The 137,687-nt window shown below is 41.4% G+C and overlaps 1 protein-coding gene, 1 long non-coding RNA gene and 1 pseudogene across 3 annotated transcripts; 1 reads left to right on the forward strand and 2 right to left on the reverse strand.

Moving 5' to 3' along the window:
* Positions 1-21,427: 21,427 nt before the first annotated feature.
* On the reverse strand, positions 21,428-93,921 carry LOC308638964 (uncharacterized protein; the record flags this gene model as incomplete). The annotated part of the gene is made up of 7 exons (XM_081276892.1): positions 21,428-21,483; positions 25,848-26,755; positions 27,322-27,382; positions 27,563-27,689; positions 90,604-90,703; positions 93,670-93,794; positions 93,865-93,921. 7 exons carry the CDS (start codon positions 93,919-93,921, stop codon positions 21,428-21,430), a joined length of 1,434 nt encoding a protein of 477 aa, XP_081133018.1.
* On the reverse strand, positions 61,870-63,292 carry LOC308639833. The gene is made up of 3 exons (XR_014020123.1): positions 62,852-63,292; positions 62,392-62,465; positions 61,870-62,032 (listed from the first exon to the last, which is right to left on the reverse strand). It is a non-coding gene; the product is annotated as an uncharacterized lncRNA (long non-coding RNA).
* A 13,406-nt stretch (positions 93,922-107,327) lies between the features above and the next one.
* On the forward strand, positions 107,328-108,476 carry LOC308639627 (ubiquitin-conjugating enzyme E2 N-like; annotated as a pseudogene). Its single transcript has one exon. The product of its transcript is annotated as a ubiquitin-conjugating enzyme E2 N-like (transcript).
* Positions 108,477-137,687: the final 29,211 nt, after the last annotated feature.

A 137,687-nucleotide genomic window follows, 5' to 3' on the forward strand; every position in this document is an offset into this window, starting at 1 on the left:
AGACCCAGAGATGTGTCAAACAGCCCTGAGGGATGACCAGCTTTCCCATGGTCAGGACACCACAGAGGGCTTCAGGTTGAGGTGGGGCTGTCCTCTGGCAGCAAGGGCAGCTCAACAGCCAAGACACAAGGGTTTCCCTGGAGGGGGATTCGGAGTGGGGGAAGAGGACTGAGACTCTGCTGCCCACCCCAGTGCCAGCCCATCCATACTAGATGCCTGGCCAGAAAAGCACCCAGATGAATTCTCGCAGCCCCCTTTTTCTGGTTTTAAAGTGAAAATTAAAGATATTGGGTGTGAGAGTTCTGCCTTGTTCTGGGGAAAGCTCAGGCTACACGTGGGTCCCAGGAGTCATACAGCTGGACAGGGTTCCTGGCTCCATCCCTGCTCCCTGTGATGGGTGTGTCTCTCCAGAGGCCTGGTTTCCTTCTGGTGAAGGGGGTCAGAGGAGGAGGTGGCCACATACGTGTTGACATGCTGCTCTGGCTGAGGACACCAAAACTATGCTCTGCCCAGGGTTGTCTCCTACCTTGGCCTTCATCAGAGAGGCCTGGATGGCTTCAGTCTCAGGCCTCCTGGTTTCCCAAGTTAAATGATTTGTGGCCTCTTCCCCTTGCATGCTGGTGATGCTTGGGGCCTTCTTCCACATGACAGGGACACGTGGTCACTGTTGAATGATGACAGCTGGAGCACAATGAGTCACAGGGGTGAGGAGACTGGCCTATGGTTCTGAGGATGGCCCTGTGAACACCCAGCCTCCCTCGCAGACTCCTGGCCTGCAGGTCAAAGTCCTGTCAGTGGAAGAAGCTCCTCACACAAGGTCAGGTGCACCCTCTTCCTCAGCAGCAGGTGAAGCTGGGGCTTAAGGAGCTCCAATGAGTCCTTCCAGCTCTGATGAGATGGGAAAACTGGGATCCTCTTCTTGGGATCCCAAAAATGTTTTGAAAAGAGCACATGTCCCCATCCCTCATCCCTCACAGCCCTTTCCCAGATCCTCTCATTCTCATGAGCCAGGGAAACATTTAATTTTCATAACTAGTTGATGCTGTAGTTGGACATGATACTAAAATGTGTCTCTACAGTTTGGAGTTGTTCTGTAACCTCACTTGCAGTGGAAGCATAAATGAGAGTCAGACTCCATCCTTCCTCCTGCATTAAGAAATCCTGTAGGAGGAGTGGGAGGTGTGTGGGAAGGGCACCCCCTGCCTGGCTCCTGCCATGTTAAAACAAGGTATATGTAAACTAAAAATTCCTATAAAACCTGATGTGCTTCTCAGAATATTTAACTTTAATTTAATATTTTCTAATTCATTAAATATGGAAAAAATCATAGTTATATCTGGGCATCCGGCAATGTTTAAACACAGTCACTGATAATGACAGAGAAAAAATGAAATGCCAACTACAGAAACACAGATATTCTCTATTTCAACTTTTGCCTTGGGTAGATTACTGCTAATTTGATGACCGGGTCCCATCTGTAAGTATCCATACCCTATACCAAATATAATGAAAATAACTAATACCATCTAATCAACAACTAGTATATATTTTGGCCTCCTATTTGGCTAACATTTCCTGTTTTCTCTATTTCAATAGCATTCTAATGCAAATTGTCCTTATCACTAACAGGACCAAATACATTTTCAGACTATTCATCAGCTTTTTACAAATGACCTGAGCAGAGACTCACAGCTTCACGTTTTTGCGGGAGCACATCCTAAATTGCTGACTTCCACCTCCAAGTGTCCATGACACACTCCTTAAAGATAAGAAAGTCTGACACCTTTTAGGCTGCCCTGGACCATGTGGCAATGTGTTCTTCACTTATCAGTTTCACTTGAGCTCCCCAATGACATCATCTATAAATCAGAGACCTCCATATGGAATTCCTCCACCAAAACGCTGTGAAAACACAGGCACTTTTAGCACCATCAGAGACTCCTACACAACAGAAGCTTCCACAAACTCTCTATGATAAGCACATTATGGCCACTTGGGATGACTACCAATTACTGAGGGTTCCCAGAGCAGGAAGCTGCCCCTCATGGACCTTGCTACATTATTATTTTTTAAAACCATACACTTGGTCTTTATTAAATTGGCTAAATTTACAGAGTTCCTGAATTGGTAAACCATGCCTGAGAATTCAAAGAAGAAAAGAGTATAATGGACAAGCCCATCCACCTATCATACAGTGTATTAAATCTTGGTTCCTAATGTATTTTTCTTGGGGGTACTAGGAATTGTAGTCAGGGTTACTCAACCAATGAGGCACCTCCCAGCATTCTTTTTTATTTATTAATTGAGTTAGTTTTTTAGAGACAGGGTCTCACTGAGTTCTTCCCTCCTTGTCTTCCAGGGAGACCAGCTTACAAATCACAACCCTTGGGCTAAGGTTGTGGCTCAGTGGTTCAGCATGTGCCTAGCATGTGTGAGGCACTGGGTTTGATTCTCAGCACCATAAATAAATAAATAAACAAATAAATAAATAAATACCCACCAATAACTAAAAAGTACTTTTTTTAAAGAAATCACAATGCTACTGCCTCAGAATCTTGCTCAACTGGGATTTCAGGTGTATGCCACAGCACCTGGGGATTTACAAGAATTTTGAGGATTTCACAGTCTTTCATAAAATTTTAACAAGAGTGGAATTTAAGACTGCTGTAAATCTTTAAAATTTCTAGTACACTGTACCATTAAATAAACGTCTCAATATTCATCTCAGTTTGTTCCACATAAGCAACACACTACAAAAGTTTGTGAGAAAATGCATACATGAAGAAAAAATATGTGATTCAAGGTCTAAGAGGTTACTTGTTATCGAGTTTGGCCCCCAAATCATGTCTTCAATATGACAAAGAATATTTAAATTCTCACTTAATCATTGTACATTCTCCCTACTTGCTCAGCTACACACCCAAACCCATCAGAAGGTGGCCATCCACCTGCCAGCTCACATGCCAACACTATTGCCCAGAAGAGGTAGGCAGATCCTGTCAGGAGATTCTGTAGCCCTCCTAGGAGTCTGATTCCTGCACTGATGTACTCATCAAGACTGAACTCCTACAAAGAATACCCACACCCCAGGACAGTTGCATACACTCCAGTTCTTCACACTGTCCAGGAGCAAGCTTTTGGCAAATGGATTTATTAGAAAGAAGTCCAGAGTGTGTCAAGGGCTCACACACCACTATACAATATTTCTAGTGAATCAAAGATGTAAAACTAGGAAATTGCCACACTGTCTCATTAGGTAGAAAGAAAGTTTTCAGTAATCCCGGGGAGCATTCAAAACTATCTTTTAAAGATGAAGAGCTACTGGATGGCTTAGGCTGTATTTATTAAAAACAGAAGTGCCACAGCACGCTCTTTTGGCCTTTCTTTCCAAATGAACACTGAGACACAGCAAAAGTCTGGAACAGAGACAGCAGTGACAACCATCCCATCTTTGGCATGTTGGCTACCTTAATATTTGGACACAAGAATGTAAGGAACTCTGATCAATGATTGCACAAGATCCATGACACCTGAATAGGTTTTGGGTGAGCTTTTCCTCAGGATGCTTTGATCCCTTAGAATGGGTCATTGAATCCTTTAGCCTGAGCAGAATCAGCCCTCTCCACTTCATGTACTGCACAACATCACCTGATTGGAGGCTTTAGCTTCATTAGTGATTAGGGCACATGAGGCTAGACACCCAAGGAATGTTCCAGGAGCAGATTTGTTAGCTGGAGGGTTCCGAGGTATATCACGTAAAATTTTTTGGTTTACTGCTTGGAATTTCATTGATCTTTTTTTACACCCACTGGGACAGGGATACAGGTTTATATTTTCTGTGTGTGTATATGTAAGGATTTTTTTTAGTTCACAGAAAGTCCTTTGTGTACCAATTATAAGATTAGTAAGAGGTCTTCCAAGTTTTACCACTGAGATCTTTGCAAAATCCTTTCCTGACATTCTGTTGAAAGAAAATTATGGTGAAGGTCTCTCGAGAAGCTTATTTAAGATTCTTTGGGCTGGGGATGTGGCTCAAGCGGTAGCGCGCTCGCCTGGAATGCGTGCGGCCCGGGTTCGATCCTCAGCACCACATACAAACGAAGATGTTGTTTCCGCAAAAAACTAAAAAAATAAAAAAAATAAATAAGTGTTAAAATTTCTCTTTCTCTTTCTCTCTCCTCTTTAAAAAAAAAAGATTCTTTGGTGGAGAAGGTAGTGTCACTATATTAGGACATCAGACTGGGACACTATTCACCAAGCCTTTGGTCATGTAGTGTGTATTAAGAAGGTTTTCTTAACCTTAAACCTTAAACCATTACACAATTTTCCCAGGGCTACTGAGGAACTCTAACACGGAGAGAAATCAAGCCTGGGTTTTCTAGAATGTTCCACCTAAGTATTATTCATGGAGATAAAAGCTAAGCTGGATGTAGTTTTTTAGAAAATTCACTGGTATAAAAGACCTTTAAGAAGGAAGAGACCAGCTGCAAATATGGAGGAGACACCTGCAGAGCTGGATCTGCTGTTGTGGTCATCAGTGGGGTCAACACACACAGCACCAGCAAACTCATCACCTGAGCTACGGGAGTGCTCGGTGCTAGAATGCCTGCCTAGCATGCACAAGGCAGGATTGGGTGCCCAGACCTGGGAAAAGAAAAGAGAAAGCAACTCAAGTATAGGGCAAAATGTATTTTGAGAAAGTGCGTCTCCAACCAATATACCCAAATGACATTGTTTTATAATGCTCTTTAATGTGCCTACATACAACACAACACATGAGACTTAGAACAAGCACAAGTCACAGGAGTGGTGGTCCCAGAGTCATCAACAGCTCAATAAGCAATCAAGGAAAAGGAAGAGGCCAGCTGCAGGGTATACAGACACATCCATATGGTCCCAGCTCCCAACCTCACCCCATCTCAAAAAGTAACAATTAAAAGGACTGTGGAGAAACTCAGTGGTGGAGCACTCCTGGGTGAAATGTGAACAAAGAAAGGGAGGAAAGAAGTTCAGAAGAGACATTTCACCAATCTACCAAAGGCTGGAGTGGAGAGGCCTAAACTAACATACAGAATATGTAATAAAACATGAGACACAAAAGACTTAAAATACAGGAAAATGGAATCTAACAATAAGAGAGATTTAACCCAGAAAAACATGTTGCTTTCAAATCTTCATGCTGATGCAATGTTCCTCTCCACCCAGGGTGCCTTTTTGTCACCTCTGAATAGACAAAAAAAAAAAAAAAAAGAAAAAGAAAGAAACGAAATGAGGGCAAACACCGTTTTCACACACCTGCAGTGGTTTTCTCAAAAGAAATAAATAAAATGAAATAAAATAAAAATTTCCTCAAGTATGAACAAGTTCAAATGCATCTGAAACAAGCAAAGGTCTGACCACAATTCTATATACAGGGCTTTTCTCCAGTGTGATTTCTTAAATGCTGTTCAAAGGGACCTGGAAAGTTGAAAGTCTTACTAAAATTTTGAAAGAGAGAAAAAGAATATTTCCAGATGTGAATTCTTTATGTCTTTGAAGAAAACTCTGAAAGCTGAATACTGCCCCACATGGCTTGTCCTCAGCATTTTCTACAGTATGTGTCCTTTCATACAACTGAACAAAACTAGAACAGCTGAACCCTTTATATTTCTTACTTGCATAGGATTTATACTGTTTATTCCCAGTCCTTAGAAAAATACTGAGAAAAACTAGAAGATTTCCCACTTTTCTCACACTCACAGGGCTTCTCTCCATGAGTGTTTTCATATATGGGAAGGAAAACAGGACTGGGATGGGAAGTTAACATGATGTAGCAAATCCCCCACATTCAGTTGGTTTGTTTTTCAATGTGAGTGAAATGGCTTTGAAGGCAACAGGGAAAATGGAATGATTTGTGACATATTTCACGTTTAAAGAATTATTCAATCAGATGTGGTGGTGTATGCCTTTAATCCCTGAGACTTGAGAGGCTGATTCTGAAGGATCAATGTTGGAGGCTAGCCTCAGCACCTTAGGAAGACCTAAGAAATGCAGCAAGTCCCTGTCTCAAAATAAAAAGTAAGAAGGAACTGGAATGAAGCTCAGTGGTAGTGCATCACCAGACTAAATCCCCAGTCAGTCTCTCTCTCTCTCTCTCTCTCTCTCTTTTTCTCTTTCTCTCTCTCTCTCTCTCTCTCTCTCTCACACACACACACACACACACACACACACACACACACACACACATGTTTTAAGCAGTATGATGCCTTTCTTGTCTTTGAGGATGACCTGAAATGTTGACATACCATATTTCAAATGCAAAGGAATTTTCTCCAGTAAACTTCCTACATGTATATGAGTGAAACAGTAATAACAGAGAAGTTTAACCAATTGTTTTCATGCATACGATTTCTCTGCAGTATGTGTTCTCTCACGTGTGTGAAGCAGACAGGATGTGGCAAAGGCTTTTCCACATTGTTGACATTCATAGGGCTTTTCTTTGGTATGTATTCTTCCATGTTTGTGAAGCTGAGGGGATGTAGCAAAGCCTTTCCACACTGCTTACATTCATAGGGCTTCTCTCCAGTATGTGTTCTTCCATGAATATGAAGGTAACTGGAACTAGCAAAGGCTTAGCCACACTGTTTACATGCATAGGGCTTCTCTCCAGTATGAGTTCGTTCATGTGAGTGAAGGTGAGAGGACTGAGTGAAGGCTTTTCCACACTGTTTACATTCATTCATTCTTCCATGCATCCTTCCATGAATCTGAAGGTAACGATATGTAGAAAAGGCTTTGCCACACTGCTTACATTCATATGGCTTCTCTCCAGTATGAGTTCGTTCATGTATCTGAAGGAAGGAGGCAGTAGTGAAGGCTTTTCCACATTGTTGACATTCATAGGGCTTTTCTCTGGTATGTATTCTTCCATGTGTATGAAGCCGATGGGATGTAGCAAAGGTGTTGCCACACTGCTTACATTCATAGGGCTTCTCCCCAGTATGCATTTTCTGATGTATTCTAAGTAAACTCGGAGAAGCAAAGTCTTTCCCACATACCTTACATTTGAAAGGTGCATTCCCCATGTGTGTGATCCTATGCCTTTGAAGACTTGTGTGTGAAATAAAGGTATGACCACCTTGTTTACATTCATAAGGTTTCTCAGCAGAATGAGTTCTTTTTTGTCTTCTAAATAAAGAGGAGAAATGAAAGGCTTTCCCACATACCTCACATTAAAACGGTTTACCTCCACTCTGTGTTCTTGTGTATCTTTGAACACCTGGGAGGGAAGAAGAGGCTTCACCACATTGTTGACATTCATCTGGTTGCCACCCAGTATGAGTTTCTTCATGTCTTTGAATGTCACTGGAACTGATGACTTTCCCACATACTGTACTTTCATAAGGTCCATCTCCAGTTTCTAATAATATTTTTGTGTGAAAACTTTTGGGAGAAACTAGAGATTTCCTATATTGTTTAAATTCACTTGGGCTGGGGATGTGGCTCAAGCAGTAGCACGCTCGCCTGGCATGCGTGCGGCCCGGGTTCGATTCTCAGCACCACATACAAAGATGTTGTGTCCACCAAAATCTAAAGAATAAATACTAAAAAATTCTCTCTCTGTCTCCCTCTCTCTCTCTCTCTCACTCTCTCTTTAAAAAAATAAAAATAAAAAAATAAATTCACATGTGTTTTCTTCACATTCCTTATGCTTGTAGTATTTGTGTCCACAGCCAGATGTGATCTGCCTGAAGGAATGAAGGACATATGAAGTCTTTTCACACATAATGAAGTCACATGGATTTACTCTATTAAAGTTTTTCTTTGTTCGACTAGGAACTGAAACGATTTGAAGGTTTCCCCATATTATTCTGTGCCTTTGAAGTTTACAATATGATTTCTTTGAAGAAGTGACCAGCACATAATCAATGCCTGATTCATTCACAATGTTCTATTTATTTATAGGTCTTTACATTACTACCAACATCAGGTAAAGGCTAGGTTTTCTGACTTGTTCAAGTTGCCTAAAAATAAAGAGATTGAAAGGAAACAATCCTTTGCAACACAGCTTCTCTGTGGCTATTATCCAAATAGTGATATTCACATATGCAATTTCATTGTACTTTTTGCCTGTCAAATACTTTGAGAAGACTGAATATCTGCTATAGCTCAGTATATATTTTTGGTAAAAAATATTATAAGAATAAATATTTTTCATATTATGCATACTTCTTTGGTTGGTTTGCTTCAAAAATTATATGACAGTTCTCAGATTCCCTCACGAATTCCTCTTGTGAGTACAGTTACCTTACATTGCTCCCAGAGTTCTCAATATGGTCTTCAGTGATCTTGTCTTCCCACTTGTTTCCTAAAATGAGAGAATAGAACAATCTTTATGAGTATCTAGGAGCCATAAATGCTTTGCCAAATCCTAGGTGCATTTATACTGCAATAATTCACCAACTGATTCCCTTTCACCTTCTACATAAATGACCAAAATAAACATGAGTTCTCTATTTGATTAATTTTAAAAACATCAATATTACCTATAGAAGCCAGGTTTCTGAGAACCTCCAGCATCACATCTCTGTAAAGGTTCTTTTGGGAAGAATCCAGAAAAGCCCACTCCTCCTGGGTGAAGTTCACAGCCACATCCTCCAAGGCCACTGAGATCTAAAATATCCCACAAACGTATAGTGGAGGCCAGGAGAGATTGACAGCATGAGAAATCTATACTCAACATGCATGATGTTCACATGATTCCTTGGCCTCTTGATGAATTCCACGATTTGGTCCATCAAATTTTTACTGCACTCAATTTCTTACACCCACTCCAACACTAGAAATTGGCTCCTCAGAAGGCAAACATCAGTGATTTATAGTCTTTCTTTGGTGAGTTCACAGGAAGTAAGACAGGCTCCCAGATCACTAACAGATTTAAAAGTGTCATCGTCAACAGTACATTGGGACTTCAAGAGTATCATAAATGTGCCTGACACAAATTAGACAACTTGCAGAAACTGGACCATTTCTTTGAGAGAGACAATCTCCTACAACTTACACACTAGGGGAATACACAAAACAATGAGCCCATGGCTGCTAAAAAAAAAAAAAACAGACTCAATAACTAATTACTACCCAAAAAGGCAAGGCAAGGCTCTGACATCTCAAAAAGGCTTCCATGAGACACTTAAGAACTGCCACCAATTTTCTAATTTTTTTTTCCAGAACATAGAAGCTGAGTGAACACCTCCTAATTCTTTCTGAGGCATACGTTACCATATTATCCAATTTAAGTAGATAAAGAAAAGTATTAAATGAAAAAGAAAACTAAGAATGATGCTCATAATTATAAATGCAAAATTTAATCATAAATGCAAAAAACTGTACAATCCAGCCATCACACTCCAAATGTCTATGCAAATGATGTGAAAATTATGGGCACAGGAACACTCACTGCAGTGACTACAGCAGCCATATCCAGAACTGCCCAAAGCTAGATGCAAGGAAGATGCACCTTACAATAATGAATGGACAAGCTGCAGTTTAACCACATCAAAGAACATCACCCAGAAACTGACCTCTGCAGCCTGGAAAGGTACAGCACCCTTACAGGCAGACTGGTAAGTGAGAGAAGCCAGTTTCAAATGGCAAAGTGCAGTAAGATTCCAAGTCAAGAACATTCTGGAAAAGACAACATTATAGATGCACTAGAGAACTGATGGGTGCCAGGGACTTAGGGAACAGAGAGGGAGGAAGGAATGAGGAGGAGTGATGAACAGGTGGAAACCAGGATTCCCAGAGCAGTGAAACTCTTCTGTATGACATTATCTTGTAAACTACGTGACACACACTCACATCACACAGAGGAGGAACCGTAAGGTAAAGGATGAACTTTGGCTTATCATAACATGTTGCTTCATCCATTCCCTTATCAAATGTTCAACACTGGTTTAGGAACTAACAAACACCCTACACCAATGCAATATGTTGAAAACAGTGGAGAGTACCAGCTGGAGAGAAGGGGTATTTTTTTTTATTGTTGGTCATTCAAAACATTACATAGTTCTTAATATATCATATTTCACAGTTTGATTCAAGTGGGTTTTGAACTCCCATTTTTACCCCATATACAGATAGCTGTATCACATCAGTTACATTTCCATTGATTTACATATTGCCATTCTAGTGTCTGATGTATTCTGCTGTCTATCCTGTTCTCTACTATCCCCTTCCCCTCCCCTCCCCTCCCCTCCCCTTTTCTCTCTCTACCCCCTCTACTGTAAATCATTTGAGAAGGGGTATTTGATACTATGAGTAATGGCACATTTCATTGTCACCTTGATTGGATTAAAAAATACTGATGGTTAATGAACTTCTGGGTGTGTCCATGAGGATGTGTCTACAAATGATTGGCATGTGGAACAGTTAACCAAACTAAACTGGAGAACCTCTTTAAGGTCGCAGCACCATCTAATAGGATGGTGTCTTGGGTGGAACAAAAGTTGGAAGAGGAAGAAAGCAGCAGCAGAGCAAGCTCCTTTCTTCTCAATGGGTTCTTGATGGCTGCTGCAATGGCCTAAGGATATCAGACTCTGCCTTCTTCACTCTCCCAAAGTGGACTCTGCCAGTGATTCTCCAGGGAGTTTCCAGAACCTTTGGTCTGGACTAGGGCAGCACCATTGATCCCTCTTGTTCTGAAGCTTCAGCCTCTTGGCCTCTGCAGCTACTACTTCTCAAGCTCTCCAGCTGCAGATGGTCACTGTGGACATCCAGCTTCAGGTCAAGTAGGCCAATCTAATGAATCCCCTTTGATAATCATGCTTCCTCTTGATGCTGTTCCTCTAGAGAACACTAATAAACTATGTAAGCCTAAAATTGCTCATAAAAACAAAGTTTATCTAATAAAGAAGTAAATAAACTACCAAGCCATGAAGTTTTACAAATATATACATAAGAAACAATATTATATGCTAAATACCTTTTTCATAATAATGCAAAAATAAAGCAAAGAGGAAGACTCATAGTTACAAATTTAAAAAAGTATGAACAAATGCAGAGAAACTGATTTTGAATACTATTTTCATCTGGAAAGAGATTGGATGATAAGTCTTCAAAACTCATTCCAACTGCTGATGTAGAGGTGTGCACCTGTAATTTCAGCCACTAGGGAGGTCAAGGCAGGAAATGACAAAAGTTTGAGGCCAGTCTCAGCAACTTAGCAAGACACTCAGAAATTTAGTGAGACTGGTTTTCATCAAAAATATAAAGGGTGTCAGGGACTGTAACTAAGTGGCAAAGCACTTGCTAACATGTGTGAGGCACTGGGTATGATCCTCAGCACCACAGAAAAATAAATAAAATAAAGGTATTCTGTCCATCTACAACTATACAAAGTATAAATTAAAACAAAAAGAAAGAAAGAAAAATAAAAAAATAAGAAGAAGGGCTGAGGATGTGCTCAGTGGTCAAGTGCCTGTAGGTTTATTCCCCAGTAAAACTCCTACCCACCTCCAGAATGCTGCTAACAAATTGAAATTCATTTCTGGAGGAGAACTAAGCATAAGCAAGTCCATGGCATGAATCCCCAGCACTCAATAAGTAAGCAAATAAATAAACAACAGGCTACAATACTAATTCTCTTGGGCTGGAGAGTAGCTCGGTAGTAGAAAACTTGCCAAGCTTGTATGTGGCCCTCCCTCGGATCAATCTCCAGCAGGCCACACACACACACACACACAAAAAAAAAAAAAAAAAAAAAAAAAAAAAAAAAAAAAAAAACAAACAAAAACTAAAATACATGTAATGATTATAATACAAAAGGTACACAATTAGAGGCATAAAATACAACAAAATCAATGGAAAGACAACACACTTTCTCACAAAGAAGATTGAATATTCCCATGATCTACAATCTCTTAAAAAATACAAAGCATTTCAGTAAATTCTGTGAAATTTAGGGCATGATTTCCTGTATTTTGGAGGTAAACATAAGAAAAACTACATCTAAAAATAAAAATAGTTCTGTCTTAGCACCACGTACAAACAAAGATGTTGTGCCCACTGAAAACTGAAAAATAAATATTAAAACTCACTCTCTCTCTCTCTCTCTCTCTCTCTCTCTCTCTCTCTCTCTCTAAAAAAAAAATAGGAGGGTTGGGATTCTGGCTCAGCAGTAGAGTACTTATCTAGCACATGAGGGGCCCTAGGTTTGATCCTCAGCACCACATAAAAATAAATAAATAGGTATTTTGTCCAACTACAACAATAACAAAAAATACTTTTCAAAAAATGGGAAACAGTAGACTGTATCTAAGACCAGCCAAAATGTTGTACAGGACAGAGAGAGTAGAGAGAGCATTTATGTTGCTCCCAAATTTCATAAGGTAAAAGGCCAGCTCCCAAAGAGGTGGCCCTAGGAGGAGGCACTTAGGAGGGAACAGGAATCAGGTGACATAGTGGGAGTGCTCTTGAGGGGATCAGCACCCTTATTTAGACAGTTGTATCGCTCCTTTCCAGAAAACAAGTGTCATTTACTATTTCACTGATATTCAGTGATTAAATGATCATAATTTTGTATTTCAGGTATTGCCAAAATTGTCCTTAAAATTTACAATGAAGACAGGTGTGATGGTGCACAGCTATAACCCCAGCAGTTCAGGAATCTGAGAACCTAGGTGATGTAGCAAGACTCTGTACCAAAACAAAGAATCTAAAAGGGGCTGGTGGATAATCAAATGTGAGTCACAGATATCCATGACTCACCTACCATGATATGTCATAATTATTCTGATTTAAAATTTTGGAAAAAGAGAGGAAAAGAGATAATGAATGACACATAAATCGGATGTGTTTTCTTGTGTGTTAAAAAAGCCAACACAGCATTTGCTTTTTACCCATGTTCCAGTCTGCTAACATTCTAACACCTATCTTTAATGTTATATTAATAAAACAGAGTCTGCACCTCACATGGAAGTAGCCTTAACCATCATGAATTTGTTTCAATAATGGGAGGGACTTTTTTCTTATGTAAAAATGCATCAAATTGAGATCAATGGTCCACTTTCATTTTTATCCATTGAAGCAGCTGAAAGCACCTTTCCAGAAGCCCATGTCACAGGGTTTTCACTTGCTTTGCTTTTCTCAAATTCCCTCCAAATCATGCAGTCTCCATCCCAGCAGCACTTACAATATCAAGAAATATGCTCTCCAAGAAAAAGAAATCTTTCTTTCCCAAGTCCCTTTTCTCATTTGGTCAACTCACTTTTGGTTGAATGAAATTTGTGTTTACCTCAGACTACAAATAAAAACAAATTACAAATCACAGCCAGTCACAGATGACACAAACACAGTTCTCCCTGGGGGCATGTTCCAGGGAGCAGAATACATCCAGGGAGCCCTGGAGTCTTCCCGAGGGTGGGCCCAGGACAGGTCACTGAAGGTCATTGACCTGTCCTTAAATCATACTATCACAGCAGATCAGAACCCAGGTTCTCTGCTAGAGGCCCTCTGTTCTCCCTGCAGGGTACCCAGGGTAGGGGCAGAGTGTACCAGGGTTCCACAGGACAGGAGGAGATACCCACCCTGCGGCACACACCAGGTTGACCCTGGGGCCCAGTGTACCAAGACTCCACAGCAGGGGGAGTTGCCAAACCTGCGGTGTACACCATGGTGCCCCTGTGCAGAGGGGTCTGATGGGAGCCCATGAGGCTGAGAGGGAGTATGTTCCCTGGTGGCCACCAAGGCCATCAGGAAAGAGGAACATGAGTGTGGAGAACTGAGGGGACTCTGAGCTCAGGCAGTGCAGGGAACAAGGCGACAGTGAAGAGCAGATCCAGGAACAACTGGGGGGTTCCTGCTCAGGAAGTTCATCAGACCCAGCAGTAAATGGGCATCCATGCAAGTGCCTCCTGCTCCACAGTCATTAATAGACCCCAGGACCAGTGGTGTCCAGGCCTCCTGGGTAGAATGACCCCAGCAGAGCACAGCAAGAACTCCCAGAAGTTTATAGCAACAAGTAGGACCCCCTGCAGTACAGAGCAAGCACTGGCAAGCAGGACTCCTGGAGATTTATTGTCTGTAAGGTCAAGAGGTGTATTGCCTTCATGAAGGGTGACCACCTCCCGGGTGCTGCACCCACTGGATTTTGTCTGGGTCATAACTGCTGGGAAAGGAAGCTCTAAAGTGTCTAGGAACCTTGAAACCAGAGATGCTGAATCCCAATCAGAGACCCTGCTGTTATTGTTAAAAGAAAAATTCCTGGGTACCATGTGAAATCTTTTGCCAGTGGAGGCTCTATTAGTGATGTGGGGCAGAGGAGGCTGGACACCTGAGGAAGATTCAGGGAGCTGATTTATTAGCGGCAGGGTTCAGAGGGGTATCACCTAAAATTTTCTGGACCTTGATGTTGGAATTTCATTATCTTTACACCCAGTGTGAGGGGGTGGAGGTTTATTTTATTTTATTTTTGTAGTAGTCTACATAATTTTTTTTTGGTTGTTCAAAGAAAGTGAATTTTTAATCACTTTTGAGATTATTCAGAGATCTTCCAAGCTTTACCAAAACAGAAGTAACATCATCACATCTTCATTCTAACATATTTTGATATCTTTGCAAAACATATCCTGATATTTGTTTTAAAGAAAATTATGGTGAGGGTCTCTGGAGAAGCTTATTTAAGATTCTTAGGTGCAGAAGGGGGCACCAATACATTAGGACATCTGACTGGGTCCCTCATTTCCTAGTTTTGATCACAGGCTGTGTATGAAGAAGAGCATCACACGATGTACCCAGGGCTACAGAGGTACCATGAACACAGAAACAAAACCAGCCTGGGTTTTCTGGCATATTCCACCTAAGTATTAGTCATGGGGTGAAAAGCTAAGGTGGATGTCAGTGGTTAAAATTCCCTGCTATTAAAGTTGTTTAAGAAAGGGACCAGGTGAAAATATGGGGGAAAACCTGCAGAGCTGCATCTACCAAAGTGGTCCTCAGTGGGGTCCACACACACAGCAGCAGCAAACTCACCACCTGAACTAGGGGAGTGCTCAGTGCTAGGGCACCTGTCTAGCAGGCACAAGGCAAGATTGGGTCCCTGGCACCAGGGAAAGAGAAGAAATAGAAACCCACTCAATTAAGTACAGGGCAAAGTATATTTTGAGAAGATGCCTCTCCAAACAATACATACAAATTACAACTTTTATAATGCCCTTAAATATGCCTACATACAACACAACACATGAGACTCTGAAAGCTAGAAGATCCTGGAATAACATTTTTCAAACACTGAAAGAAAATGGGCTCCAACCAAGAATCGTGTATCCGGCGAAATTAAGCTTCAGGATGGAAGATGAAATTAAAACCTTTCATGATAAACAAAAGTTAAAAGAATTTGCAGCTAGAAAACCATCTCTTCAAAAAATCCTTGGCAAAACATTACAGGAAGAGGAAACTGAAAATAACATTGATAACCATCAGTGGGAGGTAGGACAGTAAAGGGGGGAAAGTAATCAAAGAGGAAAACTATCAGGTTTAGTATCATAAATAAACAAATATGACTGGAGGAACAAACCAAATCTCAATAATAACCCTAAATGTTAATGGCTTAAACTCACCAATTAAGAGACACAGGCTAGTCGAATGGATCGCAAAACAAGATCCAACAATATGTTGCCTACAGGAGACGCATTTGATAGGAAAAGATATACATAGACTGAAGGTGAAAGGCTGGGAAAAATCATTCCACTCATATGGACTGCGGAAACAAGCAGGAGTGTCCATACTCATATCAAACAAAATAGATTTCAAGCCAAAGTTAATCAAAAAGGATAAAGAGGGACACTGCATACTGCTCAAGGGAACCATACACCAACAAGACATAACAATCATAAATATATATGCCCCAAACAACGGTGCAGCTACGTTCATCAAGCAAACTCTTCTCAAGTACAAGAGTCTAATAGACCACCATACAATAATCATGGGAGACTTCAACACACCTCTCTCACCACTGGACAGATCTTCCAAACAAAAGTTAAACAAGGAAACTATAGAACTCAACAACACAATTAACAACCTAGACTTAATTGACATATATAGAATATACCACCCAACATCAAGTAGTTACACTTTTTTCTCAGCAGCACATGGATCCTTCACAAAAATAGATCATATATTATGTCACAGGGCAACTCTTAGACAATATAAAGGAGTAGAAATAATACCATGCATCTTATCTGATCATAATGGAATGAAACTGAAAATCAACGATAAAAGAAGGAAGGAAAAATCATGCATCACTTGAAGAATGAACAATAGGTTACTGAATGATCAATGGGTTATAGAAGACATTAAGGAGGAAATTAAAAACTTCTTAGAGTTAAATGAAACCACAGACACAACATATAGGAATATATGGGACACATTGAAAGCAGTTTTAAGAGGAAAATTCATTGCTTGGAGCGCATTCCTTAAAAAAAAAAAGAAAAAACCAACAAATAAACGATCTCATATATCATCTCAAAATCCTAGAAAAAGAAGAGCAAAACAACAGCAAAAGAAGTAGAAGGCAAGAAATAATTAAAATCAGAGCTGAAATTAATGAAATCGAAACAAAAGAAACAATTGAAAAAATTGACAAAACCAAAAGCTGGTTCTTTGAAAAAATAAATAAAATCGACAGACCCTCAGCCATGCTAACGAAGAGAAGAAGAGAGAGAACCCAAATTACTAGCATACGGGATGAAAAAGGCAATATCACAACAGACACTTCAGAAATATAGAAGATAATCAGAAAATATTTTGAATCCTTATACTCCAATAAAATAGAAGATAGTGAAGGTATCGATAAATTTCTTAAGTCATATGATCTGCCCAGATTGAGTCAGGAAGATATAGACAGCCTAAACAGACCAATAACAATAGAGGAAATAGAAGAAACCATCAAAAGACTACCAACTAAGAAAAGCCCAGGACCGGACGGGTATACAGCAGAGTTTTACAAAACCTTTAAAGAGGAACTAACACCAATACTTTTCAAGCTATTTCAGGAAATAGAAAAAGAGGGAGAACTTCCAAAGACATTCTACGAGGCCAACATCACCCTGATACCTAAACCAGACAGAGACACTTCAAAGAAAGAAAACTACAGACCAATATCTCTAATGAACCTAGATGCAAAAATCCTCAATAAAATTCTGGCGAATCGGATTCAAAATCGCATCAAAAAAATTATACACCATGATCAAGTAGGATTCATCCCTGGGATGCAAGGCTGGTTCAATATACAGAAATCAATAAATGTTATACACCACATCAATAGACTTAAAAATAAAAACCATATGATCATCTCGATAGATGCAGAAAAAGCATTCGACAAAGTACAGCATCCCTTTATGTTCAAAACTCTAGAAAAATTAGGGATAACAGGATCATACCTCAACATTGTTAAAGCAATCTATGATAAGCCACAGGCCAGCATCATTCTGAATGGAGAAAAATTGAAGGCATTCCCTCTAAGCTCTGGTACAAGACAGGGATGCCCTCTCTCACCACTTCTGTTCAACATAGTTCTCGAAACACTGGCCAGAGCAATTAGACAGACGAAAGAAATTAAAGGCATAAAAATAGGAAAAGAAGAACTTAAATTATCACTATTTGCAGACGATATGATTCTATACCTAACAGACCCAAAAGGGTCTACAAAGAAACTATTAGAGTTAATAAATGAATTCAGCAAAGTGGCAGGATATAAAATCAACACGCATAAATCAAATGCATTCCTGTATATCAGCGACAAATCCTCTGAAACGGAAATGAGGACAACTACTCCATTCACAATATCCCCCCAAAAAATAAAATACCTGGGAATCAACCTAACAAAAGAGGTGAAAGACCTATACAATGAAAACTACAGAACCGTAAAAAGAGACATAGAAGAAGACCTCAGAAGATGGAAAAATATACCCTGTTCATGGATAGGCAGAACTAACATCATCAAAATGGCGATATTACCAAAAGTTCTCTATAAGTTCAATGCTATTCCAATCAGAATCCCAACAGCATTTCTTGTAGAAATAGATAAAACAATCAGGAAATTCATATGGAATAATAAAAGACCCAGAATAGCAAAAACAATGCTAAGCAGGAAGTGTGAATCAGGTGGTATAGCGATACCAGACTTCAAACTATACTACAAAGCAATAGTCACAAAAACAGCATGGTACTGGTACCAAAACAGGCGAGTGGACCAATGGTACAGAATAGAAGACACAGTAACCAATCCACAAAACTACAACTATCTTATATTTGATAAAGGGGCTAAAAGCATGCAATGGAGGAAGGATAGCATCTTCAACAAATGGTGCTGGGAAAACTGGAAATCCATTTGCATCAAAATGAAACTGAATCCCTTTCTCTCGCCATGCACAAAAGTTAACTCAAAATGGATGAAGGAGCTCGATATTAAATCAGAGACACGGCGTCTGATAGAAGAGAAAGTCGGCTATGATCTACATACTGTGGGGTCAGGCTCCAAATTCCTCAGTAGGACACCCATAGCACAAGAGTTAACAACCAGAATCAACAAATGGGACTTACTCAAACTAAAAAGTTTTCTCTCAACAAAAGAAACAATAAGAGAGATAAACAGGGAGCCTACATCCTGGGAAAAAATCTTTACCCCACACACTTCAGATAGAGCCCTAATATCCAGAGTATACAAAGAACTCAAAAAATTAGATAATAAGATAACAAATAACCCAATCAACAAATGGGCCAAGGATCTGAACAGACACTTCTCAGAGGAGGACGTACAATCAATCAACAAGTACATGAAAAAATGCTCAACATCGCTAGCAGTCAGAGAAATGCAAATCAAAACCACCCTAAGATACCATCTCACTCCAGTAAGATTGGCAGCCATTAAGAAGTCCAACAACAACAAGTGCTGGCGAGGATGCGGGGAAATGGGTACACTTGTTCATTGTTGGTGGGACTGCAAAATGGTGCAGCCAATTTGGAAAGCAGTGTGGAGATTTCTTGGAAAGCTGGGAATGGAACCACCATTTGACCCAGCTATTCCCCTTCTCGGTCTATTCCCTAAAGACCTAACAAGAGCATGCTACAGGGACACTGCTACATTGATGTTCATAGCAGCACAATTCACGATAGCAAGATTGTGGAACCAACCTAGAAGCCCTTCAATAGATGAATGGATTAAAAAAATGTGGCATTTATACACAATGGAGTATTACTCTGCATTAAGAAATGACAAAATCATAGAATTTGGAGGGAAATGGATGGCATTAGAGCAGATTATGCTAAGTGAAGCTAGCCAATCCTTAAAAAACAAATGCCAAATGTCTTCTTTGATATAAGGGGAGTAACCAAGGACAGGGTAGAGACGATGAGCTTGAGAAGAAGATTAACATTAAACAGGGATGATAGGCGGGAGGGAAAGGGAGAGTTAAGGGAAATTGCATGGAATTGGAAGGTGAGCCTCAGGGCTATACACAATTACATATAAGAGGAAAGGAGGAGTAGGATAAAAATTATATAAGTGGAAGAAACGATTTATAGTAGAGGGGGTGGAAAGAGAGAAGGGGAGGGGAGGGGAGGGAAGTGGAGGGGAGGGGGGATAGTGGAGAATGGAATAGACAGCAGAATACATCAGTCACTAGAAAGGCAATTTATAAATAAATGGAAATGTAACTGATGTGACACAGCAATCTGTATACGGGGTAAAAATGGGAGCTCATAACCCACTTGAATCAATCTGTGAAATATGGTATATTAAGAACTATGTAATGTTTTGAACAACCAACAATAAAATAATATTAAAAAAAGGGCACATCTCTATGGTCCCAGCTGGTAGGAGGCTGAGGCAGGGTGACCACAAATTTGAGGCCAGCGTCACCCCATCTCAAAAAATAACAATAAAAGGGCTAGGAGGAAGCTCAGTGGTGGAGCACTCCTGGGTGAAATCTGAAGGAAACAAGGGAGGAAAGGAGGAAATAAGAGACATTTAGCCAATCTGTACAGAATGCTGGAGTGCACAGGCCTCAACTCACATACACAATGTGTAACCAAACTTTAAAAACACACAAAATAACTTGAGAATTCATGAAGTAATAATTTTTGAGAAAAAGTAGTGGGCTGTAATGTTGTAAGAAAAGTCAAAGAAATCAATAGTTGTATGACACAGTGAGGATGAAAGAACTGCACTAGGGAGGGTATGTAGAGAAAAGGGTGACTTGATCCTGTACATGCGTGTGCACGTGGGTGTGAGTGTGCATGTGTGGATGGCACAACTCACCTCTCCCAGGTGATTGCTTTTGTAGTTTAACTTGGTGCTCTAGAGAACACTCACATGAGCACCAGGCCACATTCCATACTCTCTGAGACTCTGAGAAGTTGATTAGCTGGTGTCTGGTGCACAGAGGGAAAAATAAAATTGTTTGTTAAAAAAAAAAATTCTGTAATACTCTTAGTGATTACTTGCATTTCATTTTATCATAAGATCTTAACAGAAATGAATAGTTTGATTCCTTAAATACTAAAGCAGTTCTCCCACCCTGTTTTCAACAGAAATTACCTAAAATAACCTTTTTTCAAGTGGACTTCAGTTTACTCCAATTGGAAATATAAAAATTTGGAGTATAAGGTGTGAATTAATGTTCTTGTGATGCTTAGAATCATTCTAGAATATTAGAGCTTGAAGGGCATTCGTATACATAAACACATTAAAAAGTAATTCTTGCGTCTGAATCAATTAGGACTTGGAAACTCTCAGAAAGAAGGCACATATTGATTTACATCAAAGTTTCAAGAAACATCCAGGAGCCAGGCATGATAGCACATCTGTAATCCCAGTGGCTATAGAATAAGAATCACTAGTTCAAACCCAGCCTCACCAACATACTGAGGCCCTTGGGAAGAATTTAAAAAGCACTTCAATAAAAACTTAATAAATAAAAAGGGGTAGGAATGGGATCAGGGCTTGGCCACTTTAGATATGATGATGGTGGTGGTGGTGGTGGTGATGATGATGATGATAATTACAATAGTAATGTTTATTTTCTCTTCTATGATCCCGGTAATTATATTTAAAGCCTCTCACAATTTTTATTTTGTCACAACATATATAAAAGTCATAAGTGGGCAAGATGAGAGAAAATGGACTCAAGGGAAGAAGAGAGATGAAAACTCTAAAAAAGAATTAAAATGCTGCAAATACAGGTTAATACATTTTAACTACAAATCTTTTGTACTATTGTATAGCATACTTCTACGTACAAAATCATACTACACACTAGATTTTGCACACACATACAAAGTAAATATAAGATTATGTTATCCTATCGGATAGTTGACTGCAAATGCAAAAAATACAGACAGAAAAATTAAATCTAAAAAGAAGAGATATTTAACTGGGAGAAACATGTTGCCTTCACATCTTCATGTTGACACAATTCCTACATCCAACCCAGGGTGCATTCTCATTACCTGTGAATAGAAAGAAATGAAGGCACAGACCCTTTTTACACGCCTACAATGGTTTCCTCAAAAAAAGAGGATTCTTGCTGAAGGGGTTGCATGACGGTAATTCCACTGGAAAAGCAGGCTGAGGCAGGGGATCACAAGTTCAAAGTCAACCTCAGCAACATAGTGAGGACCTAAGCAATTCAGTGAGACCATGTCTAAATATTTGAAAAAAAAATTAAAAAGAAGTAGGATATGCCTCAGTGGTTAAGTGTCTCTGGGTTAAATCCCTGGTACAAAAAAAAAAAAGTAAAAGAAATTAAAATAAAAAATTCTCAAGTCTATATAAGTCTAGATGGATTTGAAACAACTGAAGGTCTCACCACATTTTTATATACAAGGCTTTTCTCCAGAGTGAGTTCTTCCATGATGTTCAAAAAGAATATGGAAAAGTGAAAGTGTCACCACATTGTTTAAAGAACAGAAGGGTTTTCCCTCATGTGAATCCCTTTATGTCTTTGAAGGAAACCATGAAAGCTGCATACTGCCCCACATGGCTTTTCCACAGGATTTTCTACAGTATGAGTCCTTTCATACAACTGAACAAAATGGAAACACTTGAACACTTACTTGGATATGATTTATTCATTTTGGCATGAATCTTTCCAGAAGAGTCTTCCCAGACCTTATAAAAAACTGGGAAAATTAGAAGACTTCCCACATTAATCACATTCTCAGGGCTTCTCTCTGTGAGTATTTTCGTATAAAAGAAGGAAAGCGGGACTAGGATGGGAAGCTGACAGAATGTACCCAATCTTCCCCATGCTGAGGGTTGTTTTCCAGTGTGAGTGAAATGACTTTGAAGGCAACAAGGAAAATGGAATGATTTTCCGAATTTTTCACATTTAAAGCATTATTCAGTTAGACCTAGTAGTGTTTGCCTTTAATCCCAGAGACTCAGGGTCTGAGGCAGAAGGGTCACAATTGTGACGCCAAACTCAGCACCTAAGCAAGGCCCTAACGACCTCTGCAAGTCCCTGTCTCAAAACCAAAGGGAAAAAGGTTGTGGCTCTGCTGGGGTCCTGAAGGATGAGTGGTGTTCACAAAAAGATGAGACAGGAGTCATTCCGTTGGAGCAATCTCCAGAGAGAGAGCTAATGCAGCTTTCTCTGGGTGATCTTTTATTGCAATTTTTCTCATCACTGTAGATTCAGATACGCCATTGATTATACAATTTAATTTTCATTTTCCAGGATATGACCTTTAATTATTTAATTATTAAAAGTACAGAATCATTAATAAAATGCATCACTAATTTACATTTTTCAGATTTTCCCAAAATTTACTATTTTCTTATTAACTAATGCCAAACTACGTAACCAGACTCTAAGTCTCCTAACCTGTCATTAACCTTAAAATTTAAAGTACACCTTTACTTTATTTCTAATCTAAAATTCCCATCTAAAAACGCCCCCTTAAATCTTACACTTAAAATATCCTAAAGTTTATAAATCATTCTTAAAACATATCAGAAACCCATACAACTAAAAACTTAAGAATTTCTAAACCCCAAAATGTAAATAGGATAATATTTCTAACATTGTTGTAAAAATAAATCTTATAAAGCTACTTTAATTAATTCCTAAATGTATTCTCATAAAACTGGTTGAGCTGCTTTCTCAAAGAGTATCTTTGTTTCTCAGTCAAGGTGCACTAGTTCTCATATCTTTATAATTTTTCTCAATAGAAAATAAGTTGTAAACATCAGTCCACTTTCCACCAATATTAACTATATTCATCATAAAATCCTATGTAAAGTAAAAAAGGGTTTATAAAAAGAGAAGATTATATCTTTAAATGTTTTAACTTTCCTAAGTGTATAATATAACTTTCCTCAATCAAAAATGAGACTACACATGGTGGGCTTTGTAAAATAAGCATAATGATTAGGTTTTCTAAGAGGCTGGAAATATGAGCTTGGGTTCTAGTTGATATAATTGATGTGGTGCCTGAAATTCTTGTGACCTTTCAGAGGATGTTTGTTGTCCATTACCACATTTGTCCTCAGTGTACTCAGATAGAAGAACAGCCTTCAATGCATGAACTACCTGTTATGTTCTAGGCATCTGATATTTAATTTGTTTGGCATTTAACACACTCATGCCTCCTGTCAGAAACATAAGCATGAAAATGAAAAGTCCCAATTATATAAAAAAAGGGTCTCATGGTTTCGGATTCCCACCAACCAGCACGGCTTTACCAGCATTAATTGTCTCTATGACCCTGTCAAGACAGTGAGTGGGAAATCGCCTTCACCATGGCTCAGTAATAAATGACCACCAGACTAAATCCCCAGTACTATCTATAGATAGATTCAAACATGTGAGCACTTTCTTCTCTTTGAATTGGACAAGAAATATTGATTTACCATATTTCATATTCAAAGAATTTTTCTTTTTTTCTAAGAATTTTTCTACAGAAAACTTATTACATGTTAATGAGAGAAAGCTTATTAACAGAAGACTTTGCCAATTGTTTTCATGACTATGATTTCTCTCCACTATGGGTTGCTTCATGTAAGTGAAGCTGAGCAGATGTAACAAATGCTTTTCCACATTTTTTACAACCATAGAGCTTCTCTCCGATATGTGTTCTTCCATGTCTTTGAAGGTCACTGGAACTAGCAAAGGCTTTGCCACACTGCTTACATTCATAGGGTTTCTCTCCAGTATGTGTTCTTCCATGTCTGCGAAGGTGACTGGATGTAGCAAATGCTTTGCCACACTGCTTACATGCATAATGCTTTTCTCCAGTATGAATTTTTTTATGTAAATGAAGGCTAGAGGAACGAGCAAAGGCTTTGCCACACTGCTTACATGCATAAGGTTTCTCTGAAATATGAATTGCTTTATGTGAGTGAAGGCCAGAGAAATGAGTGAAGGCTTTTCCACACTGCTTACACTCATAGGGCTTCTCTCCACTATGCGTTCTTCCATGAATATGAAGGAAACGGGATCTAGCAAAGGCTTTCCCACACTGCTTACATTCATAGGGCTTTTCTCCAGTATGAGTTTTTTCATGTGAGTGAAGCTCACTGGATCTATCAAAGGCTTTGCCACACTGCTTACATTCATAGGGCTTCTCCCCAGTATGTGTTCTTTCATGTCTGCGAAGGTTACTGGACCTAGCAAACGCTTTGCCACACTGCTTACATGCATAATGCTTCTCTGAAGTATGAATTGTTTTATGTGAGTGAAGGCCAGAGAAACGAGTGAAGGCTTTTCCACACTGCTTACATTCAAAGGGCTTCTCTCCAGTATGTGTTCTTCCATGAATCTGAAGGGAAGTGGATGTAGCAAAGGCTTTGCCACACTGCATACATTCATAGGGCTTCTCTCCAGTATGAGATTTTTCATGTATGCGAAGGTAACTGGAACTAGCAAAGAAATTGCCACACTGCTTACATTCATAGGGCTTCTCTCCAGTATGAGATTTTTCATGTATGCGAAGGTAACTGGAACTAGCAAAGAAATTGCCACACTGCTTACATTCATAGGGCTTCTCTCCAGTATGAGATTTTTCATGTATGCGAAGGTAACTGGAACTAGCAAAGAAATTGCCACACTGCTTACATTCATAGGGCTTCTCTCCAGTATGCGTTCTTCCATGAATCTGAAGGGAACTGGAACTAGCAAAGGCTTTCCCACACTGCTTACATTCATAGGGCTTCTCCCCAGTATGTGTTCTTTCATGTCTGCGAAGGTTACTGGACCTAGCAAACGCTTTGCCACACTGCTTACATGCATAATGCTTCTCTGAAGTATGAATTGTTTTATGTGAGTGAAGGCCAGAGAAACAAGTGAAGGCTTTTCCACACTGCTTACATTCAATGGGCTTCTCTCCAGTATGTGTTCTTCCATGAATCTGAAGGGAAGTGGATGTAGCAAAGGCTTTGCCACACTGCATACATTCATAGGGCTTCTCTCCAGTATGAGATTTTTCATGTATGCGAAGGTAACTGGAACTAGCAAAGAAATTGCCACACTGCTTACATTCATAGGGCTTCTCTCCAGTATGCCTTCTTCCATGAATCTGAAGGGAAGTGGATCTATTAAAGGCTTTGCCACACTGCTTACATTCATAGGGCTTCTCCCCAGTATGTGTTCTTCCATGAATCTGAAGGGAAGTGGATCTAGAAAAGGCTTTGCCACACTGCTCACATTCATAGGGCTTCTCTCCAGTATGCGTTCTTCCATGAATCTGAAGGTGACTGGATCTAGCAAAGGCTTTCCCACACTGCTTACATTCATAGGGCTTCTCTCCAGTATGCCTTCTTCCATGAATCTGAAGGGAAGTGGATGTAGCAAAGGCTTTGCCACACTGCATACATTCATAGGGCTTCTCTCCAGTATGAGATTTTTCATGTATGCGAAGGTAACTGGAACTAGCAAAGAAATTGCCACACTGCTTACATTCATAGGGCTTCTCTCCAGTATGTGTTCTTCCATGAATCTGAAGGGAAGTGGATGTAGCAAAGGCTTTGCCACACTGCATACATTCATAGGGCTTCTCTCCAGTATGAGATTTTTCATGTATGCGAAGGTAACTGGAACTAGCAAAGAAATTGCCACACTGCTTACATTCATAGGGCTTCTCTCCAGTATGCCTTCTTCCATGAATCTGAAGGTGACTGGATCTAGCAAAGGCTTTCCCACACTGCTTACATTCATAGGGCTTCTCTCCAGTATGTATTCTCTGATGGATTCTAAGTAAACTGGGATAAGCAAAGTCTTTCCCACATACCTTACATTTGAAAGGAGCATTCCCCGTGTGTGTGATCCTGTGCCTTTGAGGACTTGTTTGTGAAATAAAGGTTTGACCACCTTGTTTACATTGATAGACTTTCTCACCAGAATGAATTCTTTCATGTCTTCTAAATAAAGAGGAGAAATGAAAGGCTTTCCCACACACCTCACATTGAAAAGGTTTACCTCCACTTTGTGTTCTCATGTGTCTTTGAACATCTGTGGGAGAAGATGAGGCTTCACCACATTGTTGATCTTCATAGGGTTGCCACCCAGTATGAGTATCTTCATGCCTTTGAATGTCACTGGAACAACTGGCGACTTTCCCACATACTGTACTTTCATAGAGTCCATCTCCAGTTTGTATTAACATTTGTGTGTGAACACTTTTGAGAGAATCCAGGGATTGCCTGTGCTGTTTAAATTCACATGTCTTCTCTTCACATTCCTCGTGCTTGTAGCATTTGTGTCCAGTGTGAGATGTGATCTGCCTGTGAAGGAATGAAGGGCATATGAAGTCTTTGGCACACATATAACAACCACATGAATTTACTCTATTAAAATTTTTCTTTGTCCAGTTAAGAACTGGAATTTCATTGAAACTTTTCCCACACTATCTTCTTGGCCGTTGAAGTTTACCACATGTCTTCTATGAAGAATGACCAGCACATTGTCAATGCTTGATTCATTCATGATTTTATACTTATTTATATGTTCTAGGCTTACATTACTACCAACATCAGGTAAAGGCTAGGTTTTCTGATGTGTTCAAATTGCCTGAAAATCAAGTGATTGAAAGGAAAAAATCCTTTGCAATGCAACCGCTCTATGGTGATTATTCAAATAGTGCTATTCACATGAAATTTCATATACTTTTGGCATGTCATGTACTTGGAAAAGACTGAATATCTTTTACAGTTAAGTATATATTTCTGGTAAAAAAATTTATAAGAATAAATATATTTCAAATTGTGCATACTTCTTGAGTTGGTCTGTTTTAAAAAATTATGTGACATTCTCAGATTCTCTCAAGAACTTCTCTTGTGGGTACAATTACCTTAGAATGATCTCAGAATTTTTGATCTCATCTTCAATGTTTTTTTCATTCAATTTGTTTTCTAAAATGAGAAACCAGAACAATCTTTATGAAGTTTTAGGAGACAGAAATGCTTTGCCAAATTGTAGGTGTCTTTTATGCTGCAATAATTCAACAATGTATTCCCTTTTCATGTTCTATATAAATGACCAAAATAAACATGAGTTCTCTATTTGATTAATTAAAAAAACATCATTATTACCTATAGAAGCCAGGTTTCTGAGGACTTCCAGCATCACATCTCTGTAAAGGTTCTTCTGGGAAGGATCCAGCAATGCCCACTCCTCCTGGGTGAAGTTCACAGCCACATCCTCAAAGGTCACTGAGATCTAAAATATCCCACAAATGTATAGTGGAGGCCAGGAGAGATTGAGAGCAGAAGAAATATGTACTCAACATACTTGATGTCCAGAGGACTCTATGAATTTCTGGTTTGGAAATTCCATGATTTGGTCCATCAAATCCTTCCTGCACTCAATTCCTCACACACATTTTAACACTAGAATTGGACCACTCAGAAGGAAAGCAACTAAGTGTTTACTTCATTCCCTTGGTGAGCTGACAGGAAGTAAGACAGAATCCTGGGTCACTTTGTTGGTTACACCTCTATTACATGTCCTAACAGCCTTCTCTGCAGTGGAAACCTAATATTAGCATCCCCAATAGTACTTACCCTTAGGAAAGAAAGCTGAGTATGAAATTGTTGCAATCATAGAACTCAGCAATTTAGAGAGATTCTGAAAACCACAGTGGGTCACTGTGCCTACACAGTTAATATAGACAACACGGCATTCACTGATCTCTTGATTCTTTCTGAAAGCCTATTGGTCCTTCTTTAAGGAAATGCCTAGAACAGTCCCCACCCATGACTTCTGAGCATGGATCACAAAGAAGATTCCCCTACAGACAGCATACAGACAAATTGACACTCGAGTTGCCACAATTTGTGAACTGGAGATTGCATTCATCTTGTGGGATTACACAAAGAGAACAATTATATATTTGCAGGTGCATTTCTCCATAACAAAATTAATAAAATAGAAAACACGCACAATGATTAATAAACACAAACATTTGATGAGTTCTCAAGGTTACTGTCAAAGCAGAATGAGGTAAGGGGAAAGATGGAACATGTTTTAGATAGAACTCAATGACCCAAAGATGTCACCTTGTCCAAACAACAACATTGCAAAGTTTTATAAGTCTCAAAACATTTTTCTTAATGAACAGCAGACACGAATATCTAAATCTCATAGCAACAGTGAATGTGCAAGGATTGTCAATAACCTACTGAAAAGCAATCACTTCACTACCATAAGGTCATGTTCCACATAGCCATGTTCCACTCAAGGACACTTTGGTCAAGAGTGGGCCACATGTGCACTGGTGTCTGTTGTGAAAGAATTTCCTCCTGCCTGTAATGATGGTGGTTCAAACAAACCTAAGGAAGAAGCATTTCCAGGGTGTGGTAAAGAAGCAGTGTTGCAACCCAGAATCCTCACCTATCTAACACAGTTTGGGTGTGAAACACGCCACTCCATGTACAATCATAACACTACTATGATGTCTGCTCCATGATGGAACAGCCAAAAAATCACCTACCAGAAAGTGCCCCTGCCACTGACATACAACCATTCTCAAGGAGTTAAAACATGTGACATCCTAAGCAGCACAGTATCAGCAGAGGTGAGCAAGAGACCATGAGGAAGGCTTCAGTGGGCTGGCCTTCACAGCATGGAAAGATGAGTGAGAGCAGGTGTCTTGGATACAGATCACAATGATAGTCCAGGCAAACTGGAATCTGGGCAGCCAAAGGCACTATCTCCTCAATTCCATAGTCAAAAATCCATTTATTACACATTCAAATGTGAAACACTAAAACACTTTTAATGAGCTTACAAGAAATTTTATTTTGGGGCTGGGGATATGGCTCAAGCGGTAGCACGCTCGCCTGGCATGCGTGCGGCCCGGGATCGATCCTCAGCACCACATACAAACAAAGATGTTGTGTCCGCCAAAAACTAAAAAATAAAAATATATTTTTTAAAAAAAGAAATTTTATTTTATTTATTTATTTGTGGTGAGAAACATTTAGAAAAAAAAAAAAGCAGGGATTCAACATAGGGCACTTAATGACTGAGCCACATCCCCAGCACATATGCCATTTTGACACAGTACTCAAAAACTTCCTCAGGGCCTTGTGAGAGGCTGAGGGTAACATTTAGATTTATAATTCTTCTGCCTCATCCTCCAAGGCTGCTAGGAATACAATCATGCACCATTGCACCTGTGGAAATGTAGTTTTGTAGAAGAACATGTTATACAATCCCCTAATGAATGGAAGAAAGAAAAAAATTCAACACTCAGAGCAAAATGACACAACAGGGAGCCTGGAATCATCTCAGTACAGCCATGAAATATAACAGAAGTGGAAACCAAGCCAAACCATCAGAACAACAATGTCATCATGCCCCAAAGCCCTGAAAGTTTCCCAACAGCTCCGTGAAGCAGTCATATGGAAGAGTGCAGTGCAGCAACCATGGTTTGACCTTCATGATCCCTTCATCCTGACCCTCTATGACTCCAGACTACACACAGCACATCTTCTTCGATTTTGGGCAATTCATACTAAAGTCACCATGGAAATATATATTTTTTAAATATTTTGTTTTTTAATTGTAATTGAACTCAATGCCTTTATTTATTCATTTATTTTTTAAAATGTGGAACTGAGGATTGAATGCATGGCCTCACATGTACTAGGTGAGTGTTCTACCACTGAGCCACAACCCCAGCTCAACCATGGAAATATATTAACGTCTAAAACCAACTCTCACTCTTCTACATCAGAAGTAATCACTATAAAAAATAGGCAGAAATTCCTCAAAAGGATTTAATTAAACAAACAGCATGCATCTACAGAGAAAGCAAACTATTGTCTACCCACTCAACCATCACCTAAAATTTCACCAAGAAAGCTTCAGAGAGTTTCTTTTAAAAATCAGGTTTTAAAAACACCCAGGTCTAGGAAGCTGAGGCAGGAGGTTCTCAAGTTCAATGCCAGCCTTAGCATCTTAGTTAGGCCCTAAGCAGGTTGGTAAATCCTGAATGAAAGTTAACAAAAATAAAAGTTAAGGGGGAAGGTGCTGGGGATTTTGTTCAGTGGTTAAGCCCCCCAGGATTTACTCCACAGTATGCTCCCCCAAATAAAAACACGATATACTGATGAAAGAAGGAAGTTCACACAGACAAGGAGGAAACATTAAAAAGAGGACCATGATCCACATGCTCAGCACTGGATGCTCTCCAGGTGGGAATCTGCAGAGCAAAGACATAGCAGAGTTTTAAATAGCACCACTGTGTGTTAAAGCACAGGCCCCAGCACAACTACTCACAAAAACCAGACAAGTGAGGTTTTGCTGTTTCTTCTGTTATTCTCTAGTTTCTGGTGTACGGAAAAATGAGGCCAAGGGACACTAAGATCTGGCATCAACACTTTATTAGTGGCACTACAGACCAGAAAAATAATTCCCAAAGTGTGAGCCCAGAGAACATCAGAGCTTTTACTTTTATACATAAACAAGCTTTGAGGACATCAAGAAAGAAAATTGGGGCAATATATTGGAGAGTGAATTTTTTATTTCTTATATGGGAACAAGCTTGCCAATGGCCTAAAGACTCATACACATTTGGGACTTTTACTATGCTCAACCTGAAGAGGGATTGTTCTTTCTCTGCTACTTTGTTGGCTGCATCTGCTACTGCATTATATGTACCTGCAGCTGTGGCCAGCCCTCATGGTGAAATGTCAGAGACCACAGCTGGTGGGTGTCAGTCTGCAAAACCACAGCCTGTCAGCTCTGAAACGGCTACAGTTTTCACTTTGTTGGATGATCTAGCATTCAGGGAAATTTTTTAAAGGAGCTGAATACAAAATAATTTGCTAAACATAGCTCAGACACCTAGTCTCTAGGCAAAGGCATGAAGCCTTCAACAAACAGAAACCACAGAATAGAAAAAAAGGAAGAAATACACTTTCTTTTTTTATTTTTTAGTTGTTGATGGAACCTTTTTCAGTTGTATGTGTGTTGAGAATCAAACCCAGTGCCTCATGCAGGCTAGGCAAGCACTCTACCACTGAGCCACAACCCCAGCCCCAAGAAACATATTTCATTCACTTAAAAAAATATACAAAGAATACTGAGGGGGGCTGGGGATGTGGCTCAAGCGGTAGCGCGCTTGCCTGGTATGCGTGCGGCCCGAGTTCGATCCTTAGCACCACATACACAGATGTTGTGTCCGCCCAAAACTAAAAAAAAAAATAAATAAATATTAAAAAAAACATAGAAAAAAAAAGAATACTGAGGAACAGCAAAACATAACTCATGAATGGAAAATAACAGACGTGAGATTGACCATGCCTGAGTAAGACAAGACTCCAGAATCCCTGGGATAAATTATTTTTCTATTCATTTATTCATTTATTCGTTTATATTTTGTACCAACGATTGAACCAAAGGGTGCATAAAAAATAAGCCACATTCACTGCCCTATTTTATTTTTAATTATTTCTATTTTAGAGAGAATTTCTCTAAGTCATTCAGAGCCTAACTTGATGAACCTTCCTTTGAAGTTGTGATCCTCCTGCCTATGAGTCCTGAACTGCTAAGATTAAAAGGATGGGGGGGGGCTGGGGATGTGGCTCAAGCGGTAGCGCGCTCGCCTGGCATGCGTGCGGCCCGGGTTCGATCCTCAACACCACATACAAACAAAGATGTTGTGTCCGCCGGAAAAATAAAAAATAAATATTAAAATTTCTCTCTTTCTCTCTCCTCTATCTCTCTCTCTCTCTTAAAAAAAAAAAAAAAAAAAAAAAAAAAAAAAGGATGTGGGGGCCCTAAGCCAAATTTTCAAGTAACTGTCTTGAATTGTTAGTAGGCATGCGCCTGAAAAAAAGTCAAAATACATCAGTCAGAGACATACAAAAGTCCCCAGGACAAGGAAGAAGAAACTGCTACATTGGGAGACCTCACCACAACACTGCTGGGTCTGTGATCATGTAGCAGAGCAACAGACCAGAGGGCTTCCCTGGCCATTAGACAAAGTGAAACACACAGCCTTCTCAGGATCACAGTACCACCACCCAGAACAGGCCACATTCTGAGCCATAAGCCTCACCTCAAGAAGTATGCAATGCCAGTGAAATCCCAAGTAGGCTCAAAGAACATGGGAGTTAAAGCAGAAATCAGATCAGAAGCAGCTGGAAAACCTCTAAGCAATGGGAGATGCAACACAGGGCTCTAAACAAACACAGGAGGAAGAGGTGACTTAAGGGAAAATGTGACCACGTTGAGAAAAATGATATATAAAAGTCCAACATGAAAAAACAGCACAGATGGTGCATTGGGGGTCTCTACAGCATCCAAAGCACATTCCAGAAAAGAAGAGATAAAAGCAATCATTGACCCTTGTACTTAAGGAAAGGAGAGGAAAAAGAGCAAGGTAAGTATAAATTAACCACAGGCAAGTAAGAGAAGGTGTTGGTGAAACCACAATCAAGAAATCAGCAGGGGCTGTTGCTGGGGCTAAGCTGTAGGTCTCTCTCCTTGCATGTGAGAGGTAGTGGGTTTCATTCTCAGCACCACATATAAATAAAGATCTACAAACAATTTTGAAAAATTAAGAAAGAACAATTATTAAAAAAAGAAATCAGCAGTCAGCAAAACCAAGTTCTGCAGGAACATCACCATCTCTGACAAGCTAATATGTGGCTAAAGAAACAGAGGACAGGAGTGAGGTTATGGCTCAGTGTAGAGAGCTTGCCTAGCGCCAGTGAGACACTGGGTTGAATCCATACCAGCACATCAAAGTAAATAAATAGAAGAAACGTATGAGAAATACAATAACTTTAAACAAATAAGAAACCCAAAGACACAGACACTACCCATTAGAGTTAAAATACCCACCATTACCATCCACGGGCTCTTCAACAATATCATAAACATGCACTTGACACAAATCTGATAACTTAGAGGAAGTGGCCCAATAATTTCAGAGAGACCATCTCCTACAACATACACAGGACAAATACACAAAACACATGAGCCTGTGCCTACTGAAGAAACTGACTCAATAACTAATTACCATCAAAAAAGTGAAATGTAGGACTTTTAGACATCCTACAGGCTGGCACCAGACACTCCAGAACTGCCACCAATTTTCTACATTTCTTTTGAGAATGCAGAAGCAGAGAAAACACCTTCTAATTCCTTTGGAGGCATATGTTACATTATTATCAAAATTAACTTGATAAAATGAGGCAGCTATGAATTACTCTCATGATCATAAATGCAAAATACCTCCACAAACATTACTTAACTGAATCTAGAAATTAATAAAAAGAATTGCATACCAAGTACAAGATGTTGAAAACACTGGAGACTATAAGCTAGAGAAGAGGTGTATGATACTATGGGTGATGATTCACTTGAATGTTCACTTTGATGGAATTAAGAGACACTAATGATTAATAGACTTCTGGGTACATCCATGAGGTTGTGTCTAGGAGTGATTGGCATGTGGGATAGCAAATAAGAAAACCTTCCTAAGTGTAGGTAATGTCATCCAAATAGGATGGTGGCTTGCATGGAATAAAAGTTGCAAGAACATGGTAGCAGCTGCAGATGCAAGCTGGATTCTACACAGATGGGTTTTCCACTGCTGCTGTGATTGCCTGAGGATATCAACTTTGCCTTCTTCACTCTTCCAAAGCTGATTCTGCCAGTGATTCTCCAGGGAGTTTCCAGAAGCATTAGATCTCAGACTAGGGTAGCACCATTGATCCCTCTTGTTCAGAGGCTTCAGCATCTTGGGCAGCACAGCTACTACTTCTCCAGCTCCCCAGCCAGCAGACTGCCACAGAGGACTCTCCAGCTTCTAGTCACCTATGACAATCTAACAAATCCCCTATTTGTATTCATTCTTCTTGTTTATTGTGTTCCAATGGAGAACCCTAACTACTGTACTATATAAGACTACAATTGCTCTGAAAAATAAATTCAATAAAAAATGAATCAACTACCACAACATGGAAGATTCACAAATATATATATATAGAAGAAACAATATTATATACTGAATACCTTTTTCATAATAATGCAAGAGTAAAGGAAAGAGTAAGAGTTATATATGCAAATTTCAAAACTATAAAGAAAAGCAAGGAAACTGATTTTCAATACTGTTTCCATTTTGAGAGAAATGGGTGACTTATCTTTAAAAGTCATTATAACTCCTGGTTTGGTGGAGTTCACTTACAATTTTTGCAACTAGAAAAGTCAGGGCAGGAAGATGACAAGACTGAAGCCAGCCTCAGCAATGGAGCAAAACAATCACAAACATAGTCAGACTTGGTCTTAATAAAAAATTACAATCAGGGGCTGGGGATGTGGCTCAAGCGGTAGCGCATTTGCCTGGCATTTGTGCGGCCCAGGTTCGATCCTCAGCACCACATACAAACAAAGATGTTGTTGTGTCTGCCAAAAACTAAAAAATAAATATTAACAATTCACTCTCTCTCACCTCTCTTTTTAAAAAAAAAATACAATCAGGAAAAGAGGCTCTCCCTGAGTGACAGAGCACATTCCGAGCGTGTTTGAGGCACTTGGTTTGAAACTTAGATTTACCAAAAAAAAAAAAAAAAAATTAACACAATTAAAGTATTTTGACCATCTCCAACTATAAATTAATTTAAAATAAATTAAAAAAATAAAAGTAAGAAATGCTGGAGATGTGCTCAGTGGTCAAGTGCCTCTGGGTTTAATCCCTAGGGAAACACACACCCACCATCAAAAAATGCTTTCAGCAATTTGAAAGTATTTTTTGAATGACAACAAGCAGGAGCAAGTTCCTGGCTTAAATCCCACCACTTAATACATAAGTAAATAAATCAATAATTGTCCACTTTCTTGGGCTGGGATATAGCTCAACAGTAGAGCATTTCCCAAGCATGCATGAGGCCCTGGGTTCAATCTGAACCAGGGCACAAACACACACACACACACACACACACACACACACACACACACACACACAAATATAACTGTACTAAACTTCATCTCATGAATGATGAAAAATGATTATAACAGGAAAGGTACAAAATGAGAGGCATAAAATACAATGAAATTAATAGAAAGATGATATAATTTCTTACCAAGGAGATTAAGGAGACTGAACTTCTCCATGATCTACACTCTCTGAAAACCCCTGAGCATTTTAGAAAATTCTGTGAAATCCAGGGCCAGGTGTGCTGTGCTTCTTGGTGAACTTAAAACCCTACTTCTAATAATGGAAATGAGACCATATTTAAGATCAGTCAAAATCTTGTAGTGATCATAGTGAGTGTAGACAGAGAGAATTCATGTAACTCCCAAATTTCATAAGCTAACAGTCCAATTCCCAAAGGGGTGGCCCAAGGATAAGACACATTTTTTTTTTCTTTTTGATACCTTGGATTGAACCCAGAGGCAGTTGACCACTGAACCACATCCCCAGTATTTGAAGTCTCACCAAGTTGCAAAGGGTCTCGCTAAGTTGTTAAAGCTGTCCTCAAACTATAAATCCTCTTGCCTCAGCCTCTGGATAAGCAAGGAGTACATCTGTGCACCAGTGCACCTTGCCATAAATTAGGATGTAAATGTAAGTAGAATGGAAATGTAAGTAGGCTTTCTTTTCCACTTCTTTTTTCCCTCTTTTATCATTTTCATCATATTTGGTTCTGAATAAATAAACTTGGGCCTCAGATAAGTGAGCAGATCATTTCACAGTGATAACCACAGATGGCTGGTGCTGAGGGAGCAAACATATCAGGCTCAAGAGGCAGGGAAGGTCCCCTGCCAGCTGGGACATCCTCACACCTGGGCATGCTCACTGAAATACTCCATGATCACTCTCCCATGAGACCTAGACCATGACTCCAGGCTATGAGGCTTTTCAGATTTTCACAGCTCTGCACTGGGGTGGCTGGTCCTTATGCGCTGGGAGTGTTTTTGCTCCTCCACACTGTGAGAGAATGCAAGGGTCAGGAATCACTGGTTATATGGCCTCTCACCACCAGCATCCACAGGCTGATTGTCCACCTGTCTCCAAGGAATGGGAACAGGGCTTGGGGAAAACAAGATCCCAAGAAGTTAGCGGTCTAGATGAGGCTTGTTCCGGGACATTCCTTAGACCCAAGACCTCAGCTGAGCCCCCAAGAGGCTGTACCTCACAACTTAGGCTGCCCTCTAAGAGGAGCTGACCCAGGGCATAAAATTCCTTGAACCATGCAGGGCACAGGACAGCTGTGGGCACATGGTGGCAACCCAGGAAAGGATAGTGGCTGAGAACATAGGACTCTCTGAGGTATCAAAAGAAAACCAGCCTGAGAAATCTGATGTGCTGTCTATACCCAAGAAAGATAAAGAGAGAAGCAGAGGATTTTCCCAGGTGTGAACTGAAGTTCTTTATGAACTTGCTCTATATCAATGAACCTTCAGACCACGTGACTTTGGGAAACTACACCACCATGAGGATAGTAAAACGGGGTCCTGGATGGATGGCAAAAATTCTCATCTGATGTCTTAAGCCCTTTATTTTTTTTAATATTTATTTATTCTTTTAGTTTTCAGCGAACACAACATCTTTGTTTGTATGTGGTGCTGAGGATCGAACCCGGGCCGCACGCATGCCAGGCGAGCGCGCTACCGCTTGAGCCACATCCCAAGCCCTCTAAAGCCCTTTAATAGCCAATTACCTTAATTTCTATATTAGTCCCAAATTCTCAAAACAAATGCAACCTTACCTGACATATCACCACCATCTTCCAAAGCTAACAATGTATTTAACAGACTACAGAAGAGACTCCCCAGCCCCCGTTTTTTTTTCTGTAGCCACTCATCTGATGATCCTACCAATGCAATTGGTTAATGTATTCATACCTAACTTTCTTTCACAAATGACCTTGTCAGCCAAGCACAGTGGGGCACAACTGTAACCCCAGCAGCTTGACTAGGTCAGGAGAACAGCTAAATTCAAAGCCAGCCTCAGCAACTTAGTGAGGCCCTAAGAAACTTAGTGACATCATGTCTGAAAATAAAATATAAAAGAGCTGCAGATCTGGCTCGGTGCTTAAGTACCCCTGGGGTCAATCCCTGGTATTTAAAAAAAATGTAATCTCTTCCTGGTTAAAACACATACATCATTCAGGATAAGTTGAATCCATATTCCTGAATATGGTCATTAGTATTTGGGTCAAAATAAACTATTTTCCTCAGGTATGGTGGCCAGTGCCTTTAATTCCATCACCTAGAGAAGCTGAGGCAGGAGGATCACAAGTTCCAGGCGAGGCTGGACAACATAGCCAGATCCACTTTGAAAACAAAATATAAAAGGGCTGGAGATGAAGGGCCTGAGAATAAATCAGACATTTTATCCTATTTGCATATGTGACTACATGACCAGTGTGAATGGACACTAGGTACAACCAGAAAAAGGAGAAGTTACACTCGATTTACGTATAATGTGTCAAAATGCATTTTACTGTCATGTATAAGTAATGGAAACAAAGTAAAATAAATAACTTCTTCCAAAAACAAACACACAAACAAACAACAAACAAAAAAGGGCTGTAAATGTAAACCAAGATTCAATATCCCTAGTACCAATAACCCACTGCCTTATTTCATTTAAAGTAGCTATTTTATGGGAACACAGCATGTGTCAAGTGACTATTCTTTTCCCTCAAGTATGATATTCAGAAACAGAAAACAAAAGTGTTATTCTTGCCAGGGACAGTGGCCCAGGCCTGTAATTCCAGGGACTCAGGAGATTGAGGCAAGAGGATCACAAGTTGGAGGGCTGGGCTGGGGATGTGGCTCAAGTGGTAGTGCACTCTCCTGGCATGCATGCGGCCTGGGTTGGATCCTCAGCACCACATACAAATAAAGATGTGTCTCCCCAAAACTAAAAAAAATAAATAAATATTAAAATTTCTTTCTCTCTCAAAAAAAAAAAAAAAGAAGAAGAAGAAGAAGAAGTAGTTGTAGGCCAGTGTCCCAAGCAACTGAGATACAATCTCATTTTTTTTTAACTGGGGGGGGGTATGCCTGAGGATTTCACTGATAAAGCTTCTCTAGTTCTGAACTGCAATACAAAAACAAAATTTGTTTGAAATATATCAGTAGAGAAAAAGTGAAAATTAATAGACTGTGTCCATTTGAAACACAGGAGGAAGACCAGATATTCATGACGGGAAGTGGAAAAGATGGGGCATTTTAGAACACAGGAGGCAGCTGCAATTTGAAAGACCTACAGCAGCTTTCAGAGGAACTAAACGGGGGAAGGAAAGTGGATTTGCGATCCTGCTTCCTACACATTTGGAAGAGTGGGGGCGGGCCACCAGCAGCAGGGAGGGGAGGGGAAGCTGGGGACAGGAGCCGCCCATTCAACAATGGAAGCCAAGGGACAGGGCCCAGGGCCACCTGCCAGCGGGAACTGGGCCTCATGCTCCGCAGCTGACCTCAGGGACTGGATACCCAGCCCAATCCTAGGGGCCAGAGAGCAGAAGCGCAGGGCCATGCGCCATGGAGGACTAGACTGCACCCTCTGCACCAACCTCGCACACCCAACATCCAGCTCACCCCGCGGGACCAGTGGACAGAGGCTTAGGGTCAGCCGCCAGCGAGGTGGCTTCAAGATTCTACCATCCAGCCCAACCCCCAGGAGCAGGGGACAGAGACCCAGGGCAACCTCCAGAGGTGACTCCGCCAGGCTCTGCAGCTCACCCCTTTGCGGGGCCCCAAGGCAGGTGCTGACCATGTCCCTTCAGTCCTCCTCACATACTCACCATTTTTTCTTTCTAGAGGACCCGGTGTTCTCTTGAGGACCTCAAGGCACCAGAGATAGAGGGAAGCACAGGCTGCTCAGAATCACCGAGGCCTTTTGGCAGAGCACATGGGGCCCGGAAAGGGAGGAGCAAAGTTGGTCCAGAAGAAAAGCCGCGAGATTTCCAAAGCCCGCCCTTTCTTCTCTGCTCCGGATCTGATTGGACAGTTCCAACCCAGCAACCCTAATGGGGCGCCTCCAATCAGGCCTCTGCATTGTGACTGACAGCTAAGGTTATCCAATCACTAACCAAAACTGGCTAGAGTGGCAGATCCTTGGCCCCAGCCCTTTTCAGGTGGAGCTTCTTTCCTGGGCTGGGAACTAATCCAGGTGGGAAGCCTTTGCTTGAACTTGGTACAAAGGGTAACATCTGGGATTGAGCTCTGGCTGAGGGAGAGTGCTTTCAGGCACGGGTGATGCCCTGGGTTTTAACCTCACCACAGAAGCAAACTACAATTAAAAAAAAAATACAAAAATTAGTTCCTTAAGGAGTCTAAGGCAGGAGGAGCCCAAGGTCAGGTGAAAATCAACAAAAGTTAATGCTGGTTACCATGAGGAGTCCTTGCTTTCCCAAATCCTGCAGTATAACACCACAGAAGCAGATGGAGAGTGGAAACTGGAAGGTTTAATAAGAGAAAGCACAAAAGACTCCCCCCACCCCAGGAAGAAGGGGACCCAAAAGGCAGAATCCCTGGAAGGGGGAGGGCTTCTCCCTCTTAAACCTAAGGTCTTCTTTTGTCCTCCAACATTCCTGTCCTTTGTTTCCCTTTATTGTGCACATGGTAGGGGATATGGGTGGCAAGGACAAAGGGTGGGAGACTGGTGGGGCAGGGAGCAGAAACCTGGGCAGGAACAGCCTAGGGTGGTTTGATGGGCATCTCCCTGTTTTACTGGGAGCTACTTCATTAACCCTTATTTAGGACCTGCCCAAGGCCATGACAACATGAACACTTCACTTCTCAGGTGTTTTTTTGGTTTCCCAGGATCAGATCAGATTGCATTTTTTTATTGGACCTGATATTAGACCCCACTTACCTAGCTACACACACTACAATATTTCAATCTGGCTTCACAAACAAGGAGAGCCTACCTTAAAATAAATTAAAAGGGTTGATGATCTAGCTCAGAGGTCGGGCCCCACAGGCAGTATTCAACAGAACCTCAAAGAAAAAGATACCTATATACATATATAGTATCAGCTGGTGTGACCTCAGGCAACTTAGCAAGAGATAGTCTCAAAATTTTTGAAACAATATTTAAAAATATCATATGTATCATACATATTTGATATGTGAAAATAAATACAGTTTGACAATTATTTTAATAATTCTCATCACCTCCAGACTACTTATCTTTTGAGGAATTAGATAGAGCTAAGAAAGGAAGCAATTGGTGTTGGTGATTTGGCTCAGTGTTCTCTCCCCAGCAGGATGGAGGGGAAGGAGGTGTGGGAGGCAATTCCCTAAGGCAGCAATGCGGGGTTGAAATAAAAGGAGCACCTTGTGCTTAATGTCCATGTTCTACATTCCACTATTAGGGAGTTGTTGGAAGCCATCGGACTCTGGTGACCCCACACAACAGGTCATCTCTTTACCCCAAATCCAAACACAAAAGGTCATGATGACAAGCAGGAAAGGAACTTTGATCAGTGAAGCTACACCAGGAAGACCAGGGCACCATGTCCTCCGCCCTCTCTTCAGGGCTGTCTAGGACTCTCAGGTTTTATAGAAAGGGCAATCAGTCATAGGCATGTGTGTAGAGGCCACACTGTATGTAGGTTTGGTGTCATTTGTGGCTTCAGACATCTGTGGGTCTCATAAAATATCTGTGAGCTTATGGTCACGTGCCCCCTTGACACACTTCACCCCATTGCACAGGCTGACCTGAATTGATCTCAGGAAGGGTCCCCTCCCTTGTGTTCTTTCCTTATCAGTGGTTCAGAGGCACCAACATTTTCGAGAAAAGCCACAAGCCACCTGCTCCTGCCTGGTAAGCACCATATCCCTAGCTGCTGACCCAGGGCTCTCAGCTTCCTGGGTTTCAACTGATAGTTAAACCAGGAAGAAACAATAACCCTGCTCAGCTCGGCCCATAAAGCCTGCGTATGAAACCCCACTTGGGGCACATATGGCCTGTGGTGTTGATACCGCTGGTTACTGGGGAGTTCTGCCCCCTCACGTGTTGAAGTTTGAACATTAGAGAAGCGAGCCCAGGCAAGCACGCAAAGCAGGGTTCATTTTTTATGAGGTAACATAGGCTTCTCCCCAGGAGGGAGAGGGGGCCATAGCTGGTATCCTGGTATTCCCAGAAGCAAGGTGTTCAGCCTTTCTATGAGTCCTAGCCTTCCTGTGTTTTCCATGCCTTTCCCCTTATCTTTCTCCTTCCTGCCTTGGTGACTACCCCCAGGAATGCTTGGTGAGATGGCACAAAGGTGACAAACAGGGGGGCTGAAGGGGGAAGGGCAGGATGCAGCAGCTAAGGACACATTAACACCCTAAAAGCTGCCCTTAGGGAGGGGCAATCCTGGGACAGGCTACCTTAGTAACAGGAAGAAGCAAGGGCAGGTCCTTGATGAGGGTAGAGCAAGGGCTCTGAAGGAATTCACATTTCTATCCCTCAGGGGACAGTCTCCAACTTGCCAGACTCTCTCAACATTGGCCTCCTAGATCAGACCTGACTCCATTTACCTGTCTGTACTGACTGCCTGTCTATTTCTGGCTTCAGTATCTGCCCCTTCCCAGAAAGTGAATACAACTTTATTTTTACTCTTAGCTTGAATTGGTGAAGTCTTTCACATCTTGTGCACTGGCCCAAATTCAGTCTACCTACCAACATTCCCAATGACCATGGGGAGGGGGCATTATATATAAACAGTCACGTTTCCTCAAGTGTGGAATAGTGGCCACATACCTGTCTAGGGCTGAGAACTCAACTCTAAGTTCTCCTCCTCCCATGCTGGGCATTGAATCCATGGCAGGGGTACAGAATCCCTGAGCTCCATCCCCAGCCCTTTTCCTATGTGGTACAAAGAAGTGGGTGGGAGCATAAATATAGTGGGTTTGAGAACATAACTCTGAAACCCTGCCTAATTCCTTCTTAAGATTGGGATCCATTGCATCCAAAACTCATGAAAACTAATTTTTGTTTTCGTATAAATTACTGCAATCTTTAAACTTGCTTGGAATGCCTGCCCATGCCTTGAACTCACCCATACTTGCCCCCCCCTGACCAGATAACAACCTCTCTGAAACTTCAGTGGTACCTCATACATTCTGATTTTGGGATCTGAATTTATTCCCTACCTTGAAATGTTAAGCCATGTAGTTCATTAACCTACTACCTGCCTTTGTATGATGCTTGTCCAAATCCTGGTATCTGTAAGTTCTCAAGACACCCCTCTTTGTAAACTTTTGTGCTATAAAAATGTGTTCCATGGGCTGGGGATGTGGCTCCAGCGGTAGTGCGCTCGCCTGGCATGCGTGTGGCCCAGATTCGATCCTCAGCACCAGATACCAAGAAAGATGTTGTGTCCACCGAGAACTAAAAAATAAGTATTAAAAAATTCAAAAAAAAATGTGTTCCAATGGCTGGGGATGTGGCTCATGCAGTACCTCGCTCACCTGGCGTGCCTGAGGCATGGGTACGATGCTCAGCACCACATACAAAAAAAAATGTTGTGTCTGCCCAAAATGAAAAATAAATATTAAAAAATTCTCTCTGTCTCTCTCACTCTCTCCCCCTCTCTCTAAAAAAAGAGTTGTTGTTTGATTTAAAACAAATGTGTTCTGAGAGTGCTGGAGTATCTTTAGCCTGGGGTTTGAGGACAAACAGACATGGCCAGCTCCTGGGTACATAAATAAAATTTTGATTTAGTTTGATTCAAAATTGGAGTCTGTGTTTGTTTCCTTGTGTTGTGGTTTAACAGCCAGGTCTCTAACAAGGCCATCTTTGGTTTTGGCCAAGGGAGCATATTTTTTACACATGATGACACATCTTTAAGCCAATACATTAAAAAACTGAAAAAAATCATTGAATAAATTATTTCTTAGAAAACAACAATAACAACGACAAAACTTGAGCAGTATCCTGGGATAGTGGTACAAACCATACCATGAGGGTCAAAAATTCTAGCCCAACCTCTGAAATGTAGCCTCACTCTCTCTCAAAATACAACTTAAAAGGGGCAGGGCATGTAGCTCAGTGTTACAGCAACCCTGGGCTTAATGGCCAGTTTAAGAACAACAACGTCCTGAAGAGGAATAGAGGGGAAAAAGACATAAGAAAATAGAAGAGTGTAAAAGGGCACACATCAATCGAACTACATCAACAGTGACATTATATGGCAATTGACTGAACAATCCTTTCCTAAGGTAGAGATCAGCAGACAGAATGAAAACAAGGTCCAATTCTCTGCTATGTGCAGGGGTCACTGCTGGGATACAAATGGATGAAGAGTTTGAAAATAAGAGTATGTGAGTCTACACCATGAAAGCAGACACCATGAGTCAGCTCTCCTGTAGTACCTTTCCAAAATCAGGCAAAATGTTTCAAAGCCACAATTAATTGAGACAGAACAGCTGTGAGACATTGACACATGATGTTAAGGTGTTTCTGAATGCTCCATCCTCTTTCCCAATGCCAATCCAATAAGGACACAGCTGTGAGATTACAGGAAAAAAATGGTTTGCTAGGAAAGGAGCAGCACAGTGACTACTGTCCAGAGACCAGGATTCTGCCAATCAGAAGAAAGAGTTGGCTTTTTTTGGGGAGGGAGATGGGGGTGTTCACAGAAAGTACTTTGTGTAACAATTGTAAGATTAGTCAGAGGTCTTCCAATCTTTACCACAAAAGCAGAAGTCTATATTATAACGCACATTGAGATCTTTGCAAAATCTGCTCCTGCCATTTTGTTGAAAGAAAATTATGGTGAAGGTCTCTCGAGAAGCTAATTTAAGATTCTTTTGTGGAGAAAGGAGTGCCACTATATTAGCACATCAGACTGGGACACTCCTTATCAAGCCTTTCATCATGTAGAGGGCATTAAGTAGGTTTTCTTAACCTTAAACCTAAAACCATCACACAATATTCCCAGGGCTACAGAGCTACTCTAAACACAGAGAGAAATCAAGCCTGAGTTTTCTAGAATATTCCACCTAAGTATTATTCATGGGGAGAAAAGCTAAGTTGGATGTAGTTTTTTTAAAAAAATTCACTGGTATAAAAGACCTTTAAGAAGCAAGAGACCATCTGCCATTGTGGAGGAAACACCTGCAGAGCTGCATCTCCTGATGTGGTCATCAGTGGGGTCCACACACACAGCACCAGCAAACTCATCGCCTGAGCTATGGGAGTGCTCAGTGCAAGAATGCCTGCATAGCATGCACAAGGCAGGATTGGGTCCCCTGAATTGGGGAAAGAAAAGAGAAAGCAACTCAAGCATAGGGCAAAACATATTTTGAGAAAGTGCCTCTCCAAATAATATACACAAATGACATTATGTTATAATGCTCTTTAATGTGCCTACATACAGCACAATACATGAGACTTAGAATAAGCACAAGTGACAAGAGTGGGGTCTCACAGTCATCTACAGCTCAATAAGCAATCAAGGAAAAGAAAGAGCCCAGCTTCAGGTTACACAGACACATCCCTATGGTCCCAGCTGCCAGCCCCACTCCATCTCAAAAAACAACAATTAAAAGGACTGTGGAGAAACTCAGTGGTGGAGCACTCCTGGGTGAAATGTGAACAAAGACAGAGAAAACAGAAGTTCAGAAGAGACATTTCACCAATCTGTACCAAAGGCTGGAGTGGAGAGGCCGAAACTAACATACAGAATATGTAATGAAACATTAGACACAAAAGATTTAAAACACAGGAAAATGGAATCTAAAAATAAGAGAGATATAACCGAGAAGAATAAAATGTTGTTTTAAAATCTTCATGCTGATGCAATGCTCCTCTCCAACCCAGGGTGCATTTTTGTTACCTCTGAATAGATAAAAAAAAGAAATGAAGGCACAAACCTTTTCACACACCTACAGTTTTTTTCTCAAAATGAATACATAAAATGAAATAAAATAAAAATATCCTCAAGTCTGAACAAGTTCAAATGGATCTGAAACAAGGAAAGGTCTCACCACATTTCTACATACAGGGCTTTTCTCCAGTGTGGTTTCTTAAATGCTGTTCTAAGGGACCTGGAAAGTTGAAAGTCTTACTACAATTTTGAAAGACAGAAAAAGGATCTTCCCAGATGTGAATTCTTTGTCTTTGAAGAAAACTCTGAAAGCTGAATACTGCCCCACATGGCTTATCCTCAGCATCTTCTACAGTATGAGTCCTTTCATACAACGGAACAAAACTAGAACAGGTCAACAACTTATATTTCTTTTTTGCATAGGATTTATTCTTTTTATTCCAAAAGAATCTTCTGAGGCCTTAGTAAAAGACTGAGAAAACTAGATTTCCCACATTTCTCACACTCACAGGGCTTCTCTCTGTGTTTTCATATATGAGAAGAAAAAGAGGCTAGATGAGAAGCTGACCGGATGTAGCTTTTCTCTGGTGTATTCTAGTATGTATTCCAGGGCTTTTCTCTGGTATGTATTCTTCCATGTTTATGAAGCTGATGGGATGGAGCAAAGGTGTTGCCACACTGCTTACATTCAGAGGGTTTGTTTTTCAATGTGAATGAAATGGCTTTGAAGGCAACAGGGAAAATGGAATGATTTGTGATAATTTTATACATTTAAAGAGTTACTCAGTTGGAAGTGGTGGTGTATGCCTTTAATTCCTGAGACTTGAGAGGCTGATTCTGAAGGATCAATGTTGGAGGCTAGCCTCAGCACCCTAGGAAGACCCTAAGAAATGCAGCAAGTCCCTATCTCAAAATAAAAAGTAACTGGAATGTAGCTAAGTGGTAGAGCACAACCAGACTAAATCCCCAGTGTCTGTCTCCCTCTCTCTCTCTCTCTCTCTCTCTCTCTCTCTCTCTCTCTCACACACACACACACACACACACATTTTCAGCAGTGTGAGTCCTTCCTTGTCTTTGAGGATGACATGAAATATTGATTTACCAGGTTTTACATTCAAAGGATTTTTCTCCAGTAACTTCCTACATGTATATGAGTGAAACAGTAATAACAGAAAAGTTTACCAATTGTTTTCATGCATACGATTTCTGTGCAGTATCTGTTCTTTCACGTGTGTGAAGCAGACAGGATGTGGCAAAAGCTTTTCCACATTGTTGTTATTCATAGCGCTTTTCTCTGGTATGTATTCTTTCATGTCTGTGAAGCGTAGGGAATGTAGCAAAGGCTTTGCCACACTGCTTACATTCATAGGGCTTCTCTCCAGTGTGCATTCTTCCATGAATCTGAAGAGAACTGGATGTAGAAAAGGCTTTGCCACACTGCTAACATGCATAGGGCTTCTGTCCAGTATGAGTTTTTTCATGTGTGTGAAGGTGACTGGATGAAGCAAAGGCTTTACCACACAGCTTACATGCATAGGGCTTCTCTCCAGTGTGCATTCTTCCATGAATCTGAAAGTAGCTGGACGTAGCAAAGGCTTTGCCACACTGCTTACATGCATAGGGCTTCGCTCCAGTATGAGTTTTTTCATGTGAGTGAAGGTTAGAGGACTGAGTGAAGGCTTTCCCACACTGCTTACATTCATAGGGCTTCTCTCCAGTATGAGTTCGTTCATGTATCTGAAGCCAAGAGGGAGTAGTGAAGACTTTTCCACATTGCTGGCATTCAGAGCATTTCTCTCTAGTATGTGTTCTTCCATGAATATGAAGGTTACTAGATGTAGAAAAGGCTTTTCCACACTGCTCACATTTATAGGGCTTCTCCCCAGTATGAGTTTTTTCATGTGACTGGAGGTAACTGAATGTAGCAAAGGCTTTGCCACACTGCTTACATGCATAGGGCTTCTCTCCAGTGTGCATTGTTCCATGAATCTGAAGGTAACTGGACGTAGAAAAGGATTTGCCACACTGCTTACATTCATAGGGCTTCTCTCCAGTGTGCATTCTTCCATGAATCTGAAGGTAACTGGATGTAGAAAAGGATTTGCCACACTGCTTACATTCATAGGGCTTCTCTCCAGTGTGCATTCTTCCATGAATCCGAAGGTAACTGGATGTGGCAAAGGCTTTGCCACACTGCTTACATTCATAGGGCTTCTCTCCAGTGTGCATTCTTCCATGAATCTGAAGGTAACTGGATGTAGAAAAGGATTTGCCACACTGCTTACATTCATGGGGCTTCTCTCCAGTGTGGATTCTTCCATGAATCTTAAGGTAACTGGATCTAGAAAAGGCTTTGCCACACTGCTTACAATCATAAGGCTTCTGTCCAGTATGAGTTTTTTCATGTGTGTGAAGGTGACTGGATCTAGCAAAGGCTTTGCCACACTGCTTACATGCATAGGGCTTCTCTCCAGTGTGCATTCTTCCATGAATTTGAAGGTAGCTGGATGTAGCAAAGGCTTTGCCACACTGCTTACATGCATAGGGCTTCGCTCCAGTATGAGTTTTTTCATGTGAGTGAAGGTTAGAGGACTGAGTGAAGGCTTTCCCACACTGCTTACATTCATAGGGCTTCTCTCCAGTATGAGTTTGTTCATGTTTCTGAAGGCAGGAGGCATTAGTAAAGGCTTTTCCACACTGTTGACATTCATAGGGCTTTTCTCTGGTATGTATTCTTAAATGTCTGTGAAGCTGAGGGGATGTAGCAAAGGCTTTGCCACACTGCTTACATTCATAGGGCTTCTCTCCAGTATGCATTCTCTGATGTATTCTAAGTAAACTGGGAAAAGCAAAGTCTTTCCCACATACCTTACATTTGAAACCTTCATTCCCCATGTGTGTGATCCTGTGCCTTTGAAGACTTGTGTATGAAATACAGGTCTGACCACCTCGTTTACATTCATACACTTTCTCTCCAGCATGAGTTCTTTCATGTCTTCTTAATACAGAGGAGAAACAAAAGGCTTTTCCACATACCTCACATTGAAAACGTTTACGTTCACTGTGTGTTCTCATGTGTCTTGGAACACCCGTGGGAGAAGACGAGGCTTCACCACATTGCTGATATTCATAGGGTTGCCACCCAGTATGAGTATCTTTATGCCTTTGAATGTCACTGGAATGATGGGTGACTTCCCCACGTACTGTACATTTAAAAGGTCCATCTCCAGTTTGTATTAACATTTGTGTGTGAACATTTTTGGGAGAAACCAGAGATTTCTTATATTGTTTAAATTCACATGGCTTCTCTTCACATTCCTCATGGTTGTAGTATTTGTGTCCAGAGTATGATGTGATCTGCCTATGAAGGAATGAAGGTCATATGAAGTCTTTTGCACACATAATCAAGTGACATGTATTTACTCTATTAAAATTTCTCTTTGTTCAATTAAGAATTGGAATCGATTTGAAGGTTTTCCCACACTATTTTGTGCCTTTGAGTTTACCATATGACTTCTTTAAAGAAGAAGTGACCAGCACATAATCAATGCTTGATTCATTCACAATTTTCTATTTATTGATAGACCTTTACATTACTACCAACATTAGGTAAAGGCTAGGTTTTCTGACTTGTTCAACTTGCCTAAAAATAAGGAGATTTAAAGCAAACAATCCTTTTCAACATAGCTTTTCTATGGCTATTATCCAAATAGTAATATCCACATATGCAATTTCATATACTTTTTGCATGTCAAATACTTTGAAAAGACAGAATATCTGTGACAGGTAAGTATATATTTCTGGTAAAAAGCATTATAAGAATAAATACTTCTCAAATTATGCATACTTCTTTCATTGGTTTCCTTTAAATATTACATGACTGTTCTCAGACCCCCTCATGGACTCCTCTTGTGAGGACAGCTACCTTACATTGCTCCCAGAGTTTTCAATATGAACTTCAGTGGTCTTGTCTTGCCAATTGTTTCCTAAAATGAGAGAACAGAACAATCTTTATGAATAATCAGGAGCTAACAATGCTTTGCCAAATGATACATGTTATTTATGCTGCAATAATTCACCAACTGATTCCCTTTTCACCTTCTACATAAATGACCAAAATAAACATGAGTTCTCTATTTGATTAACTTTAAAAACATCATTATTACCTATAGAAGACAGGTTTCTGAGGACTTCCAGCATCACATCTCTGTAAAGGTTCTTCTGAGAAGGATCCAGCAAAGCCCACTCCTCCTGGGTGAAGTTCACAGCCACATCCTCCAAGGTCACTGAGACCTAAAATATCCCACCAAATGTATAGTGGAGGCCAGGAGAGATTGACAGCATGAGAAATCTACACTCAACATGCATGGTGTTCACATGATTCCAGGAGGAACCCTAAGGTAAATGATGAACTTTGGCTTATCATAACATGTTGCTTCATCCATTCTCTTGGTCAAATGTTCAACACTGGTTTAGTAACTAACAAACACCCTACACCAATGCAATATTTTGAAACCAGTGGAGACTATCGGCTGGAGAGAAGGCGTATTCCATACTATGAGTAATGACACATTTAATTGTCACCCTGATTGGATTAAAAGATACTGATGATTAATGAGATTCTGTGTGTGTCCATTCTGCAGTGGCCTGAGGGTATCAGACACTCACTTGTTCACTCTCCCAAAGTGGACTCTGCCAGTGATTCTCCAGGGAGTTTCCAGAACCTTTGGTCTGGACTAGGGCAGCACCATTGATCCCTCTTGTTCTGAGGCTTCAGCCTCTTGGACTCTGCAGCAACTACTCTGAAAATTTCCCAGCTGCAGATGGCCACTGTGGACATCCAGCTTTGGGTCAAGTAGGCCAATCTAATAAGTCCCCTTTTATAATCAAACTTCCTCTTGATGCTGTTCCTCTAGAGAACACTGACTAATAAACTATGTAAGCCAAAAATTCCTATGAAAAACAAAGTCTAACTAATAAAGAAGTAAATAAACTACCAAGCCATGAAGTTTTACAAATATATACATAAGAAATAATAGTAATTGCTAAATACCATTTTTATAATAATGCAAGAATAAAGCAAAGAGTCATATGTACAAATTTCAAAACTATGGACAAAAGCAAAGAAACTGATTTTCAATACTATTTCCATCTGGAAATAAATTGGATGATAAGTCTTCAAAAGTCATTCCAGGGGCTGGGGTTGTGGCTCAGTGGTAGAGCACTTGACTCGCACGTGCAAGACCCTGGGTTCAATCCTCAGCACCACATAAAAATGAAGAACTAAGGGCTGGGGATGTGGCTCAAGCGGTAGCGCGCTCGCCTGGCATGGGTGCGGCCCGGGTTTGATCCTCAGCACCACATATCAACAAAGATGTTGTGTCCGCCAAAAACCAAAAAATAAACAAATAAATAAATATTTTTTAAAAAATGAATAAGTAAAATAAAGGTATTGTGTCCAACTACAAATAAAAAATAAGTTAAAAAAAATGTCATTCCAACTGCTGGTGTGGTAGTGTGCACCTGTAATTTCAGCCACTAGGGAGGTCAAGGCAGAGAAATGGCAAGTTGGAGGCCAGTCTCAGCAACTTAGCAAGATACTCAGAAATTTAATGAGACTTGTCTTCATCAAAAATTAAAAGGGAGTCTGGGATTGTAGCTGAGTGGCAGAGCACTTGCTACCATGTTTGAGGTACTGGATATGTTCCTCAGCACCACAGAAAAACTAAACAAACAAAATGAATGTATTTTGTTTGTCTACAACTATATAAAATATAAAAAAAATAAAAGAAAAAGAAATAATAAATACATAAAAATGGGCTGAGAATGTGCTCAGTGGTCAAGTGCCTGTAGGTTTATTCCCCACTAAAACACCAGAACTCTGCTCACAAATTGAAATTCATTTCTGGAGGAGAACTAAGCATGAACAAGTCCATGGCATCAACCCCAGCACTCAATAAGTAAGCAAATAAATAAACAACAGTGTACAATACTAATTCTCTTGGACTGGAGAGTAGCTCTGTAGTAGAAAACTTCCCAAGCATGTATGTGGCCCTCAGATCAATCTCCAGCAGTCCACACACACACACACACAAACACAGAAAAAAAACACCTAAAATACACATAATAAGAGGTAAAAATGACTATAATACAAAAGGTACACAATTAGAGGCATAAATTACAACAAAATCAATGGAAAGACAACAAACATTCTGACAAAGGAGATTGCATGTTTCCATAATCTACACTCTCTAAAAACACACTGAGCATTTCAGTAAATTCTGTAAAATTTAGGGCATGGTTTACTGTATTTGGGGAGTAAATATAAGAAAAACTACATCTAGAAATGGAAATAGGAGGGTTGGGATTCTGGCTCAGCAGTAGAGTGCTTACCTAGCACATGAAAGGCCCTAGGTTTGATATTCAGCACCATATAAAAACAAATAAATAGGTATTGTGTCCAACTATAGCAACAACAAAATATACTTTTCAAAAAATTGAAAATAGTAGACTGTGTCTAAGACCAGCCAAAATGTTGTACAGGACAGAGAGAGTAGAGAGAGCATTCATGTTGCTCCCAAATTTCATAAGCTAAAAGGCCTGCTCCCAAAGAGGTGGCCCTAGGAGGAGGCACTTAGGAGGGAACAGGAATCAGGTGACATAGTGGGAGTGCTCTTAAAGGGATCAGCACCCTTATTTAGACAGTTGTATCACTCCTTTCCAGAAAACAAGTGTCATTTACTATTTCACTGATATTCAGTGATTAAATGATCATAATTTTGTATTTCAGGTATTGCCAAAATTGTCCTTAAAATTTACAATGAAGATGGGTGTGATGGTGCACACCTGTAACCCAGCGGTTCAGGAGTCTGAGGCCCTTGGCTATGTAGCAAGACTCTCAAAACAAAGAATCTAAAAGGGGCTGGTGTTTAAGCACCTCTGGGCTCCATTCCTGATACCAAAAAACCACACAGTTGACATGAACCTGTCAAGTCCAGACAACAAGGGTGAAAAACTGGCATCCTTTGTCAAATTCATCACCTTGTGAAGGAAAGATACTAGTTTTTATGAAATCGCATTCATAAATTTATCCACCACTATTTTTCAGCAATAATGCAAGACAATGTTTCTCTGAATCTTATGTGGCATTTTGGAATCTAGGGTTGGATTTCAATTTGAAAGACAAGATTGAATCTTACAAACTTTCTATGCACACTCAGGAATAGCAAAAGATAAATTAGGTAACTAGGAGTTTTCTTTTTTTTTTTTTTTTCTTTTTGTGATTTGGTTCCCTGAGATTAAACCCAGAGATATATTTTACTACTAAGCCACATCCCCAGTCATTTTTATATTTTATTTTGAAATGCAGTCTCACCAGGTTGCATAAAGCCCAGCTAAGTTGCTAAGGCTGTCCTCAAATTTGCAACACTCCTGTCTCAGCCCCCGGAGCAGGAAGGATCACAGGTGTGCCCCACTGTACCTGGCTGTATGTTGTGGATTTTAACAATGGAAATATAACTAGACTTTAAAATCCACTTCTTTCTTGCCTCCTTAATAATAGTCCATCCCATTTGGCTCTGAATAAATAAACCTGGCCCTCAGATAAGTGAGCACATAATTTCAAAGTGATACACAGAAAGCTTTGGTGCTGAGGGAGGACACATGTGTCAGGCTCAAGGGGCAGGGAAGGTCCCTGACAACTGGGACATGCCCCCTCCTGGTCTTGCTCCCTGAAAGCCTCTAGGATCACCCTCCCAGAGACCTGGACCATGACTCCAGTCTATGAGGCTTTTCAGTTTTGCACAGCTCTGCACTGGGGTGGGTGGTCCTTATGCTCTGGGAGAGGCTTTGCTCTTTTACACTGTGAGAGACTGAAAGGGCAGGAGTCACTGCTGACCTGGCCCCTCAGCACCAGCATCCACAGGCTGACTGTCCAACTTTCTCCAAGGAATGGGAACAGGGCTTGGGGAAAACAAGGCCCCAAGTAGTTAGTTGTCTAGATGAAGCTTGTTTCAGGAGATTCCTTAGCCCCAAGACCTCAGCTGATCCCCCAGAAGGCTTTACCTCACAACTTTGGCTGTCCTCTAGGAGGAGCTGACTTGGGCTGGGGATGTGGCTCAAGTGGTAGCATGCTTGCCTGGAATGCATGCAGCCCGGGTTCGAGCCTCAGCACCATATACAAACAAAGATGTTGTGTCTGATGAAAGCTAAAAAATAAATATTAAAAAATTCTCTCTCTCTTAAAAAAAAAAAAAAGAGGAGCTGACCTAGGGCCTAAAATTATTTGTACCATGCAGGGCACAGGACAGCTGTGGGCACACGGTGGCAGCCCCAAGAAAGGATAGTGACTGGGAACATAGGACTCGCTGACGTGCCCAAAAAAACCTTGCTGAGAAAATCAGATTTGGTGTCTAAACTTAAGAAAGATAAAAAAGAACCCAGAATTTTTGCAGGAGTTAATTGAAGTTCTCTATGAACTTGCTCTATATCAAAGAACCTTCAAACCACCTGACTTTGGGGAACTAGACCACCATGAGGTATAAGACAGGGTTCTGTATGGTTGGCAACAATTATCTTGGGCTCTCTAAGGGTCTTTCAAACTCAATTACCTTAATTTCTGTATTAGTCCAAAATTCTCCAAACAAATGAACTTCTCAGAATATATTACCAACCTTACCCAACATATAACCACCATCTTCCAAAGCTAACACTGTAATAACGGACCTACAAAAGAAATTTCCCCTTTTTTACTGTAGCCACCCATCTGATGATCCTACCAATGCACTTGATTAATGTATTCATGCATAACTATCTTTTAAAAATGTTCTTGTCAGCCATGCACAGTGGGGCACAACTGTCATCCCAGCAGCTTGAGAGACTGGGTTAGGAGGACAGCTAAATTCAAACCCAGCCTCAGCAACTTAGTGAAGCCCTAAGGAATGCAGTGAGATCATGTCTCAAAATAAAACATAAAATGGGTTGTGGATCTGGCTCAATGATTAAGTACTTCTACGTTCAATCCCTGTTATTAAAAAATGTACTTTCTTCCAGAATGGGACACATACATCATTCAGGATAAGTTGAATCCACGTTCCTGAGGATGGTCATTAATATTTGGGTCAAAATAAACTATTTTCCTCAGGTATGGTGCCAGCGTCTTTAATTCCAACAGCTTGAGAAGCTGTGGCAGGAGGATCAGAAGTTCCAGGCGAGCCTAGACAACAAAGCCAGATCCTGTCTGAAAATAAAATTTGAAAGGGCTGGAGATGAAGGACAAGAGAATAAATCAGACATTATTATCCTATTTGACCACATGACCCATGTGAATAGACATTAGGGACAACCAGAAAAAGGGAAAGTTACACTCTATTTATGTATGATGTGTCAAAATGCATTTTGCTCTCATGTAGAAGTAATAAAAGGCAAGTAAAAGAAATAACTCCTGCCAAAAACAAACAAACAAAAAAGGGCTGAGGATGTAGCTTAGGATTCAATATCCCTAGTACCAATAATCCACTGCATTATTTCACTTAGAGCAGCTATCTTACCAGAACACAAGATGTGCCAAGTGACTATTCTTTCCCCTTAAGTATGATATTCAGAAACAGAAAAAAAAGTGTTATGCTTGCCAGAGATTGGGGCACATGCCTGTAATCCTAGAGACTCAGGAGGCTGAGGCAGGGTGATCATAAGTTGGAGGACAGTGTCCAAAACAGGTGGTATACATCTCTTGTTTTAAAAAAAAGGGGGTTGGAGGGGTTTCCTGAGGATTTTACTGATAAAGCTTCTCTAGTTTTGATCCCCAATATAAAAAGAAAATATTCCTTGCAATACTTCACTAGAGGAAAAGTGAAATTTAATAGACTGTGTTCATTTAAAACACAGGAAGAAGAACAGACATTTGAGAGAGATGGGGTGGAGAGGAAGATGGCATTTTAGAACGCAGCAGGCAACTGCAAATGAAGGACCTACAGCAGCCTTCAGAGACTCTGAACAGGGAAAAGGAAAGTGGTTTGGGATCCTGCTTCCCACACGTTTGGAAGAGTGGGGGCGGGCCACCAGCGGGGAGGGGAGGGGAAGCCAGGGACCTGAGCAGCCCATTCAACAATGGAAGTTACAGGACACAGCCCAGGGCCACCTGCCAGCGAGAATTGGGCCTCATGCTCTGAGCTGACCTCAGGAACCAGGCCACCCCTCAGGCCCAGGGAGCAGAAGCCCAGGGCCAAACACCATGAGGACTAGGGTGCACTCTCTGAACCAACTCCCAGCTCACCCCGCGGAAGGAGTGGACAGGCTTAGCGTCAGCCGCCAGGAGGTGACTTCAAGGTTCTACAATCCAGCGCAACCCCCAGGACCAGGGGACAGAGACCCAGGGCAACCTCCAGAGGCGACTCCTCCATGCTCTGCAGCTCACCCGTCTGCGGGGTCCCAAGGCAGGTGAAACTTCAGTCCTGGTCACAAACTCACCATTTTTGTCTTCCTTGGGGACTTGGTGTTCTCGAGGAACCTCCAGGAACCAGAGATCTGGGGACACAGGCGAATCAGAATAACCTAAGCCTTCTCAGTAGAGCACGTGGGGCCCGGAAGGGAAGGAGCGGAATTGGTGAGAAAGAAAAAGCCCGCCAGATTGCAAAAGCCCGCCCTTCTGCTCTGTTCAGAAATCGGATTGGACAGTTCCACCCCAGAAACCCTAATGGGCCGCCTCCAGGAACTCCTGTGCCTTATGACAGACAGCTAATGGTATCCAATCACTTCCTAAAATTCACTAGAGTGACAGATATTTGGTCCCAGCCCTTTTAAGGTGGAGTGTCTTTGCTGGGCTGGAAAAAAATCCCAGTTAGAAGCCTTTGCTTGGAACTTGGTAAGGATGGGATTGCGCTATGGCTCTGGGAGACTGCTTTCCCAGGACGCGTGATGCCCTGGGTGTGAACTCCACCACAGAAACAAAGAGCAATTAAAAAAAAGTTACTTAAGGAGGTTGAGGCAGGAGGAGCCCAAGGTTCAGGTCAGGATCTACAGTGTTACCCGTGTTTACTGTGACGGGTCCTCGCTTCCGCAAATGCTGAAGTCTAACACAGAGAAGCACGTGGAGAGTGCAAAATGGAAGGCTTAATTAAGGGAGAGCAGAAAAGATTCACCCCCACGCCCCAGGAAGAACGGGACTGGAAAGGAGAAATCCCTGGAAAAGCGAGGTCTTCTCCATTTTATAACTAAGGTCGTCTTTTGTCCTCCCACATTCCTGTCCTTTATTTCTCTTTATTGTGCATGTGATGGGGGCTGCAGGTGGAAGAACAAAGGGTGGGAAACTGGTGGACTGATGGGGCAGGGAGCAGAAAACAGGGCAGGAACAGCCTAGGTGGTTTGAATAGCATCTCCCTGTTTTACTGTGAGCTACTTCATTAACCCTTATTTAGGACCTGCCCAGGGTCATGGGACATTAATATTTCAATTTCTCGGGTGTTTTTCTGGTTTTCCCAGGCTCACATTATACTCCATTTTCTTTTTGGATCCCGTTACACCCCATTAACCTGGCTACATAAACTCTCCTCTTTATATTTGGCTTCACAAACAGGAAAATCCTATCTGAAAATAAAATAAAAGGGTTGGAATTCTAGCTCAGAGGTCGAGCCCCACAGGGAATATACCACAGAACCTCAAAGAAAAAGATACCTATATACATATATAGTATCACCTGGTGCGACCTCAGACAACTTAGCAAGACAGTCACAAAATTTTTGAAACAATATTTAAAGATGTCACATATATCACACATGTGTGATATTTAAAAATAAAACAAGTTTGACAATTATTTCAGTAATCCTCATCACCTTCTGCCCCCTGATCTTTTGAGGAGATAGCCTGAGCTAAGAAAGAAAGCAATTGGTGTTTGTGATTTGGCTCAATGTTCTCTCCCCAGTAGAACACGGGGAAATGGGGAAGCGGAGACAATCCTCTAAGGCAGCAATGTGCACTGGAAATAAAATGGCTGCTTTGTACTTAATGTCCATGTTCTACATTCCACTATCAGGGGAGTTCTAGCAAGTGACCTGACTCTGGAAATCCCACACATCAGGTCATCTGTTTACCCCAAAACCAAACAGAAAAGGTTATGATTAAAAGAAGGAAAGGAACTTTGATCAGTGAAGCTACACCAGGAAGACCAGGGAAGCATGTCCTTAGCCCTCTCTTCAGGGCTGTCTAGGACTCTCAGGTTTTATAGAAAGGGTAATCAGTCATAGGCATGTGTGTAGAGGGCCAACTGTATGTACGTTTGTTGTCATCTGTGACTTTAGGCATCTGTGGGTCTCATAAAATGTCTGTGACCTCATGGTCACGTGCCCCCGTGACACACTTCACCCCATTGCATGTTATGCTCAAATTCAGGACCCCCAAAAGACCACAAGAGGCCAAGATCCCTGTAAGCAACAAAGAGGTATTTATTGCAGGGTAGCTCAGTACTCCTTGTGCACTCAGCAGCTGGTGAATTTGAGAGGACCAGAACCCAGGTTTTGCAGCACTTTTATACACTCTTTGGGGAAGGCAGGGACTTCACATGCATCATAGCATCTTTTAGCAAATCATCACACACCACGGGAAAATTATAAAACAACTCTAAAACATGATTCGTGCATTCACTGGTGGGAACAATTGGGTAGGGGTGATTGGCTAGTACAAGAGGGGGACTCCTTTGAACTGATTGGTTTAAGCCAAGAAGGGTGTTTCTGCTGAACTCTGGGGTTTCCCAAAAGGTTATCAACCTCCATAAACTACTGGGAGGGTCATCTGGCATCCCAGGTACTTTCCCTGTCTCATGCTGATAGGTGGCTGCTAGGAGGTTGCTATGGGTAGCCACCTAGCCTGACTAACTCAGGGACACCTAGCAAAGTAGATCTCTCCTGTTATTTATAGAAAACAACTCAATAGGCTGGGTAAGTGCCTAGGAGTGCTCTGTAGGTATTTCTAAGGACAAGGGTCACACCCCCTTCCTTGGACAGACTTTGATCTGAGGTAGAGGCTGGTTTTTCATACACAGGCTGACCTGAATTGATCTCAGGAAGGGTCGCCTCCCTTGTGTTCTTTCCTTATCAGTGGTTCAGAGGCACCAACATTTTCAAGAAAAGCCACAAGCCACCTGCTCCTGCCTGGTAAGCACCATATCCCTAGCTGCTGACCCAGGGCTCTCAGCTTCCTGGGTTTCAACTGATAGTTAAACCAGAAAGAAACAATAACCCTGCTCAGCCCGGCCCATAAAGCCTGCGTATGAAACCCCACTTGGGGCACATGTGGCCTGTGGTGTTGATACCGCTGGTTACTGGGGAGGAGTTCTGACCCCTCACATGTTGAAGTTTGAACATTAGAGAAGCGAGCCCAGGCAAGCACACAAAGCAGGGTTTATTTTTAAAGGAATAACATAGACTTTTCCCCAGGAGGGAGGGGGGCATAGCTGGTATCCTGGAATCACCAGAAGCAAGGTGTTCAGCCTTTTTATGAGTCCTAGGCTTCCTTTGTTCTCCATTCCTTTCCCCCTTATCTTTCTCCTTCCTCCTTTGGTGACTAGGCCCAGGAATGCTTAGTGAGATTGCACAAAGGTTGACAAACAGGGGGGGGGGCTGAAGGGAGAAGGGCAGGATGTAGCAGCCAAGGACACATTAACAACCTAATAGCTCTCTATAAGGAGGGGCAATTCCTGGGACAGGCGACCTTAGCAACAGGAAGGAGCAAGGGCAGGTCCTTGATGAGGGTAGAGCAAGGGCTCTGAAGGAATTCACATTTCTATCCCTCAGGGGACAGTGTGCAACTTGCCAGACTCACTCAACATTGGCCTCCTTGATCAGACCTGACTCCATTTACCTGTCTGTACTGACTGCCTGTCTATTTCTGGCTTCAGTATCTGCCCCTTCCCAGAAAGTAAATACAACATTATTTTTACTCTTAACTTCGACTTGGTGAAGTCTTTCACGTCCTGCACACTGGCCCAAAGTCATTCTACCTAGGAATATCACCCATGGACAATGGCAAGGGCAGAGAGAGAATAACAAATACACAGTCACATTTTCACAAATGTGGAATAGTGGCCATATACCCTTGGAAGGCTGAGGATTCAACCCCAGGTGCTTTTTTCCCCCCTCATGATAGGCCCAACCTGATCTTTTATTAAAATTGGGAGCCATCTCACCACAAAGTCACGAAAAAGCTAATTTCTGCTTTACTATAAATTACTGCAAATTCTGAACCTGCTTGGAATGCCTGCCCGTGCCTTCAACTCACCCCTGCCTGGCTCTCTGACCAGATAGCAGCCCTCTCTGAAACTTTAGTGACACCTCATAAACCTTGGCCTTCCCTGGCCAGACAACGACCCTCTGTGAGGCTCTAATGGTCCTCATAAATTCTGATGTTGGGGCCAGCAAAAAATGTAAACCATTACTGTGATGCTTGTCAGAGTTCTGTTATCTGTAACCCCCCTTTTGTGTAACTTTCTGGGCTATAAAGTTGGGCTGTAGGAAGGTGGGGTTGCTGTCTTGTTCCCGCCATTTTGGGAGGGGGAGGCAGCCTGGCCAGTCGAAATAATCAGCTTGCTTTAATTTGATTTTATTTGGAGTCAGTGGTCTTTTCTTGTGTCCTGGTCTAACACTCAGTGTTGGGCATTGAATCCATGGCAGGAGCATAGTAACCCTGAGGAACACTCCCAGCCCCCTTTTATTGTGGTACAAAGAAGGTGGGTGGGAGCATAAATGTAATGAATTTGAGAATGAAACTCTGATGACCCCAGCCTAATTCCATTTTAAAATTAGGAGCCATCTCATCATCAACTCAGGAAAAGTTAATTTCTGTTTTACTATAAATTATTGCAACTTCTAAACTTGTTTGGAATCCCTGCCCAGGGCTTCTACTCACCTATGCCTGGCTTTCCTTAACCAGATAACTATCCTCTCTAGAACCTTTGTGGTTCTTCATAAAGCCTGCCTCCCACTGACCAAATACCAACCCTCTGTAGAACCTCAGTGCCACCTCATAAATTCTGAGGTTGGGATCTGAATTTATTCCCTACCTTGAAATGTTAAGCCATGATGATTATTAAGTTAGTATCTGTCTTTGTATTAGGCTTGTCCAATCCTGTGATCTGTAAGTTCTCAAGACATCCCATTTTACATTTGTGCTATAAAATTGTGTTCCTAGAGAGCTGGGGTATCTTTAGCCCGGGGTTGGGGAGAGACAGACATGGCCAGCTCCTGGGAACATAAATATAAGTTTGCTTTAATTTCACACACAATTGGAGTCTGTGGTCTTTTCCTTGTGTTGTGGTTTTGCAGTGCCAGGTCTCTAACAAGGCCATCTTTGGGTTTGACCAAGGGAGCATATTTCTCACACTTAATGACATATCTCTAGGCCAATACATTAAAAAACTGAAAAAAAAATTATTGAATACATTCTTTCTTAGAAAACAGAAACAACAACAAAACTAGAAGAGCATCTTGGAATGGTGGTGCACACCATGCCAGGAGGGTCAAAAATCCTAGGCCAGCCTCTGAAACATAGCCACACCTCTCAAAAAAAACCCCTCTCACCCCAACTTAAAAGGGGCAGGGCATGTAGCTCACCGTTACAGCACCACTGGGCTCAATGGCCACGTTAAAAAAATAACACCCTGAAGAGGAACACAGGGGAAAAATGACATAAGAAAAGAGAAGAGTGTAAAAGGGCAGACATCAATCAAACTACATCAACAGTGACATTATATGGCAATTGAGTGAACAATCCTATCCTAAGGTAGAGATCAGCAGACAGAATGAAAACAAGCTCCAATTCTGTGCTATGTGCAGGGGTCACTGCTGGGATACAAATGGATAAAGAGTTTGAAAATAAGAGGATGTGAGTCCTACACCATGGAACAGACACCATGAGTGAGCTCTCCTGTACTACCTCCCCAACATCAGGCAAAATGTTTCAAAACTAAAATTTATTGGGAGATAACAGTCATGAGACATGGACACATGAGGTTAAGGTGTTCCTGAATGCTCCATCCTCTTTCCCAATGCCAATCCAATAATGAGGACACAGCTGTGAGTTTACAGGGAAAAAAAAACTTGTTTGCTAGCAAAGGAGCAGCACATGACTAATGTCCCAGAGGCTGGGATTCTGCCAATCAGAAGAAACAGTTGGCCTTTCTTATTGGGGAGATGGGGGTGCCAGGGATTGAACTCAGGTGCACTCAGTCAGTGAGCCACATCCTCAGCCTCATTTTGTATTTTATTTAGAGCCAGGGTCTCTCTGAGTTTCTTAGCATCTCGACTTTGCTGGGGCTGGCTGTACACTCTTGATCCTCCTGCCTCAGCCTCCCTAGAGGCTGGGATTGAGGCATCACCACCACACCTGGCACAAAGCACAATATTTCATTAATGAGATGGAAAGTCGTTAGAGTGATGTCAATCAGAGTTTAGAATTTGGTTATTCTGGGTTTGTTTGGGTTTGCTGTTGCAGAAACCAAAAACACAGTTCAGGAGACACAAAAGCCTGTAGAGTCCACATAATGCTAGGTGATCCAACCTTGTGGCCTCCCTGGGATATAAAGGCAACCTGTCAGCTTTTTTCACATTCTTACCAATATGAACCATTCCAGGGTCAGCTGAAAATGCAAGCTGACTTTGGCACCTGAAAGAGGACCTCATGTCTAACAGAAGAGTCATGTGCCACGAGGACAATGAGAGGGGAAACAATGACAGAATGACAGACATGCCATTTTCCTCCCATGTGAAGGCTGAGTTCTGGATGCTGCTCCTGGCAAGAGGAGGGACACACACAGGTCTTGAACTGGGGATCAGGTCCCAGGCCACGTGGGTTGCAGATGTGATCTGGGGTTCTGCACAGACCTCTAAAAGACCCATTTCCGGGACAGTGAAAATCCCAGGCTTGCGTAAGTCCCTCATCCCCATGTTTCATCAGCCCTTGGGACCCAGAACAAGAAATATGGTGAGAAATGAACCCAACTCTGCCCCCGTTTTCAGTTCTGGCTACTTGGGTGCATGGAGCCTTGAGCTCTGGGCATTTCAAAGAATCGAGTAGGAACATGAGACCCAGAGATGTGTCAAACAGCCCTGAGGGATGACCAGCTTTCCCATGGTCAGGACAGCCACAAAGGACATGGGGTTGAGGTGGGGCTGTCCTCTGGCAGCAAGGGCAGCTCAACAGCCAAGACACAAGGGTTTCCCTGGAGGGGGATTTGGAGTGGGGGGAGAGGACTGATTCTGCTGCCCACCCCAGTGCCAGCCCATCCATACTAGATGCCTGGCCAGAAAAACACCCGATGAATCTGCTCAGCCCCCTTTTTCTTGTTTTAAAGGGAAAATTAAAGATACTGGGTGTGGGAGTTCTGCCTTGTTCTGGGGAAAGCTCAGGCTACACGTGGGTCCCAGGAGTCATACAGCTGGACAGGGTTCCTGGCTCCATCCCTGCTCCCTGTGATGGGTGTGTCTCTCCAGAGGCCTGGTTTCCTTCTGGTGAAGGGGGTCAGAGGAGGAGGTGGCCACACATGTGTTGACATGCTGCTCTGGCTGAGGACACCAAATCTATGCTCTGCCCAGGGTTGTCTCCTACCTTGGCCTTCGTCAGAGAGGCCTGGATGGCTTCAGTCTCAGGCCTCCTGGTTTCCAAGTTAAATGATTTGTGGCCTCTTCCCCTTGCATGTTGGTGATGCTTGGGACCTTCTTCCACATGACAGGGACACGTGGTCACTGTTGAATGATGACAGCTGGAGCACAATGAGGTGTGAGGGTGAGGAGACTGGCCCATGGTTCTGAGGATGGCCCTGTGAACACCCAGCCTCCCTTGCAGTCTCCTGGCCTGCAGGTCAAAGCCCTGTCAGTGGAAGAAGCTCCTCACACAAGGTCAGATGCACCCTCTTCCTCAGCAGCAGGTGAAGCTGGGGCCTAAGGAGCTCCAATGAGTCCCTCCAGGTCTGATGAGATGGGAACCTGGCAGCCTCTTCCTGGGATCTCAAAAATGTTTTGAAAAGAGCACATGTCCCCATCCCTCATCCCTGACAGCCCTTTCCCAGATCCTCTCATTCTCATGAGCCAGGGAAACCTTTAATTTTCATAACTAGTTGATGCTGTAATTAAACATGATAAAAAGTGTGTCTCCACAGCTTTGGCGTTGTTATGTAACCTCACTTTAATCCTTTACCTGAGAAGAAACAGCCCTCTCCACAGCATGTACTGCAGAATGTCACCTCATGGGAGACTACAGCTGCATCAATGATGTAGGGCACATGAAGCCAGACACCCAAGGATATTCCAGGATTAGATTTATTAGCTGCAGGGTTCTGAGGTGTATCACCTAAAATTTTTTGGTTCACTGCCTGTAATTTCATTGATCTTCATTTACACCCAATGGGACAGGGATAGAGGTTTATATTTTCTGTGTGTGTATACATGAAGAATTTTTTTTTTTTAGTTCACAGAAAGTGCTTTGTGTACCAATTGTAAGATTAGTCAGAGGTCTTACAAGCTTTACCACAAAAGCAGAAGTCTGTGTTATAACCCACATTGAGATCTTTACAAAATCTTTTCCTGACATTCTGTTGAATGAAAATTATGCTGAAGGTCTCTGGAGTACCTAATTTAAGATTCTTTGGTGGAGAAAGGAGTGCCACTATATTAGCACATCAGACTGGGACACTCCTTACCAAGTCTTTGGACATGTAGAGTGCATTAAGTAGGTTTTCTTAACCTTAAACCATCACACAATTTCCCCAGGGCTACTGAGCTACTCTAAACACAGAGAGAAATCAAGCCTGAGTTTCCTAGAATATTCCACCTAAATAGTATTCATGGGGAGAAAAACTAAGTTGGATGTAGTTTTTCTTTTTTTTTTTGAGAGAGAGAGTGAGAGAGAGAGAGGGACAGAGAGAGAGAGAATTTTAATTTTTATTTATTTTTTCTTAGTTCTTGGTGGACACAACATCTTTGTTGGTATGTGGTGCTGAGGATCGAACCCGGGCCGCAGGCACGCCAGGCGAGCACGCTACCGCTTGAGCCACATCCCCAGACCCTGGATGTAGTTTTTCTAAAAAAAAATTCACTGGTATAAAAGGCCTTTAAGAAGGAAGAGACAAGCTGCAATTGTGGAGGAAACACCTGCAGAGGGCTAGGGATGTGGCTCAAGAGGTAGCGCACCAGCCTGGCATGCGTGCGACCCGGGTTCAATCCTCAGCACCACATACAAACAAAGATGTTGTGTTTACTGAAAACTAAAAAACAAATATTAAAAAATTCTCTCTATTCTCTCTCTCTCTCTCTTAAAATGAAAAGAATTTCTCTCTCACTTAAAAAAAAAAGAAAAGAAACAGATGCAGAGCTGCATCTGCTGATGTGGTCATCAGTGGAGTCCACACACAGCACCAGCAAACTCATTACCTGAGCTACGGGAATGTTCGGTGCAAGAATGCCTGCCTAGAATGCACAAGGCAGGATTGGGTCCCCAGAACTGGGGAAGAAAAGAGAAAGCAACTCAAGCATAGGGCAAAACATATTTTGAGAAAGTGTCTCTCAAATAATATACACAAATGACATTATGTTCTAATGCTCTTTAATGTGCCTACATACAGCAGAATACATGAGACTTAGAACAAGCACAAGTGGCAAGAGTGGGGTCCCAGTGTCATCAAGAGATTAATAAGCAATCAAGGACAAGAAAGAGGCCAGGTGCAGAATACACAGACACATCCCTAAGGTAGCAGCGGCCAGAATCACCCCATCTCAAAAAATGACTATTAAAAAGATTGTGGAGAAACTCAGTGGTGGAGCACTCCTGGGTGAAATGTGACAAAGAAAGAAAGGAAAGAAATTCAGAAGAGACATTTCACCAATCTTTACCAAAGGCTGGAGTGGAGAGGCCTAATCTAACATACAGAATATGTAATGAAACATTAGACACAAAAGACTTAAAATACAGGAAAATGGAATCGAAAAATAAGAGAGATTTAACCGAGAAGAAAAATATTTTGTTTTAAAACCTTCATGCTGATGCAATGCTCCCCTCCAACCCAGGGTGCATTTTTGTTACTTCTGAATAGATAAAAAAAGAAATGAAGGCACAAACCTTTTCACACACCTACAGTTTTTTTCTCAAAATAAATAAATAAAATGAAATAAAATAAAAATATCCTCAATTCTGAGCAAGTTCAAATGGATCTGAAACAAGAAAAGGTCTCACCACATTTCTACATACAGGGCTTTTCTCCAGTGTGGTTTCTTAAATGCTGTTCAAAGGGACCTGGAAAGTTGAAAGTCTTACTACAATTTTGAAAGACAGAAAAAGGATCTTCCCAGATGTGAATTCTTTATGTCTTTGAAGAAAACTCTGAAAGCTGAATACTGCCCCACATGGCTTACCCTCAGCATTTTCTACAGTATGAGTCCTTTCATACAACGGAACAAAACTAGAACAGCTCAACAACTTATATTTCTTTTTTTCATAGGATTTACTCTTTTTATTCCAAAAGAATCTTCTGAGTCCTCAGTAAAAGACTGAGAAAACTAGATTTCCCACATTTCTCACACTCACAGGGCTTCTTCCTGTGTTTTCATATATGAGAAGAAAAACAGGGCTGGAGGGGAAGCTGACAGGATGTAGCTTTTCTCTGGTGTATTCTGGTATGTATTCTCGTATGTATTCCAGGGCTTTTCTCTGGTATGTATTCTTCCATGTTTATGAAGCTGATGGGATGTAGCAAAGGTGTTGCCACACTGCTTACATTCAGAGGGTTTGTTTTCCAATGTGAATGAAATGGCTTTGAAGGCAATAGGGAAAAATGGAATGATTTGTGATAATTTTATACATTTAAAGAGTTACTCAGTTGGAAGTGGTGGTGTATGCCTTTATTTCCTGAGTCTTGAGAGGCTGATTCTGAAGGAACAATGTTGGAGGCTAGCCTCAGCAACTTAGGAAGACCCTAAGAAATGCAGCAAGTCCCTGTTTCAAAATAAAAAGTAACTGGAATGCAGCTAAGTGGTAGAGAACAACCAGACTAAATCCCCAGTGTCTGTCTCTCTCTCTCTCTCTCTCTCTCTCTCTCTCTCTCTCTCTCTCTCTCTCTCTCACACACACACACACACACACACACACACACACACACACACACACATTTTCAGCAGTGTGAGTCCTTCCTTGTCTTTGAGGATGACATGAAATATTGATTTACCAGGTTTTACATTCAAAGGATTTTTCTCCAGTAACTTCCTACATGTATATGAGTGAAACAGTAATAACAGAAAAGTTTACCAATTGTTTTCATACATACTATTTCTCTGCAGTATCTGTTCTTTCACGTGTGTGAAGCAGACAGGATGTGGCAAAAGCTTTTCCACATTGTTGTTATTCATAGCGATTTTCTATGGTATGTGTTCTTCCATGTCTGTGAAGGTTACCGGATGTAGCAAAGGCTTTGCCACACTGCTTACAATCATAGGGCTTCTCTCCAGTATGAGTTTTTTCATGTGAGTGAAGGTTAGAGGACTGAGTGAAGGCTTTGCCACACTGCTTACATTCATAGGGCTTCTCTCCAGTATGAGTTCGTTCATGTATCTTAAGGCAGGAGGCATTAGTAAAGGGTTTTCCACACTGTTGACATTCATAGGGCTTTTTTCTGGTATGTGTTCTTCCATGTATATGAAGCTGATGAGATGTAGCAAAGGCTTTGCCACACTGCTTACATTCATAGGGCTTCTCTCCAGTATGCATTCTCTGATGTATTCTAAGTAAACTGGGATAAGCAAAGTCTTTCCCACATACCTTACATTTGAAACCTTCATTCCCCATGTATGCGTTCCTGTGCCTCTGAAGACTTGTGTATGAAATACAGGTCTGACCACCTCGTTTACGTTCATACACTTTCTCTCCAGCATGAGTGTTTTCATGTCTTCTTAATACAGAGGAGAAACAAAAGGCTTTCCCACATACCTCACATTGAAAACGTTTATGTTCACTGTGTGTTCTCATGTATCTTGGAACACCCGTGGGAGAAGACGAGGCTTCACCACATTGCTGATATTCATAGGGTTGCCACCCAGTATGAGTATCATCATGCCTTTGAATGTCACTGGAATGACTGATGACTTCCCCACGTACTGTACATGCATAAGGTCCATCTCCAGTTTGTATTAACATTTGTGTGTGAACATTTTTGGAAGAAACCCGAAATTTCTTATATTGTTTAAATTCACATGGCTTCTCTTCACATTCCTCATGGTTGTAGTATTTGTGTCCAGAGCATGATGTGATCTGCCTATGAAGGAATGAAGGATATATGAAGTCTTTTGCACCCATAATGAAGGCACATGGATTTAATCTATTAAAATTTTTCTCTGTTCAATTAAGAATTGGAATTGATTTGAAGGTTTCCCAAAACGCTTCTGTGCCTTGGAAGTTTACCATGGCTTCTTTGAAGAAGTGACCAGCACATAATCAATGCTTGATTCATTCACAATTTTCTATTTATTGATAGACCTTTACATTACTACCAACATCAGGTAAAGGCTAAGTTTTCTGACTTGTTCAACTTGCCTAAAATAAGAAGATTGAAAGCAAACAATCCTTTTCAACACAGCTTCTCTATGGCTATTATCCAAATAGTGATATTCACATATGCAATTTCATAGTACTTTTTGCATGTCAAATACTTTGAAAAGACAGAATATCTGTTACAGCTAAGTATATATTTCTGGTAAAAAGCATTATAAGAATAAATACTTCTCAATTAATACATACTTCTTTCATTGGTTTCCTTTAAATATTACATGACAGTTCTCAGACCCCCTCATGGACTCCTCTTGTGAGGACAGCTACCTTACATTGCTCCCAGAGTTTTCAGTATGAACTTCAGTGGTCTTGTCTTGCCACTTGTTTCCTAAAATGAGAGAACAGAACAATCTTTATGAATATTTGGGAGCTAACAATGCTTTGCCAAATGATACATGTTATTTATGCTGCAATAATTCACCAACTGATTCCCTTTTCACCTTCTACATAAATGACCAAAATAAACATGAGTTCTCTATTTGATTAACTTTAAAAACATCATTATTACCTATAGAAGACAGGTTTCTGAGGACTTCCAGCATCACATCTCTGTAAAGGTTCTTCTGAGAAGGATCCAGCAAAGCCCACTCCTCCTGGCTGAAGTTCACAGCCACATCCTCCAAGGTCACTGAGATCTAAAATATCCCACCAAATGTATAGTGGAGGCCAGGAGAGATTGACAGCATGAGAAATCTATACTCAACATGCATGGTGTTCACATGATTCCAGGAGGAACCCTAAGGTAAAGGATGAACTTTGGCTTATCATAACATGTTGCTTCATCCATTCTCTTGGTCAAATGTTCAACACTGGTTTAGTAACTAACAAACACCCTACACCAATGCAATATTTTGAAAATAGTGGAGACTATTGGCTGGAGAGAAGGGGTATTCCATACTATGAGTAATGACACATTTAATTGTCACCCTGATTGGATTAAAAGATACTGATGATTAATGAGATTCTGTGTGTGTCCATTCTGCAGTGGCCTGAGGGTATCAGACATTCACTTGTTCACTCTCCCAAAGTGGACTCTGCCAGTGATTCTCCAGGGAGTTTCCAGAACCTTTGGTCTGGACTAGGGCAGCACCATTGATCCCTCTTGTTCTGACCCTTCAGCCTCTTGGACTCTGCAGCAACTACTCTGAAAATTTTCCAGCTGCAGATGGCCACTGTGGACATCCAGCTTTGGGTCAAGTGCGCCAATCTAATAAGTCCCCTTTTATAATCAAACTTCCTCTTGATGCTGTTCCTCTAGAGAACACTGACTAGTAAACTATGTAAGCAAAAAATTCCTCTGAAAAACAAAGTCTAACTAATAAAGAAGTAAATAAACTACCAAGCCATGAAGTTTTACAAATATATAAGAAATAATAGTAAATGCTAAATACCATTTGGTCCATCAAATCTTTACTGCACTCAATTTCTTACACCCACTCCAACACTAGAAATTGGCTCCTCAGAAGGCAAACATCAGTGATTTATAGTCTTTCTTTGGTGAGTTCACAGGAAGTAAGACAGGCTCCCAGATCACTAACAGATTTAAAAGTGTCATCGTCAACAGTACATTGAGACTTCAAGAGTATCATAAACGTGCCTGACACAAATTAGACAACTTGCAGAAACTGGACCATTTCTTTGAGAGAGACAATCTCCTACAACTTACACACTAGGGGAATACACAAAACAATGAGCCCATGGCTGCTAAAAAAAAAAAAAAAAAAAAAAAAAACAGACTCAGTAACTAATTACTACCCAAAAAGGCAAGGCAAGGCTCTGACATCTCAAAAAGGCTTCCATGAGACACTTAAGAACTGCCACCAATTTTCTACTTTTTTTTCCAGAACATAGAAGCTGAGTGAACACCTCCTAATTCTTTCTGAGGCATACGTTACCATATTACCCAAATTAAGTAGATAAAGAAAAGTATTAAATAAAAAAGAAAACTAAGAATGATGCTCATAATTATAAATGCAAAATTTAATCATAAATGCAAAAAACTGTACAATCAAGCCGTCACACTCCAAATGTCTATGCAAATGATGTGAAAATTATGGGCACAGGAACACTCACTGCTGTGACTACAGCAGCCATATCCAAAACTGCCCAAAGCTAGATGCAAGGAAGATGCACCTTACAATAATGAATGGACAAGCTGCAGTTTAACCACATCAAAGAACATCACCCAGAAAATGACCTCTGCAGCCTGGAAAGGTACAGCACCCTTACAGGCAGACTGGTAAGTGAGAGAAGCCAGTTTCAAATGGAAAAGTGCAGTAAGATTCCAAGTCAAGAACATTCTGGAAAAGACAACATTACAGATGCACTAGAGAACTGATGGGTGCCAGGGACTTAGGGAACTGAGAGGGAGGAAGGAATGAGGAGGAGTGATGAACAGGTGGAACACAGGATTCCCAGAGCAGTAAAACTCTTCTGTATGACATTATCTTGTAAACTACGTGACACACACAATCACATCACACAGACGAGGAACCCTAAGGTAAAGGATAAACATTGGCTTATCATAATGTGTTGCTTCATCCATTCTCTTTATCAAATGTTCAACCCTGGTTTAGTAACTAACAAACACCCTACACCAATGCAATATGTTGAAAACAGTGGAGAGTACCAGCTGGAGAGAAGGGGTACTTTTTTTTTTTATTGTTGGTCGTTCAAAACATTACATAGTTCTTTATATATCATATTTCACAGTTTGATTCAAGTGGGTTATGAACTCCCATTTTTACCCTGTATAGAGATTGCTGTATCACATCAGTTACACTTCCATTGATTTACATATTGCCATTCTAGTGTCTGATGTATTCTGCTGTCTATCCTATTCTCTACTATCCCCCTTCCCCTCCTCTCCCCTCCCCTTTTCTCTCTCTACCACCTCTACTATAAATCATTTGAGAAGGGGTATTTTATACTATGAGTAATGGCACATTTCATTGTCACCTTGATTGGATTAAAAGATACTGATGGTTAATGAACTTCTGGGTGTGTCCATGAGGATGTGTCTACAAATGATTGGCATGTGGAACAGTGAACCAAACCAAACTGGAGAACCTCCTTAGGTATACGCAGCACCATCTAATAGGACGGTGTCTTGGGTGGAACAAAAGTTGGAAGAGGAAGGAAACAGCAGCAGAGCAAGCTCCTTTCTTCTCAATGGGTTCTTGATGGCTGCTACAATGGCCTGAGGATATCAGACTCTGCCTTCTTCACTCTCCCAAGGTGGACTCTGCCAGTGATTCTCCAGGGAGTTTCCAGAAACTTTGGTCTGGACTAGGGCAGCACCATTGATCCTTCTTGTTCTGAAGCTTCAGCCTCTTAGACACTGCAGCTACTACTTCTCAAGCTCTCCAGCTGCAGATGGTCACTGTGGACATCCAGCGTCAGGTCAAGTAGGCCAATCTAATGAATCCCCTTTGATAATCATGCTTCCTCTTGATGCTGTTCCTCTAGAGAACACTAATAAACTATGTAAGCCTAAAATTGCTCATAGAAACAAAGTTTATCTAATAAAGAAGTAAATAAACTACCAAGCCATGACGTTTTACAAATATATACATAAGAAACAATATTATATGCTAAGTACCTTTTTCATAATAATGTAAAAATAAAGCAAAGAGGAAGACTCATAGTTACAAATTTAAAAAGTATGAACAAATGCAGAGAAACTGATTTTGAATACTATTTTCATCTGGAAAGAAATTGGATGATAAGTCTTCAAAACTCATTCCAACTGCTGATGTAGAGGTGTGCACCTGTAATTTCAGCCACTAGGGAGGTCAAGGCAGGAAATGACAAAAGTTTGAGGCCAGTCTCAGCAACTTAGCAAGACACTCAGAAATTTAGTGAGACTGGTTTTCATCAAAAATAAAAAGGGGGTCAGGGACTGTATCTAAGTGGCAAAGCACTTGCTAACGTGTGTGAGGAACTGGGTATGATCCTCAGCACCACAGAAAAATAAATAAAATAAAGGTATTCTGTCCATCTACAACTATACAAAGTATATATTAAAAAAAAAGGAAAGAAAGAAAAATAAATAAATAAGAAGAAGGGCTGAGGATGTGCTCAGTGGTCAAGTGCCTGTAGGTTTATTCCACAGTAAAACTCCTACCCACCTCCAGAACGCTGCTCACAAATTGAAATTCATTTCTGGAGGAGAACTAAGCATGAGCAAGTCCATGACATCAATCCCCAGCCCTCAATAAGTGAGCAAATAAATAAACAACAGTCTACAATACTAATTCTCTTGGGCTGGAGAGTAGCTCGGTAGTAGAAAACTTGCCAAGCTTGTATGTGGCCCTCCCTCGGATCAATCTCCAGCAGGCCACACACACACACACTCACACACACACCAAAACAAACAAACAAAACTAAAATACATGTAATTATTATAATACAAAAGGTACACAATTAGAGGCATAAAATAAAACAAAATCAATGGAAAGACAACACACTTTCTCACAAAGAAGATTGAATATTCCCATGATCTATAATCTCTTAAAAAATACAAAGCATTTCAGTAAATTCTGTGAAATTTAGGGCATGATTTCCTGTATTTTGGAGGTAAACATAAGAAAAGCTACATCTAAAAATAAAAATAGTAGGGTTGGGGCCTCGGAATGTGGCTCAAGTGGTAGCCGGCTCACCTGGCATGGGTGCGGCCCGTGTTCTATCTTATAGCACCACGTACAAACAAAGATGTTGTGCCCGCTGAAAACTGAAAAATAAATATTAAAAACAAATTCATTCTCTCTCTCTCTCTCTCTCTTTATAAAAAAAAATAGGAGGGTTGGGATTCTGGCTCAGCAGTAGAGTGCTTATCTAGCACATGAGAGGCCCTAGGTTTGATCCTCAGCACCACATAAAAATAAATAAATAGGTATTCTGTCCAACTACAACAATAACAAAAAATACTTTTCAAAAAATGGGAAATACTAGACTGTATCTAAGACCAGCCAAAATGTTGTACAGGACAGAGAGAGTAGAGAGAGCATTTATGTTGCTCCCAAATTTCATAAGGTAAAAGGCCAGCTCCCAAAGAGGTGGCTCTAGGAGGAGGCACTTAGGAGGGAACAGGAATCAGGTGACATAGTGGGAGTGCTCTTGAGGGGATCAGCACCCTTATTTAGACAGTTGTATCGCTCCTTTCCAGAAAACAAGTGTCATTTACTATTTCACTGATATTCAGTGATTAAATGATCATAATTTTGTATTTCAGGTATTGCCAAAATTGTCCTTAAAATTTACAATGAAGACAGGTGTGATGGTGCACAGCTATAACCCCAGCAGTTCAGGAGTCTGAGGCCCTAGGTGATGTAGCAAGACTCTGTACCAAAACAAAGAATCTAAAAGGGGCTGGTGGATAATCAAATGTGAGTCACAGGTATCCATGACTCACCTACCATGATATGTCATAATTATTCTGATTTAAAATTTTGGAAAAAGAGAGGAAAGAGAGATAATGAATGACACATAAATCGGATGTGTTTTATTGTGTGTTAAAAAAGCCAACACAGCATTTGATTTTTACCCGTGTTCCAGTCTGCTAACATTATAACACCTATCTTTAATGTTATATTAATAAAACAGAGTCTGCACCTCACATGGAAGTAGCCTTAACCATCATGAATTTGTTTCAATAATGGGAGGGACATTTTTCTTATGTAAAAATACATCAAATTGAGATCAATGGTCCACTTTCATTTTTATCCATTGAAGCAGTTGAAAGCACCTTTCCAGAAGCCCATGTCACAGGGTTTTCACTTGCTTTGCTTTGCTCAAATTCCCTCCAAATCATGCAGTCTCCATCCCAGCAGCACTTACAATATCAAGAAATATGCTCTCCAAGAAAAAGAAATCTTTCTTTCCCAAGTCCCTTTTCTCATTTGGTCAACTCACTTTTGGTTGAATGAAATTTGTGTTTACCTCAGACTACAAATAAAAACAAATTACAAATCACAGCCAGTCACAGATGACACAAACACAGTTCTCCCTGGGGGCATGTTCCAGGGAGCAGAATACATCCGGGGAGCCCTGCAGTCTTCCCTAGGGTGGGCCCAGGATAGGTCAATGAAGGTCATTGACCTGTCCTTAAATCACACTATCACAGCAGATCAGAACCCAGGTTCTCTGCTAGAGGCCCTCTGTTCTCCCTGCAGGGTACCCAGGGTAGGGGCAGAGTGTACCAGGGTTCCACAGGACAGGAGGAGATACCCACCCTGTGGCACACACCAGGTTGACCCTGGGGCCCAGTGTACCAAGACTCCACAGCAGGGGGAGTTGCCAAACCTGCGGTGTACACCATGGTGCCCCTGTGCAGAGGGGTCTGATGGGAGCCCATGAGGCTGAGAGGGAGTATGTTCCCTGGTGGCCACCAAGGCCATCAGGAAAGAGGAACATGAGTGTGGAGAACTGAGGGGACTCTGAGCTCAGGCAGTGCAGGGAAGAAGGCGACAGTGAAGAGCAGATCCAGGAACAACTGGGGGGTTCCTGCTCAGGAAGTTCATCAGACCCAGCAGTAAATGGGCATCCATGCAAGTGCCTCCTGCTCCACAGTCATTAATAGACCCCAGGACCAGTGGTGTCCAGGCCTCCTGGGTAGAATGACCCCAGCAGAGCACAGCAAGAACTCCCAGAAGTTTATAGCAACAAGTAGGACCCCCTGCAGTACAGAGCAAGCACTGGCAAGCAGGACTCCTGGAGATTTATTGTCTGTAAGGTCAAGAGGTGTATTGCCTTCATGAAGGGTGACCACCTCCTGGTTGCTGCACCCACTGTGGATTTTGTCTGGGTCACGACTGCTGGGAAAGGAAGCTCTAAAGTGTCTAGGAACCTTGAAACCAGAGATGCTGAATCCCAATCAGAGACCCTGCTGTTATTGTTGAAAGAAAAATTCCTGGGTACCATGTGAAATCTTTTGCAAGTGGAGGCTCTATTAGTGATGCGGGGCAGAGGAGGCTGGATACCTGAGGAAGATTCAGGGAGCTGATTTATTAGCGGCAGGGTTCAGAAGGGTATCACCTAAAATTTTCTGGACTTTGATGTTGGAATTTCATTATCTTTACACCCAGTGGGAGGGGGTGGAGGTTTATTTTATTTTTGTAGTAGTCTACATAAATTTTTTTGGTTGTTCAAAGAAAGTGAATTTTTAATCACTTTTGAGATAATTCAGAGATCTTCCAAGCTTTACCAAAACAGAAGTAACATCATCACATCTTCATTCTAACATATTTTAATATTTTTGCAAAACATATCCTGATATTTGTTTTAAAGAAAATTATGGTGAGGGTCTCTGGAGAAGCTTATTTAAGATTCTTAGGTGCAGAAGGGGGCACCAATACATTAGGACATCCGACTGGGTCCCTCATTTCCTAGTTTTGATCACAGGCTGTGTATGAAGAAGAGCATCACACGATGTACCCAGGGCTACTGAGGTACCATGAACACAGAAACAAAACCAGCCTGGGTTTTCTGGCATATTCCACCTAAGTATTAGTCATGGGGTGAAAAGCTAAGGTGGATGTCAGTGGTTAAAATTCCCTGCTATTAAAGTTGTTTAAGAAAGGGACCAGGTGAAAATATGGGGGAAAACCTGCAGAGCTGCATCTACCAAAGTGGTCCTCAGTGGGGTCCACACGCACAGCAGCAGCAAACTCACCACCTGAGCTAGGGGAGGGCTCAGTGCTAGAGCACCTGTCTAGCAGGCACAAGGCAAGATTGGGTCCCTGGCACCAGGGAAAGAGAAGAAATAGAAAGGAACTCAATTGTGTACAGGGCAAAGTATATTTTGAGAAGATGCCTCTCCAAACAATACATACAAATTACAACTTTTATAATGCCTTTTAATGTGCCTACATACAACACAACACATGAGACTTAGAACAAACACGAGTGACACAGTGGTGGTCCCAGAGTCATCAACAGGCCGATAAGGCACCAAGGAAAAGGAAGAGGCCATTTGCAGGACACAAAAGGGCACATCTCTATGGTCCCAGCTGGTAGGAGGCTGAGGCAGGGTGACCACAAGTTTGAGGCCAGCGTCACCCCATCTCAAAAAATAACAATAAAAGGGCTAGGGGAAGCTCAGTGGTGGAGCACTCCTGGGTGAAATCTGAAGGAAACAAGGGAGGAAAGGAGGAAATAAGAGATATTTAGCCAATCTGTACAGAATGCTGGAGTGCACAGGCCTCAACTCACATACACAATGTGTAACCAAACTTTAAAAACACACAAAATAACTTGAGAATTCATGAAGTAATAATTTTTGAGAAAAAGTAGTGGGCTGTAATGTTGTAAGAAAAGTCAAAGAAATCAATAGTTGCATGACACAGTGAGGATGAAAGAACTGCACTAGGGAGGGTATGTAGAGAAAAGGGTGACTTGATCCTGTACATGCGTGTGCACGTGGGTGTGAGTGTGCATGTGTGGACGGCACAACTCACCTCTCCCAGGTGATTGCTTTTGTAGTTTAACTTGGTGCTCTAGAGAACACTCACATGAGCACCAGGCCACGTTCCATACTCTCTGAGACTCTGAGAAGTTGATTAGCTGGTGTCTGGTGCACAGAGGGAAAAATAAAATTGTTTTTTAAAAATAAATCTGTAATACTCTTAGTGATTACTTGCATTTCATTTTATCATAAGATCTTAACAGAAATGAATAGTTTGATTCCTTAAATACTAAAGCAGTTCTCCCACCCTGTTTTCAACAGAAATTACCTAAAATAACCTTTTTTTCAAGTGGACTTCAGTTTACTCCAACTGGAAATATAAAAATTTGGAGTATAAGGTGTGAATTAATGTTCTTGTGATGCTCAGAATCATTCTAGAATCTTAGAGCTTGAAGGGCATTCGTATACATAAACACATTAAAAAGTAATTCTTGCCTCTGAATCAATTAGGACTTGGAAACTCTCAGAAAGAAGGCACATATTGATTTACATCAAAGTTTCAAGAAACATCCAGGAGCCAGGCATGATAGCGCATCTGTAATCCCAGTGGCTATAGAATAAGAATCACTAGTTCAAACCCAGCCTCACCAACATACTGAGGCCCTTGGGAAGAATTTAAAAAGCACTTCAATAAAAACTTAATAAATAAATAAAAAGGGGTAGGAATGGGATCAGGGCTTGGCCACTTTAGATATGAGGATGGTGGTGGTGGTGATGATGATGATGATAATTACAATAGTAATGTTTATTTTCTCCTCTATGACCCTGGTAATTATATTTAAAACCTCTCACAGTTTTTATTTTGTCACAACATATATAAAAGTCATAAAAGTGGGCAAGATGAGAGAAAATGGACTCAAGGGAAGAAGAGAGATGAAAACTCTAAAACAGAATTAAAATGCTGCAAATACAGGTTAATACATTTTAAGTACAAATCTTTTGTACTATTGTATAGCATACTTCTACATACAAAATCATACTACACACTAGATTTTGCACACACATACAAAGTAAATATAAGATTATGTTATCATATTGGATAGTTGACTGCAAATGCAAAAAATACAGACAGAAAAATTAAATCTAAAAAGAAGAGATATTTAACTGGGAGAAACATGTTGCCTTCACATCTTCATGTTGACACAATTCCTACATCCAACCCAGGGTGCATTCTCATTACCTGTGAATAGAAAGAAATGAAGGCACACACCCTTTTTACACGCCTACACTGGTTTTCTCAAAAAAAGAGGATTCTTGCTGAAGGGGTTGCATGACTGTAATTCCACTGAAAAAGCAGGCTGAGGCAGGGGATCACAAGTCCAAAGTCAACCTCAGCAACATAGTGAGGACCTAAGCAATTCAGTGAGACCATGTCTAAATATTTGAAAAAAAAATTTAAAAAAAGTAGGATATGCCTCAGTGGTTAAGTGTCTCTGGGTTATATCCCTGGTACCAAAAAAAAAAAAAAAAAAGTAAAAGAAATTAAAATAAAAAATTCTCAAGTCTATATAAGTCTAGATGGATTTGAAACAACTGAAGGTCTCACCACATTTTTATATACAAGGCTTTTCCCCAGAGTGAGTTCTTCCATGATGTTCAAAAAGAACATGGAAAAGTGAAAGTGTAACCACATTGTTTAAAGAACAGAAGGGTTTTCCTGATGTGAATCCCTTTATGTCTTTGAAGGAAACCATGAAAGCTGCATACTGCCCCACATGGCTTTTCCACAGGATTTTCCACAGTATGAGTCCTTTCATACAAGTGAACAAAACGGAAACACTTGAACACTTACTTGCATATGATTTATTCATTTTGGCATGAATCTTTCAAGAAGAGTCTTCTCAGACCTTATAAAAAACTGGGAAAATTAGAAGACTTCCCACATTAATCACATTCTCAGGGCTTCTCTCTGTGAGTATTTTCGTATAAAAGAAGGAAAGCGGGACTAGGATGGGAAGCTGACAGAATGTACCCAATCTTCCCCGTGCTGAGGGTTGTTTTCCAGTGTGAGTGAAATGACTTTGAAGGCAACAAGGAAAATGGAATGATTTTCCGAATTTTTCACATTTAAAGCATTATTCAGTTAGACCTAGTAGTGTTTGCCTTTAATCCCAGAGACTCAGGGTCTGAGGCAGAAGGATCACAATTGTGATGCCAAACTCAGCACCTAAGCAAGGCCCTAAGGACCTCTGCAAGTCCCTGTCTCAAAACAAAAGGGAAAAAGGTTGTGGCTCTGCTGGGGTCCTGAAGGATGAGTGGTGTTGACAAAAAGATGAGACAGGAGTCATTCCATTGGAGCAATCTCCAGAGAGAGAGCTAATGCAGCTTTCTCTGGGTGATCTTTTATTGCAATTTTTCTCATCACTGGAGATTCAGATATGCCATTGATTATACAATTGAATTTCGGGGCTGGGGATGTGGCTCAAGCGGTAGCGTGCTCGCCTGGCATGCGTGCGGCCCGGTTCGATCCTCAGCACCACATACCAACAAAGATGTTGTGTCCGCCAAAAACTAAAAAATAAATATTAAAAATTCTCTCTCTCTCTCCTCTCTCACTCTCTCTTAAAAAAAAAAAAAAAAAAACAAAGGCATACTAAGCATTATACATAAGAAAATTGAAGAAAATACCTGAGCAGAAAACTAGTATTTCAAATAATTAAAAAAAAAAAACAATTGAATTTCCATTTTTCCAGGATATGACCTTTAATTATTTAATTATTAAAAGTACAGAATCATTAATAAAATGCATCACTAATTTACATTTTTTAGATTTTCCCAAAATTTACTATTTTCTTATTAACTAATGCCAAACTACGTAACCAGATTCTAAGTCTCCTAACCTGTCATTAAACTTAAAATTTAAAGTACACCTTTACTTTATTTCTAATCTAAAATTCCCATCTAAAAACGCCCCCTTAAATCTTATACTTAAAATATCCTAAAGTTTATAAATCATTCTTCAAACATATCAGAAACCCATACAACTAAAAACTTAAGAATTTCTAAACCCCAAAATGTAAATAGGATAATATTTCTAACATTGTTGTAAAAATATATCTTATAAAGCTACTTAAATTAATTCCTAAATTTATTCTCATAAAACTGGTTGAGCTGCTTTCTCAAAGACTTTCTTTGTTTCTCAGTCAAGGGGCACTAGTTCTCATATCTTTATAATTTTTCTCAATATAAAATAAGTTGTGGGGCTGGGGATGTGGCTCAAGCGGTAGCATGCTCGCGGTCCGGGTTCGATCCTCAGCACCACATACAAACAAAGATGTTGTACCCGCTGATAACTAAACAATAAATATTAAAATTCTCTCTCTCTCTAGCTCTCTCTTTAAAAAAATTAAAATAAATAAGTTGTAAACATCAGTCCACTTCCCGCCAATATTAACTATATTCATCATAAAACCCTATGTAAAGTAAAAAAGGGCTTATAAAAAGAGAAGATTATATCTTTAAATGTTTTAACTTTCCTAAGTGTATAATATAACTTTCCTCAATCAAAAATGAGACTACACATGGTGGGCTTTGTAAAATAAGCATAATGATTAGGTTTTCTAAGAGGCTGGAAATATGAGCTTGGGTTTTAGTTGATATAATCAATGCGGTGCCCTTTCAGAGGATGTTTGTTGTCCATTATCAGATTTGTCCTCAGTGTACTGAGATAGAAGAACAGCCTTCTACTTTGTCCTTGATATGCTGAGGGGAAGAAGAACAGCCTTCAATGCATGAACTACCTGTTATGGTCTAGCCATCTGATATTTAATTTGTTTGGCATTTAACACACTCATGCCTCCTGTCAGAAACATAAGCACGAAAATGAAAAGTCCCAATTATTTAATAAAAGGGTCTCATGGTTTCAGATTCCCACCAACCAGTGTGGCTTTGCCAGCATTAATTGTCACTGTGACCCTGTCAAGACAGTGAGTGGGAAATCGCCTTCACTATGGCTCAGTAATAAATGACCAGCAGACTAAATCCCCAGTACTATCTATAGGTAGATTCAAACATGTGAGCACTTTCTTCTCTTTGAATTGGACAAGAAATATTGATTTACCATATTTCACATTCAATGAATTTTTCTTTTTTTTTTTCTAAGAATTTTTCTACAGAAAACTTCTTACATGTTAATGAGTGAAAGCTTATTAACAGAAGACTTTGCCAATTGTTTTCATGACTATGATTTCTCTGCACTATGGGTTGCTTCATGTAAGTGAAGCTGAGCAGATGTAACAAATGCTTTTCCACATATTTTACAACCATAGAGCTTCTCTCCGATATGTGTTCTTCCATGTCTTTGAAGGTCACTGGAACTAGCAAAGGCTTGGCCACACTGCTTACACTCATAGGGCTTCTCTCCAGTATGCATTCTTCGATGAACCTGAAGGTAATTGGATGTAGAAAAGGCTTTGCCACACTGCTCACACTCATAGGGCTTTTTGCCAGTATGAGTTTGTTCATGTGAGTGAAGGCTATTGGATCTAGCAAAGGCTTTGCCACACTGCTTACATTCATAGGGCTTCTCCCCAGTATGTGTTCTTCTATGTCTGTGAAGGCTACTGGATGTAGCAAATGCTTTGCCACACTGCTTACATGCATAATGCTTTTCTCCAGTATGAATTTTTTTATGTAAATGAAGGCCAGATGAACGAGCGAAGGCTTTGCCACACTGCTTACATGCATAAGGCTTCTCTGAAGTATGAATTGTTTTATGTGAGTGAAGGCCAGAGAAACGAGTGAAGGCTTTTCCACACTGCTTACACTCATAGGGCTTCTCTCCAGTATGCGATCTTCTATGAATCTGAAGGAAACGGGATCTAGCAAAGGCTTTCCCACACTGCTTACATTCATAGGGCTTTTCTCCAGTATGAGTTTTTTCATGTGAGTGAAGCTCACTGGATCTAGTAAAGGCTTTGCCACAGGGCTTACATTCATAGGGCTTCTCCCCAGTATGTGTTCTTTCATGTCTGCGAAGGCTATTGGACCTAGCAAAGGCTTTTCCACACTGCTTACAAGCATAAGGCTTCTCTCCAGTATGAATTTTTTTATGTGAGTGAAGGCCAGAGAAACTACTGAAGGCTTTTCCACACTGCTTACATTCAAAGGGCTTCTCTCCTGTATGTGTTCTTCCATGAATGTGAAGGGAAGTGGATGTAGCAAAGGCTTTGCCACACTGCATACATTCATAGGGCTTCTCCCCACTATGAGTCCGCTCATGTGTCTGAAGGTAGGAAGAAGTACTGAAGGCTTTCCCACATTGTTGACATTCATACGGCTTCTCCCCAGTATGAGTTTTTTCATGTCTGTTAAGTATAGAGGACTGAGTGAAGGCTTTGCCACACTGCTTACATTCATAGGGCTTCTCTCCAGTATGTTTTTTTTCATGTATGGAAAGGTAACTGGAACTAGAAAAGAAATTGCCACACTGCTTACATTCATAGGGCTTCTCTCCAGTATGCGTTCTTCTATGAATCTGAAGATAACTGGATGTAGCAAAGGCTTTGCCACACTGCTTACATTCATAGGGCTTCTCTCCAGTATGCGTTCTTCTATGAATCTGAAGATAACTGGATGTAGTAAAGGCTTTGCCACACTGCTTACATTCATAGGGCTTTTCTCCAGTATGGGTTATTTCATGTGAATGAAGGTGACTGGATGTAGCAAAGGCTTTTCCACACTGATTACACTCATAGGGCTTCTCCGCAGTATGTGTTCTTTCATGTATTTGAAGGTCACTGGAGCTAGCAAAGGCTTTCCCACACTGCTTACAATCATGAGGCTTCTCTCCAGTATGTGTTCTCTGATGGATTCTAAGTAAACTAGGATAAGCAAAGTCTTTCCCACATACCTTACATTTGAAACGTGCATTCCCCATGTGTGTGATCCTGTGCCTTTGAGGACTTGTGTGTGAAATAAAGGTTTGACCACCTTGTTTACATTGATAGAGTTTCTTTCCAGAATGAATTCTTTCATGTCTTCTAAATAAAGAGGAGAAACGAAAGGCTTTCCCACATACCTCACATTGAAAAGGTTTACCTCCACTTTGTGTTCTCATGTGTCTTTGAACACCTGTGGGAGAAGATGAGGCTTCACCACATTGTTGATATTCATAGGGTTGCCACCCAGTATGAGTATCTTCATGCCTTTGAATGTCACTGGAACAACTGGGGACGTTCCCACATACTGTACTTTCATAGAGTCCATCTCCAGTTTGTATTAACATTTGTGTGTGAACACTTTTGAGAGAAACCAGGGATTGCCTGTGCTGTTTAAATTCACATGTCTTCTCTTCACATTCCTCGTGCTTGTAGCTTTTGTGTTCAGGGTGAGATGTGATCTGCCTGTGAAGGAATGAAGGGCATATGAAGTCTTTGGCACACATATAACAACCACATGGATTTACTCTATTAATTTTTTTTTTTTTGTCCAGTTAAGAACTGCAATCTCATTGAAAGTTTCCCCACACTATCTTCTTGGCTATTGAAGTTTACCACATGGCTTCTTTGAAGAATGACCAGCACATTATCAATGCTTGATTCATTCATGATTTTATATTTATTCATGGGTCCTAGGCTTACATTACTACCAACATCAGGTAAAGGCTAGGTTTTCTGATTTGTTCAAATTGCCTGAAACTCAAGATATTGAAAGGAAACATTCCTTTGCAATGCAGCTTCCCTATGCTAATTATCTAAATAGTGATATTCACATGCAATTTTATAAACTTTTGGCATGCCAAGTACTTGGAAAAGACTGAATATCTGTTAAAGTTAAGTATATATTTCTAGTAAAAAAAAAAAAAACTCTTATAAGAATAAATACATTTCAAATTGTGCATACTTCTTGGGTTGGTCTGTTTTAAAAATTATATGACATTCTCACATTCCCTCAAGAACTCCTCTTGTGAGCACAATTACCTTAGAATGATCTCGGAATTTTTGATCTCATCTTCAATGTTTTTTTCATGCCATTTGTTTTCTAAAATGAGAAACCAGAACAATATTTATGAATTTTTAGGAGACAGAAATGCTTTGCCAAACTTGTAGGTGCCTTTTATGCTGCAATAATTCTACAATGGATTCCCTTCTCATGTTCTGTACAAATGACCAAAATAAACATGAGTTCTCTATTTGATTTAAAAAAAAAATCATTATTACCTATAAAAGCCAGGTTTCTGAAGACTTCCAGCATCACATCTCTGTAAAGGTTCCTCTGGGAAGGATCCAGCAATGCCCATTCCTCCTGGGTGAAGTTCACAGCCACATCCTCAAAGGTCACTGAGATCTAAAATATTCCACAAATGTTTACTGGAGGTCAGGAGAGAATGACAGCAGAAGAAATATGTACTCAAAATGCTTGGTGTCCACAGGATTCTCTGAAATTCTGATTAATTCCATGATTTGGTCCATCAAATCTTTCCTGCAGTCAATTTCTTACACCCATTCCAACACTAGAAATTGGCTCCTCAGAAGCCAAGCATCATAGTGATTTATACCCTTCCTTTGGTGAGTTCACAGGAAGTAAGACAGACTCCCAGATCACTCCTAACTTCTCTATTGGTTTCACCTCTATTACATGTTCTAGAATCGTCCTGTGTGGTACAGACCTAATATAAGCACTTCTGATAGTAGTGATCTTTAGAAAAGAAAGGTGTTGAGTAGGAAATTGCAGGAATCATGAAACTAAGCATTTGAGAGACATTCTGGTGGCTCCGTGTACCTACAAGAATAATATAGATAACATGGAATTTACTGATGTCTTGTTTCCTCTGAAAGTCTATTGTTCCATACTTAAAGAAATGCCTAGAACCAGCCACCACCCACACTCTCTGGGCATGGGGTCACTAAGGAGATTCCTTCACAGACAACATTTTGACAACTTTTCACACAAGTTGTCACAATGTGTTAACTGGAGATTGAGCTCATCCTGTGTGATTACACTAAGAACAACTAGAAGTTTACAGGTGCTTTACTCAAGAACAAATTAGTCAACTAGCTTACTATTAAATGACCAAAACATGAGTTCTCTATTTGATTAGTTTATTTATTAATAAACACAATAATTTTATAATTTCCTGTAGTTACTGTAAAACCAGATCGAGTAAGTGAAAGATGGCACGTCTTAGAAATAACTCGATGACCCAAAAATGTCACCTTGTCCAAATGACAGTCTTACAAAGTTTTATAACTCTCAAAAGAATCTTCTTAATAAACAGCAGGCACTATTTTTCTAAGTCTCATAGCAACAATGAATGTCCAATGACTCTCAAACTCTTCTTAACAGCAGCTGGTTCACTACCATAATGTACAGTCATGAGACACATACCAATGCTCTGTTTGAGGACATTTTGATCAATGTTGGGCCACATGTGCAATGGTTGTCTGTTGTGAAGGACATTCATCCTGGGTGTAGGAATGGTGCTGCAAACACACCTAAGGCAGAAGCTCTTCCAGAGTGTGGTAAAGCAACAAGTTTCTAGCCCAGAATCCTGAACTATGCCACACAGTCTGGGTGTGTAAAGGCCACCATTCACATCTGTAAGCATGCTATGATGTCTGCACCGTGATGGAACAGGCAAAAAGAAAATGTCCCTGCCACTGACACAGAACCATACTCAGGGACTGAAAACATACAGAACCACTCCAAACAATCAAGAATGCACAATTACACCCAGAGACAGCAGCCTACCTCTGTGATGACAATGATGGAGACAGGAGGGCTTCATGGGCTTCAACCAAAGGGGAAGGACACTGAGGTCTCAGGGTCACATCAACACTTCACATGAAGTAAGCCACACCCCTACAAGTGCTACACTACAAGTGAAATCCCATGTATGCTCAAAGAACATGGGAGCTAAAGCAGAAATCAGATCAGAAGCAGCTGAAGAGCCTCCAGGGAAGGGGACCTGAAACACAGGACTCTAAACAAATACAGGACAAAGAGGTGACTCAAGAGAAAAGGTGACCATTTTTGTTGTTGTTGTTTTTATCATTATTATTTAGTTTTTGGCGGACACAAGATCTTTGTTTGTACGTGGTGCTGAGGATTGAACCCAGGCCGCACACATGCCAGGTGAGCATGCTACCGCTTAAGCCACATCCCCAGCACCAAGGTGAACATTTTTAAGGAATACAATGTAAAAGTCCATCATGGGAAATTCATAGAGAGCACCAGATATGGTGCTGTATTGGTATCTAAGTGATCAAACACACATTTCTGAAAAGGAGCTAAAAGCAATCATTGAAACTGCTGCTTCAAGAAACCAGAGAAAGAAGAGCAAGGAAACCTAAATTAACCACAGGAAGGTAACAGAGAAGGTGTTGATGAAACTGCAACCAGGAAATCCACAGTCTGCAAAATCAAGTTCTTCATGAACATTAGCATAGCTGATAAACTGACATAAGGCTAAGAATACAGAGGACAGGGACTGGGGTTGTTACTCAGTGGAAGAGTGTTTGCCTAGTGCTTGGGAGAAAGTGGGTTCAATCCTCACTGACACATAAATAGAAAGAAATAAAAGTATAAAATATACAAAAAATTAAAGAAAAAAGCAAAGAGGACTGAAAACCTACTAACAGATTTGAAAGTGTCATCATCAACAATGCATTGGAATTGAAGATTATCATAAACGTGCTTGACACAAATTAGAAACTTGCAGAAACTGAACCATTTCTTTGAGAGAGACAATCTCCTACAACTTACACACAAGGGGAATACACAAAACAAATGAGCCCATGGCTGCTGAAAAAAACAGACTCAATAACTAATTACTACCCAAAAAGGCAAGGAAAGGCTCTGACATCTCAAACAGGCTTCCATGAGACACTTAAGAACTGCCACCAATTTTCTAATTTTTTTATTTCCAGAACATAGAAGCTGAGTTAACACCTCCTATTTCTTTCTGAGGCATAAGTTACCATATTATCCAAATTAAGTAGATAAAGAAAAGTATTAAATAGAAAAGAAAACTATGAATGATGCTCATAATCATAAATGCAAAATTTAATCACAAATGCAAAAAACTGGGCTGGGGATGTGGCTCAAGTGGTAGCACGCTCGCCTGGCATGCATGCGGCCCGGGTTCGATCCTCAGCACCACATACAAACAAAGATGCTGTGTCTGCCAAAAACTAAAAAATAAATATTAAAAATTCTCTCTGTTTCTCTGTCTCTCTCTCTCACCTCTCTAAATAAATAAATAAATGCAAAAAACTGTACAATCAAGCCATCACACTCCAGGTGTCTATGCAAATGATGTGAAAATTATGGGCACAGAAGCCCACACTTCAGTGACTACAGCAGCCATATCCAGAACTGCCCAAAGCTAGACGCAAGGAAGATGCACCTTTCAATAATGGAGAAGCTGCAGTTTAACCACATCAAAGAACATCACCCAGAAAATGACCTCTGCAGCCTAGAAAGATACAGCACACTTAAAGGCAGACTGGTAAGTGAGAGAAGTCAGTTTGAAATGGCCAAGTACAGTAAGATTCCAAGTCAAGAACATTCTGGAAAAGACAACATTATACATGCAGTAGCAGAACTGATGGGTGCCAGGGACTCAGGGAGCAGAGAGGGAGGGAGCAATGAGGAGGAGTGATGAACAGGGGGAACACAGGATTCCCAGAGCAGTGAAACTCTTCTGTATGACATTATCTTTTAAATTACATGACACACAATCACATCACACAGACAAGGAACCCTAAGGTAAAGGATGAACTTTGGCTTATCATAACATGTTGCTTCATCCATTCTCTTTATCAAATGTTCAACCCTGGTTTAGTAACTAACAAACAACCTACACCAATGCAATATGTTGAAAACAGTGGAGAGTACCAGCTGGAGAGAAGGGGTGAGTAATGGCACATTTAATTGTCATCTTGATTGGATTAAAAGATAACGATGATTAATCAGCTTCTGGGAGTGTCCATCAGGATGTGTCTAAACATGATTGGCATGTGGAACAGTGAACCAAACTGAAGAACCTCCTTAAGGTAGGCACCACCATCCAATAGGACCCTGTCTTGGGTGGAACAAAAGTTGGAAGAAGAAGGAAGCAGCAGCAGAGCAAGCTCCTTTCTTCTCAATGGGTTCTTCTTCTTCTTCTTTTTTTAATATTTATTTATTTTAGTTTTCAGTGGACACAACATCTTTGTTTGTATGTGGTGCTGAGGATCGAACCCAGGCCGGACGCATGCCATGGGAGCACGCTACCACTTGAGCCACATCCCCAACCCCCTAAATGGGTTCTTGATGGCTGCTGCAATGGCCTGAGGATATCAGGCTCTGTCTTCTTCACTCTCCCAAAGTGGACTCTTACAGTGATTCTCCAGGGAGTTTCCAGAACCTTTGGTCTGGACTACAGCAGCACCATTGATCCCTCTTGTTCTGAGGCCTCAGCCTCTTCGACTCTGTAGCTATTGCTTCTCAAGCTCTCCAGCTGCAGATGGCCACTGTGGACATCCAGCTTCGGGTCAAGTAGGCCAATCTAATAAGTCCCCTTTTATAATCACACTTCCTCTTGATACTGTTCCTCTAGAGAACACTGACTAATAAACTATGTAAGCCTAAAATTGCTCATAAAAACAAAGTTTATCTAATAAATAAACTACCAAGCCATGGAGTTTTACAAATATATACTTAAGAAACAATATTATATGCTAAGTACCTTTTTCATAATGATGCAAAAATAAAGCAAAGAGGAAGAGTCATAGTTACAAATTTATGAGCAAAAGCATGGAAACTGATTGTGAATACTATTTTCATCTGGAAAAATTTGGATTATAATTCTTCAAAACTCATTCCAACTGCTGGTGTAGAGGTGTGCATCTGTAATTTCAGCCACTAGGGAGGTCAAGGCAGAGAAATGGCAAAAGTTTGAGGTCAGTCTCAGCAACTTAGCAAGACACTCAGAAATTTAGTGAGACTGGTTTTCATCAAAAATAAAAAGGGGGTCGGGCACTGTATCTAAGTGGCAGAGCACTTGCTAACGTGTGAGGCACTGGGTATGATCCTCAGCACCACAGAAAAATAAGCAAAAAAAAAAAAATGTATTCTGTCTATCTCCATCTATACAAAATATAAAAAAAAGAAAAGTAAAAGAAATAATAAATAAATAAGAAGAAGGGCTGAGAATTTGCTCAGTGGTCAAGTGCCTGTAGGTTTACTCCCCTGTAAATCACTTGCCCACCGCCAGAACGCTGCTCACTAATACAAATTCATTTCTGGAGGATAACTAAGCATGAACAAGTCCATGGCATCAATCCCCAGCACTCAATAAGTAAGCAAATAAATAAACAACAGTCTACAATACTAATTCTCTTGGGCTGGAGAGTAGCTCGGTAGTAGAAAACGTGCCAAGCATGTATGTGGCCCTCCCTTGGATAAATCTCAAGCAGGCGAAACACACACACACACTGAAATACAAGTAATGAGAGATAAAAATGATTATAATACAAAAGGTACACAATTAGAGGCATAAAACACAACAAAATCAATGGAAAGACAACACACTTTCTCACAAAGAAGATTGAATATTCCCATGATCTACACTCTCTTAAAAAACACAGAGCATTTCAGTAAATTCTGTGAAATTTAGGGCATGATTTCCTGTTATTTTGGAGGTAAACATAAGAAAAACTACATCTAAAAAATAATAGACTGTATCTAAGACCAGCCAAAATGTTGTACAGGACAGAGAGAATGGAGAAAGAGCATTTATGTTGCTCCCAAATTTCATAAGGTAAAAGGCCAGCTCCCAAAGAGGTGGCCCTAGGATGATGCATTTAGGAGGGAACAGGAATCAGGTGACATAGTGGGAGTGCTCTTGAGGGGATCAGCACCCTTATTTAGACACATGTATCTCCCCTTTCCAGAAAATGAGTGTCATTTACTAATTCACTGATATTCAGTGATTAAATGATCATACTTGGATATTTCAGGTATTGCCAAAATTGTCCTTAAAATTTACAATGAAGACAGGTGTGATGGTGCACAGCTGTAACCCCAGCGGCTCAGGAGTCTGAGGCCCTCGGCTATGTAACAAGACTCTGTACCAAAACAAAGAATTGAAAAGGGGCTGGTGGATAAGCAACTCTGGGTTCCATGCCTGATACCAAAAAAACACAGTTAACATGAACCTGCCAAGTCCAGACAACAACAGTGAAAAAACTGTCATCCCTTTGTCATCACCTTCTGAAGGACAGATACTAGTTTTCATGAAATCACATTCATAAAGTTATCCACCACTATTTTTGTAGAATTGGACTCAAATTCTGCAGCAATAATGCAAGACAGAGTTTCTCTGTATCTTACGTGGCATTTTGGAATCTAGGGTTGGATTTCAATTTGAAATCACTGAAAAGACAAGATTGAATCTAACAAACTTTCTGTACATACTCAGGGGTAGCAAAAGGTAAATTAGGTAATTAGATGTTTTCATTTTCATTCCTTTTTTTTTCTTTTGATACCCCCGAGATGAAAACCAGAGACATTTTACTACTGATCCACATCCCCAGTCATTTTTATATTTTATTTTGAGATGCAGTCTCACCAGGTTGCATAAGGCCTGGATAAGTTGCTAAGGCTGCCCTCAAATTTACAACACTCCTGATTAGCCTCTGGAGCAGGAAGGATCACAGGTGTGCACCACTGCAACTGGCTGTAAGTTGGGATTTGTAACAATGGAAATGTAACTAGACTTTTTAAAATCCACTTCTTTCTTATCTCTTTAATAATAGTCTATCCCATTTGGCTCTGAATAAATAAACCTGGGCCTCAGATAAGTGAATACAACATTTCAAAGTGATACACAGAGAACTTTGGTGCTGAGGGAGCACACATGTGTCAGGCTCAAGGGGCAGAAAAGGTCCCTGACACCTGGGACCTGCTCCCTCCAGGATCACTCTCCCATGAACCTGGACCATGACTCCAGTCTATGAGACTTTCAGATTTACACAGCTCTGCACTGGGGTGGGTGGTCCTTATGCTCTGGGAGAGGTTGCGCCCCTTCACACTGTGTGACTGAAAGGGCAGGAGTCACTGGTGACCTGGACCCTCAGCACCAGCATCCACAGGCTGACTGTCCACCTGTCTTCAAGGAATGGGAACAGGGCTTCGGAAAAACAAGGTCCCAAGGACGTAGCTGTCTAGATGAGGCCTGTTCCAGGAGATTCCTCAACCCAGAGGCCCCAGCAGCTTCCCTGAGAGGCTGCACCCCACACCTCAGGCTGTCCTCTAGGAGGAGCTGACCCAGGGCCTGAAGTTCTGTTCACCCTGCAGGGACCAGGGCAGCTGTGGGCACTTTGTGGAAGCTCCAGCAGAGGACAGTGGCTGAGGATATGGGACCCTGTGAGGTGTTTAAAGGGAACCTCTTCCCAAGACATCTGACATGGTGTCTACACCTAAGGAAGATAAAAGGAGAAGCTGTAAACTCACATTCTCTATACAGTTGCATCTACATCAAAGAACCTTCAAAGTACTTGACTTTGGCCAACCAGACCACCATGAGGGTGGAAAGGCAGGGTTCTGTATGGAGAGCAATAATTATCTTGGGCGATCTTAAGTCCTTTCATAGCCAATTATCTTGATTTCTGTATCAGACCACAATTCTTGAAACTTCTCAGAATATATCACTAACCTTACCAGATGCCTAGTCTCCAAAACCTACCAAAGCTCGGAATGCAATAACAGACATAGAGAAGAAATTTTCTCTATTTTATTTTCTGTACCCCATCAATCTGATGTTCCCACCAAAGCAATTGGTTAATGTAGTGATACACAAGTTCCTTTTATAGAAGTTCATGTAGGCCAGGCACAGTGGCACACAACTGTAATACCAGCAGCTTGAGAGGCTAAGGTAGGAGGATTGCTATATTTAAAGCCAGCCTCAGCAACTTAGTGAGACCATAAGGAACTTAGTGAGATCACATCTGAAAATACAATGTAAAAAGGGATGGCGATGTGGCTCAGTGTTTAAGTGGCCCTGGGTTCAATCCCTGGTAGAAGAAAGAAAGAAAGAAAAGAAAGAAGAAAGAAAGAAAGAAAGAAAGAAAGAAAGAAAGAAAGAAAGAAAGAAAGAAAGAAAGAAAAGAAAAGAAAGAAAGAAAGAAAGAAAGAAAGAAAGAAAGAAAGAAAAGAAAGAAAGAAAGAAAGAAAGAAAGAAAGAAAGAAAGAAAGAAAGAAAGAAAAGAGGGACACATACATCATTCAGGTAACTTGAATCCATGTTCCTTAGTATGGTCGTTAATATTTCAGTTTAAATGAACTATTTTCTGTAGCTGGGGTTGTCAATGCCTTTAATCCCAACAGCTTGGGAAGCTGAGGCAGGAGGATCACAACTTTCAGGCCAGGCTGGGCAACATAGCCAGATCCTTTCTGAAAATCATATAGAAAAGAGCTGGGGATGAAGGACAGCAAATGAATCAGACATTATTATAGTGGCATCCCCTTTTTTCACAGCAAATGTTAACTGGGTTTCTCCAGAAATCTTCACCATGGCTAATTTTAGAACTCTCCACAAAAGAGTGACCACAAAAAAGTTCAGTGTAGACAAACTTCCTATTTTTGTGTTGCCCTATTTTACTGGGCCTCTAGTATGAAAGAAATTAGCACTCCAAGTGCTGGACTCAAACTTCCCTTACTAGTTTTACACACTTGTATCCAGTATAGTAGTTCATAGAAATGTGAAAACAAGGCCTCTGGCCTTGAGCTGGGCTTCACAGAGAAGTCACCAACTGGGCTCCATGGAAACAGCTGGTGGGGGAGGAAAGAAAGGGGAGAAGAAACTCTCCCTTTCTCAGGTGCTGTCCTTGAAGGGTTAACTTGCCCAGAACAGAGAAAGAAAAAGATGCTTTTATGTGTGTGATGTGACAACTTGACTATGGCGACTCCATTTTGTGAACTCAGCTATGACACTCAAAAAGGTCATGACTGGGGCAGTATGCATTCTTTTGTTCATGAAAATCCCCCAAGAACACAGAAACCTATGGTACCAACTGGGGACTAACTGACTACAACTTTCCAGCTTGCTGGCATTGCCTGAACCCCAAACGTCCCATTTGTGGTTTTTGTGCTTAAATATGGAGCCAAATGAAGGCAGTGGCACCACTCTGACCATCTCATTGTTTTGAGAGCAGAGTGTCTGCCACTGGCCAGCAATAAAGGCTTAACTGGAAAGAGACTGTGTTGTCTGAGAGTTATTTGTGGGTGTCAGTATTACAATGTGAACTTCTGAGTCCCTCCCCTTACATGCTGGGTATAAGATTCTGAAACCACCTGAACTTGGGGTTCAGGGGATGGATTGATTGATTACAGCAAAAGCAGTGCCCTCTGAGACTGGCTGAAGCCAGATTAAACTGTTTCTGGCTATCTTCAGTGTCTTGCCTCCTTTGTCCCTACATCATTATTACCCTGTGTGCTTACGGGACTACACGACTGGGGTGACTCTACATCATGGACTATCAGAAAAGGGAGCAGTTATACTCTATTGATGGAGCCCAGGATTCCATATCCCTGGGATCTATAAACAACGACTTTATTCCTTTTAAAGCAGTTATTTTGAGCAAACACAACGAAGTGTTAAGTGATTATTCTTTCTCCTCAAGTATAATATTCACAAATGGAAAACAAATGCTTTCAAAAGTGTCCTTCTTGCCAGGGACAGTGGCACAGGCCTGTCATTCCAGATATGTGGGAGGCTGAATCAGGAAGATCAAAAGTTATGGCTGGGGAGGGAGGGAGGAAAAAAGAGAAGGAGGGAGGGAGGAAAGGAAGGAGGGAGGGAGGAAAGGAAGGAGGGAGGGAGGGAGGAAAGGAAGAAAGGAGGGAGGGAGGGAGGGAGGAAGGAAGGAAGGAAGGAGGGAGGGAGGGAGGGAGGAAGGAAGGAAGGAGGGAGGGAGGAAGGAAGGAGGGAGGGAGGGAGGAAGGAGGGAGGGAGGAAGGAGAGAGGGAGGAAGGAAGGGAAGGAAGGGAGGGAAGGAAGGAGGGAGGGAGGAAAGGAAGGAGGGAGGAAGGGAGGGGGGAAAGGAAGATTCTTTTCAATATTTCAATAGATGGGAAGGTGGGTTTTAGAGGCAGGAGGCGCCTGCAATTTGGGGGACCTACAGCAGCCTCCGGAGGAGCTCCCCTGGGAGTAGGAGGGTGCATTTGTGGCCCTGCTTCCTCCACGTTGGGAAGCGTGGGTCGGGCCACCAGTAGGGAGCAAAGGGGACACCAGGGACCTGAGCCGCCCTTCCAAACCCAGGGAACCAGGGGACAGGGCCCAGGGCCACCCGAGAGCGTGGACTCCTCCACCCTCCGCAGCTCACCCCCGCGCCGGGCCCCAAGGCAGGTGCTGACCCTGCACCTCCAGCCCTGGTCGCAAACTCACCATTTTTGGCTTCCGTGGTGCCCAGCGTCCTCTGGAGGAACCTCCGGGCACCCGAGATCCCCGGGGACACCAGCAGCGGCAGAATCACCTGGGTTACCGGAGCAGAGAACTCGACTGGAGAAGGACTAGCCCAGTCCGTAAGGAAGAACAGCCAGCGAGATTGCGGAAGCCCGCCCTCCCTCTTCCTCTGCGCACTGATTGGACAGTTGCTCCAGCTTCCCGGATGGATGGGCTCCAGGCCCGCCTCTGCATCGTGACTGACAGCTAAGATCATCCAATCATGGGCTGAAATTGGGTAGAGTGACAGATACTTGGCCCCAGCCCTTTTCAGGCGGAGCTTCCCGGCTGTGCTGGGAACTAATCCAGGTGGGAAGCCTTGGCTTAGCCTCTGGTACAGAGGTGACACCTGGCGCTGAGCTAGGCCTGAATTGACCTCTCATTAAGGGCCCCCCTCCCTTGTGTTCTTTCCTTATCAGTGGTTCAGAGGCACCAACATTTTCAAGAAAAGCCACAAGCCACCTGCTCCTGCCTGGTAAGCACCATATCCCTAGATGCTGACCCAGGGCTCTCAGCTTCCTGGGTTTCAACTGATAGTTAAACCAGAAAGAAACAATAACCCTGCTCAGCCCGGCCCATAAAGCCTGCGTATGAAACCCCACTTGGGGCACATATGGCCTGTGGTGTTGATACCGCTGGTTACTGGGGAGGAGTTCTGCCCCCTCACATGTTGAAGTTTGAACATTAGAGAAGCGAGCCCAGGCAAGCACGCAAAGCAGGGTTTATTGAAAAATGAGGAACATGGACTTCTCCCCAGGATGTAGAAGGGAGCCATCCTGGTATCCTGATATTCCCAGAAGCAAGGTGTTCAACCTTTTTTTTTTTTTTTTTGTGAGTCCTAGTCTTCCTTTGTTCTCCATGCCTTTCCCCTTATCTTTCTCCTTCCTGCCTTGGTGACTAGGCCCAGAAATGCTTGGTGAGATGGCACAAAGGTGACAAACAGGGGGGCTGAAGGGGGAAGGGCAGGATGGAGCAGCCAAGGACACATTAACAACCTTATACCTCTCTGTAGGGAGGGGCAATTCCTGGGACAGGCGACCTTAGCAACAGGAAGGAGCAAGGGCAGGTTCTTGATAAGGGTGAAGGAAGGGCTGCTCTGAAGGAATTAATATTTCTGTCCCTCAGGGGACAGTCTCCAACTTGCCAGACTCACTCAAAATTGACTCCATTTTCCTGTCTATACTGACTGCCTGTCTCATTCTGGCTTCAGTATCTACCCCTGAAAAACCCGCCTCTACGTAAGAGCAAAGCCTGTCCAAGGAAGGGACAGAGCACTACTAAGCACATTCCCACCCTGCTAAGTTGTTTATGTACAAATAACAGGAGAGATCTGCTGTGCCAGGTGTCCCTGACTCAGTCAGGCTAGGTGGGGACCCATAGCAGCCCCCTAGCAGCCACCAATCAGCATGAGACAGGGAAATACCTGGGATTCCAGATGACCCTCCCAGTAGTTTATGGTGGTTGATAACATATTGGGAAACCATGTAGTTCAGCACGTATACCCCTCTTGGCTTAAACCAATCAGTTCAAATGAATACCCCTTTTGTACTGACCAATCACCCCTACCCCACTTGTTCCCGCCAGTGAATGTGCTAATCATGTTTTAGAGTTGTTATTTGATTTTCCTGCGGTGTGTGATGATTTGCTAAGAGATGCTATGATGTATGTGAAGTCCCTGCCCTCTCCAAAGAATGTATAAAACTGCTGCAAACCCTGGGCTCCGGGCCTCTCAGAGTCACCAGTTGCTGTGTGTGTGTGTGTGCGGAGGAATGAGCTAGCTCGCAATAAACACCTCTTTGCTGCTTACATGGATCTTGGGTCTCTGGTGGTCTTTTGGGGGTCCCAAATTCGAGCATAACACCCCTTCCTGGAAAGTAAATACAATTGTATTCTTTACTCTTAACTTGGACTTGGTTAAGTCTTTCACATCCTGCACAGTAACCCAAAGTCATTCAACCTACCAATATTACCCATAAACATAAACAATGGGCGGGGGGGGGAGGTCATAAGTATAAATTTCAAAACTATGGAAGGAAACTGATTTTTTTTTTTAGAGAGAGAGAGAGACAGAGAGAGAGAGAGAGAAACAGAGATAGAGAGAGAATTTTTTATTTAATATTTATATTTTAGTTTTCGGCAGACACAACATCGTTGTTTGTATATGGTGCTGAGGATCGAACCCGGGCTGCAACCATACCAGGAGAGCGTGCTACCGCTTGAGCCACATCCCCAGCCCCAGGAAACTGATTTTCAATACTATTTTTATCTGGAAATAAATTGGATGATAAGTCTTAAAAGTCATTCCAGGGGCTGGGGTTGTGGCTCAGCACTAGAGCACTCAACTCGCACTTTCAAGATCCTGGGTTCAATCCTCAGCATCACATAAAAATGAATAACTAAAATAAAGGTATTGTGTCCAACTACAAATAAAAAATAAATATTTTTTTAAAAAGTCATTCCAACTGCTGGTGGGATGGTGTGCACCTGTAATTTCAGCCACTAGGGAGGTCAAGGCAGGGAAATGGCAAGTTGGAGGCCAGTCTCAGCAATGTAGCAAGATACTCAGAAATATAGTGAGACTGGTCTTCATCAAAAATTAAAAGGGGGTCTGGGATTGTAGTTGAGTGGCAGAGCACTTGCTAGCATGTTTGAGGTACTCAGCACCACAGAAAAATAAGCAAAAAAAAATGTATTCTGTCTATCTCCATCTATACAAAATATAAAAAAAAGAAAAGAAAAAGAAATAATAAATAAATAAGAAGAAGGGCTGAGAATTTGCTCAGTGGTCAAGTGCCTGTAGGTTTACTCCCCTGTAAAACACTTGCCCACCGCCAGAACGCTGCTCACTAATAGAAATTCATTTCTGGAGGATAACTAAGCATGAACAAGTCCATGGCATCAATCCCCAGCACTCAATAAGTAAGCAAATAAATAAACAACAGTCTACAATACTAATTCTCTTGGACTGGAGAGTAGCTCGCTAGTAGAAAACTTGCCAAGCATGTATGTGGCCCTCCCTCGGATGAATCTCCAGTAGTCCACACACACACACACACACACAAAAAAAAAAAAAAAAAATGTAACGAGAAATAAAAATTATTATAATACAAAAGGTACACAATTAGAGGCATAAAATACAACAAAATCAATGGAAAGACAACACACTTTCTCACAAAGGGGATTGAATGTTCCCATGATCGACACTCTCTGAAAAAGCACTGAGAATTTCAGAAAATTCTGTGAAATTTAGGGCATAGTTTACTGTGTTTTGGGGGTAAACTTAAGAAAAACTACATCTAAAAATGGAAATAGCAGGGTTGGGATTCTGGCTCAGCAGTAGATTGCTTGCCTAGCACATGAGAGGCCCTAGGATTGATCCTCAGCACCACATAAAAATAAATAAATAGGTATTGTGTTTTACTATAGCAACAACAAAAAATACTTTTCAAAATATTGCAAATAGTAGACTGTATCTAAGATCAGCCAAAATGTTGTACAGGACAGAGTAGAGAGAGCATGTTGCACCCAAATTTCATAAGCTAAAAGGCCAGCTCCCAAAGAGGTGGCCCAAGAGGATGCAATTAGGAGGGAACAGGAATCAGGTGACATAGTGGGAGTGCTCTTGAGGGGATCAGCACCCTTATTTAGACACATGTATTTCTCCTTTCCAGAAAACAAGTGTCATTTACTATTTCACTGAAATTCAGTGATTAAATGATCATAATTGGGTATTTCAGATATTGCCAAAATTGTCCTTAAAATTTACAATGAAGACGGGAGTGATGGTGCACATCTGTAACCCAGTGGTTCAGGAGTCTGAGGCCCCTGGCTATGTATTAAGACTCTGTCTCAAAACAAAGAATCTAAAAGGGGCTGTTGGTTAAGCACCTCTGGGCTCTATTCCTGATACCAAAAAAGCACACAGTTAACATGAACCAGCCAAGTCCAGACAACAACAGTGAGAAACTGTCATCCTTTGTCAAATTCATCACATTCTGAAGGACAGATACTAGTTTTCATTAAATCACATTCATAAATTTATCCACCACTATTTTTATAGAATTCTACTCAAATTCTGCAGCAATAATTGAAGACAGAGTTTCTCTGTATCTTACGTGGCATTTTGGAATCTAGGGTTGGAGTTCAATTTGAAATCCCTGAAAAGACAAGATTGAATCTTACATAATTTCTATACATACTCAGGGGTAGCAAAAGGTAAATTAGTTAATTAGGACTTTTCTTTCTTTTTTTTGGGGGGGGTTGGTACCCCAAGATTAAACCCAGAGACACTTTACTACTAAGCCACATCCCCAGTCATCCAGTCATTTTTATATTTTATTTTGAGATGCAGTCTCACCAGGTTGCATAAGGCCTGGATAAGTTGCTAAGGCTGTCCTCAAATTTGCAACACTCCTGTCTCAGCCCCTGGAGCAGGAAGAATCACAGGTGAGCACCACTGTACCTGGCTGTAAGTTGGGATTTGTAACAATGGAAATGTAACTAGACTTTTTAAAATCCACTTCTTTCTTGCCTGTTTAATAACAGTCCATCCGATGTGGAATAAATAAACCTGGGCCTCAGATAAGTGAGCACATCATTTCAAAGTGATACACAGAAAGCTTTGGTGCTGAGGGAGCACACATGTGTCAGGCACAAGGGGCAGAAAAGGTCCCGAACAGCAGAAACATACTCCCTCCTGGTCTTGCTCACTGAAAGCCTCCAGGATCACCCTCCAAGAGACCTGGACCATGACTCCACTCTAAGAGGCTTTTCAGGTTTGCACAGCTCTGCACTGGGGTGGGTGGTCCTTATGCTCTGGGAGAGGTTGCGCTCCTTCACACTGTGAGAGACTGAAAGGGCAGGAACCACTGGTGACCTGGCCCCTCAGCACCAGCATCCACAGGCTGACTGGCCACCTGTATCCAGGGAATGGGAACAGGGCTTTGGGTAAACAAGGTCCCAAGGAAGTAGCTGTCTAGATGAGGCCTGTTCCAGGAGATTCCTCAGCCTAGAGCCCCCAGCAGCTTCCCTGAGAGGCTGCACCCTACACCTCAGGCTGTCCTCTAGGAGGAGCTGACCCAGGGCCTGAAGTTCTGTTCACCCTGCAGGGACCAGGGCAGCTGTGGCCACCTTGTGGCAGCTCCAGCAGAGGACAGTGGCTGAGGACATGGGACCCTGTGAGGTGTTCAAAGAGAACCTCTGCCCAAGAAATCTGATGTCTACACCTAAGGAAGATAAAAGGAGAAGCACAAGGTTTTTTCAGCTGTGAACTCACGTTCTCTATACATTGCATCTACATCAAAGAACCTTCAGAGTACTTGACTTGGCTAACCAGACCACCATGAGGGTAGAAAGGCCGGGTTCTGTATGGAGAACAAAAATTATCTTGGGGTATCTTAAGCCCCTCAATAGCCAATCATCTTAATTTCTGTAACAGACCACAATATCAAAATTTCTCAGAATATATCACTAACCTTACCAGATGGCTCCAAAATCTACCAAAGCTCAGAATGCAATAACAGACATACAGAAGAAATTTTCTTTATTTTTGTCTGTACCCCAACAATCTGATGTTCCTATGAATGCAATTGGTTAATGCAGTGATACACAATTTATTTTATAAAAGTTCATGTAGGCCAGACACAGTGGCACACAACTGTAATCCCAGCAGCTTGAGAGGCTAAGGTAGGAGGATTGCTAAATTCAAAGCCAGCCTCAGCAACTTAGTGAGACCAAAACAAAATTAGTGAGATCATATGTGAAAACACAATATAAAAAGGGCTGGGGATGTAGCTCAGTGTTTAAGTGTCCGTGCATTCAATTCCTGATATATTAAAAAAAAAAAGAAAGAAGAAAATAAAAAAGAAAGAATGAAAGAATGAGAGAATGAAAGAAAGAAAGAAAGAAAGTAAGAAAGAAAGAAAAAAATTATGTAATCATGTAATCTCTTCCAGGGAGGGACACACAAATCATTCAGGGTAACTTGAATCCATGTTCTTTAATATAGTCATTAATATTTGGGTTAAAATGAACTATTTTCTGTAGCTGGGGTTGTCAATGCCTTTAATCCAAACAGCTTTGGAAGCTGAGGCAGGAGGATCACAACTTTCAGGCCAGGCTGGGAAAAATACCCAGATTTTTTCTGAAAATCATATTGAAAAGAGCTGGGGATGAAGGACGAAGGACAGTAAACGAATCAGACATTATTATAGTGGCATCCCCTTTTTTCACAGCAAATGTTAACTGGGTTTCTCCAGAAATCTTCACCATGGCTAATTTTAGGACTGTCAACAAAAGAGTGTCCACACAAAAGTTCAGTGTAGACAAACTTCCTATTTTTGTGTTGCCCTATTTTACTGGGCCACTAGTCTGAGAGAAATTAGCACTCCAAGTGCTGGACTCAAACTTCCCTTACTAGTTTTACACACTTGTATCCAGTATAGTAGTTCATAGAAATGTGAAAACAAGGCCTCTGGCCTTGAGCTGGGCTTCACAGAGAAGTCACCAACTGGGCTCCATGGAAACAGCTGGTGGGGGAGGAGAGAAACGGGAGAAGAAGCTCTCCCCTTCTCAGGTGCTGTCCTTGAAGGGTTAACTTGCCCAGAACAGAGAAAGAAAAAGATGCTTTTATGTGTGTGATGTCACAACTTGACTATGTTGACTCCATTTTGTGAACTTAGCCATGACACTCAAAAAGGTCATGACTGGGGCAGTATGCATTCTTTTGTTCATGAAAATCCCCCAAGAACACAGAATGATCTATGGTGCCAAATGGAGACTGACTGACTGCAACTTTCAGCCTTGCTTGCATTGCCTGAACCCCAAACGTCCCTTTTGTGGTTTTTGTGCTTAAATATGGAGCCAACTGAAGGCAGAGGCACCACTCTGACCATCTCATTGTTTCGAGAGCAGAGTGTCTGCCACTGGCCAGCAATAAAGGCTTAACTGGAAAGAGACTGTGTTGTCTGAGAGTTATTTGAGGGTGTCAGTATTACAATGTGAACTTCTGAGTCCCTCCCCTTACATGCTGGGTATAAGATTCTGAAACCACCTGAACTTGGGGTTCAGGGGATGGATTGATTGATTACAGCAAAAGCAGTGCCCTCTGAGACTGGCTGAAGCCAGATTAAACTGTTTCTGGCTATCTTCAGTGCCTTGCCTCCTTTGTCCCTACATCATTATTACCCTGTGTGCTTACGGGACTACACGACTGGGGTGACTCTACATCATGGACTATCAGAAAAGGGAGCAGTTATACTCTATTGATGGAGCCCAGGATTCCATATCCCTGGGATCTATAAACAACGACTTTATTCATTTTAAAGCAGTTATTTTGACCAAACACAAGGAAGTGGTAAGTGATTATTCTTTCCCCTCAAGTATAATATTCACAAATGGAAAACACATGCTTTCAAAAGTGTCCTTCTTGCCAGGGACAGTGGCACAGGCCTGTAATCCCAGACACAGGGGAGGCTCAAGTAGGAGGATCGCAAGTTATGGCTGCGGAGGGAGGGAGGAAGATTCTTTCCAATATTTCACTAGATGAAAAGTGACAATTAGCGGACGGTGTCCATTTGGACCGAGTGGGAAGAACGAACGTCTGGCGGAGCTGTGAGGTGGAGGGAAGGTGGGTTTAGAAGGCAGGAGGCGCCTGCAATTTGGGGGACCTACAGCAGCCTCCGGAGGAGCTCCCCTGGGAGAAGGAGGGTGCATTTGTGGCCCTGCTTCCTCCACGTTGGGAAGAGTGTTCGGGCCACCAGTAGGGAGCAAAGGGGACACCAGGGACCTGAGCCGCCCTTCCAAACGCAGGAAACCAGGGGACAGGGCCCAGGGCCACTCCCCAGCGGGGACTCTACTCGATCAGCCCCTCACCTGCGTGCAAGCCCCAAGGAAGCACCTTCAGCCCTGGTCGCAAACTCATGATTTTTGGCTTCCTTGGTGACCCCGGGTCCTATGAGGAACCTCCAGTCACCCGAGATTGCGGGGTTCACAGGGAGCGAGAGTCACCTGGGGTACCTGAGGAGAGAACCCAGGTGCCAGAGAAGGAGTAGCCCAGTCGCTGAGGAAGAAAAGCCGCGAGATTGCGGAAGCCCGCCCTCCCCCTTCCTCTGCGCACTGATTGGACCGTTCCTCCCAGCGTCCTAAATAGAAGACCTCCAGGCCCGCCTCTGCATCGTGACTGACAGCTAACGTCGTCCAATCACTGGCTGAAATTGGGTTAGTGACAGATTCCTGGCTCCAGCCCTTTTCAGGCGGAGCTTCCCCGCTGTGCTGGGAACTAATCCAGGTGGGAAGCCTTGGCTTAGCCTCTGGTACAGAGGTGACACCTGGCGCTGAGCTAGGCTTCAGCCACAGAGTGCTTTCTGAGCATGGCGAGGCCCTGGGTTTAACCTCAACACAAAAACAAAGCACAGCTTCTCAGGGAGGCTGGGACTGCAGGAGCCCAAGGTCAGTGAGACCTTCTCTTAAAATAAAATGAAAAGGGTGGGATGTAGCCCTATAGAAGAATTTAAAAAACACTTCAATCAAAATTTTAAAAATAAATAAATAAAAATGGGTCCGGATGGGATCAGGGGTTATGCACTTTAGATATGATGATGATGGTGGTGGTAGTGGTGGTGACGATGATGATGGTGATGTTGGTGATGATGATAATTAAAATATTAATGTTTATTTTCTCTTGCCCTCAATTCTATGACCCTGATAATTATATTGAAAACCTCTCACAATTTTGATTTTGTCAAAACATATATAAAAGTCATAAAAATGGACAATAAAAGAGAAAATGAACTCAAGGGAAGAAGAGAGATGAAAACTCTAAAAAAAATTAAAATGCTGCAAATACAGGTTAATACATTTTAAATACAAAGCTTGTGTACTATTCTATATCATACTTCTTTGTACAAAATCATACTACACACTAGATTTTGCCAACTAATACACAGTAAATATAGGATTATGTCATCATATGGGAGAGTTGACAACAGATGCAAAAAATATATAGAAAAAAATTAAATCTAACAGGAAGAGATATTTAACCAGGAGAAACATGTTGCTTTCACATCTTCATGGTGACAAAATTCCTACATCCACTCCATGGTACCTCTGAATAGACAAAAAATAAATGAAGTCACACACCCTTTTTACTCTCCTGCAGTGGTTTTCTGAAAATAAAGAAGTTTCTTGCTGAAGGGGTTGCATAACTGTAATTTCACTGGAAACGCAGGCTGAGTCAGGGGATTACAAGTTCAACATCAACCTCAGCAACATAGTGAGGACCTAAGCAATTCAGTGAGACCATGGCTAAATATTTGAAAAAAAAAAATAAATCTAAATGGATCTGAAACAACTGAAAGTCTCACCACATTTTTATATACTAGGCTTTTCTCCAGAGTGAGTTCTTCAATGATGTTCAAAAAGAACATGGAAAAGTGAAGTGTCATCACATTGTTGAAAGAACAAAAGGGTTTTCCCTGATGTGAATCCCTTTATGTCTTTGAAGGAAACCATGAAAGTTGCATACTGCCCCACATGGCTTTTCCACAGGATTTTCTACAGTATGAGTCCTTTCATACAACTGAACAAAATGGAAACACTTGAACACTTACTTGCACATGATTTATTCATTTTGGCATGAATCTTTCCAGAAGAGTCTTCCCAGACCTTATAAAAAACTGGGAAAATTAGAAGACTTCCCACATTAATCACATTCTCAGGGCTTCTCTCTGTATTTTCATATATGAGAAGGAAAGCAGGGCTGGGATGGGAAGCTGACAAAATGTATGCAATCTTCCTCATTCTGAGGGTTTGTTTTCCAGTGTGAGTGAAATGACTTTGAAGGCAACAGGAAAAATGGAATGATTTTCCAATCTTCACATTTAAAGGTTTATTCAGTTGGATCTAGTAGTGTTTGCCTTTAATCCCAGAGACTCGGGGTCTGAGGCAGAAGGATCACAAATGTGAAGCCAAACTCAGCACCTAAGCAAGGCCCTAAGGAACTCTGCAAGTCCCTGTCTCAAAATAAAAAGGAAAAATGTTGTGGCTCAGTGATAGATGACCACCAGACTAAGTCCCCAGTACTATAGATAGATAGATAGATAGATAGATTTGGACATGTGAGCACATTTTTCACGTTGACAAGAAATATTGATTTCCCACATTTCACATTCAAATAATTTTGCTACAGAAGACGTACTACATGTTAATGAGTGAAAGCTTATTAACAGAAGACTTTGCCAATTGTTTTCATGAGTACGATTTCTCTGCACTATGGGTTGCTTCATGTAAGTGAAGCTGAGCAGATGTAACAAAGGCTTTTTCACATTGTTTACAACCATAGAGCTTCTCTCCGATATGTGTTCTTCCATGTCTTTGAAGGTCACTGGAACTAGCAAAGGCTTTGAAACACCGCTTACACTCATAGGGCTTCTCCCCAGTATGTGTTATTCTATGTCTGTAAAGGCTACTGTGTGCAGCAAAGGCTTTGCCACACTGCTGACATGCATAAGGCTTCTCTCCAGTATGAATTCTTTTATGTAAGTGAAGCTCAGAGGAACGAGCGAAGGCTTTGCCACACTGCTTACATGCGTAAGGCTTCTCTGCAGTATGAATTGTTTTATGTGAGTAAAGGCCAGAGAATTGAATGAAGGCTTTTCCACACTGCTTACATTCATAGGGCTTCTCCCCAGTATGTGTTCTTCTATGTGTCTGAAGGCTAATGGACCTAGCAAAGGCTTTGTCACACTGCTTACATGGATAAGGCTTCTCTGCACTATGAACTATTTTATGTGAGTGAAGGCCAGAGGAATTAGTGAAGGCTTTTCCACACTGCTTACACTCATAGGGCTTCTCTCCAGTATGCGTTCTTCCATGAATCTGAAGGGAAGTTGATGTAGCAAAGGCTTTGCCACACTGCCTACATTCATAAGGCTTCTCTCCAGTATGTGTTCTTCCATGAATCTGAAGGTAACTGGATGTAGAAAAGACTTTGCCACACTGCTTACATTCATAGGGCTTTTCTCCATTGTGAGTTTTTTCATGTGAGTAAAGGTTACTGGATGTAGCAAAGGCTTTGCCACACTGCTTACACTCATAGGGTTTCTCTCCAGTATGTGTTCTTCCATGTCTCTGAAGTTCACTGGAACATGAAAAAACTTTTCCACACTGTTTACATTTATAGGACTTCTCTCCAGGATGTGTTCTTCTATGTCTTTGAAGGTCAGTAGAACTAGCAAAGGCTTTGCCACAGTGCTTACATTCATAGGGCTTCTCTCCAGTATGTGTTCTTCCATGTATTTGAAGGTAACTGGATGTAGAAAAGGCTTTTCCACACTGCTTACATTCATAGGGCTTCTCTCCAGTATGTGTTCTCTGATGTATTCTAAATAAACTGGGGTAAGCAAAGTCTTTCCCACATACCTTACATTTGAAACGTGCATTCCCTGTGTGTGTGATCTTGTGCCTTTGAAGACTTATGTGTGAAACAAAGGTTTCACGATCTTGTTTAAATTCATAGAATTTCTCTCCATAATGAGTTCTTTCATGTCTTCTAAATAAAGAAGGAAAATGAAAGGCTTTCCCACATATGTCACATTGAAAAGGTTTACCTACATTGTGTGTTCTCATGTGTCTTTGAACACTTGTGGAAGATGAGGCTTCACCACATTGTTGATATTCATAGGGTTGCCACCCAGTATGAGTATCTTCATGTCTTTGAATGCCACTAGAACGACTGAAGACTTTCCCACGTACTGTACTTTCGTAAGGTCCCTCTCCAGTTTGTATTAACATCTGTGTGTGAACATTTTTTAGAAAAGCCAGGGATTGCCTATAGTGTTTAAATTCACATGGCTTCTCTTCATATTCCTCGTGGTTGTAGCATTTGTGTCCAGAGTGAGATGTGATGTGCCTATGAAGTAATGAAGGGCATATGAAGTCTTTGGCACACATATAACAACCACATGGATTTACTCTATTTAAATTTTTCTTTGTCCAGGTAAGAACTGGAATCTCATTGAAACTTTCCCCACACTATCTTCTTGGCTGTTCAAGTTTACCACATGGCTTCTTTGAAGAATGACCAGCACATTATCAATGCTTGATTCATTCATGATTTTATATTTATTTATAGGTCCTAGGCTTACAATACTACCAACATCAGGTAAAGGCTAGGTTTTCTGATGTGTTCAAATAGCCTCAAAATCAAGAGATTTAAAGGAAACAATCCTTTGCAATGCAGCTTCCCTATGGTGATTATCCAAATAGTGATATTCACATGCAATTTCATAGTACTTATGGCATGCCAAGTACTTGAAAAGACTGAATATCTGTTACAGCTAAGTATATATTTCTGGGAAAAATCTTATAAGAATAAATAATTCTCAAATTGTGCATACTTCTTGGGTTGGTCTGTATTAAAAATTATATGACATTCTCAGATTCCCTCAAGAATTTCTCTTGTGAGCACAATTACCTTAGAATGCTCTCAAAATTTTTGATCTCATCTTCAATGTTCTTTTCATTCCATTTGTTTCCTAAAATGAGAAACCAGAACAATCTTTATGAATTTTTAGGAGACAGAATGGTTTGTCAAATCGTAGGTGCCTTTTACGCTGCAATAATTCAATAACTGATAACCTTTTTATGTTCTATATAAATGACCAAAATAAACATGAGTTCTTTAGTAGATTAATTAAAAAACATCATTATTACCTATAAAAGCCAGGTTTCTGAGGACTTCCAGCATCACATCTCTGTAAAGGTTCTTCTGGGAAGGATCCAGCAATGCCCACTCCTCCTGGGTGAAGTTCACAGCCACATCCTCAAAGGTCACTGAGATCTAAAATATCCCACAAATGATAACTGGAGGTCAGGAGAGATTGACAGCATGAGAAATATGTACTCAACATGCTTGATGTCTACAGGATTCTGTGAATTTTTGTTTAATTCCATGGTTTGGTCCATCAAATCCTTCCTGCACTCAATTCCTCACAAACATTTCAACACTAGAATTGAGCCACTCAGAAGGCAAGCAACTAAGTGTTTTCCTCCCTTCCATTGGTGAGTTCACAGGAAGTAAGGCAGTATCATGAGTCACTTTGTTGGTTACACCTCTATTACATGTCCTAACAGCCTTCTCTGCAGTGGAGAGCTAATATTAGCATCCCCAATAGTACTTACCCTTAGGAAAGAAAGCTGACTGAGTATGAAATTGTTGCAATCACAGAACTCAGCAATTGAGAGAGACTCTGCCAACCACAGTGGGTCACTGTGCCTGCACTCTTAATATACACAACACTGCATTCACTGATCTTTTGATTCTTTCTGAAAGTCTATTGTTCTTTCTTTAAGGAAATGCCTAGAACATGACCTCTGAGCATGGATCACAAAGAAGATTCCCCTAGAGATAGCATATAGACAAATTGACACTCGGGTTGCCACAATTTGTGAACTGGGGATTGTGTTATCTTGTGGGATTACACGAAGAGAACAACTAGATATTTGCAGGTGCATTTCTCCTTAACAAAATTAATAAAATAGAAAACATGTGAGGCAAGCAAAGCTGGAGATGAAACCAGAGGCCGAACTCGGGATCTGACAAGATGGCCGGGCTGCCCCGCAGGATCATCAAGGAAACCCAGAGTTTGCTGGCAGAACCAGTTCCTGACATTAAAGCAGAACCTGATGAGAGCAATGCCCATTATTTTCATGTGGTCATTGCTGGCCCCCAGGATTCCCCCTTTGAGGGAGGGACTTTTAAACTTGAACTATTCCTTCCAGAAGAATACCAATGGCAGCACCTAAAGTACGTTTCATGACCAAAATTTATCATCCTAATGTAGACAAGTTGGGAATAATATGTTTAGATACATTGAAAGATAAGTGGTCCCCAGCACTGCAGATCTGCACAGTTCTGCTATGGATCCAGGCTTTGTTAAGTGCTCCTAATCCAGATGATCCATTAGCAAATGATGTAGTGGAGCAGTGGAAGACCAACGAAGCCCAAGCCATAGAAACAGCTAGAGCATGGACTAGGCTTTATGCCATGAATAATATTTAAATCGATCTGATCATCAAGTGTGCATCACTTCTCCTGTTCTGCCAAGATTTCTTCCTTTTTTGTTTGCATTTAATGGACACAGTCTTAATAGAAACATTACAGAATAAAAGCCCAGACATCTTCAGTCCTTTGGTGATTAAATGCACATTAGCAAATCTATGTCTTGTCCTGTTTTACTGTTGTAAAGCATGAGCCGAGGCTAGAAATATCATCTGGATTGTTGCAAAACGGTTAAAAGCAGTGGCTCTCTGCTTTTATTCATTTCCCCCATCATGGTTTAAGTAGAAAGCACTATGAATGAAGGCAGTTCTCAGGGTTAGCTGCCAGGGGTATGGGTGTGTTTATTTTTTATTTGATTTTTTTGAGGGGAAAGGTAGTTTCATTTTAATTTTATGGACTCCTTTCACTCCCCTTTATGGTGAGCTAATTGCATTGGTTAAAAGCAGCTAACCAGTTCTTTAGAATATGCTCTCTAACTAAGTATAACTTTATTTAGACTCTGTAGATGGACAAGCTTGATTGTTTGAATCAAAATGGGAACATTAAACAAACATCACAGCCCTCACTAATAACATTGTGACTTTGCTGTCAGGTGTAGATTTCTCCCCTTCAAAAAAAGAAAAAAAAAAAAGAAAGAAAGAAAAAACTTGTGACCATTTTGTATGGCTTGTCTGGAATTCTGTAAATCTTATGGTTTTTTTTAATATTTATTTTTTAGTTATTGGTGGACACAACATCTTTCTTTTGTATGTGGTGCTGGGGATCGAACCCGGGACGCACGCATGCCAGGTCAGCGCGCTACCACTTGAGCCACATCCCCAACCAAATCTTATGTTTTAGTAAAATATTTTTTGTTATTCGACTTTGCCTTTGTACAGTTTATTTTACTGTGTTCATTTCATTTTCCCAATGTGACAATCGTATTTAAAAATTAAAAAACTCTGATGAAACATGCTGTTTTGGTCTTCATCATCTGACAAATTGAATGGCAAGAGATATTGCCAGTTTCTTTTCACTGATGCAAACTTATATTAAGAATTACTGAATGGATTATTCATACATTAGCCCTGAGCATGCATAAAGCATCAGTGTCTGACTTTTTTTTTTAACCTCCTAGAAATTAAAAATAAATATTCGTTGTCTGATTTAGTTAGGCTATCATTGGTATTGCCACAATGTTTGACAAATTACTGTACAGGAATTGTCACAGCAAAGAAAGCATTAGTGACTGACATGTAGGACTTTCACATGTCGGGCCACATTTTTACCTCAGATGTGGAGTATGACCTTTCTCTTGGTTCCTATCTTTAAACTTCCTATGTGGCCGCTGGTGTGTGTTATTAGGAAACACCAATCTGGTATTCATTTGGGGTTTGCTAAGGCATTTGAGTCTTCCTTATAGACCTAAGAGTGTATCTCAAGCAACCAGCTTGCATAAGTGTCATCAGAAAGGTTTCTTCCTTTGAGAGCATCAAATCTTAGTTAATGTGCTTTCACCTCCCTAGTATTTGCTTTGGAGCTCCTTTTATTCTTTAATTTGTTATTAGTAAATTTTTCTTCACTGACAGTTTCTTCCCTCACAAAACTGTTCTTTTCCACCTCTCTCCACATCCAATGCCTGATTCTTATTTTCAAGTCATAAATGTAGCCAGTCATAAATATGTAAATGTTAACCTTCACTTTGGAATCTTTTGTCTCTTGCAGTTTAAGGTAATGGATATTGTAGCCCCATCTGAATTTTCCTCACTCTTATTCTCATAATTTCTGGAGTTTCTGCAGAATGTGGTGTATTTTATTGTGCTCCTATGTAAGATGAAGAATTATCTATTAAAATTACGTTTTCAACATTCAGAAAAAAAAAGAAAACATGCACAATGATTAATAAACACAAAAATGTAATGATTTCTCAAGGTTACTGTCAAAGCAGAATGAGGTAAGTTGAAAGATGGAACATGTCTTACATATAACTCAATGACCCAAAGATGTCACCTTGTCCAAACAACAACATTGCAAAGTTTTATAAGTCTCAAAACATTTTTCTTAATGAACAGCAGACACGAATTTCTAAATCTCACAGCAACAGTGAATGTGCAAGGATTGTCAATAACCTACTGAAAAGCAGTCACTTCACTACCATAAGATCATGTTCCACATAGCCATGTTCCCCTCAAGGACACTTTGGTCAAGAGTGGGCCACATGTGCACTGGTGTCGGTTGTGAAAGAATTTCCTCCTGCCTATAATGATGGTGGTTCAAACAAACCTAAGAAAGAAGCATTTCCAGGGTGTGTAAAGAAACAGGGTTGCAACCCAGAATCCTCACCTATCTAACACAGTTTGGGTGTGAAACACACCACTCCATGTACAATCATAACACTACTATGATGTCTGCTCCATGATGGAACAGCCAAAAATATCACCTACCAGAAGGTGCCCCTGCCACAGACATACAACCATTCTCAAGGACTTAAAACACGTGATCTCCTGAGCAGCACAGTATCAGCAGAGGTGAGCAAGAGACCATGAGGAAGGCTTCAGTGGGCTGGCCTTCACAGCATGGAAAGATGAGTGAGAGCAGGTGTCTTGGACACAGATCACAATGATGGTCCTGACAAACTGGAATCTGGGTGGCAAAAGACACTATATCCTCAATTCTGTAGACAAAAATCCATTTACTATACATTCAAATGTAAAACACTAAAACATATTTAATGAGCTTACAAGAAATGTTATTTTATTTATTCATAGGGCACTTAATGACTGAGCGACATCCCCAGCACATATGCCATTTTGACACAGTACTCAAAAACTTCCTCAGGGCCTTGTGAGAGGCTGAGGTTAGCATTTAAATTTATAATTCTTCTGCCTCATCCTCCAAGGCTGCTAGGAATACAATCATGCACCATTGCACCTGTGGAAATGTAGTTTTGTAGAAGAACATGTTATACAATTCCCTAATGAATGGAAGAAAGAAAAAAATTCAACACTCAGAGCAAAATGACACAACAGGGAGCCTGGAATCATCTCAGTACAGCCATGAAAGGAACAGAAGTGGAAACCAAGCCAAACCATCAGAACAACAATGTCATCATGCCCCAAAGCCCGGAAAGTTTCCCAACAGCTCCGTGAAGCAGTCATATGGAAGAGTGCAGTGCAGCAACCATGGTTTGACCTTCATGATCCCTTTAGCCTGACCCTCTATGACTCCAGACTACACACAGCACATCTTCTTCCGTTTTCGGCAATTCATACTAAAATCACCATGGAAATATATATATTTTTTTAAATATTTTGTTTTTTAATTGTAATTGAACTCAATACCTTTATTTATTCGTTTATTTTTTTAAAATGTAGTACTGAGGATTGAACACATGGCCTCAAATGTACTAGGTGAGTGTTCTACCACTGAGCCACAACCCCAGCTCAACCATGGAAATATATTAACGCCTAAAACCAACTCTCAATCTTCTACATCAGAAGTAATCACTATAAAAAATAGGCAGAAATTCCTTAAAAGGATTTAAGTAAACAAACAGCCTGCAAATAGCAAGAAAGCAAACTATTGTCTACCCACTCAACCATCACCTAAAATTTGACCAAGAAAGCTTCAGAGAGTTTCTTTTAAAAATCAGGTTTTAAAAACACCCAGGTCTAGGAAGCTGAGGCAGGAGGTTCTCAAGTTCAATGCCAGCCTTAGCATCTTAGTTAGGCCCTAAGCAGGTTGGTAAATCCTGAATGAAAGTTAACAAAAATAAAAGTTAAGGGGGAAGGTGCTGGGGATTTGGTTCAGTGGTTAAGCACCGGAGGATTTACTCCACAGTATGCCCCCCCAAATAAAACCACCGAGATATACTGATGAAAGAAGGAAGTTCACACAGACTAGGAGGAAACATTAAAAAGAGGACCATGACCCACATGCTCAGCACTGGATGCTCTCCAGGTGGGAATCTGCAGAGCAAAGGCACAGCAGAACTTTAAATAGCACCACTGTGTGTTAAAGCACAGGCCCCAGCACAACTACTCACAAAAACCAGACAAGTGAGGTTTTGCTGTTTCTACTGTTATTCTCTAGTTTCTGGTGTACGAAAAAATGAGGCCAAGGGACACTGAGATCTGGCATCAACAGTTTATTAGTGGCACTACAGCCCAGAAAAATAATTCCCAAAGTGTGAGCCCAGAGAACATCAGAGCTTTTACTTTTATACATAAACAAGCTTTGAGGACATCAAGAAAGAAAATTGGGGCAATATATTGGAGAGTGAATTTTTTATTTCTTATATGGGAACAAGCTTGCCAATGGCCTAAAGACTCATACACATTTGGGACTTTTACTATGCTCAACCTGAAGAGGGATTGTTCTTTCTCTGCTACTTTGTTGGCTGCATCTACTACTGCATTATAGGGTACCTGCAGCTGTGGCCAGCCCTCATGGTGAAATGTCAGAGACCACAGCTGGTGGGTGTCAGTCTGCAAAACCACAGCCTATCAGCTCTGAAACGGCTACAGTTTTCACTTTGTTGGATGATCTAGCATTCAGGGAAATTTTTCAAAGGAGCTGAATACAAAATAATGTGCTAAACATAGCTCAGACACCTAGTCTCTAGGCAAAGGCATGAAGCCTTCAACAAACAGAAACCACAGAATAGGAAAAAAGGAAGAAACACATTTTCTTTTTTTTCTTTTTTAGTTGTTGATGGAACCTTTTTCAGTTGTATGTGTGTTGAGAATCAAACCCAGTGCCTCATGCAGGCTAGGCAAGCACTCTACCACTGAGCCACAACCCCAGCCCCAAGAAACATATTTCATTAACTTAAAACAATATACAAAGAATACTGAGGAACAGCAAAACATAACTCATAAATGGAAAATAGCAGACGTGAGATTGACCATGCCTGAGTAAGATAAGACTCCAGAATCCATGGGATAAATTATTTTTCTATTCATTTATTCATTTGTTTGTTTATATTTTGTACCAAGGATTGAACCGAAGGGTGCATAACAAATAAGCCACATTCACTGCCCTATTTTATTTTTAATTATTTCTATTTTTGAGAGAATTTCTCTAAGTCCTTCAGTGCCTAACTTGATGAACCTTCCTTTGAAGTTGTGATCCTCCTGCCTATGAGTCCTGAACTGCTAGGATTAAAAGGATGTGGGGGCCCTAGGCTAAATTTTCAAGTAACTGTCTTGAATTGTTAGTATGCATGCACCTGAAAAAAAGTCAAAATACATCAGGCAGAGACATACAAAAGTCCCCAGGACAATGAAGAATAAACTGCTACATTGGGAGACCTCAGCACAACACTGCTGGGTCTGTGATCATGTAGCAGAGCAACAGACAGGAGGGCTTCCCTGGCCATTAGACAAAGTGAAACACAGCCTTCTCAGGATCACAGTACCACCACCCAGAACAGGCCACATTCTGAGCCATAAGCCTCACCTCAACAAGTATGCAATGCCAGTGAAATCCCAAGTAGGCTCAAAGAACATGGGAGTTAAAGCAGAAATCAGATCAGAAGCAGCTGGAAAACCTCTAAGCAATGGGATATGCAACACAGGGCTCTAAACAAACACAGGAGGAAGAGGTGACTTAAGGGAAAATGTGACCATGTTGAGAAAAATGAAATATAAAAGTCCAACATGAAAAAACAGCACAGGTGGTGCACTGGGGGTCTCTACAGCATCCAAAGCACATTCCAGAAAAGAAGAGTTAAAAGCAATCATTGACCCTTGTACTTAAGGAAAGGAGAGGAAAAAGAGCAAGGTAAGTACAAATTAAGCACAGGCAAGTAAGAGAAGGTGTTGGTGAAACCACAATTAAGAAATCAGCAGGGGCTGGTGCTGGGGCTAAGCTGTAGCTCACTCTCCTTGCATGTGTGAGGTAGTGGGTTTCATTCTCAGCACCACATATAAATAAATAAAGATCTACGAACAATTTTGAAAAATTAAGAAAAAACAATTATTAAAAAAAGAAATCAGCAGTCAGCAAAACCAAGTTCTACATGAACATCACCATCTCTGACAAGCTAATATGTGGCTAAAGAAACAGAGGACAGGAGTGAGGTTATGGCTCAGTGTAGAGAGCTTGCCTAGCACCAGTGAGACACTGGGTTGAATCCATACCAGCACATCAAAGTAAATAAATAGAAGAAAGGTATGAGAAATACAATAACATTAAACAAATAAGAAACCCGAAGACACAGACACTACCCATTAGAGTTAAAATACCCACCATTACCATCCATGGGCTCTTCAACAATATCATGAACATGCACTTGACACAAATCTGATAACTTAGAGGAAGTAGCCCAATAATTTCAGAGAGACCATCTCCTACAACGTATACAGAAGGACAAATACACAAAACAGCTGAGCCTGTGCCTACTGAAGAAACTGACTCAATAACTAATTACCATCAAAAAAGTGAAATGTAGGACTTTTAGACATCCTACAGGCTGCCACCAGACACTCCAGAACTGCCACCAATTTTCTACATTTCTTTTGAGAATCCAGAAGCAGAGAAAACACCTTCTAATTCCTTTGGAGGCATATGTTACATTATTATCAAAATTAACTTGATAAAATGAGGAAGGTATGAATTACTCATGATCATAAATGTAAAATACCTCCACAAACATTACTTAACTGAATCTAGAAATTAATAAAAAGAATTGCATACCAAGTACAAGATGTTGAAAACACTGGAGACTATAAGCTAGAGAAGAGGTGTATGATACTATGGGTGATGGTTCACTCAAATGTTCACTTTGATGGAATTAAGAGATACTAATGATTAATAGGCTTCTGGGTGTGTCCATGAGGCTGTGTCTAGGAGTGATTGGCATGTGGGATAGCAAACTGGAAAACCTCCCTAAGTGTGGGTAATGTCATCCAAATAGGATGGTGGCTTGCATGGAATAAAAGTTGCAAGAACATGGTAGCAGCTGCGGATGCAAGCTGGATTCTACACAGATGGGTTTTCCACTGCTGCTGTGATTGCCTGAGGGTATCAACTTTGCCTTCTTTACTCTTCCAAAACTGATTCTGCCAGTGATTCTCCAGGCAGTTTCCAGAAGCATTCGATCTCAGACTAGGGTAGCACCATTGATCCCTCTTGTTCAGAGGCTTCAGCATCTTGGGTTGCACAGCTACTACTTCTCCAGCTCCCCAGCCAGCAGACTGCCACAGAGGACTCTCCAACTTCTGGACACCTAGGACAATCTAACAAAACCCCTTTTTGTATTCATTCTTCCTATTGATTCTGTTCCAATGGAGAACCCTAAAAATGTACTATATAAGACTACAATTGCTCTGAAAAATAAATTCAATAAAAAATGAATCAACTACCACACCATGGAAGATTCACAAATATATATAGAAGAAACAATATTACATACTGAATACATTTTCCATAATAATGCAAGAGTAAAGGAAAGAGGAAGAGTTATATATGCAAATTTCAAAACTATGAAGAAAAGCAAGGAAACTTATTTTCAATACTGTTTCCATTTTGAGAGAAATGGGGTGACTTGTCTCACTATAACTCCTGGTTTGGTGGAGTCCACGTAAAATTTTTGCAACTAGGAAAGTCAGGCAGGAAGATGACAAGACTGAAGCCAGCCTCAGCAATGGAGCAAAACCATCACAAACATAGTCAGACTTGGTCTTAATCAAAAATTACAATCAGGAAAAAAGGCTGTCACTGAGTGACAGAGCACATTCCCAGCATGTTTGAGGCACTTGGTTTGAAACTTAGATCCACAAAAAACAAACAAACAAACAAACAAACAAAAAAAACCAGAAAACACAATTAAGGTATTTTGTCCATCTCCAACTATAACAAAATTAAAAAATGCTGGAGATGTGCTCAGTGGTCAAGTGCCTCTGGGTTTAATCCCTAGGAAAACACACACCCACCATCAAAAAATTATTTCACCAACTTGGAAGTATTTGTTGAATGACAACAGGCAGGAGCAAGTTCCTGGCTTAAATCCCACCACTTAATACATAAGTACATAAATCAATAATTGTCCACTTTCTTGGGCTGGGATATAGTTCAACAGTAGAGCATTTACCAAGCATGCATGAGGCCCTGGGTTCAATCTGAAGCAGGACACAAACACACACACACACGCACACACACACAAAAAACACACAATATAACTCTACTATACTACATCACATGAATGACAAAAAATGTTTATCATCGGAAAAATACAAAATGAGAGGCATAAAATACAATGAAATTAATAGAAAGACAATATACTTTCTTACCAAGATTAAGGAGACTGAACTTTCCCATGATCTACACTCTCTGAAAACCCCTGAACATTTTAGAAAATTCTGTGAAATCCAGGGCCAGGTGTGCTGTGCTTCTTGGTGAAATTAAAAAAAAAAATAACTACTTCTAATAATGAAAATAGGAGACCATATTTAAGATCAATCAAAATCTTATAGTGATCACAGTGAGTGTAGACAGAGTATTCATGTAACTCCCAAATTTTATAATCTAACAGCCCAGCTCCCAAAGTGGTGGATTAAAGATAAGGCACATTTTTTTTTTCTTTTTGATTCTTTCGATTGAACCCAAAGGCAGTTGACCACTGAGCTGCATCCCAAGTCTCTGAAGTCTCACCAAGTTTTATAGGGTCTCGCTAAATTGTTAAAGCTGTCCTCAAACTTTAAATCCTCCTGCCTCAGCCTCTGGAGAAGCAAGGAGTACCACCGTGCACCACTGCACCTTGCCATAAATTAGGATGTTTACTAAATGAAAATGTAAGTAGGCTTTCTTTTCCACTTCTTTTTTCCCTCTTTCATCATATTTGGTTCTGAATAAATAAACTTGGCCCTCGGATAAGTGAGCAGATCATTTCACAGTGATAACCACAGATGGCTGATGCTGAGGGAGCAAACATATCAGGCTCAAGAGGCAGGGAAGGTCCCCTGCCACCTGGGACATCCTCACACCTGGGCATGCTCACTGAAATACTCCATGATCACTCTCCGGGGAGACCTAGACCATGACTCCAGGCTATGAGGCTTTTCAGATTTTCACAGCACTGCACTGGGGTGGCTGGGAGAGTTTTTGCTCTTCCACACTGTGAGAGAATGTGTGGGGAGCCATTCTGACACGTGATTGGGTGACTCCCGTTAAGGGCCTGAGGCACTCTGGCTGTGTCGGAGTTATCCCGACCCTTTCCTGATGAGAGAGCCCATCCGTGTGGGGGTGTGCGTAACCACTGACCCTGGAGACCCAATCACTGACCCTGACCTTGGAGTACAGCCCCCCCTCAACCTTCATTGGATGGAATTCTCCCCTGAATCTCTTGTTTCCCCCAAATAAAAGGCTGATCCCCGGCGTGTTCGCTCTCTCTCTCTCCTGCTAGCCCAGAGTAATCCTCGCTGCCCTGCTGAGCGGCTGGAGGCAGGGAAACAGGGAGACCGAGCCGTCTCGGACCTAGCATTAAAATAAGGTACTGTTTGTGTGTTTTATTTTGATCTCTTCTAACTAACTGAATGCCAGAACCTCATTAATGAAACCACTGCGCAGGCCGCGTGGTAGAATTGGCGCCCAAGAGGGGGGCATTCTGAATTAGTTAGATTGAGTGGGAGCGCGCGCTAAAAAGATTAAGGAAATAGAAATAAAGAAATAAAGAGAAAATAGAGGAAATAAGGAAGATAAAGAAATAAGAGAAAGGAAGAAGTGACATTTGGGTCACAAAAGTAATAAAGAGAATAAAGAAAATAAGAAATAAGAGAAAGGAAGAAGTGACAATTGAGTCACAAAAGTACCAGGAAATATTGAAGGAAAGAGACGTTAATTTACTTAAAATGGGAAATTCTACTTCTTCAGATAAGGAAATGTATCTAACTATTTTAGACAGTATAATTAATCAGAAAGGAAAACAGATAAAGAAAACTCAGTTATTGCAATTCTTAAAGATTGTAGGTGAATATTGTCCTTGGTTTTGTGACCAAGAGTCTCCAAATTTACTTACTTGGGAGAAATTAGGAAGAAAGTTACAGAGAGTTTGTCTTTCTACTGAAATACCTGGAGGCATAGAGAATATACAGAAAACTTGGACGGCCCTAGAAATTTGTCTCTTTGAATACATGGACCAGAGTCCGTGGCCACCAGAAGAGCTTCTGAGAGGTATTCAAAGAGCCATTAAGTCTATTCAAATGGAAAATCAGCCTGAGGCTAAATTAATTTCCTTTCCTTTGAGCCGTTTTAAAACAAAAGCGCTAGGAGCTAAAACAAAGGTTAGAAATGTGCAAGCTAGCCCGCAGACAGATTATACAGAACAGCATGATAAAAAAGAAGCATCTCTAATCTTGGAGAGCCCTCCAGAAGTGGTAACCAATCTTCCTGGAGAGGAAAATACAAAGGAAACTCCTAGCGGGGCTCAGGTTTCTTCTCAGCCACGTGAGTTAGAAACCCAAATTCCAAATGGCGATAGTACAGAGTCTGATAGCAGCTCGCAGTCTGAGGAAGAAGAATTAGACATAGAAACTCAGGACTTAGAGAGAAATTTTAATAGATTACATTTAGCACCACCTGCCCAAGCCCTAAAAATTCAGCCGATACCTGCTAGAAGAACCAAATTTAACAGGTGTGCTGAATTAAAGATGACTTTTCTTACCCCAGTTCAGCAAGGTATTAAGAAGGCTCAAGAAATGGGGGAGGATACTACTGGTTTTCACCTCTTTCCAGTTTTTGAGCAAACTGATGAGCAAAATCAGAGAGTTAGAATTCATGCTGTAATTCCATTTAAAACTATCAAGGAATTAAAAAATACATGTAAAACGTACGGCCCAAATTCGCCTTTTGTTCAGAGTCTGATAGAAAATATCTGCTCACAACCCCTTCCTCCTAGTGACTGGGTTTTTTTAGCCAGATCTTGTTTGAGCGGGGGAAATTACTTACTTTGGAAAACTTACTGGACTGATTTTTGTAATGAACAGGCAGAAAGAAACAGAAGACAGGGCATAGAAACGCCAGTAGCGATGTTTTTAGGGACTGAAGATTTTGCTGATTTAGAAAGACAGTTAAATTATGATTTTGTAGTGTACAATCAAATAACTGATTGTGCAAAACGTGCCTGGAGGCAAATTGTCCCCAAGGACCAGTCCAATTTAGTTCTTACCAAAATCAGACAAGGTGCCAGTGAGACTTATTCAGATTTCGTAGCCCGACTATATCAGGCTGCGAACAGATCCATCGGAGACCCAGGAGCTAGCGAATTTATTGTTAGACAATTGGCTTTTGAGAACGCAAACAAAATTTGCCAAGATGTTCTCCGCCCCCATCGTAAGAAAGGAACAATTTCTGAGTATATTCGCTTGTGTTCTGACTTAGATTCCACTCAGTTGCAAACGGTAGCCTTAGCAACAGTATTAAAGGAAACTTTGGGGCCACAAAATTCAGTTCAGAAGTCCCGCAACAAGTGTTACGTTTGCGGAAAACCCGGTCATTTCGCCTACGAATGTCGCCAACGCAAATTTAGGTTTAGGGCTCCATCTACTGGCGATAATAGATATTGCAGGACTCGGCGCCACATGGTTGATTCGGGTGGCGCGGATGAGCCCGCCTTCTCGCCACAAGTATTTCCTCCTAGCGAGGGGACAAAAAACTTCCGTTCGGCCCCTCCCCGGGCCCAGAAACAATATGGGGAGACATCGCACAGTGTGACGTCACTAGCGGCGCCGACCAGGACAGTCCGCGATTTTTACCAGAGCAGAGACATAGATCACAGACAGTTTTCTTAGGACCTTCAGAGACAGTTGAATTAGATCCTGAAACGGGACCAACACAAATCCCTACTGGGATTTTCGGGCCGCTTCCTGAAAATACTGTAGGTTTAATTTTGGGGCGTAATAATTTAAAGGGAGCTATTGAAGTAATACCTGGTGTGATAGATTCAGAATTTAAAGGGCAATTATATGTTACTGTAAGATCCAATTATGCCCTAAGACTCACCCCAAAGGATATTTTTGCTCAATTAATATTATTGCCTTGTGTCTCAGAAAGGCACCTGCCGGCAGATTCAGTTTCTAAACCGCCGGACAGAGTATATTGGTCCCAGTTAGTGCGACAAGAACGCCCTTTATTAAAACTTAGAATTAATAATAAAAATTTCCTAGGAATAATTGACACAGGGGCTGATAGTTCAATATTGTCCAGCCGATTTTGGCCCAGGACATGGCCTCTACATACAGCCTCAGCTAATCTAGAAGGAATAGGAAAAATTTCACAGCCTGCTCAAAGTGCCAACTATCTCCGTTGGGAAGATTCTGATGGGAACAGTGGAATATTTAAGCCTTATGTGTTAGAGTCTTTACCAGCTAATCTATGGGAAAGAGATATACTAGCCAAAATGGGACTGCTACTAGTCACCCCAAATTCTATAAGGTCAGTTGAAGAAATTAATCAGAGGTATTTTCCTGGAGATGATAGGGAAAACTTTCAGGAAGAATATCTGTTTACAAGCCAGTCTCCACGGCAAGGATTAGTAAATACTTCAGGTCAAAATTTTTATTAGGGGCACTGAGTACTTCCCCGATCCTTAAAACAGCTGAAAAAATTACGTGGCTCACAGAAGAGCCTATTTGGATTTCTCAGTGGCCCATCTCAGGGGAAAAGCTTAAAATAATTCATAGATTAATTGAAGAACAACTTCAAGCTGGTCATATTGAACCAACACTTAGCCCTTGGAATACACCTATTTTTGTTATTAAGAAAAAGTCAGGAAATTGGAGATTACTGCAGGATTTAAGGGCGATAAATCAGGCAATTCGGCCTATGGGATCATTACAGCCAGGACTTCCCTCCCCCACAGCCATTCCTTTAGATTATAGCTTGATGGTAATAGATTTAAAAGACTGTTTTTTCTCTATAAGGTTACATCCTGAAGATTGTGAAAAATTTGCTTTCACTGTCCCAGCAGTTAATTTTAAGGAACCTGTTAAAAGATACTGCTGGAAAGTCCTCCCTCAGGGAATGCGTAATAGCCCTACCCTGTGTCAAAAATATGTTGATCAGGCAATAGATCCCATTAGAAATAGCTTCCCTGATGCATACATTATTCATTTTATGGATGATATATTATTGGCCCATGCTAATTCAGAAGTACTTTCAGAAATTTTTACTCAGTTAGAGACCTCACTTACAACATTGGGTTTAAGTATAGCTCCTCAAAAAATTCAAAAGGTATCTCCTTTTCAATATCTAGGTCAGATAATTCAAGGGAGTACAATCCGTCCTCAAAATCTTCAGATAAGAGTTAAGGAGTTACGTACCCTTAATGATTTTCAAAAACTATTAGGAGATATTAACTGGCTAAGACCATCCTTAAAGTTAACTACTTCTGAGTTAAGTCCTTTATTTCAGATATTACAAGGAAATCCTTCTCCAACCTCTCCACGTCAACTAACTTTGGAGGCCAAAGCAGCCTTAAGGAAAGTGGAAATTGCAATTAAAAATGCACAGCTTACTAGAATAGATCCTAAAGAAATAATATATTTATTAATATTTCCAACTGAACATACCCCAACAGGAGCCATATGGCAAAAATTAGGAGTTATTGAATGGATTTACTTATCTCATTCCCCTCAAAAGACATTAACACTTTTTCATGATTCTACAGCTCAATTAGTGATTAAGGGTAGAACTAGGATTTTACAATTAATTGGATCTGAGCCTGATATCATAATTATTCCATTTTCTGTTCAACAGACTAATTGGCTTTTTCAAACTTCTAGTTCATGGCAGATAGCTTTTGCAGATTTCCCTGGCCAGATAGATAGCCATTATCCTCGTGATAAGATTGTACAATTTGCATCATTAACATCACTTATTTTTCCAAAGATTGTACTTTCCCATCCAATAGAGGGAGCTTTATCGGTGTTCACAGATGGTTCCAGCTCTGGTAAGGCAGGTTTCTTCAGCCGTGTTCACACAGAGGTAATACAAACTTCTTATACTTCAGCTCAAAGGGCAGAACTTCAAGCTCTGATTTTTGCCTTAAATTATTTTTCAAATGAGCCTATTAATATCTATTCTGACAGCTTATATGCAGTCAGAGTTACCAAAAATATTGAAACCTCAGTTATTGGGTTTACTTCATCACAAGAGTTATTTAAATTATTTCATAATTTACAAAAGACAGTGCTAATGAGGAAGTACCCATATTTTATTGGACATATCCGAGCACATTCTAGCCTCCCTGGACCTTTGGTTGCAGATAATGATAATATTGATAAATTAGTAGCTTTTTGTCAACAGATGTCTTCATATGACTGTGCCCTAGCTTCCCATTCCTTACATCATCAAAATGCTTCTAGCTTACGTAAAAAATTTAGTATTACCAGAGAACAGGCTCGTCAGATTGTAAGCCAATGTCCTAAGTGTGTTATTTACACTCCATCTCTGCCATCAGGGGTAAATCCCCGTGGATTAAAACCAAATCAAATATGGCAAATGGATGTAACTCATATTCCTCAATTTGGTAAACAATGTTATGTGCATGTCATAGTGGACACTTATTCTAGATTTATTTTTGCCACAACACGTACTAAGGAAAATACTCAACATGTAATTTCTCATTGCTTAGCAGCTTTTTCTGTTTTAGAGTGTCCTATGCAGATTAAAACAGATAATGCTCCAGCTTATGTAAGCTCTGCTTTTCAACAATTTTGCCAAGAGTTTCAAATTAATCATAAAACAAAAATTCCTTATAACCCCCAAGGTCAAGCCATTGTAGAACGAGCTCATTTATCTATTAAACTTCAATTACAAAAATTAAAAAGGGGGAATAAGATAATGACTCCCCAAAATAGCCTTAATCATGCCTTATTTGTTTTAAATTTTTTAAACTGTGACACAGAAGGTCACACTGCTGCTGAGAGGCAAATGTCTCCCTCGGTGACAGGCCCATTAGGCAGAGTTCTATGGAAAGATTTACAGACTGGTCAGTGGAAGGGCCCAGATCCGGTAATATCATGGGGCCGAGGGCATGCTTGTGTTTTTCCAGAAGGTGCTTTCCGTCCCATCTGGGTGCCTGAACGTGCCATCAGACATGGAGGAAATAGAACCCAGACTCAAGCGACTGAGGATAGACACGGAGGAGCCACAACCCAGAAGGAGGAGATACCGGAAAAAGATGAAGAAAGACCAGATTGAACCAGCTGAGAAGCTGATTTCATGGAAAGATGTGAAGAAATTGACAACCCAGGCTTCCCAAATACTTCGACGCCTAGGAAAGAACAGGACACCAGTCTTGATGGTAGCGACAGTAATTGCCCTACTGGGCTGTCAGGTAAAAGGGAATCAAATAGACACTTATTGGACATATTTCCCAGATCCACCCCTGGTACACCCAGCTGTGTGGACTGGAGAATCTATTCCAGTATTTACTAATGACTCATTCATGATGGGAGGATTTACAGATACTCATATTACTCCCAATCATGTGACTAGATTTAATTATTCTGGCTACAGTGCCCAATTACCTTTATGTTGGTCACGTGATAAACATGCTGGCTGTCTAAAAGTATCATTTGAAGAAAAGACAGCGATTGGTAAACCTAGACTGACAAATAATTCTATTTATGGAGACTTAAAACCTAATACTAGATCAGTAATTAAGATGGGACTTTCCCATAACAAGCCAGTCATTTCTGCAAAACCTCCACCGGTACCCCACTGTCCAAATAGTTCTATAATTGAAATTGGCACCTTTCCTAAATGGATGGATTGTGTAAATACCTTTCCTGTACGACATAAGGTGTCTAAAGCTAGTGGGTATATTTTAGACTGGTCTCCAAAAATTGATAAGAGACAATTACGAAGAAATTCTGCTATGACACCTGCAGGATTTGTTAGTAATATTTTGACTTATAGTGAAGGAGGCATTCAAAGAGATATTTGGCGTTTAATTGCTGCCTCAGAGTATTTACATTTTACAGATAAACCTTTACCAAAATTTGTTGGCAAGAACTGTAAAGAGGGATCTTGCTATGGCTTAAGAGCCTGTGTCCAATCTCCTTATGTTTTAATTATTGGAAATGTAAAAGTTAGATGGATAGATGATAGATATTTTGTTACTTGTAATAAGTGCAATCTAACCAATTGTATTTCTAGGTATAATGGAGGAAAAGGAGTGCTGATACTTCATCAGCCCTCTTTTGTTTTATTACCTGCTAATATTTCAGAGCCATGGTATGCTGATGCTGGTTTACAAGTTTTACAGCAAATTCATGCCCAGCTAACAAGACCTAAACGTGCTATTGGAGTCATAATTGTTGGTGTCTTAGCACTGGTCTCATTTATTGCCTCAACCGTCTCTGCATCTCTGACATTGTCTCAAAATATTCAGCATGCAAAATTTCTTAATAATTTAGCTCAAAATACTTCCAAGGCTCTGCGTAATCAAGTAAATATTGATGAAAGGATTGAAACTAAATTAAACGCCTTAGAGGCGACTGTTATTAACATTGGTAATGAACTTTCAGCCTTAAAATTTAAGGAAAGGCTTAAATGCCATGCTAATTATAAGTATGTATGTGTTACAGCTGCCAAGTACAATGCTTCTCTCTGGGATTGGGAGAAGGTTAAAACCCATTTATTAGGTATTTGGCAAAATAGTAATAATAGCTTGGATATTCTGGAACTTCATCACCATATCCAAGACATTCAAAATAATAGAGCTGATTTTTCAGATCCTTCTTCTTTGGCTAACCAAATATTGAAGGAATTAAATGGATTCAACCCTAGAAATATTCTTAAACACTCCGCTTGGTACCTTATTGGATTATTCTCTTTGCTGTTAATTCTCTTTTGTATTGTAACTATAGGATGGCGAGTCCTCCAATCAAGAATCCGGGGACTCCAGAGAGTGAACCGCCGCCTCATTGTTAAGAATAAAAAGGGGGAATATGTGGGGAGCCATTCTGACACGTGATTGGGTGACTCCCGTTAAGGGCCTGAGGCACTCTGGCTGTGTCGGAGTTATCCCGACCCTTTCCTGATGAGAGAGCCCATCCGTGTGGGGGTGTGCGTAACCACTGACCCTGGAGACCCAATCACTGACCCTGACCTTGGAGTACAGCCCCCCCTCAACCTTCATTGGATGGAATTCTCCCCTGAATCTCTTGTTTCCCCCAAATAAAAGGCTGATCACCGGCGTGTTCGCTCTCTCTCTCTCCTGCTAGCCCAGAGTAATCCTCGCTGCCCTGCTGAGCGGCTGGAGGCAGGGAAACAGGGAGACCGAGCCGTCTCGGACCTAGCATTAAAATAAGGTACTGTTTGTGTGTTTTATTTTGATCTCTTCTAACTAACTGAATGCCAGAACCTCATTAATGAAACCACTGCGCAGGCCGCGTGGTAGAAGAATGCAAGGGTCAGGAGTCACTGGTGACCTGGCCTCTCACCACCAGCATCCACAGGCTGACTGTCCAACTGTATCCAAGGAATGGGAACAGGGCTTGGGGAAAACAAGATCCCAAGAAGTTAGCGGTCTAGATGAGGCTTGTTCCGGGACATTCCTTAGACCCAAGACCTCAGCTGAGCCCCCAAGAGGCTGTACCTCACAACTTAGGCTGCCCTCTAAGAGGAACTGACCCAGGGCATAAAATTCCTTGAACCATGCAGGGCAGAGGACAGCTGTGGGCACATGGTGGCAACCCAGGAAAGGATAGTGGCTGAGAACATAGGACTCTCTGAGGTATCAAAAGAAAACCAGCCTGAGAAATCTGATGTGCTGTCTATACCCGAGAAAGATAAAGAGAGAAGCAGAGGATTTTCCCAGGTGTGAACTGAAGTTCTCTATGAACTTGCTCTATGTCAATGAACCTTCAGACCACGTGACTTTGGGGAACTACACCACCATGAGGATAGTAAAATGGGGTCCTGGATGGATGGCAAAAATTCTCATCTGATATCTTAAGCCCTTTCATAGCCAATTACCTTAATTTCTATATTAGTCCCAAATTCTCAAAAAAAAAAATGCACTTCTCAGAATATATTACCAACCTTACCTGACATATCACCACCATCTTCCAAAGCTAACAATGTATTTAACAGACCTACAGAAGAGACTCCCCACCCCCCCTTTTTTTCTGTAGCCACTCATCTGATGATCCCACCAATGCACTTGGTTAATGTATTCATACATAACTTTTTCCACAAATGACCTTGTCAGCCAAGCACAGTGGGGCACAACTGTAACCCCAGCAGCTTGACTAGGTCAGGAGAACAGCTAAATTCAAAGCCAGCCTCAGCAACTTAGTGAGGCCCTAAGAAACTTAGTGACATCATGTCTGAAAATAAAATATAGAAGAGCTGCAGATCTGCCTCGGTGCTTAAGTACCCCTGGGGTCAATCCCTGGTATTTAAAAAAAATGTAATCTCTTCCTGGTTAAAACACATACATCATTCAGGATAAGCTGAATCCACATTCCTGAATATGGTCATTAGTATTTGGGTCAAAATAAACTATTTTCCTCAGGTATGGTGGCCAGTGCCTTTAATTCCATCACCTAGAGAAGCTGAGGCAGGAGGATCACAAGTTCCAGGCGAGGCTGGACGACATAGCCAGATCCACTTTGAAAACAAAATTGAAAAGGGCTGGAGATGAATGTCAAGAGAATAAATCAGACATTTCATCCTATTTGCATATGTGACTACATGACCAGTGTGAATGGACATTAGGTACAACCAGAAAAAGGAGAAGTTACACTCTATTTACGTATAATGTGTCAAAATGCATTTTACTGTCACGTATAAGTAATGGAAACAAAGTAAAATAAATAACTTCTTCCAAAAACAAACAAACAAACAACAAACAAAAAAGGGCTGTGGATGTAAACCAAGACTCAATATCCCTAGTACCAATAACCCACTGCCTTGTTTCATTTAAAGTAGCTATTTTATCGGAACACAGCATGTGTCAAGTGACTATTCTTTTCCCTCAAGTATGATATTCAGAAACAGAAAACAAAAGTGTTATTCTTGCCAGGGACAGTGGCCCAGGCCTGTCATTCCAGGGACTCAGGAGGCTGAGGCAAGAGAATCACAAGTTGGAGGGCTGGGCTGGGGATGTGGCTCAAGTGGTAGTGCACTCTCCTGGCATGCATGCGGCCTGGGTTGGATCCTCAGCACCACATACGAATAAAGATGTGTCTGCCCAAAACTAAAAAAAAAATAAATAAATATTAAAATTTCTCTCTCTCAAAAAAAAAAAATAAAAAATAAAAAAAGTTGGAGGGCAGTGTCCCAAGCAACTGGGATAACATCTCATTTTTTTTTAATTGGGGGGGGGGGTATGCCTGAGGATTTCACTGATAAATCTTCTCTAGTTCTGAACTGCAATACAAAAACAAAATATTGTTTGAAATATATCAGTAGACAAAAAGTGAAAAGTAATAGACTGTGTCCATTTGAAACACAGGAGGAAGACCAGATATTTATGACGGGAAGTGGAAAAGATGGGGCATTTTAGAACACAGGAGGCAACTGCAATTGGAAAGACCTACAGCAGCTTTTGGAGGAATTAAACTGGGGGAAGGAAAGTGGATTTGGGATCCTGCTTCCTACACGTTTGGAAGAGTGGGGGCGGGCCACCAGCAGGGAGGGGAGGGGAAGCTGGGGACAGGAGCCGCCCATTCAACAATGGAAGCCCAGGACGGAGCCCAGGGCAACCTCCAGAGGCGACTCCGCCAGGCTCTGCAGCTCACCCGTTTGTGGGGGCCCCAAGGCAGGTGCTGACCATGTCCCTTCAGCCCTCGTCACATACTCACCATTTCTGTCTTTCTAGGGGACCCGGAGTTCTCTCGAGGACCTCAAGGCAGCCGAGATCAAGGGGAACACAGGCTGCTCAGAATCACTCAGGCCTTTTGGGCAGAGCACGTGCGAAGGAGCAGAGTTGGTGAGGAAGAAAACCCCGCGAGATTTCCAAAGCCCGCCCTTCCCCTCTGGTCCGGATCTGATTGGACACTTCCACCCCAGCATCCCTAATGGGCCGCCCCTAGTCAGGCCTCTGCATTGTGACTGACAGCTGAGTTTATCCAATCACTACCTAAAACTGGCCAGAGTGGCAGATCCTTGGCCCCAGCCCTTTTCAGGTGGAGCTTCTTTCCTGGGCTGGGAACTAATCCAGGTGGGAAGCCTTTGCTTGAACTTGGTACAAAGGGTAACATCTGGGATTGAGCTCTGGCTGAGGGAGACTGCTTTCCCAGCACGGGTGATGCCCTGGGTTTTAACCTCACCACAGGAAAAAACAAAACAAAACAAAAAACAACAACAATTTAAAAAATCAACAACAACAACAAAAAAAGCAGTTACTTAAGGAGTCTAAGGCAGGAGGAGCCCAAGGTCAGGTGAGCATTGACAAATGATAATGCTGTTTACCAAGAGGAGTCCTTGTTCCCGAATCCTGCAGTATAACACCAGAGAAGCAGGTGGAGAGTGGAAAGTGGAAGGTTTAATAAGAGAAAGCACAAAAGACTCCCCCCACCCCAGGAAAAAGGGGACCCAAAAGGCAGAATCCCTGGAAGGAGGAGGGCTTCTCCCTCTTAAACCTAAGGTCATCTTTTGTCCTCCCACATTCCTGTCCTTTGTTTCCCTTTATTGTGCACATGGTGGGGGATAGGGGTGGGAAGGACAGAGGGTGGGTGACTGGTGGACTAGTGAGGCCTGGAGCAGAAACCTGGGCAGGAACAGCCTAGGGTGGTTTGATTAGCATCTCTCTGTTTTACTGGGAGCTACTTCTTTAACCTTATTTGGGACCTGCCCAAGGCCATGGGGACATGAAAACTTACTCCTCAGGTTTCCCCACCCCCCCACCCCTGTTTTCCAGGCTCAGGTAAGATTCCATTTTTTTTTAATTGAACCTTATATTAGACTCCATTTACCTAGCTACACAAACTACTATCTTTCAATCTGGCTTCAAAAACAGGGAGATCCTAGCTGAAAATAAAATAAAGAGAGTTGGGGATCTAGCTCAGAGGTTGAGCCCCACAGGGATTATCCCACAGAACCTCAAAGACAAAGATACCTTTATACATATATAATATCAGCTGGTGTGACCTCAGGCAAGTTATCAAGACATAGTCTCAAAAGTTTTAAAACAGTATTTAAAGATATCACATATATCACACATGTATGATATCTAAAAATAAAAACAGTTGCAGTAATTCTCATCGCCTTCTGCTCACTGATCTTTTGAGGAGATAGCATGAGCTAAGAAAGGAAGCAATTGTGTTGGTGATTGGTGTTCTCTCCCCAGCAGAAAGGGGGATAACAGGGGAGGGGAGTCAATCCTCTTAGGCAGCAATGTGGGCTGGAAATAAAATGGATGCCTTGTGTTTAATGTCCATGTTCTACATTTCACTATTAGGGAGTTCTAGGAAGCGACCTCACTCTGGTGATCCCACATATCAGGTCTTCTGTTTTACCCCAAAACCAAACAGAAAAGGTCATGATGACAAGCAGGAAAGGAACTTTGATCAGTGAAGCTACACCAGAAAGGCCAGGGCACCATGTCCTTAGCCCTCTCTTCAGGGCTGTTATAGAAAGGGTAATTGAAAAGCCAGCCTCTACCTCAGAGCAAAGCCTGTCCAAGGAAGAGGGCCTGTCCTTTGTCCTCAGAAAGACCCACAGAACACTCCTAGGCTAATGCCCACCCTGCTGAGTTGTTTATCTATAAATAACAGGAGAGATCTGCTGGGCCAGGTGTCCCTGACTCAGTCAGTCTAGGTGGGAACCCATAGCAAGCCCCCCCAGCCATCAATCAGCATGAAACACTGAAATACCTGGGATATCAGATGACACTCCCAGTAGTTTATGGTGGTTGAGGACATGTTGGGAAACCATGTAGTTCAGCAAGTACCCACTCATGGTTTAAACCATCCCCCTCTTTTACTAGCCAATCATCCTTACCCAACTTGTTCCTGCCAGTGAATGTGCTAATCATGTTTTAGAGTTGTTTTGTGATTTTCCCACAGTGTATGATGATTTGCCAAGAGATGCTATGATGTATGTGAAGTCCCTGCCTTCCCCAGAGTGTAGAAAACTGCTGCCAACCCTGGGCTCAGGCATCTCAGCATCACTAGTTTCTGTGTGCACGCAGAGGACGGAGCTAGCTTGCAATAAACACCTCTTTGCTGCTTACATAGATCTTGGTCTCTCGTGGTCTTTTGGGGGTCCTGAATTCAGTCATAGGCATGCGTGTCGAGGGCAAATTGTATGTATGTTTTGTGTCACCTGTGACTTTGTTACCGCTGTTGACCAGTGACGAGTCCTTGCTTCCCCAATGTTGAAGAATAACACCAGAGAAGCACGCCCAGGCAAGGTCATAGTGGAAAATAGAAGTTTATTAAAGGACTACAGAAAAGACTTCTCCTGGAGGAACAAGGGGACCCAAGAGATGAAATGGTTGTCTCCCATTTTTATAGCTGAAATCTTCATTTAGTTTTCCAGCATTCCTGTCACATTCCTGTCCTTTGTTCTGTCAAAGGTGGGGCACAGGTGGGCCAAAGGAGTATTCTGGGCAGGAATGATTTTTGAGTCAGCATCTTCAAGTTTGCTGGGGACCATCATTAACACTTCCTTGGGATGGGCTTTGGCCTTGGGCTTTGGCCTTGGGCTTTTCCTGCACTTCATTAACATTCCAAGAGTTGTTCAACCTTTCCCGGAATTCATTCTAATCATGGCCTCCATTTTGGATCTTACTCCATACCAGACCCCATTTACCTAACTACACTACCTAATTTTAAATCTGGCTTCAACTTCAGGCATCTGTGGGTCTCATAAAATGTCAGTGAGATCATGGTCACATGCCGCCTTGAGACACGTAACCCCATTGCACAGGCTGACCTAAATTGATCTCTCAGGAAGGGTCCCGTCCCATGTGTTATATCCATGTCAGTGGTTCAGAGGCACCAACATTTTCAAGAAAAGCCACAAGGCCACCTGCTCCTGCCTGGTAAGCACCATATCCCTAAATGCTGACCCAGGGCTCTCAGCTTCCTGGGTTTCAACTGATAGTTAAACCAGGAAGAAACAATAACCCTGCTCAGCCCGGCCCATAAAGCCTGCGTATGAAACCCCACTTGGGGCACATATGGCCTGTGGCGTTGATACCGCTGGTTACTGGGGAGTTCTGCCCCCTCACGTGTTGAAGTTTGAACATTAGAGAAGCGAGCCCAGGCAAGCACACAAAGCAGGTTCATTTTTAAAGAGGTAACATAGGCTTCTCCCCAGGAGGGAGAGGGGGCCATAGCTGGTATCCTGGTATCACCAGAAGCAAGGTGTTCAGCCTTTCTATGAGTCCTAGGCTTCCTGTGTTCTCCATGCCTTTCCCCCTATCTTTCTCCTTCCTGCCTTGGTGACTAGGCCCAGGAATGCTTGGTGAGATGGCACAAAGGTGACAAACAAGGGGATGAAGAGGGAAGGGCAGGATGCAGCAGCCAAGGACACATTAACACCCTTATAGCCCCCTGTAGGGAGGGGCAATTCCTGGGACAGGCGACCTTAGCAACAGGAAGGAGCAAGTGTGGAGGAAGGGCTCTGAAGGAATTTACAATTTAATCCCTCAGGGGACAGTCTCCAACTTGCCAGGCTCACTCAACATTGGCCTCCTCAATCAGACCTGACTCCATTTACCTGTCTATACTGACTGCCTGTCTATTTCTCGCTTCAGTATCTACCCCTTCCTGGAAAGTAAATACAATTTTATTTTTTACTCTTAAGTTGAATTGGTGAAGTCTTTCATATCTTGTACACTGGCCCAAATTCAGTCTACTTACCAATATTGCCAATGACAATGGGGAGGGGGGATTATATATAAACAGTCACATTCCCCCAAGTGTGGAATAGTGGCCACATAACCCTTGGGGGCTGAGAACTCAACTGTAGGTGCTCCCCCTACCCCCTCCCCACTGGGCATTGAATCCATGGCAGGGATACAGAACCCCTGGGCTCCATCCCCAGCCCTTTTTTCTATTGTGGTACAAAGAAGGTGGGTGGGAGCATAAATGTAATGGGTTTGAGAATCAAACTCATAAACTCCTTCAATTCCTTCTTAAGATTGGGAGCCATCTCATCCAAAACTCATGAAAACTAATTTCTGTTTTACTATAAGTTACTGTGTTTTCTAACCTTGCTTAGATTGCCTGCCCATCCCTTCAAGTCACCCATACCTGGCTTCTCCTGAGCAGACAACAACCCTCTCTGAAACTTCAGTGGTACCCTTATGCTTGAATTCAGGACCCCCAAATCACCATCAGAGACCAAGATCCATGTATGCAGCAAACAGGTGTTAATGGCGAGCTAGCTGGGTCCTCTGCATGCACACAGCAAATGGTGACAGTGACACATACATACACCATAGCATCTCTTAGCAAATCATCACACACCCTGCAAAAATCATAAAACAACTCTGAAACACGATTAGCATATTCACTGGTGGGAACAAGTTGGGTAAGGGTGATTGGTTAGTACAATAGGAAGATTCCATTGAACTGATTGATTTAAGCCACAAGGGGAGTATGTGCTGAACTACATGGTTTCCCAACATGTTATCAACCACCATAACTACTGGGGGGTCATCTGGCATCCCAGGTATTTTTCCTGTCTCATGCTCATTGGTGGTTGCTAGGGGGTTGCTATGGGTCCTCACCTAGCCTGACTGAGTCAGGGACACCTGGCTCTGAAGATTTCTCTCATTATTTGCAGACAAACAATTCAGCAGAGTGGGTATGTACCTAGGAGTGCTCTGTGGGTCTTTCCAAGGACAAAGGTTCTTTGGATAGTCTTTGCTCTGAAGTAGAGGCTCCTTGTTCAGTACCTCATGAATTCTGATGTTGGAATCTGAATTTATTCCCTACCTTGAAATGTTAAGCCATGTAGTTCATTAACCTACTGTCTGCCTTTGTGTTATGCTTGCCAAAATCCTGTTATCTGTAAGTTCTCAAGACACCCCTCATTGTATATTTTGGGCTATAAAACTGGGTTCCTAGAGAGCTGGGGTAGTGATCTCAGAATATTTAATAGTCTAATATTGTCTAGTTCATTAAATCTGGAAAAATGAGAATTATATCTGGGTATCCTGAAATATTTCAACACAGTAGCATTAATCATCACAGTGAAACAATGAAACACAGATATATTCTGTCTTAACTTTTGCCTGGGGCACACTACTGCTCATTGATGATGTGGTCCCATCTATAAGTTTCCATACCCAATACCAAATATAATTTAAATTACTAATCCTGTCTAATCAACAACTGGTATATATTTTGGCCTCAGATTTGGCTAATATTTTCTGTTTTCTCTATTTCAATAGCATTCTACTGCAAATTGTTCTTACCACTGAAAAGACCAAATAAATTTTCAGACTACTCATCAGTCTTTCACAAATGTCCTTGAGCAGAGACTCACAGCATTCCCCTTTTTCCAGGAGCACAGGTTTGATCTTAAATTGCTGACATCATCCTCCAAGGGTCCCTGACACACTCCTTAAATACAGGAAAATCTGACATCTTTTAGGCTGCACTTGACCATGTGACAACTTTTTTTTTTCCTTATCAGTCTCACTTGATCTCCCCAGTGACATCATCTATAAATCAGAGACCTCCATGTGGATTTCCTCCACCCCAAATCTCTAAGACAGGAACTCTTAGCACCTTCAGAGACTCCTGCACAGCAGAAGCTTTCACAACCACTTCATGATAAGGAGACGATGGCCGCTTGTGAGACTATCAATTACTGAGGTGTCCCAGAGCAGGAAGCTTCCAGTCAAGGCCCTTGCTATATCTATATTTTTAAAACCCATAAAACAATATAATGTATGAGCCCATCCACCCATCATACAGTTTCTGAAAACTTGTTGCCTAATGAATTTTTGTGGAGAGTAACAGAAATTGAGCTTGGAGGCACTCCACCACTGAGCCACATCCCAGCCTTCTTTTCTATTTTTTTGTAGAGTCAGGGGTTCACTGAGTTGCTTAGTGCTTCTCTTTCCTGGAAGCTGGCTTTGAAATCACAATGCTCCTGCCTCAGCATCTCAAGCCACTTGGAGTACAGGTGTGTGCCATAGCACATGGTGATTCACAAGCATTTTGAGAATTTCACAGTCTTTCATAAAATTATAACAACAGTTGCAATTTCAGTCTGCTGCAGGCCTTCAAAACTTCTAGTGTGCTATACCATTAGTAAGCCTCTTCATATTTATCTCAGTATATTCCACAAAAGCATCACTCTACAAAAGCTTGTGGGTAGGGCTGGGGATGTGGCTCAAGCGGTAGCGCGCTCGCCTGGCATGCATGCAGCCCGGGTTTGATCCTCAGCACCACATACCAACAAAGATGTTGTGTCCACTGAAAACTAAAAAATAAATATTAAAAATTCTCTTCCTCTCTCTCTCACTTTCTCTCTTCAGAAAAAAAAAAAAAAAAGCTTGTGGGAAAATGCATACATGAAAGAAAACATGAGACTCAAGTTCCAAGAGGTTACTTGGTAAGGTGTTTGGTGCCAAATAATATCTTCAGTATAGCAAAGAATATTTTAATTCTCATTTAAATCATTGTACATCCTCCCAACTGGCTCAGCTACACACCCAAACACATCAGAAGGTGGCCTTCCACCTGCCAGCCCACATGCCAACTCTATTGCTCAGAAGCAGTAGGCATGTCCTCTCAGGAGATTCTGCAGCCCTCTCAGGAGCCTGATTCCTGCACTGTACTCACCAAGGCTGAACTACAGAGAATGCCCGCACCCCAGCACAGTTGCATGCACTCAAGAGCTTCATGCTGGCCAGTAACAAGCCTATAACTCCTGCCTTTGGCAAATGGATTTATTACAAAGCAGTCCAGACTGCATCAAGTGCTCACATGCCACTATGCCATATTTCTACCGAATCAAAGATAAAATATTAGAAAACTGCCAAACTGTCTCATTAGGTGGACAGAAAATTTTCAGTAATCATGGGAGCTTCAAAAACTGTCTTTTGAGACTAAATGCTAAGGGATAGCTTAAACTGTATTTATTAAAATCAGAAGTTCCACCTTCCGGGCTGGGGATGTGGCTCAAGTGGTAGCGCGCTCGCCTGGCATGCGTGCGGCCCGGGTTCCATCTTCAGCACCACATACCAACAAAGATGTTGTGTCCGCCGAGAACTAAAAAATAAATATTAAAAAAAAAAGAAGTTCCACCTTCCTTTCCAAATGAACACTATGAGAGACACAGCAAATGGCTGGTAACAAAGATAACAGTGACAATCACTGATCTCTATCATGTTTGCCATCTTAAATATTCGGACACAAGTACATAAGAAACTCTGCTCAATGACCACACAAGACCCATGACTCTTGAATATGTTGTGGGTGAGGTTTTTCTCAGGATGCTTTGAATCCTTAGGACAGGTGAGTGAATCCCTTAGCCTAAGCAGAAATAGCCCTCTCCACAGCATGTACTGCAGACCCTTTTCAAATGCTATTTGGATCAATTCTAGGGATTGGCAAATTCAGGGGTTATTTTACCATTCTCATGCATATTTTAGGCACTGACAAAACAAGCAAATTGCTGTCAAAAAAATTATTTCAAGTCAAAGCAAAAATTGGCCTTAATGTGGAACACCAAAGAAGGAATATTCCAACAAAAAATGATTGAGAGAAAAAAAATTGGATCCCCAAACCCTTTTCCCACTTGGTGGACTCATGTTTGGCTGAATGGGTTTTATAGTTACCTCAGACTATGACTAAAACCTTAAATCATAAATCACAGCCACACAGAGATGACACAGTTCTTCCTGGTGGCATGTTTCAGGAAGCAAAATACAAATAGGTACACCTGCAGAGTCTTCCCTACAGTGGCCAAGGACAGGTCAATGGAGGTCACTTAAACCAAGTGCTGGCAGCAGATCAGAACTCAGGTTCTTGCTGGATAAGCTCTTTCTTATCTTGGCTGAATACTGAGATAGGGGCCAAGTATACCCAGGGTTCCACAGAACAGGGGGCGATGCCCAACCTGTGGCACACACCAGGTTGACCCTGGGGCCTAGTGTAACAAGGCTCCACAGCAGGGGGAGATGCCATACCTACAGCACACACCTGGGTGACCCTGTGCAAAGAGAGGGATGGAAGGAGCCCCAGAGGCCCCACAATAGGGGGCATGGTCCCTGGTGATCACCAAAGCCATCAGGAAAATGAATGTGAGTGTGGAGAATGAGGGGACTCTGAGCTCAGGCAGTGCAGGAAAGAAAGTGACAGTGAAGAGCAGATCCAGACACGACTGGGTGGTGGGGGCACAGGAAGGTCATCAGGCCAGAGGTAAATGGGCATCTGTGCAAGTGCCTCCAGATCCCAGGTCCAGTGGTTTCCAGGCCTTCTTGGTAGAATGACCCCAGCAGAGCATAGCAAGGACACCAAGAAGATTATAGCAACAAGTAGGACCCCCCTGCAGCATAGGGCAAGCACAGGAAAGCAGGACTCCTGGGAATTTATTGGCTGTAGTGTTGAGAGTGGTATTGCCCTCATGAGTGCTGACCACATCTGGGGTGCTGCACCCACTGTGGACTTCACGTGGGTCATGACCACTGGGTAAGAAGGTTGCAGCTCTAAAGTGTCTGGAAACCTTGAATCCAGTGCTCCTGAATTCCTACCAGAGACCCTGCTGTGTCATTCCCAAACAAGAATTCCTGGCTATGACCTGGGATACTTTTTACCAGTGGAGGTCCCATTAATGATGTGGGGCAGATGAGGCTGGACACCCAGGGAAGATTCAGGGAGCCAACTTACTAGCTGCAGGACTTAGAGGGGTATTCCTAAAATTTTGTGGACCTCGAGTTTGAAATTTCATTGTTTACACCCAGTGGGAGGGGGTGGAGGTGTACATTGTTTCTAGGAGTTTATATAAAGTTTTTTTTTTTTTTTTTTTTTAGTTCACAGAAAGTGCTTTTTGTACCATTTGTGAGATTAGTCAGAGGTTTTCTTTTTTTTTAATATTTTATTTTTTAGTTCTCGGCGGACACAACATCTCTGTTGGTATGTGGTGCTGAGGATCGAACCCGGGTCGCACGCATGCCAGGCGAGCGCGCTACCGCTTGAGCCACATCCCCAGCCCCTAGTCAGAGGTTTTCTAAGCATTACCAGAAAAGCAGAAGTAAGGTCATCAAGTCTGAGTTCTAACCCACTTTGAGTTCTTTGCAAAACCTTTTCCTGACATTGTGTTTAAAGAAAACTATGGTGAGAATCTCTGGAGAAGCTTATTTAAGATTCTAAGGTGGAGAAGGGAGTGCCACTACATTAGGACATCAGACTGGGACCCTCCTTACCTTGCCTTTGGTCACACACTGTGTAGGAAAAAAATCATCACATGATATTCTCAGGGTTACTAAACACAGAGAGAAGTCCAGCCTGGATTTTCTGACATATTCCAACTAATATTAATTATGAGGAGAGAAGCTAAGTGGATGTCAGTTTTTAAAATTCACTGATGTCAAAAACCTTCAAGAAGAAAGGGACCAGCTGAAAATGTGAAATAAAGACATCTAGTGCTGCATCTACTGACATGGACAGTAGTGGAGTCCGCACACACAGAAGCAGCAAACTCACCACCTGAGATAGGGGAGTGCTAGGTGTTAGAGTACCTGCCTAGCATGTACAAGGCAGGATTGGGACCCTGGCACCAGAAAAAGGAAAGAGAAGGCAACTCAAGTATTTTGAGAAGGTGCCTTTTGAAGCAATAAATACAAATGACATTTTTTTTAAATGCTCTTTAACGCGCCTATATACAACAAAACACCTCAGACTTAGAACAAGCAGGAGTGACACAGTGGTGGTCTCATAGTCATCCACAGACCAAACAGGCATTAAAAAAAAGAAAGAGGCCAGCAGCAGGACACACA

This window comes from Spermophilus citellus, assembly GCF_964194105.1.
Source record: "Spermophilus citellus genome assembly, chromosome: X".
Taxonomy (NCBI): domain Eukaryota; kingdom Metazoa; phylum Chordata; class Mammalia; order Rodentia; family Sciuridae; genus Spermophilus; species Spermophilus citellus.